Source organism: Arabidopsis lyrata (genome assembly GCF_000004255.2).
Source record: "Arabidopsis lyrata subsp. lyrata unplaced genomic scaffold ARALYscaffold_7, whole genome shotgun sequence".
Lineage (NCBI taxonomy): Eukaryota > Viridiplantae > Streptophyta > Magnoliopsida > Brassicales > Brassicaceae > Arabidopsis > Arabidopsis lyrata.
The window spans coordinates 11,292,780-11,419,594 of NW_003302549.1; the positions used below are offsets into that span (position 1 = coordinate 11,292,780).

Genomic DNA, 126,815 nt, shown 5'->3' on the forward strand with positions numbered 1-126,815 from the left:
TTAGGTTGTTCACAGATGCTTGTAGGTCGCTGGGGCCTAATGCATTAGTTAGAGACGGTTCATTAATCCATATGCGTTGATGTGCACATATACTGAACTTGATAGTCAGAGATGGCCTAGCAAAGGTAAATGAAAGCATTGTAGCCATTAGGAATGCAATTAGGTATGTAAGATCATCAGGTGATAGGTTGAAATCATTTAAGTTGAGGGTTGAGACAGGTAAGTGTGGTAGAGGAAGCTTGTCTTTAGACTGTGTGACAAGGTGGAACAGCACATATCTCATGCTAACAAATGCTTTGAAATTTAGAGTTGCATTTGAGAAGTTACTCGCAGAAGACAAGCTCTATAATGACTACTTCCAGGAATCAGAAGAAGAGAATGGAGAGAGTGGACCAGAGGGTGCAAAGAAGAGGGTTGGACCTCCTACTTCAAAAGGCTGGGATGATGTGCAAAGGTTAGTGAAGTTCTTAAAGATCTTTTTCAACTGCACCTTGGCTTTTTCAGCCACTAAGACAGTTACTTCTACAATCTGTTACCATGAGATAGTGCTTATTGAAAGAAGTTTGATTAATTTGAGCATCAATGATGATCAAGAGTTGCGGCTTGAAGCAATGGATATGAGGGCCAAACTTGAGAAGTATTGGGATGGACTGATCAATATGAATCCACTAGTGATCATTGCTAGTGTGTTTGATCCTAGGAACAAGATGCAGTTTGCTAATATCTGCTTTGACAAGCTTTATGGGAAGGATAGTTTGGAAAGTGACCATCTGAAAAGCTCCATTAAGAAGCTGATGAAGAACTTGTTTGAAGAGTATGTGCAGAGATTATGTAACAACTCTCAAGCTGAAAGTACAGGAAACAAGAGTGGAGAAGTTGATGATTTGGCACCGCTTTTTAAGGATGATGATGAATTAGAAAGTAGGGATTCATTGTATGATGAACTGGCTACAGAGACAGTGAATGATGTAGCCACCAGTGAGCTTGACATTTACTTGTTGGAAAAGGCTGTGCCAAGGCAAAAAAACAGATTGGGTATGGACTATGATGTCTTATCATGGTGGAGACGCAACAGCCATAAGTTTCCAGTCTTGTCAGAGTTTGTGAAAGATGTCCTTGCCATTCAAGTTTCTTCTGTGGCTTCAGAGTCGGCATTCAGTACAAGTGGAAGGATTTTGGATCCTTTCCGGAGTTGTCTATCCCCTCACATGGTTGAATCTCTCATTTGCACACAACAATGGTTGAGGAATACCATTCATCAAGAGAAGCTTGCAAATTTGGTTCAAATGCTAGAAGAATTGGATTTCCATGAGTCCTTGGGTACTCAAATTTCTTGTTTCTTATAGTCTTTCTATGATTTACTAATTTTACTTCATATCTTATTGACTTATTTCATTATTTTCAGTTGCAGGATCCAAAACAGTGGCTGATGATGCAAACTTGCCGCCGTGATCACTTGAAGGGCTCTGTCTTTTTGGACCATCACCATGTGTACCCAAACTTGTCTCTCTCTCTCTCTCTCTCTCTCTCTCTCTCTCTCTTTAACTATTAACTCTCTATTTCTGATATTATGTCTTTTGAACTTATGAAATATGAATGTTGTTTGTTTACTTTTGAACTATTGGTAATGCCTTTTGGATGTTGTTTGATCAATGGTGATGAATGATGATATTATATTTCTTATGATTTTTGTTTGTTTGATTGCATATTGATGAATTGATGATAATAGCAGGTAGATATAAGTAGAAATGGTGATTTTTGGTTGCATACACATGTATTTCGGTTTAAATCGGTTAAATTTTGAAAAACCGAAATAACCGGTTTCCGAACCGACCGAACCGAAATCAAATTCGGTTATCTTCGGCAATATTTAAAATTTCACAATTAACCCGAAACCCGAACAAACCGACCCGACCCGACCCGAAAACCCGAACTCGCAGGTCTACTTTCAATAATCAAATATGGATAGATAAGAAGTACAGTTATATATTTATTTTAAACAAGATTTTATTCATATAATGATATGGACCATATGGTGTGTATTATTGTAATACACAAAAATAAAATATTTTTGACGTACTTGTTTTTTCTTTGATTTTTCATCAGTATATTGTTGATCAGAACCCTAACTTTCACTAATACCTTTTCTTTCCTTAGACGGTTCAATTTTTTCATGGGGTTAATGAACTGGGCTTCTTGTTTTTTTTGTTAGCTTACTATTCTATTTTAGGATAAAAGAGTTCAAATAGTTGCATATAGATGAATGATTGGAAAAATTTGAGTGAACATCATTCAACTCATTCTTTTCCAAAATATTAAATGAATGGGTGAACAATTTTCCTTTATAATTTGTATATTTTTCTATTTTTTTTTGTTGAATTAATTTTCCAACTTATTCATCTCAAATGGTTAAAAATGATATGAATGGTCATTCAACTATTTATTTATGGGTCCAAATGGTTGCATATAGATGAATGATTGGAAAATTTTGAGTTAAAAAAAAAAGTTGAACATCATTCAATTCATTTCTCTGTGAACTGGTAGATAAATTGGTTGAACAATTTTTCTTTATAATTTATTTAGTTTTCTAATTTTTTTGGTTGGATAACTTAAATTAAATTTCCAACTTATTCATCTCAAATGATAAAAAATGAGATGAATGGTCATTCAACTCTTACAACTTCTTATTTTACAACTTCTTATTTGTAAAAATGTGTTTTACAAATTTCCATTTGCATATGTTTTTGCAAGGAATGAGTTGAATGATATTTAACTAAATTTTCTTCAACTAAAATTTTTTCAACCATTCATCTTGAGACAACTATTTGCAGTCTATGCACTATTTTTTGTCTATGAACAAATACAAAAAATCTATAAAAAAATAAAATCAACAGTATGTCACTTAATTTCAATTTTGTTTTTAAAAAAACTGATGGAGTAGTTGAGAAGAAATCTTGAAACATGGATCTTGTTAAGTTATATTATCATTACAGTATTACACCTTAAAAGAAAATTGTATATTTAAAACTGGCTTTCTCACATTTCAAAATTATCATCACAGTATTAGACCTTATATCACATAATTTATGACAGATGAGGGAAAAAAAAAAACTCTTACCAAAGAAGATATCAAATAACATGTCTTTGAAGAGTTTATGGAAGAAGTCGTGAAAGAGTTATACCTCCCAACTCACAGTGATCTTGTGAAGTTTAATCATTGTGACCGCAATGGGTGTCATATTTCCTATTGGAGATGGCTTATTCTTTGTCTATATACATTCGAATGAAAAAGAGGTCGATGTAGAATTCTTTATAGAATATATAACTGACAACGTACATATTAACAAAATATTTATAAATGAAAAAGAATTTGTGTGGTTTGTGGGATGAGGAAGAAGTTGGTCCCGAGAAATATTATAATGTCATTCAGAAGAAGAAGCAAGAGAAGAAGAAGATGGAAGGAAAATAAATAAAATTAGGTTAGTGGTTTAAATTTGTGTTTGAATTTATGAATATTTAGGGAGATTAATCAAACAAATTTATTCTTTGTAGTTGTTTATTTTGGAAAACCAAAGAAATTGTTCCTTTATTGATTTTGTATGAAGGGAATGAAAACTTGATTTTGTGTTCTCACAATCAACCGATTATGTTGTTGTTTTTACGTTGTTTGATGATTGTGAAGAGAGCTTAGTAGTAGAGACTTCTTTTGAGGAAATTTCTCGCAATGAGTGAGGAAATTTCTTTTGAGACTTTGCCATTGCCGAGAATATAATTGTATCAATATAATCTTGATCTCTTATCTCTATCAATACAATTTAGTATGATTCAACTAAATTCTCATGAAACAACTTGAAAAAAAGCTGAAAAAGCTGAGCACTGAATTTCAGTTTCATTTCTAAATCATCTCTTTTGATATTTTCTGCAAAATCTCTACAACATCTCTACAACAAAGGAAATTTGATGAGGATATGTGTATTTTTTAAAAAGAATCTCACGATTTTGGCTATTTTTATGAAAAACACTAAAACTATTATATATATATATATATATATATATATATATGCAAATTTACATGATTATTAATTTCTGATTTTATTGGGACTATATTTTTATATAGAAATTTCAAAAAACTTATTATCTTATTATCTTATCGAATTTGGTTAATGTTTACACATGCCCGACTCGGGACCGGTAAAATTTATTAATTTATTAATTTATTATGTTTATTAATTTATCGAGGATTAATTTATAGACGTTCTACTGTACTTTAATAAGAGATCAAAAATGTATATATTGATACAATTCTCCTTTTACATTCTACTTTGATAAGAGACCAAGATTTTGGTGCTCTACTTCGGTTTAATCTAAAGTTGATCATGCAGTGACACCTTGGCTGGTTGCAACGATGCATCCACCATGATCGAGCTGGGAGAAAGATAGCTGAAGTAGGAATGTTCAAGAAAAGCTTTCACCTCAAATTGTCCAATAATTTTTTTGTTATTAATTATTGATTCTATAGATTTATTTCTTTTCTTGTAAAGAAATATTAATGTTTGTATTTGTTCAGATTTGGTTTGGTTGTTGTGTAAAGAATTGTAATCACCTTTTGTTGTGTAAAGAAACACATTGTAATCACCTTTCTATCAGTCCCCTATTTAATAACAATATTTTGGACCAATATATACGAGCAGTCTAATGATACAACTCTATGGAACATTGGTCGATTACAGAAACATAACTTGATTCACAAGTTTAATAAAAAATCCACCTATTCATTAATAAGGAAACATATAAAAATGTCAATCTCTCGATATTTCTAACAAAAAGAGTAACAAAGAAAAAGCAGGCACAAAAATGGAGGAAGAAGAGAAAAACCCTAGTTCGATCGACATAGTTGCAGATCTACTGGAAGATATATTCCTTCAACTTCCCTTAAATTCCATTCTGTTGAAATAACACCAAATTGTTTTTTTAAAAACACGTACCATTTAGTATTATAGTGTCTCATATTAAATTTGTTTTTATTAGTATACTATCAAATTTAATATTTATATATTTATTTTAAATCTCAGTGATAGTAGTATTATTTTCTAACAAGAATTTATTTTCAATATTTGAAGATACTAATCTTATTTTTAACAAAAGTTGCACAAAATACTAATCTTATTTTTAAAATATTTTTGATAAATTTTTTAGATAACTGTATTTTTAATATGAATCAATTTTCATACTGATTTAGATATTTTGTGCAAATTAATATGAAACATACGTATTATTAAAAATGAAAAGATACAAAAATATTGACGGTATATTTATTTTTAGTTGATGGAAAACATTTTAATTATACTACTAAATGGAAAATACAAATAAAATAATATCTATACTAGTATTTTTGAAGTACATTTTTACTGGGTGTGGCAAAATACATTTGGATACAATGGATATCTGATCCGTTTACAAATTTTGGTTATAAAATATTTGTTGGGTCATATTATATCTAACTCAATTCATACATCAGATATTTCATATTTAATAATTTAGATATTTAGAAAATTTGATTAAGATTTAAAATTATGATTCTCCTATCATCTTTGTTTGATTTGTTTTTAACTGTTTGAATCATCATATAATATATAAAATAAAATAAAAAATCAAATTTTTTCTGCATATACTGTGATTCGAAATTTTAAAAACGGACATATATTATCCAATTGAAGAAAAATGTGTGTTCAATGTTCCACATTGACTAAAATATTTAGACAATGATTCAGAATCATATCATAAATAAGATCATCATTAATAAAATAAATGAATTTTTTTGGCGGGACAGATTTTTGAATCAAAAATAATAATAATAAATTAAAATATTATTAATCTGCCGCTTCAATACGGATTAAATCCTTAATTTTTTTAATACCACCAATATTAGACATATCAAATCAATCTCATTTTGAAAAGATTAAATAAAACCAAATATTGTCCTTGGTATAATGTTACTTAATAACAATTGTAAACTATAAAATATAAAAATCTTAGAGAATGATACAATTTACAAACTTTTATATATAATAATTAACGTTAATTTTTTAAATTATTACTTTTAGAAAACAAATCACAGGACAAGTTAAGAAATTACAGGACAGTTTAAATTTCGGAATGGGTTTATATGTGAACGAGTTTGAATCAATATTTATAAAATTTTAAAATATCATTAACATTCCACTTTAATACAGATTAAATCTTTAGTTTATTAAAATATAAATGTTTTAGAGAATGATACAATTTGTAAAATTTTATATATACTAAATAATCATTAAATTTTAAAATCACTTCTTTTAGAAAACAAATCACGGGACGGGTTAAGAAATTACGGGACAGGTTATGTTTCGGAACGGGTTTATATGGCGGACGGGTTTGAATTAACATTTATAAAATTTTACAATATTATTAACATGCTGCTTTAATACGGGTTAAATCCTCAATTTATTAACAATTTTCCCGTGGAATGGTATACCGTTACTTGATAACAAATATTTTATAAAAAGATACAATTTGCAAAATTTTATATATACTACTTTAAAAAATAAATCATCCTGCAATGTACTGTGTGTGAAAATCTAGTTTTTAGTGTTTTGTGAACAGTTTCACCAAATATAGTGTAATACCGTTCACAAAACACTAAAAAAAATTGGTGCAGATTTTAGCGTTGTATCGAAGAGTAATTTACACCAAATTTAGTGTTATACGCATAAGTGTGTGTGAGAAAACTACTATATGTATGATTGTGTGTGAGTGTAGTAAAAAACGAGAATGAGTTTCTAGTAAAACAATTTCTTGTGTTTACGTTTAACAAAGAGAGTAAGAGAGAATGAGTGAACAAATCTGAAATAGAGTGGATATTTCAACAATAATATGTATGTATAAATTCCGTGTAGCCTAAAGCAGAGAAGCTCTGCTTCAATGTTGTAGTTTATGGAGTGCTCTGGTGAAGATACGAAGTGTCCGTACTGTGAAGGTCTTGGCACATTTACTTATAATCAAGGTTTATGTTTTATATACACAGACACATTACATACTTAAATCATATAATCATAAATGTTTATTATGAATACAAATGTACTTCTTCTTCTGTATATCAGTTTGAAGTATGATCTTTGCATTACTCTTGTTTCAAAGAAGATATGTTTAATATAGTTAAAAACATAAATTAGCTGGGAGACTGATGAGAGATTCTAGCAAATTTTCTGCAAAATTATATATCAGTCTTACAGAGATTATATAAAAATAGTTTTTTGATGTTTGAAAGGTTTAAAAGTGAAGACAAGACTCTAGACTCTTAAAACAATTCCAAATTAATTTTTGAGATGGAATAGTGACTCTAACAATCCCAATTTTGGTTAGTCAGCTTGAAATTGCTGCAGTGTTCGTCGACATTTAAAAGTTTGACGTAGTTAGGTTGACGCAGGCAGAAAGTGGAACTCAAAGGGACACAGAAAGCTTCAGAATTTGTGAGAAAAATGCTTTGATCCCCGATGTCTTGAGTGTAAACAGCGTTTCCTTCTTCGTCTACCCTGAACACCATTATTGCTTCTGTTTTAATTCTCGGAATACCTTGGAGGATCTCTGCGGTCTTCCTGTACAACTTAACCAAGAAAGTTTCACTGGTGGTTAATGACTCCACCAAGTGTTCGCTTGTGTAGCACGAATCGAGAAGGTCTCGTTTTGTCTCGGACAACTTGGGAAACCGCAAGATCTGGAACTTAGGGTTGTTGCAATGTTTGTGGAGATCCCATGATCCGATGAGGTGGCCTCCAGAACCGGCTATGCGAAACATGTCATCTTTCTTGGAAAACATGACAGGAGAGGAGAAGAAGCAGGGGTCTGTGATTCTGGTGTTGATCCACTTGGAGTTGCTTCGAGCGGGTCTGCAAAAGCTAAGTTGAGGCCCCAAGAACTTGACAGCCACAACACAGTCCTCTTCTTCTGGGAAAGACGAAGACATGGCCACGTTGGTGACATATTGGGTTTGGCAATAAGGCAGGGTTACAAGAGGAGGCAGCGAAATACGTTTCGGATCTGTTTCATTGTTTATATTTATTTCTCGGAGACGCAACACGCCGTCCTTCAACGTAGGTAGCCATCCATTGGATGATCCTATCGTTCCCATTTCCTTACGCAACTCTCTACACAGCTTTGCATCTTTCCCTATCACCTCGTCCCACTCTTTGAAAGAACCGTAGTGATGAACACCACAAGGCCTCCTAATCGTGGCCATTCCGCGATCACCTCCACATGGATCAGCGCAGATCAAGACAAAAGAATGACAATCACTTTGCAACACCAAAGATGATAGGGCATTAGATGGATGAGGAGAGGATCTCACCAGCACAGGCTTCCGAAAGCAGAGCTTCGAGGGCTGATTGAGAAGCAAAGACATGAATAAAGGACGAGAATTAACAAAAATAGAAGAGAAAAAACCTTATTGAAGAATTGATGATCTTCTCCACCAAAACCATCCATTAATACCGATGGAAGACTTGTTACCCAAGTTTCTCATCTCCAAGAATTATTGTTCTTTAGAGAAAATATCAACACCGTATAATATCGAATAATTAATAACGTTCTTCGACACGTCAAAAACAAAATCGTGTAAAATCTCTCTGTTACCAATTACCAATATCAGTTGTTTTTAATTCTAATACTTTCATGTTTTATGAATTGAATATACCCACTATATTTTGCTTAGCACCATTATGAATAGAAATTACGTCGAATCTCTCTACTACAGTCTACAGATGCTACTTTTAATCCTCTAATTATCTAATTATTTAATTTAACACGTTTAATATTTCATTTGAAGTAGAAGGAAACAATACTTTGGAGACTTGACACCAAAAAATATGAACATGCGAAAGCCTAGGAAAAAACAAGCAACATCTCATAAGTATCGACTGTTTTGAAGAGGAAGAAAAAAACGTTGTCACGAACTTGAAGTAGACTTGCGCATATTACAAGATTAGTATACTCTATTGTTTTCAATTTAAATAATGTTTAAGGTTGTTGGACCAAATTAAAAAAATATACTAGCAGTCTAATGAAGGTATGGCCATACAGAAACATAAATTGATTCACAAGTTTAATAAAAAATTTACCTATTTACCAATAAGGAAATTTTAAAAATGTCAATCTCTCGATATCTCTAACAAAAAGAGTAACAAAGAAAAAGCAGGCACACGAATGGAGGAAGAAGAGAAAAACCCTAGTTCGATCGACATAGTTTCAGATCTACTGGAGGATATATTCCTTCGACTTCCCTTGAAATCCATTCTAATTTCGAAAAGCGTCTCAAAACGATGGAGATCAATTCTTGAATCGAAGACGTTCGTGGAGAGACGAATGAGTCTTCAAAAGAAGCGCAAAATCCTGGCTGCTTACAACTGCAAATGCGGCTGGGAGCCTAGGCTCCTCCCCGGGTCGTCGCGGTGCAAAGGGAATGAAGAGATGGTCTATCTGCACTACAACGCCGCACGACCCTCGTTGAGTTGCGACGGTTTGGTCTGCATTCTCGAACCACATTGGATCGACGTTTTGAACCCCTGGACAAGGCAACTCCGGCGATACGGATACGGATTTGGACCCATAATCGGAGTATGGTCGGCTTTCTCTCCGGGAAATTGGGCAATGGGATTTGGTAAAGACAAAGTTACCGGAAGCTATAAAGTAGTGAAGATGTGTTTATTATCTTTCAGTCAAATTAGGGTACGTGATCCTGAGGTGGAATATAGTGTTCTTGATGTTGAAACTGGTGAATGGCGGATGTTGAGTCCACCTCCTTGTAAGGTCTCTGCCGTAAAAAGATCTGTGTGTGTGAATGGATCGATTTACTGGTTACAAAACATTATTGATAGGGTTTGCAAAATACTAGCCTTGGATCTTAACAAAGAAGAGTTCCATAATGTCTCTGTTCCGGCTATGAGTGCCACACAAGAAACCCATATAGTGAACCTTGAAGACCGCCTGGCCATAGCCAATACCGATACTAAGGCTGAATGGAAACTAGAGATTTGGATTTTGGAGCATGGATGCAGAAGTAAAAACATGGACCAAGACTTACTCTATAAGTTTAGAGAATAGAGTTGCTTCCCGGGAAAGGCAGAACAGGTGGTTCACACCGGTGTCTGTTTCTAAGCAAGGAAATATTGTCTTCTATGATAATCACAAGAGACTCTTCAAGTATTATCCACGGAAAACTGAGATTCTCTATCTCTCCGCAGACACTTGTGTTATATCTCCTTTCTTTGAAAATTTAGCACCACTTCCTCTGAAACCAACTCTTCTGTATCCTCATCCGCGCTGGAGATCCAAATGCCCCCTGTTTTCGAGACCAAATGTATTTAGGATCGTAGATATTATCTTAACCACTCTAGTAGTAGTAGGTTCTATTTGGTCACCACTCTTATTTAGTGTCAGACAATAGTTTGGTTCTACATCTTAATATATAAGATTTATTTTGCTAACTCCTTTCTCTTCCTCTTTCGGTTCTTATCTTGCCTTGTGACACAAGCAGATTTGGTTACCTTAATCCATTATATTTGAAAAGCATTCACAAATCACAACAAACCCACTAATACTTTCGTTCACAAATCCTTAAAACAGATCTTTAGTTGGAACAGTGGCGGTTGAACCGGTTTGATCAGAGGTAGTTGTGTTCGTGGCGGCAAGACCCTCAAGCATTCTGATTATCTCCGCCGTATCGTCTAAATAGTATTTTGCTTTGCTTGGCTTTTGTCCAACGGTGCAAGCGAATATCTCAGCCACAGGAGACAAAGCTGGACCATCTTTTGCAGTCATTATCACCTCAAACATATCCTCATCAGACCGATCATCGCCGACGCAGAGAATGAAATCCAAAAGTTTCCCTTTTTCTTGCATCGTTGTTAGAAGCCTCTCCGCCACAAGACCTTTGTTCACGCCCTGTTTTTTGGATTGGAACAACAAAAAAGTTTAGCTATCAGAACTTTCATTCTTGAAACTTGAGATTTGAAAAGAGAAAACAGACAATAAACCAACTCTTTTAACGTCTGACCTGTGGTTTAACTTCAACGAGTTGTTGTCCAGTCTTGACAGAGACTGGATCATTGGTAAGCACGCTTTCGAGGTGTTCCATAAGCTCTTTGGCTTGACAAGATCCAAAATCAGGATCTGCGAATTGATAATTCCAAACGAGAGCAGTCTCTTTAGTCTCTATTGTTGATCCATCTGTAGTCTCTGTGTACAGTCTCATCACTGGCTCTGCTATTTGTTTCCACTCAAAACCCGATACCAAACTCGACGTTTCCCAGTCTGTTCCATCATTTGGCCTGTCCTCATTATGAACAAAAAGATCATGATGAATTTATATCCAAAACATCCATCTTTCAATAATGAGACTGAAAAAATATATGAAAGCAGCTCCCATGTGCAATAACCATAACTTTATTATCCAAAAGTTTGATCTTTTCAAGAAGATATGAAAGCAGCCGCAAAATGTAAAATCTAACTTTAATATCCCAAAGTTGGATCTTTTCATGTAATCTTATTGAAAATCAAGAAATCCCATACGAAAATCGTATCTTTATATCCAAAAGATTGATCTTTTCAAGTAATCTTGATAAAATTCAAGAAGATAAGAAAAAGCAACTTTACTTTATATCCAAAAATCGATACTTTCAAGTGCTCTTAGTAGTATTAGGAAATGTGAAACCAAGCGTTACCTTATAAAGTAGCCGTGCTCTGCACCCAAACCGAGATCATCACATGAAGAAAACCATTCGGTTAGTGTCTTCCTGTCTTTCCCGCTGACGAGGTACACGATATTCTTGGGATCACTAGACAGGTTGTTCAAGATATTGATTGTTTCACGGCTTGGCGTTGTCCTAATGGACCCTGGCTGTACCATTGTGCCATCATAATCCAACAAAATGGCTCGGTTCTTGGTTCTCTTATAAGCTGAGACAATGTTCTCAATCGAAAGCTTTTTAAAACTCGGATCAAGCGCCACAACTCGAAAGCCTAACCCGAAACCTATCCCCCAACACCTCTTCCTCACATGATCTCCGCAAGCTCTTTCAAGATCTTGTATAAAGCTGCGTGCCCAATACGCAACATCGTGTGTGCTCACATATTTGTGATGCTTCTCATGACGCATCTGCTTCTCTGCTTCTGAAACTATCAATGCATAGTCCATTGCTTCAGTCACAGCATCAATGTTCCACGGATTCACTCTAATGGCGCCGCTTAAAGAAGGAGAACATCCAATAAACTCAGAGACAACAAGCATACTCTTCTTTGCAGCAGAAGGGTCAAGGCCTATAGTCTCGTTGAGTTTCGGATTGCCTTGCCTGCAGATAATGTACTCATAAGGTATAAGATTCATACCATCTCTTACCGCTGTAACAAGACAACACTCTGCAATCACATAGTAAGCAATCCTCTCAAAGAACTGAAGCGGTGTATCAATCAGAACCACGGGTTGGTAGCCCGGCCTTCCAAACATTTCATTGATCCTTTTAACCGTGGCTTCAGTTTCAGACTGAACCTCCTGAACGTCTTTCCCACGACCTCTTGCGGGGTTTGCAATCTGGACAAGTACAACTCGACCTCTCTTCTCGGGATGTTGTGTGAGAAGTTGTTCCATTGCCAAGAGTTTGAGGCTGATTCCTTTGAAGATGTCCATGTCATCGACACCGAGAAGAACTTTCTGATCCAAGAACTGATCTCTTAGCTCAGCAACTTTGGTCTGAGTCTCTGGGAGGTTTAAAATTGACTGAAGCTGGCTGATATGAATCCCCACAGGAAGAATCTTGATACTAACCGTTCGACCATAATACTCAAGCCCTATTGTTCCACGTTTGGACTGATAGGATAAACCAAGCATCCTGCTACAGCAAGAAAGGAAGTGTCTTGCATAGTCAAAGGTATGAAAACCAATCAAATCCGCGTTAAGGAGTGCACGTAAGAGCTCGTTTCGCACTGGAAGAGTACGGTATATCTCAGAGGAAGGGAACGGGCTATGAAGGAAAAAACCAAGCTTTACTCTATTAAACCTCTTCCTTAAGAATGTAGGCAAAACCATTAAGTGATAGTCATGAACCCAAACAAAATCATCATCAGGACTAATCACTTCCATCACTTTATCCGCAAAGATCTTGTTAACCGAAAGGTAAGCTTGCCATAAAGAACGATCAAATCTACCTCCAAGATCAGGCGTTAAGGGAAGCATGTAGTGAAACAAAGGCCATAGATGTTGCTTACAGAATCCATGATAGTACTTAGTGAATAGCTCAGGTGGGAGATAAGCAGGAACACATTTGAAATTCTCAAGCAACCTTTGAGAAACATCATCTTGCTCAACTATATCGATTTGTTCCTTAAGGCAACCAATGTAGACAACTTCCATATCTTCACGCATACCGTCTTTAAGCTGCAAGAGAAGCGAGTCATTGTCCCAACTAAAACTCAATTTACCGGCCGAGTTTCGATGTGATTTAATAGGAAGCTGATTTCCAACGATGATGATTCGATCTTGCGTGACTGAAGAAGGAGCATCAGAGCAGACACTGTTGCTGTTGTTATCATCATCTAGCTCAGATAAGACACCTGTGACAGTTGCTACTCTTGGAAACCTCTTCTTTTCCCGAGAAAACGAATGGAAATTACCAGAAGCAAGATCCAAGAGGTTTGAATAAGATCTTGATACCATATTTCTTGGGTTTATATAAACTCTCTACAGCAAGTGAAGTAGATGCAATGTCTGCAACAGTAAAAACACATCAAAGATCAGAACTTTGATTCATCTGATTTACAAAAGACCAAATCTTTAATCAAAGATCATTCATTTCAAACATTAAGATAAACCAAAAATCTCAGGTAAAGGTTTCCTTTTTACAAAACTGGTAACAGAACAAGTAGATCTCAGACACTAGAACACAAATTAATGGAGACTAAATCTGAAATCAAAAGAACAAATTTCACAAAACCTCAAACAGCTTATATGTAGACAAACCCATGCCGTAGCAACAACAAAAATAAGGAAAAATACCACAGAAAATAATCAAAATGCGTCATAAATGTAATCTCAAGTAGTCAGAAATCATGTTTTATAGTTAAATTTTTTTGAAAAGAAAGCTTAAGCCAGAGCTTACATTGATACAAAAGATCAGAACACAGAGCTCGAGGAAAAATGAAAATAAAAAACAAAACTTTGGGTTAATGAAAGTTGGTCAGATTCTACAGTTACATTAGATGCAAAGAAGATGATCAGAAAAAAAGGAAAAAGGAAAAAAAAAAGCTCACTTTTTTGGAGTAATGGAAGTGAGTGTGTGAGTGCGAAGTCTGCGAGAGAGAGCCTAAAAAGATTCTTTTCTCTGATCTTTCTCTTTGTTCTGCCATTTATTTCTTCACTGTTCTTTTAAACAATAAAAAAAAAAAAGTCTTTTCTTTTCTTTCTTATTTAAAAAATAAAAAATAAAGAAACCTTTTTGTTTTTGTTTTTGGACTTTGGACTTTGAACTTTGCTTTGCTATGCTTTATTTGTTTCTCAAGATTTAACATTTTTGGAAGATTCTCTTCTTCTGCTTTCTCTCCATAGGGCAATAGTCTTCTGGTTTTTATGACCAATTATGTAATGGAAGTAATTGATTGTCCATATGACAATGAGTACACAAGATTTATCAAAAATAATTTTTTCAAAATAAAAATAAAATATTAATACTATTTTTGAATAAGACTACATGCACATTTTTTTTGAACTTCTTATTTTGCTTTGATAATTTTATATATGTTTTAATTATCTTCTTATGTAACTAAATTGATTTTTTTTCTTTGAAAAATATTTATTATACAGGTTTGAATCTGAATGGTGAAGCAACTCAAACATAAACCACTATACTATTAGATATCAGGGTCTATGTGACTTACGTTTTTAAGAAGATATTTAGAAGTGATTATAAACAAACATAGGAGACAAAGATGTATTAAACATATTTAATCACATTCTTTTGTTTTCTTCTTGTACGCATAATTTAAGGTTGGGATTTAGAAATTTGATAGATTTTTTGTTGGGTGTGTAAAATAAGGTAGGCATTAGAATAATGCAAAAAAAAAAGAAAAAAAAAGAAGAAGAGAAATGATACTAATATTGATCAGTGGTCGTTTTCTATAAATAATAATTTGATGTTTAACTTTAATAATTTGTGAGTGAAAAGACAACAAATCTCTTGATGTCTTTGTAGATTGGGGAACACTGGTCGTATATCATTTCTACTACTCCCTCTGTTCCAAAATATAAATGTTGCTAACTAAGAATCTAAATGGTTAAAAGGCAATTGAACTAATGCTGCTATTGTGGTTGGAAGTCATTAATTATAGACTTATAGTGAAGTAAAATATGTAATTAGATTTCCTTTTGAACTTTCTTACCCCGCCGGGGAAGCATTATTCTAATTTCAAAACCTAAACTTATGTGAAGACTGAAGAGGCTCGTAAGTCGAGATAATCATGAAAGAGTATTATCCATCAATCAACCTCAATTTTGTTGACTATGGTTAAATTAAAATCTTAACTCCTGCAGTTACTTTATTATAGTATCTATATATAACAATATTTGAGAAGTGTTTTTGCTGACGTGTCGGACTCTCGGCTCTTGTTGAGTCCTTGATTTTACGTAATTACTTAATTACCTTTAATGAAATCTAATTAATTTTGGAAAAATTAAATTGAATTTCGGAATTAATCAGGAAAAAATAATTTTGGAAACAATAAACATGATAATTAACCAAACAAAAAAAAAAAGGAACAACGAAGTACCAGTTAGGAAGCTTTAATCGAATTCATCGTGTTCTTCGTCGTGTGAATATAATTCTTCTAAACGAAGGCAAAACTTGAAATCCTAACATAAACCATATATTCATAGCAATAACAGAGATCTAATAATTTAGTGATAGAATTTCACCTGTTGATCTGTCGAAGCAGAATAGTCAAGCGTCTCATAGTATCTTGCCCATGTTATGTCTTTAAGACGTCAATACTATCTTGCACCCTATAATTCTAACCAATGAAAAGAACAAATATTTATTACCTTGGATATAGAGTTGACGAAGAAACCTTGGATAAAAACTCGACGAAGAAACTTGTAAGTGTTAATGTATGATGAAGCTTCCATGAACGTGAATTCGTGATCATAATGAAGAAACGTGTGAATGGAGACGGTTGATGGGTTTGTTTTTTTTTTTTTTTTTTTTTTTTCTTTTTTACCTTTTGTGTAAACAGATCCGTTTCATAATTTATCGGAAAAGGAATTATACCAAAAAAAAAAATCGGAAAAGGAAAATATTTATTATAATATTGATATATTTAAGATGATAATGTCAAATATCCGAAAATTATTAATCGGAGCATTAATATAAACATAAAAAATTACTATTCTAACCTTACTCAAATTAATAAGATTTAGATATCCGAAATTAATCATAAACGGCTATTAATTGTTAAACTAATTAAAATAAAGATCAAACGTACCGGAATAGATGAAATTTTTTGGTATGATCGTCGTGTTCGTCGTCGTTTCAATCTAAATATTTGAAAAAAAAAACGAACAAAAAAAATAATATGTAGATCAATGAAAGAGAACCCACCAATTTAGAAACGGTTATCACGCCATCGTATTGTTCGTCGGATGATTATAAGTCTCTAATCCGGAGATTGACTTGAACCCTAACAAAAACATATATTCATAGCATAAAATCGTAAATAGAAGGTAGAAGACCACCTATTAATCGGTTGTAACCTTGTGCAAACTCGATTTAATTTTGACGAATGAAATGTTGGTGTGGTGTCAAAACTTTCTTGGGGAGACTCGAAGATGAGAGAGCTGAAGTCAGAGATAGGCAGAGAGGTTTACGTGTGAATTAAGGTATGGAGTGCTAACGTGAACATGAACGTGAACGGCGGTGATTTTTGCACATAATAGCAATTAGATCGAGTTTTGGAAAAAAATATGGATCAGCGTGACATGACGCATATGGATACCATGCATGTCTATCTATTGTAAATCAAAAATTATATTATTGTTCCGCCTTATTTTTGAAACAGAAAGGAATTTTCCCTTAAATTTTAATATATTTTATAAGATAGTATCAGATATAGTAGTAAATCTAAAATAGTTGTTATTATTCTATATTTTTACGGAAAAAAGTAAATATTATTTTAAATAAACATGGATAACAATGAATAAATGGCAGTTTTACAAATATTTATTATTATGATAGTGATTTGCTTATTAAAATATGTAAATTTTCTTTTCTTTTTTTGTATTTATCGTCGAAAAATTTAGAAACCCTAAATCATGCACAGCCTCCTATTCAATATAAATACCTTGCTCATGGTATTCAATTTCAGATCATAACTAACCCTTGTTTTTTTTGTTCTTTTTTTCAAACTTTTTTTTGCTTCTACCTAATTTTAATTTTTCTTTTTTATTGTAGGGTGGATGTATGGAGGAGACGATGTGAACTGGTGTATGGAAAATTTGGACCTAATTCAATGAATAAACAGGTGATCTTATAGTTTATATGTACAAATTTGATTTTTTTTTTTTTTTTGTATTTATGGTTTCACTATTTTCACCACTAATCAATTTTTATAATCAAAAAGTTTGGTTTCAACTTTTGAGAAGGTAATCATCGATGGTTTGGTATGTTTCTTTTTGTTGTAAAAAGATGAGGTACCTCCCGATTTTGTTGAGGTACATGTTCTTATTATTTTCAAATATGTCTTTTTCAGAAGAAACACTCCACTTTTGATAACACAGTTGCCACAAAGTCAGAAAGATGACTTATTTCAGGGATGAATCTTCAGAGGAGGCTAATTTTTGTCGTTAATACAATTTAAGTATTCCTCTCTTTAGATTCGGGATAACAAACTTGGCTGTTAAATTCAGGAATTACTCTTCGTTGCCAATCTCTCTCCCCAAACTAAAATATTACATATATGGAAGTAGTAACTTAAAGTTTTTGGTATCGAGGTCATTCTAAGGCACTGAGATTCGGACTTTGGTATGTATAGGATTCGTTTTCTATGCACTAAGATTTAATTATTGTTTAATTTATTGGTTTTTAGGTTCCTTTCCATGCTCTGATGCATTTTCGGGTGTGCCAATGGAAGCTTGCATCACTCTTTACTCCAAGTGTAAGTATGCTCTGCATTAGCTTCTTCTGTTCCATTGGTTATTATGGGTTTTGACTTTTGAGAAATATACAACAATTTAAAACCAGGTTTTGTTGTTGATTGGTTCGGTTTGTATACCATATTTTGCTAAATACATATGACCATAAATAAGACCAAAGGAGCTGGGTTAGCTCCTTTGCCAGCTAGGTTGACTTCGTCTCCTCCCCGTCTTGCGGATTTCCGTTATTCAACGGGTATATTTGAGAAGTATACGGTACTAAAACCACAACCATTGATCTTAGCTTGATCGGTTCTTCCCTAGGATTTATACATAAAAGTAAATTGTTTTGTTTAATAATTTTCCATTGTATGAACTTTCGAGACAACAAGTGGATAGGAGTGTAATGTCATCAAAAGTCAAATCAAACACTGTGAGGAACATAATAGACAACGTTGGCTTCTTTCGCAGCTGCTCAACGTTGTCTCTCCCGATGGTCCCAACACTATCTTCTTCTTTTTTTGTCAACATTCAAACGTTGTTTAAAATAAATAAAAATGTTTAACCTTAATCATCTTTCTAGATCTTTAAATGCCTAAAACTTCAACTTAATCAGTCAGCAATCCATCACGTTAATGATTTTGAAAGGAAGACTTTTGTTTTGTTTCGGTTAGTTTTGTTTGTTTAGTATTTTAATCACAAGATAACTCTAATTTCCCATTAGAGTTGTGTTAATTGTGTTGATTATGATTTGGCGTTCCAATTCTGATATTATTTTTATGTTGTAAATCTTAAACTGTTATGTTATTGTTCTATCTTCCTATGTGAGAAAAAAGTAAAATGTTTTAAAATTTTGACATGGATAATAATATAATTGTAAATCTATAATAATTATATTATCATTTTATTTATATTTTTCAAAAAGAAATATATTTATCTTAATAGATTTAATAAGATAATGTCAAATATAGTTATAAATCTAAAAGAGTTATGTTATTATTCCATCCTTTTATGAGAAAAAAGCAGATATTCTCTTAAACTTTTAAATTAACGTGGATAATAATAAATAAATGATAATTTTACTAATATGATAATGATTCGGTTTTAATCTTACCAAAAAACAAATAATGATTCTGTTTTAAAAATATATAAATTTTCTTTGTTTAGTTGTAGATATTGTCATATAAGAAATTCTTAGATCCTCCACTGCCTTAATTTTATGTAAATACCTTGCTTGATATTTAATTTTGATTTGATATCTCCTTGCTTTTTTTTTCGGCACTAACCATTGAATTTTTTATACTGCCATTTAATTCTTGCATAAAAAATATTAATTAATAGTAGTGTTTATTATGAATGCAGGTTTGTTTTCCATAAAAACTAGATTTGATTTATGGAAGCACGTCATTGTTGTGGCTCTTTAGTACTTTCGTTTCTGTTTATGGCTTTGCTTCGGTTGTATGGTTAGTCATCAATCATTGATCTTCTCATTGTTTGAATATTGTTGCATAGGAAAAATCTTCCTTTTTTATGAATCTTTCAAAAGTTGGGTCCATGCTATTCTCAGTGATTGATTACGTTTATTGAATATTTGTGTGCTTCCTCTGCTGATATTCTAATTCATGCTTTATTCGCCGTCTTTGATACACTCCGATTAACCATTGTGGACCTCTAGAGTCTAATTTGCAATATTAATGCAAGTCTCTTTAACTTACGGATTATGAAGAGCATCCTAAGATCGTTTAATTTGATTCAGGCTTTATGTGGCGGCTAATGTTTGGTCTTGGATGTGAATTAGTCTATCATGTTTCTTGGAAGGTAGGAAGCAATCTTGATGTTTACCAAAATCCAATGTGCTCTTTTGTAGCTCAGTTTTGTAATATGTACTAATTATTGTAGAGGGAACCCGAAACAAAGAGACCATATGTATGATTTTATATGCGAAGAGAAGCTCCGAATTTGAAATCGTCTCCACTCCGGTGATATGTGGCCATGGTGTGAAGGAGTCTGGAGCCATGGTTATTTCAGATTCGGACATAACCGTAATTGTTAAACTAATAAAAATAAGATCAAACGTACCGGATTGATGAGAATTTTTGGTGTTCTTCGTCATGTTCTTCGTCGTATGGATCTAACAAAACAAAAAAAAAATATATATACCCCAGAAATTTTTTTTGTTTGTTAATAGAGAGAACCCACCAATTTTGTAGCGTTGATTGTGACATCGAATTGTTTGTCGGATGAATATAAGTCTCTAATCCGGAGACTGAAGTTGAACCCTAACAAAAACATATATTCATAGCATAAAATTCATAAATAAAAGGTAGAGCATCACATAGCTTTTTCTTCAAAGCCAACACATCTCTCTTTGTAGCCGAATTACTCTCCAGTTTGGTATATACTCAAATTTTCCAATGACTTCCTTCTCGAACCTGGAGCGTTTTTGCTTTGCCGGATATTTTTAGGATATGGCTCTTATGTATCTCTTGTGAGTCACTTGATATGTTGTTTAGGTAAAACTTTTGGTTTGAAAGAGAATGATCTACGACAAGCATAATCGGTTATTTGTTATATATGTGGCCATGTTCATATTGCTTTCCTCCACAAGCAATTTTCCAGTTTTGTAGCATTTGATATTTTAAATTTAAAAGCTTCAATACGTTGTATACATGTGTATGTATGTACATATATGAATTATTCTCAGTTGCACATAGTGGTTTCTAAGGGATAGATACTTGCTCTCTGTAACCCTCTCATTTTTAGTACCTATCTTCAGTGTTTACTTTGCTAAGAGCTTCTTGATAGGCATACATCTTTGCAATCTCAGATCAATATACTACAAATACATATACGATACAGTTAAGAAAATGATATTTCTCTTACAACTTTTTATATGGGTTTTATAAACAAGAGATCAACTGAAGGGTTACGCAGCGACCAATGGCGAAGGTAGAGACAAAGATACTACAATAGGGACGATAAATATGACACGATATATACAAAGGAGATGCCTGTTTCTATACCATTGAAATTTTACGTACATAACTACTTCAGAGAGCAAGATGACTTACTTGATAGGTAAGAGATATGGTAAGAGATTATATTTTTCAATTATTTGTTTCCAACTACGAAAAACTCCAGTGACATACAATCTAAAAGCATGAATATGTCATAAAATCAAGAATACAACAAAAACCAGGAAGATGGGCCCAAATTAAAGACCGAAACTGGACGTGGGGAACCCACGGACAGTGGCGGTCGGAGCGTTACAAATATGAAAGAAACGAGGAAGCGTGAATATGTCATAAAACCAAGAGTACTACAAAACCAAGAAGATGTGCTCAAAGAACGAAACTGGACGTGGGAACCCACGGACAGTGGCGGTCGTGGCATTACAAATATGAAAGAAACGAGTAAGCATGAATATATCATAAAATCAAGAGTACGACAAAACAAAGAAGATGGGCCTAAAGACCGAAACTGGACGTGGGGAGCCCACGGACAGTGGCGGTCGGGGCGTTGCTAATATGAAAGAAACGAGTAAGCATGAATATGTCATAAAATCAAGAGTACGACAAAACAAAGAAGATGGGCCTAAAGACCGAGACTGGACGTGGGAACCCATGGACAGTGGCGGCCGTCGGGGCGTTGCTAATATATTGTTGGTTTAAATATATAGATTTTTTATATTTAATTTTATTATATATATCAAGATATAAACACTAATAATTGTTTGTGATTCAAAAACACTATTAATTGTTGATTACTAATAATATATATCAAAAGTTATAGGGTTTTACCATAATTCTATATTAATGTCGTTATAAAAATTAGACTCTTGACAAAATTAAATCAATAAATATCCCTAACTTGATAACCCTAAATATTGATTATTAATTCTGGTCTTAATCAACATACAACCCCGCGCTGGGCGCGGGGACCTCCCCTAGTACTGTATATTTCAACTACTATAAAATATTTAAACCAATTATACGATGTATAATCAGAGAAATAATATACCGTGTCATGCAGGCGCGTAGAGTTTACCTTACATGGATTAAGCAAATGTTTCGAAGAATACAATACATTTCTCTAATCACTATATAATATAATTAATTATTCTTTTGGGGTATGATTTATTGGTTGTCAAGATTCTAAGGGAATGATTTGTTTATATTTTCGTATAGAATTAATTATTAAATCTTTTAATATAATGTCCTTTCAGATTATCAACCCGACAAAGAATATATGGTTAGATTATCAAATTGGTGCAAATTGCCAATATTTTATCAAAATGTTATTGATTAGACTATATATTTCAAAAAGGAGAGATTCTCGCATGTCTCAATGAACTCTCTAGGTTCATCATATCTAATAACTCTAGCAGTTATTTTCATGTATATATCAGTCTTCTCTGATAAGCATATACATTGATTTCTACGTACATATACATACACAAATGAAGTATTGTACGTATAATATACACAAATGATGAGCATATCATTCGATAAATTTCCACCGTTTATATGTGTGGGTGTTGTGTGCGCGACATAGACATATAAGTATATTATATAAGCAGCATTGATGTATGTTTGCATCATTAGGTCCACAAAAGAGTCAAGACCATCATTATAAATGGTAACACGTCCCCACCATATAATACCTACAAATCTACAATAGGCACCACATACATGACATTTGCGTATATGTGTATGTGTGAGAGTTCTTGTCGATACATTTAATTATTCTTCTATAATAATGCATTATATAAACTATTTCTAATAATGGTGGTGATATATGATATCATGTCAACATTATTGGTAATGTTTCTTTAGAAATAATGATTAAAGAAAACATACAAGCTAACTTTACTATAAAATCATCAGCCTAACTCTTCTTTAACAAACGTAATCATTTTCTCAAGAAGATTAAAAACACTAATCATACCATTTACTTTTTCTTTTTGTCAACATAATCATATGATTTTCTATAAATATATTTTGAAGACTTTTGTTTGGTGTTTGGCCTCGAGTCAATTACATTTTCCTTCTCTTTTGAGTGTGATTTAATAATCATGAGAAAAAGTCCAACCAACTCTGAAATAGTGAGAAAGCTACTTGGACGTCTGTATTAGCTCCACGTGTCAAGCTTAGAACATTTAGAAGTTTTGCTTACAACTTTTTTTTTAATTTGATCCAACCAACCAACACCAACCCATCTCAGATATTCTCGCAAATCAATCAGAGATCAAATTATAATGGAGAACCTTTTTTAATTACAGATTAACAACAAAGACAACAGCAAAAAAGTTAACAATCTAACTTGTAGTATTTAATACGTTTATTAGTTATTAATGTAAAATCCATATTTTAGACATCTGGATCCGTGGCGCAATGGTAGCGCGTCTGACTCCAGATCAGAAGGTTGCGTGTTCAATTTATGTCGGGTTCAATCCCCGGAACTATTTCCGGATTCTCTTTTTATAATTCCCCTATGTCTCCCACCAGTACGACGTCGTTCAGGGATTAAACATTAAACAGCGAGACATCTGGACTAATTTAGTAAAACCACACGCAATTTCCAGTGAACGACGTCTTTGCAAGCCTTCAACAAACTTTTTTTTTTCTTTCTTTCTGATGGTATTGAGAAACTGAGTAAAAGAAGAAGGAAGCATTACAAACAGAAATTAACAGCATGAGAAAATCAATTAATCAGCAGGTTCTTCAGGCTTCACAAAGAACTCTATATAAGCAATCCGACTCGGTGGCTGATACCCTGCAGATTCCACTTGTGGAGCTAAAGCTTTAGCAACTGAAACCAAGTGCTGAACTTTCAACATTCCTCCTCTTCCTATTGTCAGTTTGCTTCCCCTGTTTTCTCTCACTACGTTTCCTGGTATATTTGCGGTTGTTGCCTTCAAAAACTTGTATTTGTACCTATAATCAACCATGAGAATTTTAGCAATGGTTGATTTTCTCCCGCTGTTAATCAGGTCTATGAGCGTGCAAACTAAGTTGTTTTAACCATAAAGCTACGGTAGAGAAAGAATTGAGTTTATTGTTACCCGTAAGAGACTTCGGTATCACAATGAAAGGCAAGGAGAAGATCTGTGTTGGCATAATACATGAAGTCTATCTGCGAAAGAAGATATATCCAACGTGTTGGCCTTGATTCTTTCACAGAAAGACGATATTTAATCAGAAAACGAGAGAGAAACAAGACCTGTAGGTCTCCATGTCCTTCTCCTCTGAAGATAACACAAGGGGGTTCCTTTTGAAGGCTGATCTGTACACTTGATCCAGGCCATTCAAGATCATCTATTGCTTCCTTCAACGCCGCTGACTGATACATTAACAATAACTATTTGAGAAAAAGCTCAGACTAAAAATGTTAAACGAAAAGCGATACTAAACTATGTTACTACCTTTATGGTAAAAGTAAGTGGCGCACTTCCTGCCTGCTCAAAGTTGTAGTCCCATGTGACGGTTTCCGGGATTCTCGTTCTTATCTCAGAGTAGATGCAAGCGTTTAAGGTATCAACAGATCTAATCAAACACTCACACATCAGCTAACTACTAGTAATCAGTATATTCACAAAGCAAAGGATCATAGTACATACTTGAGAAGAAGCTCCATATCAGGTCCTGGATACTTGATTTCAATAGTATTTGAATGTCCAGGTGATGAAAATGTGTTCAAGCAATCAACAAGAAGACCTAAGCTGATTCCAAATCTCGGCCTACCTTGAGCTCCATACTCGTATTTCGTGAATAGCTTCTCACAAAACACATTCGGATTCAATCGAATTCTAGGGATTTCGAAAATTTAAGAAAAACTCAGAAATCGATACCTCGCGTTGAAGATAAACTTTGGCTTGAAGACAACCTGATTCCTCCACAATCAAAACTATTCCGTGCTCAGATAATTCTACTAAAGCATCCTGGAAACGGATAATTTCTGAGAACCACAGTTTTCTTTTTCGTAAAATCAATGAAGAACCCTAGGTTTTGATTTTCGGGGGATGGAGAAATAGACCTGGTGGCGTTTCCATCGGACGCAAGTGAGTGCGTCAACCATTCCTTGAACATTATCGAGCTGGCAAATGAGGTCCGGAGTGTCTGGTTCAATCGCCGGCGACGAGGACGAACTCATCGCTCTCTCTCACTCTCCTTCCTCCGCTTTCCCGCCAGAAAATAGAGTCTTATGGGCCTATATTGGGTCCGATTGTGACCACGCGGTTAAACGAAAAAGTTCTCATAGAAACTGGTTAGAGGGGGTAAAAAAAAGTTCAGTGTGATGAGAAAATAAATAGACGGTCGAATAAACTTTATTTAAGACGACGGTAATTGTGGATAATAATCGATTGAATAATTAAAAAAAAGTATAATAAAATACATAAAATAATTAAAATAACATTTTTTAGAAAAACAATTCTGTCAAATCACTAAAATGGAGAAACAAATCCAATAAAATACATAGGCTTTGAAAATCACCCCTTTCAAATACAAAACTGCTGATATAACTACGAAGTAAGAATTGGAAAATCTAAAAAAAATACTAAAAACATATTTTATTATAATAATATATATATAAATAATATAATCTAATATTATAAATGATATATATTACAATTTTAATAATATTTTAATAAATATTATAAATTATATATATATACAACTTTAATAATGTACCAAGGGAAAAATGTCGTTAAAATCCCCAACTTATTCAAAACGTTGATTTAAATCCTCAACTCATGACGAAACGAAATAAATATCAAACTTATGTTGACTTTCCAAATAAATATCAAATTTATATTGACTTTCCAAATAAATATCAAACTTCCGTTAACCTGGCCATATTAGGTACGACGTTAAGTGGGTTAATAGAGCTCGTTAACGGAGGTAATTTTCTGTTAACATATATGTTAATTGATAACGTCATTGTTTCATATAACAACAAAACGACGTCGTTTTGTCGTAACGATTGAATTAAATCCCTAAAGTCAATCTTAGATCCCCAAATCGAGCAAAATTCCTAACCCTAAATAGAGTATGATTTGAAACTCGGGATTTTATTGAACAGTTACGACAACACGAAACAACGTGTACGTACATGTGTTAATCGAAAAAACACAACTTTACGAACAGATACAACTATACGTACGTATATTCGTGACTCTTACGTAAATAACTAACTTATATGAATACGACTTTAGGTTATATGACTTAGATGAGATTTGATTATAGTTCAACAATACTGTCATTTTTAATTAGCGGATCTGTTAACTGAAAATTAATCCCGTTAACATTGTCTGTTAACTCACTTAACGTCATGCCTAATATGGCTAAGTTAATAAAAGTTTGGTGTTTATTTGGAAAGTCAACATAAGTTTAATATTTATTTGGAAAGTCAACATAAGTTTGATATTTATTTCGTTTCGTCGTGAGTTGAGGATTTAAATCAACGTTTTGAATAAGTTGGGGATTTTAATGACATTTTTCCCAATGTACCAATGCCGACAAAATAATAATAATTATGTTAGCAATGAAATTGATTATTATAATAGTTGGTTTAGCAGGCCCAGTTATTTATAAAGGTGATCTTTTTGGCCCACACACAATTAGTAAAAGACAGACAAAAATAAATTAAAAAATAAAAGCCCATAAAAGGGTATGTTTGTAAAATTTCAAAAAGACCTTTTCTCTCTTTCTTCTCGGCGCTTACTCTCTCTCTCTCTCTATCCGTAGAAAAATGGACGGTGTTACCGGCGGAGGAACGAATATCAGCGAGGCTGTGACGGCGCCGCCACCGCGGAATCCGCATCCAGCGACGTTGCTTAGTGCGAACTCTTTACCTCCTCCTTTCCTTAGCAAGACGTATGACATGGTGGAAGATCCGGCGACGAACGCGATTGTTTCGTGGAGTCCGACGAACAATAGCTTCATTGTCTGGGATCCACCGGAGTTTTCTCGTGATCTTCTACCTAAATACTTCAAACACAACAATTTCTCCAGCTTTGTTCGCCAGTTAAATACCTATGTAAGTAAAAAAAATCCTCTCGCGCCCTAATTTCTCCACCATCGAGTTTATTGCCATTGATTTCTCTAATTGTACTGTTTATCAATTCTGATTTCGTTGAATAGTCTTAGTTCTTGATGTGTTTGATTAGATTTCTATGATTCATGTGCCAATTTGATGAACAGGGTTTTAGGAAAGTGGATCCAGATCGGTGGGAATTTGCTAATGAAGGTTTCTTAAGAGGTCAAAAACATCTATTGAAGACGATAAGCCGGAGAAAATCTGCTCAGGGACATGGTAGTAGTAGTAATCCACAATCTCAGCAATTATCTCAGGGTCAAAGTTCAATGGCTGCATTATCTTCATGTGTTGAGGTTGGGAAATTTGGGTTAGAGGAAGAAGTTGAACAGCTTAAAAGAGACAAAAACGTGTTGATGCAGGAACTCGTTAAGTTACGCCAGCAGCAACAAACAACAGATAGTAAACTTCAGGTTATGGTTAAACATCTTCAGGCTATGGAGCAGAGGCAACAACAGATCATGTCTTTCCTTGCTAAAGCTGTCCGGAATCCAACTTTCCTCTCTCAGTTTATACAGACGCAGACCGATAGTAATATGCATGTAACCGAGGCTAATAAGAAGCGGAGACTCAGAGAGGATACTACCGATGCTGCTACTGCTGAGAATTATAGCCGTAGCTCGGATGCATCAGATGGACAGATAGTTAAGTATCAGCCTCTTAGAAACGATTCAGTGATGTGGAACATGATGAAAACAGATGATAAGTATCCGTTTCTTGACGGGTTCTCATCTCCAAACCGGGTGTCAGGAGTCACTCTTCAAGAGGTACTCCCCACAACTTCAGAACAGTCACAGGCATATGCACCCGTACCATCAGGACAGCCTTTATCATACTTACCCTCTACTTCAACTTCTCTCCTGGATACCGTAATGCCAGAGATTTCCCAGATGCCACAATTGACACGAGAGAGTATCAACGACTTCCCTACAGAAAACTACATGGATACCGAGACTAATGCTCCAGATACATTCATCTCTCCAAGCCCATTCCTTGATGGTGGTTCAGTCCCAATTCAGCTTGACGGAATACCTGAAGACCCCGAGATTGATGAACTGATGAGTAACTTTGAATTCCTTGAAGAATATCCACCAGAAAGTCCAGTTCTTGGAGATGCAACTACAGTAGAGAACAGCAACAACACAAATGGTAGACATATGGATAAGTTTATAGAAGAGTTGGGTCTTCTCACACCAGAGACAGAATAATCCTAAAGGATTATGAATTTATGTAAAGTATCAAACTGTAAAGTCTTTCTCTACTAACCATCTAACATTATGGTTAGGATCTCTTTTGTCAAAAAAATTGCAACTTTGTGACAGAATCTTTCTTTGGATAATACTAGAAGAGTTATATTTATTATATTAAAAAGAAAATGCCACCTGTCGAAATCATATTTGTAATCTTGTTTCGATAAGAAAAACAGAGTTGGAATTTTTTCCCGGGGAAGCTCTTTTCAATGGAGGTCCTTGCGAGTTCTTCATTATCCCCATTTTTTTTTACTAAGCCTAACAAAATAAACCCTAATTTCTCAATCCAGGTACTTTTCTTTCGCAAAGTTGACTCCTTTTTTTAAAATTCCTCTCCTGAAAATTCTCCAATTTGTATCCGTTTAGCTGTGTAATCGAATTGTCAACCTTTGCAGGTGAAATTGTGGGTAACTCAACCTCCAAAGATTTCAAAAGCTAGCAACTTTAGTTATGCTCGTTGTCGTAGTAACAAATCAAGGAGCAATGCAACAAACCCAGGAGTCGTGTTTGTCTGTAATAGATTTCTGTGTGTTATCGAAAGAAATGATGAGAGGAAATTCTCTGGGAAGGTTATGATGAAATCTTCAGTTAATTTCAGACAGAATCTCTCTGTTGCATTTGTTCGGATAGTTTCTGTTCTGCTTGTCTCTTCCATTTCTGTTGTCACCACTGATTCACCACCATCATGTAAGTTCTGTTTTTTACATATTGAGTCAAAATTGGGGAATGCAATTTGACTTCATTTGTCTGGTTTTTTTCTCTATCTCTTTAGGGGGTCTTAGTGAGGAGAATCTTCTCTTCCTCGAGGCTTGGAGAACAATTGATCGAGCATATATTGATAAAACCTTCAATGGACAAAGCTGGTTTCGTTACAGAGAGACTGCTTTAAGAAATGAGCCTATGAACACTCGAGAAGAGACATGTATGTGTGAGCTTTGACAAAAGGTTTAACCTCTTACGGTTTAGTACAACCTGTTTCTGATTTTGGTGTTTGTTTGTTTGTGTTTAGACATGGCTATCAAGAAAATGGTTGCAACACTAGATGATCCTTTTACTCGATTCTTGGAGCCCGGAAAGTTTAAGAGTTTGCGGGTAAGAATTCCTGAAAATAGGCTAATCTGAATCTAGCAAATAGATTGTATGTAAGATTTAGTAATTAACTGGTTTGGTTGAAGGCAGTCCGGGACTCAAGGGGCGGTTACGGGTGTTGGGCTGTCGATAGGTTACCCTGCTGCATCAGATGGACCACCAGCTGGACTTGTTGTTATATCAGCTGCTCCAGGAGGTCCTGCAAATAGGGCGGGAATTTCACCCGGCGATGTTATTCTAGGAATTGATAATACAACCACAGAAACTCTGACCATCTACGATGCTGCACAGATGTTGCAGTGAGCCACATTTCCAATTTCATCCGTCCTTTAGCTCTCAGAAATCATTGTGATGAGGAAGCCATTTGCATCGGGATAATACTTTGTTTAAAATGCAGGGGACCTGAAGGAAGTACAGTGGAGCTAGCGATTCATAGTGGACCTGACACGAGACTCTTAACTTTGACGTATTTCTCTCATCCCTTTATTGTCTACCTTTGTCTTCATTTTCACGTTCATTGAGTAACTATGATTGTTGTTATTTCAGGCGAGAGCGGGTTTCTGTGAATCCGGTGAAGTCAAGATTATGTGAACTTCCTGGTTCTGGGAGTAATTCTCCTAAGATTGGGTATATCAAGCTAACGACATTCAATCAAAATGCTTCTAGTATGTATTCTTTGGCATTACTGATTCCTTCTTACAAATTTGTCTACTCTCTGGTTTATTTTCTCTCAAAGTCGAACACTTTTTTGTAGGTGCGGTAAGGGAAGCAATTGAAACTTTGAGAGGCAACAATGTAAATGCATTTGTCTTGGACCTTCGAGACAATAGGTGATGACTATTATGAAAACAAACTCCTTTTTGTTTCTGCATCAGCCTTTCTTAAACACTTGGAATTTCTTTTCTTGCCGCAGTGGAGGTTCTTTCCCAGAAGGAATTGAGATTGCTAAATTTTGGTATAACCTCATAAACCGTTACATCTAACGAATCAGAAAATTTCAAGATCCACAGCTATCATAATAGAAACTTCAACTTTTGGTATCCACAGGTTAGATAAAGGAGTGATTGTGTATATTTGCGATAGTCGAGGTGTTAGAGATATATATGATACTGATGGAAGCAATGCTATAGCAACCTCTGAGCCTCTTGCCGTTCTCGTATGAGTTTCCATCCTTCCTTTCATCAAATCTAGTCCTTATTGTAAATGCCATGGAAGATTTAGTTCTCACACAATCTTTCTCTTTCCCAGGTTAACAAAGGCACCGCGAGTGCCAGCGAGATATTAGCAGGCGCCTTGAAAGATAACAAACGTGCTCTAGTTTATGGAGAACCAACTTACGGAAAAGGGTAAACAAAAAGGCGCAGTTTTTGTTTCTTCTTCTTCTCAGAGACTGAACCTTTGTAATAATCTTGAGACTCTAACACATTTTGCAGCAAGATACAGTCAGTGTTTGAGCTTTCTGATGGTTCGGGCTTGGCAGTAACAGTAGCTCGATATGAAACACCAGCTCACACAGATATAGACAAGGTATGAAACTACTTCTCCACATAATATGATGTCCTATAGGGACTCCCTCTGTGTTTACACGACACTACATACAAACATGTTCTTACAGTTTAACTTGCTACTGGTTGTTGAATAGGTCGGTGTTAGTCCTGATCATCCATTGCCAAAGTCGTTTCCGAAAGATGAAGAGGCGTTCTGTGGATGCCTTAAGGATCCTACAGCTGCTTGTTATCTCAATCAAGACTTACTTTTTTCTAGATGATTTTGATTTGTTCAAACTTTGTTCTGAGATCATATGAGTAAAGTTCATTAACTCAAGCTTTGCATTCTTTTGAAGATTCACATAGCTTCATGATTTAGCTAATCGAAACCAGGAATTTCACATTTAAAAACACAAACAGAGGATTTTCCCTTCATCATCCAATCTTAAATGCAACAAAATATATTACAGAGACAAGCAATAACACTCTTTCTTTCAGAACAAAGACTCAGACAAACTCAAACCAAAGCGAACTACTCTATATACTCAACTCGATAACAGGAAAACGAGAGACCAATAGTCCAACAGACTAAATGGTAGGAACAAAGAGAGCCGTGAAATGACAAACATACACTCATTGATGCTTCTTGATTGACGATGAAGCACTTGTCCATGCTTTTATGAGCTTGGGTAAATCAAACAGCGAGCACTATAATAACAATCATGAGCACGATACCAAAAATCACCAAGAGCAAGCACATCTACAAGAAAAAAAAAACAATGGAAAGAAGACGTTAGTAGGCTGATCTGATCATCCAAAATCAAGAAAAACACATTTCATGGTATGATCAAAAGCTTGAATATAGTTACCAGAGAAGAATTTGATCTTTGTGTCTTTGAGGCTTTAGCGAGATGGGATTTTCCTTGAGCAGTTGCAGCGTATGAGTTATCGATGTGAGTACCAATATCATCTACGCAAAAATAGGTCTTAGGTTGAGGGTTTTGAAGACATAAGTGAGAGTTTTAGCATAACAAGATTTAGAATCAGTTTTACCAATCATGGTTCCTTGATCATGTACCAACACTGCCAAGTCTTTGAAGATTTCGTGAACCTCGCCAATTTGCTGCTGGATTTCTTGAATCCCTTGCTCTCTTTCCTCAATAATAGCCTCATTTAACGCAATCTCATTGTCCAACAGTACAAGTTCTTGTCTGCAACAACAGCAACAAACAATCAATAGAAGAGTCATCAATCCGAATAAAGATGGAGACTTTTGTCTGTATAAACTTACCTTTTTGATTCCACAAGAAGGGCACGCTGCTCTGGATGCTTATCTCCATTCACATCATCTATTGTGTAGCTATATTACCAAAGCAAAGAAATCAATACACAAAACCACAAAGGCAAACACAAACCATTTTCAATTCCTTCAATGAGCATTAAGCCATTAACCTTGAGGGAAGAGATGGCTTATGGACAAGAGGAGCATATACGGTTTCTCTTTCAGCAGAAAGACGCTGAGCCTTTTGAAACTCTTTCAACACAGCTTGAAAGTCCTTTGCGAGCTTAGCATCCACAATCTTCTTCTTTTGCTAACCAACCAATATATACAAAACAACAAACCATCAAATTCCTATTAACCAACAAAATTAGCAGAACAACAAGAATCTTCCTTTATCAAAAATCACTCACATTTACACCTCTTTGATGATCAGTTTCACTAGCTTCTTTAAGTTTAGCTGATGTATCTTTCACTAGCTGTCCAATATGTAATCTTGTCTTGTGCCTAAAACAAACATTTTTCACCATTGTAGTGACACAATCAAGCAAAATGACAGAATTAGAAACAATTTCAAGAACACTAAACTCAGAAAGGAGATAACTTTGAGAAGTACTTACAGCTTCTCTCGAAGCTCAGGTGTGTCTTTAGGAGTACCAAGAGTGTTGACAAGACGATGGAAAGTGGAAACACTTGTGTTGATCTGAAATATACCAGAAGCAACAGCTTGAGTGGTGTCTTGTCTACCACCACCATTGATGTTCCTTGAAGAAGCTAATGATCTTCCTCTTCCCGCCTCTAAATCTTGAAAACTCATTCTTTCTCTCTCTTTCTCGAAAAACTCACCACTAAAATTATCCTCTTTTATTCCCAAGAAAACAGAGCAAAATCGAAAAATTCGATTTCACGGTAACGAAGATCGAGGGAAGAGAGGACGTGACGGTGATTTTCAGATTCTCCGGTGAGTTCTCTCTCTCCGGAGTCACGGACAGATTGAGAGAAACGTGAATCGCGGAGAGAGAGCGCAAAACGTGAAATGTCACATTACCTGTACGAACGAAAAAAGCTTGTACCTTTTTCATTTTTGGCCCTTACTTTTTCTATAATATTCTAAAAGTGTCTCTATAGTTTAGAATCTTAACGGTATATCCTCCTTTTATCATAAAATGACAAAAATGTCTACGATATGATTAAATTGCTCTGAGCTCACGACACGTTGGATAATAGACATTGGTGGAGAGAGTGATTATGTCACGACGTCGGTTGATGATTGTAAGCAAGTAACAGATTTCGGATTTAAATTCTTAATCCAGAATTTAATGAATAAAAATCTCTAGATAAAACTTTACGAGTCTAAAAAGGGTCAAAAAGTTAAAGAAGTTTTAAAATTAGGACTATATTTTAAGTTTAAGTCATCGCACGTGAGAAGTTTCCGACCATATCACGTGCCAAACCCGAATAAGTCTCGTTTTTCCAAATCAAAACAGGTCCCACTTTTTCTTTTCTTTTTCTCTCTTCTTCACATCAAATCCGCGACCAGAGATTTTTCTTTTCTTTGATTTTTCGTTTCGTTTCAAATTTGTTCCTCCGGTGAAGAAAAAAAAAAACTTACGTTTCAATCCGCGCCAAAGCGATTTTCTTCATGTCGGTGAGTTTATCTAAACCCTTCGTTGGTTTTGGTTTTTGTTTCGGATTTATCCTGAGAAGATGGATGTTGTTGCTGTTGATTTGATTGATGAAGATGTGAGTAGATCTGTTGATTTTGATTGTTATTTTGTAAAAACATTTGCACAAATGGGGTTGATTATTTGTGAAGAATCGTTACTTTTTTATTCTATTTCAGAGGATTTTGAAGCTATTCTCTGTTTTTAATTTGGGTGACAAAAAAAAAAAAAAAAAAATTGGGTGAAAATTCCTGTTTCTGAGATGAAGATTTTTTTTTTTTTTAGGGTAAATTATTTTTGTTTGGATTCAGGTATTCACTTTAGCATTTGTTTTGTTTTGTCATCTTAAATATCTGATCTGTGCCGTTGTGAGACAGGGATAAGCTTTTCCTAGATTCTGAGGTTCTTTTTATCATCTTGTAATGATGATACAATGTTGTTGTGTTTCTGATCAATTGTATTGATGATATTGGTTGCTTTAGGAGTGTATAGTCATTGTTTAGGCGATAAGGAAGCAAGAAATGCGGAACCAAACAACTAATGAATAAGTCTGATATGCGATTTAGCTGGTTTAAAATCATAGTTTAAAGTCTAACGAGGTTGTATCTCACTGGCAGATGACAACTGTTAAAGTGAGCAATGTTTCTCTTGGAGCAACCGAGAGAGATCTCAAGGAGTTCTTTTCCTTTTCTGGTGATATTCTGTACCTTGAGACGCAGAGGTTTGGTTTCCTCTCTAGTGTTCCTTTTGGATGTTTAGATTTACAGCTTTTTGTTCTTCGGGTTCTTAACTCTTTTGACATGTTTGTACAGCGAGACTGACCGGACTAAACTAGCATATGTTACTTTCAAGGATCTGCAAGGAGCTGAAACTGCGGTTCTTCTCTCGGTATTTCCACTTCTTATCTTGTATCAGTTCCTCTATGTGATTGTGTGACTGGGTATTAATGTGATTCTTTCATTTCAGGGAGCAACGATTGTTGATTCTTCAGTCATTGTCTCTATGGCCCCTGATTACCAACTATCCCCTGAGGCTTTAGCTTCCTTAGTAAGCTCTTAATTCATCATCTCTTCTGAGATTTTTTTCACGAGCAAAATTCTTACCATTTTATCTTTTTCACAGGAACCCAAGGACTGCAACAAATCTCCCAGGGCAGGTGACTCAGTGTTGAGAAAAGCCGAGGATGTTGTGAGTAGCATGCTTGCAAAGGGCTTTATCCTGGGAAAAGATGCCATAGCCAAAGCCAAGAGTGTTGATGAGAAGCACCAGCTAACATCTACAGCATCAGCCAAAGTTGCATCTTTTGATAAGAAAATTGGTTTCACTGATAAGATCAACACAGGCACAGTCGTTGTGGGAGAAAAAGTCAGGGAAGTTGATCAGAAGTACCAAGTCTCTGAGAAAACCAAATCAGCAATCGCTGCAGCAGAGCAGACAGTGAGCAATGCAGGTTCAGCTATAATGAAGAACCGGTATGTTCTCACAGGTGCCACGTGGGTCACTGGAGCCTTTAACAAAGTTGCTAAAGCTGCAGAAGAAGTTGGACAAAAGGCTAAAGAGAAAGTTGGTATGGCTGAGGAAGAGGATAAGAGGAAAGTGGTTGATGAGTTTGCTAGAGTTCACTTGTCTGAATCACCAAAGGCAGCTTCATCAACGCAAGAAGCCGAACATGAATCAAAACTCTCTGAATCTCCTAAAGCAAAGAAAGAATCTGAACATCTTGAGCCACAACCGCAACCACTGCAGCAACAATCTCCTCCACCTATGGCTCCAGCTCCGGCTCCTGCTCAACCTTGAGATATGCAGACAAGTAAAGACCTTTCTGATTCTTGTTGTAAGCGGTAATACTTGGAACTAATCTCTCTCAGATTGTTGAAGATGAAGATTGAACTTGTTATTTAGGACGAAGACTTGTGTTCTTGTAACATTGGATTCATGGTCGATTTGGTAATTAGACCTGAAACAAAGAAAACAATTTTGTCCTTATGGTTTATCTTAAAGTTATCTCAAAACTAGTGAAGAATATGAGTTTAGTATTTTTAACCGGGCTAATATTAACTGAACCAAAATACCGATCGATTTTTCTTTTTAACTAGAAAATATAATAATGTTCTTATTTTTTGTCAACAAGTAATGCTAGTTTCAGTTATATTTTTATTTGGTCACCAATTTGATTAGATAAAGTTACAATCAATTAGGCTGGCGTCAAGTGATTTATGTAACTGAAAGTAACCAACCAAAATTGATCTTACAAAAACATTTGACAGGAAACGCTTTGGTTCTGTGATTTAAGAACTCTTTCCCTAATCATAAAGATTGTAAGCACTTTAAATTCAAAGAAGTATCAATTAAGAATAAATGTAAATATTGACCTTTGACAAAAGTGAAAGAAGAAAATCTTGACCAATTAAATACCTTATCAAAAATATTTTGTTCTCAAGTGAAAAAAGAACAGACTATTCATGGTATAAAAGAAAAAGAAAATTCGTTTTGTTACAATTATAAATTGTTTGTAAACACATCATCTTAATTGAAAATCACTACAAAAAGAAAAAGAGTATAAACACAAAAAAAAATGGAGAAATCAGCTTTGACATTCGTTGGAATTTTACTCTTTTCAACATGTGAGTTTACGACAAATTTTATGTTCCAATTGTATATAAATCAATTCGATGATGTCGAAAAGAAAAACGAATCAATTCAATGATTTTTACAGGTACACCAATTCGAGCACGAACCGGATATGTATCTTGCAAGACGAACTCTGATTGTGTTAAACTCAAATGTCCAACACCATTTGGTACCCCCAAATGTATGAACGGTGGATGTGAATGCCCCCTTGAAGAACTGGTGACATTACCGGATGATACCAATTGTGGTGTGGCTGCTTGCTCTGACTATTGCAAGGCAAAAGGTGAACATGCTTATGCTTGTATCTCAAACCATTGTTACTGTCACAAACCTCCCATGTAATTTTAAGAGGTTTCTATATAAGGTCTTCAAATATCTATTTTATTATTACTATTAATGTCTTTTGAATATCGATCATATCATTTAATTACAATAGTGTTTATGTTTGGCCATTTGACTGAAAATTAACCTTGGTTGGAATGTTTTTCTTTCACTTATTTTTCAGATTCATTCTTCATTTGTCTATATTATGTACTTAATTGTTGATGAACATAATACAAGTTGGAAAATAAATATCAAAGTGACCTTAAAGATAATTTGATATTTTATCATGTTTGTTAGTTTCCTAAATCAGACTATATATAAATATGTTAGATACTCATTAAGAATATATTTGTCTATCGAAATTAAAGAAACAACAAGAATTGTAGTCTAGTTAAAATAAAGCTAGTTCAACAAAACTCTAGTGACAATCCGCGAAACTTCGTTGAGAGTTGGGGATAAATCTGTCAAACTTGTATGGTTCAAACGTTGGAAAATGTTATGGTAATAACGAATCTAGTTATGTTTTGGATAATCCAGCGAAATATATGTCAAAAAAATCCATTGAAACCATAGATTCATGTTGCAGGTCAATTTCAAAAATAGTTTTTGATTTTGGTTGGGCTTCGATTTAAATGGTTAATCATAATTATTTTAGTTCGTTGAACTTGAAAGACAAAATTTTAGAATTCACTAGAATCCATTAGAAAAGAGTAAATATAAATTTTAGATAATTCTTAAATGAATTTTTAAATTAATAAAAATGGAATGAAGATTGTGTTTTGTGATATTATACATTATAAAGGTTATTACTTAGATATGGATGAAACAATGCTAAACTAAAATAATAAAATTAATGATGTTATCTTAGTTTAATAATTAATGATGTTATTGCTTACAAAAAATAAAAATAATTAATTTCCAATTTAATACCTTAAGAAACATCAAACTAGGTAATTTTCCACTCTCTTAACAAACAACTTAGGTATAAAATCTTGTTACATGAAGTAAATCAGGTATTTACCAAAAGTATTGACCAGTAAAATAATTAGCAAAACATATTTTGCTTGCGGGGGAAGAAAACGAAATTGTTTTCTTACACTTATAAATGCAAACATATACAATGAGTTATTGATGTTATCTTAGTGTGTATAAATAAAAACTTATAATAAATGAATGAAATCATGCTAAACTAAAATACAAAATCTTGCTAAACTAAAATAACAAAATTAATGATGTTATCTTAGTTTCATCATTAATTTATGAGAAATTGTTAAAAATGCCCATTTTTCAATACTCCTTTTCAAAAATGCCACTTTTGAGAGTCCATTTTTAAGTTTGCCCTCTTTTAGTTTTTAATGACCATTCTACCCTTATTTGAAATAAAATTAGGTCCACAAAATACAAAATATTTTTTGGCGGGAAAAGTGATCCCGCAATTTTCCCGCCAAAACACTTGTAAAAACCTTTAAAATACCTTGTAAAATTTTCCCGTAAAAATTTTTCCCGCCAAAAATTTTTTTTTGCGGGAAAAGTGATTCCGCAATTTTTTTGGCGAACTTTTTTTGGCGGGAAAATTTTTAGCGGGAAAAATTTACAAGGTATTTTAAAGGTTTTACAGAGTATTTACAAGTGTTTTGTAAGATTTTACAATGTATTTTAAAAGGTTTTCCAAGGTATTTATAAGGTTTTATAAGGTATTTACAACTTGTAAAACCTTATAAAAAACTTGTAAAACCTTATAACTTGTAAAACCTTATAAAATAGCTTGTAAAATCTTATAATATTTTATAAATACGTTGTAAAACCTTTTAAAATACATTGTAAAACCTTATAAATACCCTGTAAAAAACTTTTAAAATACCTTGTAAATTTTTCCCGCCAAAAATTTAACGCCAAAAAAATTGCGGAATCACTTTTCCCACAAAAAAAATTTTTGGCGGGAAAAAATCTTACGGGAAAATTTTACAAAGTATTTTAAAGGTTTTACAAATTTTTACAAGGAAAAAATTGCGGGATCACTTTTCCCGCCAAAAATATTTTGTATTTTGTGGACCTAATTTTGTTATATTTCTTTATATATTTTTGATATCTTTTATTAAAAGAAGGGTAATTTAGTCATTTTGTACATAAAAAGGGGTATTTTTAAAAATGGACAGCCAAAGAGGGCATTTTTGAAAAGGGGTATTGAAAAAGGGGCAGTTTTGTGAGTCTCCCTTAATTTATTATATAACTTAAATATCCAATTTATTATATCCAACAAATTAAATACAAAAAATCATGCTAAACTAAAGTAAAAAAAAATAATGATGTTATCTTAGTTTCATCATTAATTTTGTATAAATACAAACTCCAAATCCTCCACTTTAAGTCACACAAAGAAATCAAAACACAAGAGAAATATACAAACTTATTCAACAAAAATGCAGAAAGCAGCTTCGATATTTATCGGTCTTCTACTTTTCTCAACATGTACGTAAAATTTGTGGACCATATGTTTATTTACATACTTACATTCATCATCATCACCATCGTCATCTTCATCATCGATATTATATATCATCATGATCAATAACATATTAAATCTCATAGGTACTCAAATTCTGGCACAATCTTGCAAGAATGCATCTGATTGTACTAATCTAAATTGTGCAACCAAGATCAAGTGTGAGCAGAACAAGTGTCAATGCCTTAATGAAAGATACGTCCGCGCGATATCCCTTAAGACGAGGTGTAATGTTCAATCTTGCATTGACTTATGCAAATCAAAAGGCGAAGTAATTTATGTTTGTGTCTCATACCGTTGTTATTGTCGCAAACCTCCAATGTAATTATATAACTACAGTAAAGCCTCTATAAATTAATACTCTATAAATTCATAACCTCTCTAAATTAATAAATTCTTCCGGTCCCGCGTTGGGACCAGTGCAAAATATGACATAAATCGATAAATTAATAAAATAATAATTTTTTTTGAAAATCTCATGTAAATATATGGTCCCATCTATATTATAAATTAATAATTGTATAAAATTATCAATATATATATATATGTATATTTAACTTAATATATATATATATATGATATAAATTTATATATGTCATATATGAATTACTATGATATATATTTAAAATATTATAGGTAAAATTTTTAGTGAAATATGACTCTATTATTCGAAAAAAGTTTGTGTTGTTTTTTAAACTTAATAATTGCTTCTCTACTTGCAATTGATTTTAAAAAGATATTGCTTAATTATGAAGAAAAAAATTATTTTTAGATAGAAATTTTTTAAAAAAATTATAAAATTAGTAAATCTCTCTATAAATTAATAATTATTAATTTATCGATAAATTAATAATTATTAGTTTATCGATAAATTAATATCTTTCTAAATTAATAAAATTTTATGGTCCCAACATTATTAGTTTATAGAGGTTTTACTGTAATAACAAGCTTAATTATAATTGTAGTATCTTTTAACTTCTTATATTACTCTGTTTATCGGAGAGTAAAGTAATATATCTTACATATCAAATTTTATTATCACCTTATAAATTGTTTTATATTAATTTATTTACGAGTTATTGTAAATTTTTTATAATCATATAGTTATAGATTGGTGTTTTTGTTATAATGGGCTTGGATTGTTAGGGTCCTTAAGTAAAAATGGGCTTCGGGTTATCAAGTGTGAGCAACGCGATTGTACTACACGGACCTGGAACGCGCGTTAGAGAATAAAGTTTGACTGAGATCCTACATATTGACTTTTTTGAATCGACTGTGCAAAAAGATTTGATTTGACTCTCTGCTTCCTTCGAGGAAAAAAAGAAGTAGAGTGTTGGACAAGCTTTTTGTCTCTCTGTTATTCCGTTAAATATCGCCGTTAAAGAGTAACGGACGCCGTTTACTCTCCCTGGTCCGGTAACTATTTGATTGACACTTTTAATATTTTTATCTCTTCAGTTTCTCTGAAGCTAACACAAGGTAAAGTAAAAAAAAAAAAAATTGAGAGTGAAGCAAAAGATGAAGTGAAACCAAACTCTTTAAACTCACTCTTATCTTCTTTTCAGTGATTGATTCTTCATTTTTCTTTTTGTCTGATTTGAAATGGAAACGAAAGTCGAAAAAAAAATGTACGGAGATTATCAAGAGATGAAATCAGGCGAAGAAGAAGAAGGACATGTGTTTTTAAATTCCGACAACATTTTCGGTTCGGTGTCTTCGTCTCCGACAACAACAATCCAAAACCCTAACTACAAATTCACCTCCTTCGACAACCCAAATTTCCCTTACATTTTTCCGGTTTGTCTTCGCTTCCAACCAAAAACCCTAACTTTTTTTACATCTTATTTCTTAAAAAGTTGATAACTTTTAGTGTTTTGGTTGTTTAGAAAGAGGAGTATGAGATGACGAGCATGATCGAAAGCGGGTCGGGTATGTCAACTTGGTCGGGTCATGACCCGGTGGAGAATACTGCAATCGAGAAAGAGCCTCCTCCGGCGAAGAAGAAACGTAACCATAGACACACTGCTCGTCAGATTCAACTAATGGAAGCGTACGTCTTTGCCGTTTTCTTTTAAGATTACAAGTAACGATTTCGTATGAAAAAATGTTTGCTTAAGTTATTGGTGTTTATCGTAGATTGTTTAAGGAAAATCCTCATCTGGATGACGAAAAAAGATTGAGATTAAGTAAAGAACTTGATCTCTCGCCACTACAAGTCAAGTTTTGGTTTCAGAATAAACGTACCCAAATCAAGGTATAATCACTCTTTATTTAATTTGGTTTGATTTTTAACAAGGTTAATTAGACTGTATAAACCGGTTCAAATGGGGGATAGAAACTCTGGCTCAGACTAAACATGTTAAAAATTTAAGCTTTTTATTGTTGCTAATACTAAGATTAACAGGCACAACAAACAAGAAGAGATAATGTAATGATGAAAGCAGAGAATGAGACTCTAAAGACAGAGAGTCAGAATCTTCAGTCCAGTTTACAATGCCTCTCTTGCTCTTCTTGTGGACACAACCTCCGCCTCGAAAACGCCCGCCTCCGCGGAGAGGTATGTATATTTGAATGAATCAACTCTTGGCCGTTGTTGTTTATCTACTGAATCATACGGTTTATTAAATGTTGCAGCTTGATCGCTTACGCAGCATTGTTTCCATGAGGAATCCTCCTCCTGCACAAGAGATTGCCGGTTTCATCCCGGAGACTAATAACATCAACAATAACATGTTGATTGCGGAAGAAGAAAAGACGATTGCGATGGAACTTGCGGTTTCTTGTGCTCAAGAATTAGCAAAGATGTGTGGCATAAATGAGCCCTTGTGGAGTAAGAAGAGACTATACAATGATAGTGTGTGTCTGAACGAGGAAGAGTATAAGAAGATGTTCTTCTGGCCTCCAATGACTGATGATGATCGTTTTCGCAGAGAAGCTTCAAGAGCTAATGCAGTCATCATGATGAACTGCATTAACCTCGTCAAAGCATTCCTTGATGCTGTAAGAATAAGTCAAACACACATTTCTTTAATTACATTTTTTAAAAAGTCAGATGTACCATAAATATATTAAACTTTTGCTTCAAGGATAAATGGTCAGAAATGTTCTGCCCGATAGTCTCAAGCGCCAAGACGATTCAGATCATTTCTTCTGGAGCCTCTGGACCAAGTGGTACTCTTCTTCTGGTGAGTAATTACAGTTTTACAATAGTTAGAATGATCAAAGTTAATTGGCTTTCAGGTAACTGAGTCTTGTCTCTCTTTTCAAAAAGATGTTTGCAGAGTTACAAGTAGTGTCTTCATTGGTGCCAACACGAGAAGCTTATTTTCTTCGGTATGTGGAGCAAAATGCGGAAGAAGGAAAATGGATGATTGTAGATTTCCCCATCGATAGGATCAAACCAGCATCAGCTACTCTTACTGATCAATACCGGAGAAAACCTTCTGGTTGCATCATTCAAGCAATGCGTAACGGATACTCTCAGGTCACATGGGTAGAGCACGTGGAAGTAGAAGAGAAGCTAGTGCAGGACGAGATGGTTAGAGAGTATGTGAAGAGCGGTGTGGCCTTTGGCGCTGAACGGTGGCTAGCTGTGTTAAAGAGACAGTGTGAAAGGATGGCTAGTTTCATGGCTACAAACATCACTGACCTTGGAGGTATATAACTTGTTTCACAAGTAAACCTCAGAACTTTCACAACCAATGTGATTTGTTATCCGTTTTCTCGTGTTTTTTCTTCAGTGATACCTTCTGTAGAAGCAAGGAAGAACTTGATGAATCTGTCACAGAGAATGGTTAGAACTTTCTGTCTGAACATAAGCAATTCATATGGACAAGCATCAACAAAGGACACAGTGAGGATCGTAACCAGGAAAGTTTGTGGTGGTCTTGTTCCGTGTGCCGTGTCAGTCACGCTTCTTCCTTATTCTCATCACCAAGTTTTTGATCTTCTCCGCGATAATCAACGTCTCTCTCAGGTAAGAAAGTAAAACTCGAGTCTTCTTCGTCTCTGTTCTTTTGATCCAAAGATTCTGAAATCGAAATTTGAGATCTTTTCTCTCTGTAGCTGGAGATCTTGTTCAATAGAAGTTCATTTCAAGAAGTTGCTCATATCGCTAATGGATCACATCCTGGAAATTGCATCTCTCTTCTTCAGATCAATGTCAGTGATGGTTTTCAAAATCACGAAACTTTTCGAAATCCCAACAAAAAAATTAGAATTTTGATGTAAAAAGTTTGGTTCTTGAATTACAGGTGGAGAACAATTCATCGCAAAATGTAGAGTTGATGCTTCAAGAAACTTGCACCGATAACTCCGGCAGTCTCCTGGTGTACTCCACTGTCGAACCCGACGCCGTTCAACTTGCTATGATGAACGGCGAGGATCCTTTTAAACTCCCTCTTTTGCCCGTTGGATTCTCTGTTGTTCCAGTGAATCCATCCGATGGCGTCGAGGGCATTTCCGTCAATTTACCTTCGTGTTTTCTCACAGTTGCGATACAGGTCTTGGGGAGCAACGTCACCACCGCAAAACTCGATCTTTCCACCGTCTCCGCCATCAACAACCGTATTTGCGCCACTGTCAATCGTATCACTTCCGCGCTCGTCAACGACGTTGGTAATTAGGAGAAGATTTGGAGGGTATTTTGGTAAATAATGCGCAGCTAAAAAACTGATTAGGTATTTATTTTGTAGATGAGGGTAAATTCGATCCGATACAAAGGGTAAAAACTGGAATTTACCACTAAAGTTTTTTGGGGGAGTCAAGAACGCACCAGCATGCTGACATTTTTTGTTGAACCGGGTTTTATCCGGTTTAAAAAATGCTTGACTGGTTCGGGTATTGACTTCCAACTTGGTTAAACCAAACGGTTTTATATTATGGTTTTGTTTTGTTCTTTTTGTTGCAAGTTTAATGCTAATTGTCTTAAACTTTGGAGAACCTTGTACTAAAGCCAATCTTAGTTTAGAGATAGTCGATTCTAAAGCCAACCTCATCATATGGAGAACCTTGTACTAAAGCCAACCTTGTACTAAAGATAGTTACTTGAAACACCTCACAAATTAATTGCACAGAAACCAAACAATCCACTTAACAATGCAAATAACCAATTAAACTTTGTCGAGCATACATAATTTATTTTGTGATCCACATTTTCAGAGGGATCTGGTCTTATGAGAAGCTTCGTAATTAGTAATTAGAGTAGGACTCGAGTCATACTAGGGGTAACGGTCGTGGTGCTTTTGGATGTTTGATACCTAGTCATCGCCTAAACCACTTTTTTTGAAAAGTTTCTTTATACTGCCTCTGGGAACTCGAGAGTGAGGTGTCCCGTATTCTTGTCTAAGGCTCTTCTTACTATAGCTATGCGATCACGAGTCTTGTGACCAAGATGACGCTTGGGATCTCGTCCCTGATTCGCGTGGTACTTGTACTTTATGTAGAAAAATACATTCCTGGCCTTGAGTCTCTCACTTGACGGCTCCATATTTTCTTTAGTTTCTATTGCTACTTTTGATAGATTCAGCTGCAACAAATAGTAAAAAAAAAAGTAAACTATTGTTATTGATACCAATTTTCATTGAAAAGGAAAACAAGAATAAAAATTTTACATTAATTTTTAGGCGGCTTCATATGCGATTTTTTCACCTACAAACGCAAACACATCGTTACTGGACTATCATGAGCAAAGGCAAAAGTGAAAATAACTGACAATATATCGTACCACGTAAAATTGTTTATTATCATTGAAAGCATCCTCTTGCGGCCACTCATGCAAACTACCTTTGTAGAATACATCTACCGGTTCAAGTTCCAAAGGTTGTCGTGGCAACACAGGGTTTTCTACATAGAAAAGTCACAATATAGATTATGCATAAACCCATATGGGAATAAATGGTGTAAGTATGAGTGGAACTAGCTAGTAGAACTATAAAGATGATTGGAATTTGTTTTCATTTAAACTAGCTAGTCCGGACTTAGGTCTAGCAATATTGCAAGAAAGTTTATTGATGTCAAAGCCTTTTTCAACCCCGAATCATAACTATATATATATATATATATTTTTTACATATTTTTTTTTATAATTCAAGTGATCTTAAAGGTTTTCTAGGCCCAAAGACTATTCTTTAAGCCCAAGGAAACCATGTTAAAATTCGAATCCGGTAGCCAATGCTACTCGATCCCATGTGGCAAATACTTTTCTCTCTTCTACCACTGGACCAAGGCGATTTGGTTTATTTACACATATTCTCTAGCCTCTTTAGGACAACAAATTTTAGGCGATTAATAACCTCTAAATAGACTACCATTAAAACCTCTATAAGATTTCCACAGAGATATGGTTCCTCAAAGTGTTAAAATGGTGACTGACCCAAAGCTCTTTTAGTTGTTCGATCAAGTAGAAACTTTGCCAATGAGATTCATTCGTGAGATGACTAGCTTCTTCACATTTTCGTCGAGGTAACGCCAACATATGTATATACACATACTTTAAAAGGTTGTTCTTACATGGCACAGATAAAATTGTTTTTTACATACCCAAAAATGATTGATCATTCATGTCTCATTCGCTTAAAATTTGCAACAGTAAACAGTCTCAATCTCAAATATTCCCACATGCACCAAAACCAAGAACTCTTAATGCATTTCCTTAAATTTTGTCTTTGTACTGATTTTCAATTACTTTACTAATCAAAATAAAACAAATTTAATAGACTAGCAACAATGAAAGTGGTAGGTCTTTACGTCAAATTCTTTACATGATTTTGTAATACTTGATGGAATAGTAAGTAACCATTATTACTGTAAAAAAAAAAGCTCATATCTTCCCCACAGCATTTAGATGCGTAAATTTTGTCATTTTCTTACAATTCACAAAACAAATTCAATAATTCAACTTGCATTGATAAGAATTACTATTATATTCATTTTTAAAAATTATTCAAACCAATATATACACACCAATAATCTACTAAAAATATTAGAACTGATCTACAATTAACAATTGAAAAAAAAATATCCTTCCAGTCCAGTGATTCCAGTCCCAATATAAATAACTTAGGCAAATTGATTCCTTTTATTAAATGACACACGTATAACCAGCTAAGATTGGGGTTTTATTTTTTCCCTTTTAGATTATAATTCATTCTTTTTAATACTAGATAAATAATTTTTCGAGTTAAAGTTTGCAAGCAACTCTTTTGTCGAATATAAATGTGGGTTCTTATCAAAATCCTCAAAGTTTAGATTTGCTTAAAAATCCCCCAAAAAGATTCGTGGGGGCAATTATTCTAACAATCTCCAATCTTTTTCCTCTACTCCTTTATAAAAGATTCAGTGTGCTGCCTACTTTTTCCATTATTCAATCAATCTTTTTCCTATTTGTACTTATTCTTTTCACATTTTGAAGGATTTTCGTTTCGTGTTTAAATGAGGTTTATATATAGAAGTAGGAATATTGATGTGAGATTAACACACTACTCGATTGATGGTTTTTTCCATAACAAAGGTTCAGGACGTTTTACAAAAGAAGAAAGCAGCAGCTTTACAAAAGACAAACATAAATTAATTTAGGCCTAGTGATCTTGGTAAACCAGATGTCTTTTTCTTATCTGTATTTTAAGTATTTCATTTATTATTATTGATTTTGTGTATTCCAATTTTGTTTCCTACCTTACATAGTATAAAATGACGTGCTATAGTCTCTAGAGTTTGACCAATATTTAGATATATATATGTATATATATGTAGGAAATTGATTCGTATATACATATATTCCTACGAAATAAAAAATCTAAAATGTATAACAAACTTTGTGGCCTTAAAAGGTCTTATAATTTTACACTAAGTGAAGTGGACATCATGCTTTTTCACTCTTACCTCCCCGTGTCGGAGTTACTTTTACTCAAATTGATGGGAACCTTTGTTCTCTATTTGACCACTACATTTTCAATAGTTTCCGATATATATATCACTGATTATTCCGACCCCTCAGAACTTATCATGATTAGTTTCTTGTTTGTATATAACGACGAGAAGGCTTGATTGCTAAGTACTAGTGATGATAGTTCAATCGCTGAAAAGCAAATAAGATTCGAGTAATATGATTTGTTTTAATGATTCCGTTAAAATGAATAAAACGATAATTTTATAATCTACCTTGCAATGTTTTTAAGCTCAACAATCTTCTAATTTTGTCTTATGTATCGTCGGTTGGTAGTGCCTCCAATCAAGTAAATAAATTTAAATTCTTTAATCTTATTTTCTTTTTAGATTTTCACTAATATTCCTTTTCGTTTGTCTTGTATCGTTCCTCGTGCTGCCGGAACTAAAACTGGAAGGATCGGCTTTTACGGGAAACCTATTTTTGGTATCAGATTTTCTTAGTTTAATCAAACATGTGAAAAAAAAAATTTTAAAAAAAAAGCCAAATGAATCTGAGGATCGTCCCCAACATTATCTGTCGATGTATGGGCTTAGGGGACATGAATTATCAAAGGGCATTTTGGGAATCAAATCTTGGACTGTCTATCGGTGTCACTAGGGCCAAAATTAAATTAATGTCGTATAGTATTTTGATGAAATGGAGTTAATGCTTCGTGGAATAAAAATACTTTTAATGTTAACTTGTTCTGAAAATTATCTAATACACATAATCGAAACTATATGGAGTATATATTTTCAAGGTGATATCTCAATGTCAAGGTGATATTATTCTTTTCCCATTTCTTATTTGCAATAAATTTCATCTTATCACGTAAACAAAATCACCTTCTCCACAAAAAATATATAGAAGAAAAAAAAAAAGGAACGCAATATCATATTCAATTTATTCTTAGGCAACCAGCCACCAAGACCGTAAAGCAAAGAAATGTTCGGTATAATTCCAAACTCCAATTTCAAGGAAGACAAAGAATTAAACCAATAAACAAGACAAACAACAAGTGACGACGAGACTTAAGTTTTGGTTTTAATGTCTCACCATCTCTTAAATTTTCATGTGTATTTTTTGATATTAGCATTTTATCAACAACTAAACAAGTAGCAATATAACTGTTCGTTTTTTTTTTTTTTTTCTAGAAAATATCAGCATTTGATTCTTATTTTAATTTTTCCTCGATGATTATTAGAAAAAAAAAAAAACATACACGCACGCATCTTTCAGTTTCAACCCAAGTGTCATTTTCACATGTAAATCTGAACACAAATAATCGAATAATTCCATACATTATTGTTTTATTATACCATCATTAAATACTGATATGTGATAGATGATACCTACATTGTAACAAAATATGCCATAGAAATTGATATTTTCCTTTACATATGAAGAAAAAGGAAAAGAAAAATTTAATGGAAATTCATGTTTCACCCAACCCCTTTATTAGACTCTTAAAGTGTCATTATCTCAAAGGGAACAGAGAAGAAAGAGACTTCTCATTTCCCTCATACCTTTTGCCATCCCTATTTTTCTCTCTCTCTAATTCTTTACAACTGCTTTTCTCCTCTCACCAAGAACATAAATTCATTAAGTTAATAAGAAGAAGAAAAACTTTTTGAAATAAATAACATTATACCCCTCCTTTTGCCCCTATAATTCATCAAGATTATCTCAAAACCATTCACCAATTCTCTCTTGTTATGGAGCTTTTCCCTTCACAACCTGACTTGTACTTGAAGATCAGCCAAAGAAGAGAAGAAGAACAAGAAAAAGAAAATCAAGAACTACAAGAACAAGAAGTCGAAAGGAGATTAGGGTTTCAGAGTAAAGCCTCAGATTCGGATAGAAAGTCTTCTGATAATCTCATCCACACTCACCAATTCACTTCAAACAATGAAGCCACCAAGATTAATAATAATCAAGAACACAAGGAATCTCGCGATCAAGACTTGAGATCTATGTTGATGATGAGACCAATAAGAGGAATACCTCTTTACCAGAATCAAGTCCTTGACCACTACTACTACTCATCTACCTCTCCCACTCCTTTCTTCTTCAGTGAAGTCAATGGTCAACACGCTAGTAGTCGCTTAATCACAAACCCTAATTGTAGTTTTAATATTCACCACCGTAATCGGCGTCAAGCTCAGCCGCAGCCGCCTAGATTCACGGCTAAGCGAGGAGTAAGGGCTCCAAGGATGCGGTGGACGACGACCCTCCACGCCCATTTTGTACACGCTGTTCAATTATTGGGTGGTCATGAAAGTATTGTCCTTTTTCACTATTACCCTTTTTTATTTAATTGATTTATATCTCTTTTTTTTTATATAACAAATTTAATAGGCTTGAGAAATAATTCTATTTTTATTGATTTTGAAATTATGATTAATATTCAGGAGCAACCCCAAAATCAGTACTTGAGCTGATGGATGTGCAAGATCTCACATTGGCTCATGTTAAATCCCATCTACAGGTAATCTTTCTTAAGTTACTTATTATAATGTATAGGTATATAAATAATCGATTAGACCCTATAAAATACATGAATTTATTGTAATATGGATTTGAATATGCAAATGAACCAAACCCACTGCACTTTTTTATGAAATGACTGAATATTTTCTGTGATTAGTTTGGACAAAGTTAAATTAAGTATCCTTTTTTGTCGCCACCATATATTGATAAATTATATACAAAGTGAAAAAAAAAAGGATCAAAAGAGAAGGAATCAAAAGCTAGATATAGCCAAAGAGAAAGAGAAAGAGTCCTTTTATTACTAGAGATGCAGTAGAAAAGTAAAAGTACAAAGGAGACATCATTCTTCAATGATGATATATGCACACATATATGTATATGCATGATTCTTCAATGATAACAAATAGTATAACTTATTTTTCTTGTATAATTTGACTATAGTTAGAATAAGACACGTAGACCCATGCACATCTCCCATCTCTGTGTATGGCTGCACATTTTCATGAATCGTAAATGCTTTCTGTTTTACTCTGATCTTTTTTTTCTTACTTTATCCATCTCTGTCTCTGTGTGCGTGCATATCTAATATGTATAGGTTATAGGTATACACACACGTGAATAGAACACGTCTATACACACGAACATCACACAAACACACATTATATATGTGTATCGATATAACACATTATTCTTATAACTAGCATTTTTATATATATAATAGTAATCTAATGTTGACTGTTTCAGATGTATCGGACCATCAAGTCTACTGAAAAACCTACAACGTCATCAGGTTATTTGATTGATTATGTATTTGATTTAATTAAATTATCGGTTAAATACTACATATCTGATAAATGTGTGTGTGTGTGTATAGGGCATTCAGATACTTGTGAGAATGGATCACAGGTTAACAGTGAGAGAGAATCAAGAAATCTCCAAGGTCTATGGAACAACTCATCAAGGTATGTTATGTATTAATTTTTTTCTTCGTAAATTCATATTTGTTTTATTTTTGGTGTTTTGTTTATTAGGGCAGATAGCTATAGACTTATTAGGCAACTTTCTATTTTTGCATCATATGAGAAACTTAACATTTGTTGTATTATTTTGTTAGTTGAGTCCAAAATCATTTGCATTATTATTATATTTTTTTTCTTAAAACAGTCAATGTGATATTATTTGAATGTCTGTATAAACAGTGAAGCTCGGTTCCATTTAAAGGCAAAGGCATCATCAGCTGTAGACATTTCATCCAATGAGGTATAAGATTTCAAAATTTTAACAAAAAGGGCATTGGAATAAAACGGGAACTGCAAAAATCGAGGGTGTGAAAAAGAAAAAAGTTTTTCATAAAGGATTATAATTTACTTTTTTTCTCTTCCATTTGGGTAAAAAAGTGTTTTTCTTCTTTAATTTTGTCTCAAAAGCAGAGAAATTAAAGACTTTCTGGGAGAGATGATACTTTATATTCAGAACCCAATTCACTACTATATTTGATTGTCTTTAAATCTTCAAAATAATTTAATTGGACATTTTGAATTAGAAATCAAACTGAAAAAAACGTATAATATCTCAGTCTATAAAATGCTATATGAGGTAATTCTTATATATTATAATATATATATATATATATATATATATATATATATAAAATAATCTCTAAATCTAAAATGTTATCAGAATGAATGGAAGAATCAAAGATGTCCAAGCAACGAACGATTGTCATCGGATTCGTCAAGCCTCACAGGGACAAGACCAGAGACTGAAACTCCCAATTTGGATTTCACTTTAGCTACACCAAACCTCTCTCCCTAAATTTCTTATATATATACTAAAATAAATTATATGTTAAAAATATATAAATCTCAAACTTTAAAGTTTATGCTTAATTAAGGGAAAATATATGAAATGACATTTATTTTTCTTCGTCTATTTATTTGTTCTTTTGCGCTGTAAAATTGAGATGCTTTTTTTTTGTTGTTGGGTTATCAATTTGAGATGCTTACACCATTTTTATTGATGGTTTGTTAACACAACTCTTAAGTTAAGAGATACTCCCTCCGTATTCGAATACTTGTCGTTCTACACTTTTTTTTTTTTAATTAGTTATCGTTTTGACATTCCAATACAACTTTTGTATAAGACTTCCTAAATTAACCTCAATTAATTGATTACAATTACTCAGTCTAAATTACCAAGACTGAATTACAAATATGAATTGTTGTTTAGGATAAGGTTAATATAGTCATTTTCAACTTTTTTTTTAATAAGTGTAATTATAGTTAAAACGACAACTATTCGAATACAGAGGAAGTATGTCTTATAATGAACAAAAGTTTCTTAGTTAAAAGATTTTAAAAGACTTTTATTAATTATAATATATGTTTTTTAATGTTGTCCTAAGAGAATATTGATAATGTTGATCTTATATTAATATGCATACTTGTTCTTGTCTTGAATGGGAATAAAATTATTTGGTCATCATTACAGCAATGCAAAGCTATGACTTATCCACGTGTCTAAATCGGACTGTTTTATTACTGAACACATGGTTGTCTGACACGTGTCTGATCCATGTGACGTTGACCAGACAAAGACTTTGACACTAATTTTATATTTTTTTTACACTATTTTTTATCTTTCCAATAATATTCATATTGTTGAGTAAAGACAAATAGAGAATAAAACGAAATACTACAATCTATCCACAATTCCAAATGCTAAGAAACTAATCATATATTGATTTTTTTATTGGTAATATAAGCATAACAAGAGCTTTAGATGCATACGTTGATAAAGGAAATCAGTACGTAGAATTACATATTCTTAGTTAAGTATTATTTTACTAATAGATTTGTCAAATCAAAAATACTTAGATGTATACCAAAGAGAAAATTTGAATTGTAAATAAGTCAGGCTATTTCTATAAAGCAAATATCACAATCTTATACCAAATGAAGAAAAATAATTACTGGTGAAAGGCCTTATGTTGAACCGTGAAATAATTTAATTCGGACTATAGTCGTCGCCAACAACACTCGTTTTCTCGGACGGTCTCGTGTCCATGAGATCATTTTAAAGAAGAAGATGATGGGGGATAAATCAAGAACTTGAATTTTGTATTCTCCTCTACAATAACATCTAATACTTCTTAATTCTTATATAACAAAAATTATTAGTGAATTTTAGCTCCTCAAAATTGTTACATTAACTTACTTATAAATACATTTATTAAAAATAAAAATATACAAAGATTCAAAAAAAAAACGAACTCAATGATGTTATTCTGTTTATGCTACCTATACGTTAAGGTTGTTGAAGTGATCACATCTACGTCTTACCTCTCCATCTTTTTCGCCTTTAACACCAACCGTGCCTAGTTTCTCCATAGCCCGTGCAAAATCTTCGAAGAAAGCCGTCTGATTATTCGCATATAATTCCACAAACGGTCTCGTGCTACTGTCTTTAAACAAGATATGGTCGGAAGCTAACAATCCAAGACCTCGTTTCAAGTTCTTGAAATACATATTATCGAATTTTCCTGGTGTCACCGGATCGAGAAACGCTGCCATCGTCTTATTGGTCTCGAAATTCTTGCATAGATCTTTAAGAACGCCTGCGAATTTCGGGTTGAGTTCTGGATCAACCTTCGGGAATATCCGGTTGCTGAATTCTTTGCAGTGTGAGAATCCGATTGTGTGCCCGCCACTTAACGCAACCAGCTCCTTTAGAGTGAAACCATTCTTCTTGAATATCGATAACATGTCAGGGACAGATTGGTTCGCTAAAGGTAAATTTCCTTTGACTTTATGAGCTTTCGACTCAAAACCATCTTTACGGCCCAATTTGACTTCATAGAAAGGCCCACCAACCATTGTGACAAGGTCACGTGTGGCTTGAGCCAGGATGTCTGCGCAAGACACCACCCCGGGACAAGACAATTCAAGAGCGGTTTTGATGCGAGTCACAATGTCGAATGCATCTCCCGGAAGAGACTCGTTGAGATCATCGTCGCGTTCGGCTTTGTTGAAAGAATTTGTAGCGATAAGGACGGAAGCATCACATCCTTCCATGAAACAATCATGGAAAAAGAGACGGAGTGTTCCAGCAGCTGTCGTTGGCTGCTGGCCTTGCTTTGGTGTAACTGTTTCACGTACGATTTTACTGAAATCGGGACATGTTTTTTGGTAATAATCTTTTGTTAAATTTGGCGGTGGTGCCGAATTTATAGACGGGACAAAGACTAGGACTAGGAAGAGAACGGGAATATACAAAGACATCGTGTATTTCACGAGACTTATATCGATTTACAAAACAATTATTGTTTGTAGAATATGGAGATGGAATTGAAATGTAGAGAGACGTCTACGAGGTAGACTGCTTTATTGAATTGTTATCGGTGAAAAATAGAAGCATGTACGTGTGGTTGGAGTTTGGCTTTTGTTATATTCTTTTTATTTCTGTGATTGGTCTATATTTAGTTTGTTTTTACTTCATTTTCATTAGAAACGTTTTCTAACACTAATTCAATATAAAATCGACTGGCTTCTAGGTTAATTAAACCACAAACATGGAATGCTAATTGGGGAAGTGTGAATGTGAAGTGGGAAAGCGTTTGATATGTAAAAACCTTGGGATGTTTGGCTCAATGGGTCGTGTGATATACTTCCGCTATCAATTACAAACTCCACACGAATTATAATGTATCATTGATGCATCGCCATTTTCCTCCGCTGATTAAACGCTGACTTTTTGCGATTTTCATGGAGGTAGTGGTGGTGGTGGTGGTTATGACGATGATAATGATAATGAAGAAGATGAAAGCTGATGGGCTATGAGGGATGATTAGTTGATTACTGATCTGGTTTGGTAACATGGCCCATGAGGAAAATGACCCAAAAGCACAATTGATTTGTTTTGTTTATGTACTACTCATGTTTTCGAAAGAAAGTTGGAATGGTGATTAGTTAACTAGAATTAACAGGAAACGTTATTGATGGTCAGAGATATGAAATGTTATAAATCGATAGGCTAAACATACAAGAAAACTTTTATATAATCTAATGTTGCTCTTGATTTGAAATATAAACAAAACAAAATTAAGTAAGACAAATGTTGACTTTTGAGTTCTGACCAATAAAATCATGTAACTGCTTGGCAATTGACATGCCATCCCTCTTATATCAATTTTTTTTTTGCTTACCTTGCCACCACATTTCTAGAGTTTTATGTCATATTGTTGACATTTATTAGTATATAAATTCCTACCATTCTTTCTGACCAACATATGCTAGAAAACTAAATGACCAACTTATTTGTTGTTACATATCAATTCTCGCTAACGAGTTATTGTGTATAAAGTATTACCCATGCGTATATATATTATGCTGCATATACCTCCGAACATTTGATAAGCTTGATTTTCTTTTGTCTGCTAGAATATATGTATGTCTAATGTCTCTATCGTTTTGAGAAAGACTCAACGGCATATATATAATATGCAACTTTGAAGCATAATATTAATGAGGAAACGTGAAGTGCACAAAGGGATAATCTAATTTGATAGTGATACCCTTATTTGAAGAATATATGAGTCTTTGGGAAGGGTGTTGTAAAAATACAATTAGTCTATTCGTAGAATACAATTAGTCTGTTCGTTCTATTGTAAAAATACCACTAATTATATGCATGATTCACATATTTTTATTTTGATTCAGTCAAAATTAACAAACTATATTTATTGCAACTGAAAAATGATTGAAAGATTACTACTAAAATAAATACAAGAAGATGCAAAAAAAAAATTTGGTAACATTGATGAGAATCATGCATATAATGTTGAAAGCTTTAAAAAGACCCACCACAAGTCTCTGTACCCTTTCGTCTCTTCCCCTCTAAAACCTCTCATCTTTCCCATTCTTTCTCCTTGTCTTTTTCAATACTTAATTTATATTTTAAGTTAAAATCAATACTCCATCCGTTTTGTTTTAGTTGTCGTTTAAGGTTTTTTCACACAAATTAAAAAAGTCATTAAATTTTCTGTTTTATCCTTTATTAATATATTTTATAAAAATTTAATTGGCCAAAACATTAAAACAGTAGGGATAAAACTGTAATTTTCAACAAACATTTGCATTGAAAACCTAAAACGACAACTATTATGAAACAAAATTTAAATCCTAAAACGACAACTAAACTAAAACGGAGAGAGTATATTTTTCATCATCACCACCTTCATTTATTCATACACACACACATGCATGCCCTTATTATCTGATGGTGAACGCATAGGTCTCTTCTATCTCTGATAGTTTAATGGCGGTTCAAGCTCAGCATCCTTCAAGTTTCTTCTTCATCAACAGGTAAAAATGTTTCATATAATCATATAATTAAATGTCTGTTTTTATGTATGTGTTGTTTCGGTTTCTTATGAAAAATTTATTGAACAGTAACGGACAAGAAGCGAACGATTGCTCGTTGCAGCATCAAGACACTCATTTCACTAATTTCATCAACGCTGGTCTCTTTTCTTAATCCCCCAAATCGTTTCCAAATTTGTTCCTTTGATTCCACTCAATCATCACCGTGGAAATTAACCGTTTTTGAAAACAGGGGTTGATTCAAGAAAACGATCAAGAAAAGATTATTCATCGGTGACGACGATGGCTCCGATGAACCCTCCACCTCCAAAACCGTCGCAAGTTATTGACTTAACCGAGTTGATGCAGAAAACGCCTAATGTGGTTTCTACTGGTCTTCGATTATCTCATGACCAGTCACAGAATCAACAACACTTTTATTCTTCTCTTCCCGGAGATGTTACCGGAAAGATTAAACGGCAAAGAGATGAATTAGACAGATTCATTCAAACTCAGGTGTCTTATTAAACTCTTCATCTAAAAACGGCAAAGAGACTTTTTTTTTTTTTTTTTCTGTGTTGATAATTTGATTTTGTAGGGGGAGGAACTGCGGCGTACGTTAGCGGAGAACAGAGAGAGGCGCTACGTAGAGCTATTGTGCGCTGCGGAGGAGATAGTCGGACGGAAAGTCAGAGAAAAAGAAGCGGAGCTGGAGAAAGCAACGCGTCTTCACGCCGAGCTAGAGGCGCGTGTAGCTCACCTCGCGGAAGAGGCGCGAAACTGGCAGTTAAGAGCGGCGACGCGGGAAGCCGAGGTTTCCTCGTTACAGGCTCATCTCCAACAAGCAATAGCAAGCCGCCGAGATACGGCGGCGAAACAGAGCACGTTCGGAGACGACGACGGCGACGCGGAGGAAGCAGAGGACGCCGAATCGGTGTACGTGGATCCGGAGCGGATTGAACTGTTCGGTCCTAGTTGTAGGATTTGCCGGCAAAATTTGGCGACGGTGATGGCATTGCCGTGTCGACATCTGGCTCTATGTGAAGGATGCGACGGCGGAACATTGCGAGCTTGTCCGATTTGCCTCGCCGTGACAAATACCGGTGTCGAAATTTTATATTCATGATGATGAGTATTTAATGCTAGGCCCGTTAGAGGCCCATGGGTCCATCCAGATCTAGCAACAAACGACACAACAGTACAGCAAAAGGACGTTTTCTTTAGGCAAAAATAAATTGAAAATGAGATTTGAAATATAGTGTAGTTGATGATGTACATAACATAGGACATAGCCACATGTAGTGGCATTTTTACGTTTTGACATCTTCGTTTACTTTCTTTCTTTTTGGAAATTCTTTGTTATTTTTTTTTTTGGAAAATATTTAGAAGAAGTAGTCTAAACTTGAAATCATTTATTGTTTGTTTTTATTTAGTTATTGTTTGTTTTTATTTAGTTAAGTTGTTTGTTTACGTTTGTAAGAAACTCGTGGCTAGCGACATTACGTAGTGGCATTACCAATAACAATCCTGAATATGGCTCATGCTGTTTCCAAGTATCCCAACTATTACGATAGAGCATTATTAGAATTATAGCTTGAAATCATAAATATCTTCCACCGATTGAGAATTGGGGTTTTGATTTTTGAAAAATGTTACTTTAATTTTATTTTATTTTTGACATCAAAAAACCCATGATGCCTCGAGGTAGAAAGTGATGGAAAGGTACTCAGAGACGGTCCGTAATTATTATAATCTCTATTTTTAGCGTTAAAAATGATAGAGCTTACTGTTTACAATTTTATTTTTGACATCAAAAAACCATGATGCCTCGAAGTAAAAAGTGATGGAAAGGCACTCAAGAACGGTCCGTAATTATTATAATATCTGCTTTTAGCGTTAAAAATTATAGAGTTTACTGTTTACACTTCCATTACCAATTTAGTAATTTACCATTACCATCATTTTAAAATAGATCTAAATATTTTTCTTTAAGGAATTGGTCATTTAAAAATAGATCTAAATATTTTTCTTTAAGGAATTGATCCTCCCCTTCAAATCTAGTTTGGTGAGACACATTTCGTAATGATAGTTGCATCAAGAGACATGTCATTTCCACGTGACAATAATGCGATCCAACTATTCATGTGACTCCTTTGTCCCTCAATAAACGATATGATGCAGCATTTGGAGCCATCTACTTAATTATTCATCTACTTTTTCAATTATATGTGTAGACATACCAAATTAAACAAAGAGAAAAGGATTACTTGGTGAACACATTCACTTTGATTAATAATCAGTGCAGGATTCAGTGTAATTGACGAATAGCTATTATGCTATGTGCTGGTGATTATTTTAAAAGAAATTTTCATTTCAAAACCATACTACTATTCGATGCATGTGAGAACTTGTATCATTTATAACGATTACAATGGTTAGTTATGAATGAAATTGCAGGGAAAGATTTCAAACTTTTTCTCTCAACTAATTTGGTAGATCCTTCGACCGTCATAGTTTAATGACAACAACACTATCAATTTGATGTTATGATATATTCTTAAGAAAATATCACTTGAAAACTCGTATTATATTTTACATATCTTTAGAAAACGAATTAAACCTTTTCCATCCAAACATAGTTTATTAAATTTTCTGAATCATGTGGAACATCCATTTATATGACATATCAATTGTGGGAAAAAAACAAACCAAGAAATAGAATGGTTTATGCTCAAATGAGCTTATTAACATAGAAATCTAAGATTGAAAATAAGATAGCTCATTGGAGCTTTATTAGGTGCAAGAATAAAGAAAGGAAGAAGCTTTAGATTGTCACCAATAGCAAAATCATTCAAGATTGATACTTTGATAAAGATGAAGAATGAGAGTTGTTTTGAGACAACTCTCAAAGTTACTTTTTAACAAAAAAAAAAAAAAATTCTCAACGTTACTTACATTGATTATCATAATATATAGCCTCACGGTTGAAGGATCTACCAAATTAAATTAGTTGAGAGACACTATTTGGACTTGTAATGCAAGCTCTAATATCAATAAGTATTTTATTGTAAAAAAGGAATTTTTTGTTTGTTACTGCTATAGTTTTGCAGATCAATTTGAGTATGTAGGGTTTAAAGTGTAAACTCGCTAGGAATTGGATTCAATTTCTCTTGCGAACAACCAAAATACGAATGGGTGACTTCTTGTTCGGACTTCGGCAGATTTAACATTGCGGGTCTGTATAGCGAAGCGGCTTGGTCATCTCCGGATTAGTTGGGTTTATCCGGACACTATCGTCAGTATCAAAATGGTCTTGCAAAACGATTGTTTAGGACGTGTGTGGTGGGAAAGGTAATAAAGTTGACATAGACAAGTGACAAAGTTGAGTGGCCCAAAATGAATACTATCAAATGGCTCAACCCTAAACTATGATTGAATTGCTTGGGATTGATAAAAGGCCGTCTTTTTTCAAGCCCAGGCCCATAGAATGAAATACTCATACTCTACAAGTGGAGGAGTGTAACTAAAAATACGGTGGTTCAAGCGTGTTATCATTCAGGATCATGAACACAAAGAATAGACGACAGCATCAAGTATAAGCTGATTTATATAAGAATATGATTAATAAACGACAAAACAAGTATCTTAGGCTGCCCTTCTGGCTCCTAGTGATACACAATTATTAGTACAGAAATAATTAAGAATTAGATATTAGGTGTGGGATTAAGAAAAGAAAAGTATAAAGTAATGAGTAATTAGTGGAATTTGCTTTATGATAATTAATCTAATTGTTTTATCAAAGTAATTGGGAGAATCTAATACGAGAATCGATGTGTTTCGACATAGGAGACATATACTTGTTGCCTTGTGGCAGCTTCTAGATCTCTTATTGTAAACAATGATCCGAGAAACTCCATCAAACTTGAAGAACAAGCCTGTTCTCGGGGTTATTAAACTATATACTTAAAGTAATTAATATTATAATCAAGTTGCTAATTGTATGGACTTTTATTTTTGTTTCCAATGTTTTATAGATCTATATAAATAATTAGTGGCCTGATGCTCCACAAATGTTGTTCCCTTTTTGAACTCATCCCATGTGACAAACTCGATGATTATATAGTACAGTATTTAATCATAATTATTGCTTCACGAACTGTCTGCAAATTATCGTACGGATACACAAAAATTACTCCATTGGAGAATTGTTATGAATTGTTCTCTAATATCGTATAATACTGACTGTCGAATATAAAACCAAATAGGATGATACAACTGTCACTAACAAATTTAAATGGTAACCGATTATATCATTTGGTTTTATAGAAATAATTTTTAGAATTTTCACTCTTAATTTGAAGTTTATGAATAGTACTAAGTTGGAATTTGATCATTTCTTAGTAGATTAAGAGATTGATTCATAAATATTTTTAACTAGACGTGACTTGTTATACAGTGATACTATATTTATGTCTTGTGTTGAATACTTTCATAAATAATTTTTAATTAAACCTGGTGTAATACTATTATTAGACCGCCGGCTTATAATTTTGTTGAAAAATTCAAAACTGGACTGAAATGTATTTGATTAAAATACACTAGATTATAAAAATAAATGTAACATATAAATAGATTATATAAAAATAAATGTAACATATAAATAAAATAATATTCTTTTCGATGTTGACAAGAACTTTTTTAAAAAAAAAGTAGAGTAAAATTAGGGGGAAACTTGACTGACGAGATTCGGTATATGGACCCCAGAATAATCAATTATGAATCGTACGATGCAGAAACGATGATTTGTATATCAAAACATTGTGAACCGTCCATCTTGGAAACGAAGGACGGCATTTTGATTGACCTGGTAAGTAGTCAAGTACTGCTCTTTTAAGGCGTACGTGTCAGGGTATGCCAAGTACTGGGACACACGTGTCATTCGTGTGAATCTACAGATAGAGAATACATTATTCATCCATCGAAATAAATTTGTAATTTAAATCGAAAATCTAAACAAATATCTTGATTCTTGACTAGAAGCTTTTCTTTTTTCTTTCAGAAAAGGCATTATTTTAAAAACGTTTTGTAAGATCAATAACTTATGACCTAAAGTTACTAAAAAAAGATCAGAAAAAGGTTTATTTAAAATTACATTAGAGATCTGAAGTTAACTATAATAAAAGACTCAATCGAAGATTGACAAAAAGAAATAAACTCAACAAGGCACCCCATTGAAAATAAAACCGTACCGGACATATATTATAAGCACCCAAAAAAAGTTTTGTTAGGATACATAAGCAACAAATTACACATTCATAACTTATTGTTTATGGTTATTTTTCTTAATTCTGTAGTCGTTCAACCACTACAATATTTTATACGGATATATAATGAACCAACAAGTGTAATACTTTGTCTAATCCCCTTTAATAATCATATAAATCAACCTCATAAATTCAACATTTGTTTTTCTTGCTATAGGAACACATTCACATACTAACCTGTATTTCGTCAAAAAAAAAAAAAAACTCAAATAATGATTACAGTAAAAAAACAATCACAATCACACATTCATTGTATAATTTCACAAATTATCGATGCCACCTTATGCAAATTATCGACGACTGATCATAGACAATGATGATAGGTGTTATTCAAGAATAAGAACGTAAACAACGGTCCAATAGAGGCAATGGCAAGGGCAAGTAAATAAGCAGCTTAAGAAAAGGGAATTGGGACCCTCCGATCCTATGGGCTAGGAAATATGGGGCCACAGGATTTATGCAGTTGAGAGATAATGACATAAGTATATATTTTTCATTTTAAAATACAGAGAAAAGACAGGAAAGATGGAGAATCTGGAAAAATGAAGAGAATAAAATATTTATAACAATTAAAAATGACGGAGAGTGACGTGGTTCCATAGATATTTTATATTTAGACATAATATTGAAAATGAAAAACTTCGTGACCAGAAAAAATATTCAGCATCAGAATTGTATAATAATAATTCACTGGACACATACACACAAGTAATATAATTGATGCAGGCGCCTTAATAATTCATACACATATTATATAGCATTGAAGGCTAATTTATCAAATACCGAACCATAAATCTTACTATAAAACTATGAAATTCATATTAAATTATGGAGTGAAATTTATTCGAAATTCATTATTAAAAAAAAAATACAAGAAGAAGACTTTAAAGGGACAGGTGGGGCAAGACTTTGGGAACTTCCGAGCCTTGCGCAAGTGTACGACGTTTACTTGTTTTAATTATTGCTTACACGCATCCTTTAGGCGCGTGTTTCACACTTCAAGGAGGCTCCTTCGTTATTAGTTATTGTTTCCAAGGAAGTCCAACAACATTTAATGTATTTTTAGTTGTTCTTACTATTGTTTAATTAATCATGGAGATTCAAACCAAACCCTGTTTTCACATAACATAGATCACTCCATCAATTTCCATGATGTCAGATGTTTTACATTTTTTACACATAGTATTCGCGAATTTTGATGACATCAAGTTGTATACCTATTTTTTCGTTTGTTATAACTCTAATTAATAGTAGTCTTACATGAGTAAATTACGAAATGTCATGAGACTTTTGCATGGAAATTGCAAAACATTGTACATCTGTTATCATCGGTTTTCAATTTTCTGTGAAAATAGTGGCGAATTTACATGTTAAAATCAAATTTAAGCTTTTGATTGATAAGCTAAAAGGCCTAAAAGTAATTTTAATTTTTTGAATCATTTGAAAATGTTGAGTGCGGAGTCGTCACAAAGCTTTTTTCCAAAGTCTTTGCAAAAACGTCATTCATCACAAGAAATTTAAAAAAAAAAAAAAAAAAAAAAACTAGAAAAAGGAAGAAAACGACGTCGTATATGTTCTATTAATAATTTAAAGTGGGTGTCCTTGCCAATAAAGAGAAGACACAAGTGGTCTGTGTTGATATTACGTAACGCGCAATCTCACGCGCGTGTGGAACCCACGATCCAATGACTTTCTCAACGTCCAAGTGCGGGTGGGACCCATGTTTTATGGAACCGTTTCGAAGATTTTCTTTTCAGTGGTTATTAGTTTTACGTTTATACCCCTTGTTCTTAGCTTCAACAACAATGTTGCCATTTCTCCAAAGAATTTAATTGCAATTTTATACTCCTTTGTTTCACAGAGAATGTCGTTTTAAGGTATCTCGTTCCACAAAGAGTGTCGTTTTGTGTTTTCAATGTAGTTTTAAAAACTAATTCTCTTTTTTATCCCTACTATTTTAGCTTATTAATTAGAAAAAATATTATTTAATGTATTAATAAGGGGTATAAATGAAATTTGTTTATGAAAAATGCTAGAATGACTAAAACAAAGTGAGTATAGTTGAAATAATACCGTCTAGGTTAATGATGTTATTAATACTACTAGTAATATTGATTAGACAACAAATCATAGTGGGATTATAGTGTTTTTTAAGATCATAATAATTTGTAGCTAAATCTCTTCGAGTAATATGGTCAATGACAAAGTAATTTAACTGGAACTTTCTTATGAAAATTAAGTTTCTTTCATGTTATTGTCTCATTTTTTTTGCCTGGTTTAATTTTGATTACTTAGCTTGGATTAAAATTTGATTGAATCTTTTTTGTTCAATTTTACATTGATATTTTATGAAAATTTGAATTCTGTGTCTAAATAAAATAGTCTTCCATTATTCCACAATTTAGCTATTTGATTTGATTCATAAGAAAATGGTTATAAGCTTGAGGAAGACTAAAAACAATAATTATGTTAGTGCCTCAATTATTCACCATAATGTAATGGTTAGGTAGTTAAAAATATTAAAGAAATATCAATAAAGGAAAAAAGCGGTATTGCAAAAACAAGAAGCCAATAGATTCTCTCTTCAGTTTTTTCCTCAAACTTGCTGCTTCTTCCTTGCTTTCTCTCTCTTAACCAGAATCAAACCTGTCCTTCTATTCCTATAAAAACCTTCTCCATTTTCTCTCAAATCTCCTCCACACCAAACTTTTTTTTCTCTCTCTCCTCATAAGAACAAGAACACAAGACAAAAGACAGGATTCAGAAAATGGAGGTTTCAACGAGAAAGCCTTATTTCATAGAAGAAGAAGACGATGGATTGGTTTCTCTATCTGAGATGGAAGCTGGAGTTTCAAGTCCTTGTTACAGCTATCCTCAGAGTTATTATTACCATCATCATCAGTACTCTGTGTCATCTCCCAGATCTGGAAAATTCCATGATTTTAGATTCGACAATAGCTATTACGGACAGCCACTTCCTCATTTCTTGGATTCTTGTTTCCTCTGCAAGAAACGTCTCGGTGATAACAGAGACATCTTCATGTACAGGTACTTCTTTGTTCCAGATCTTATTTCCTTTTCGAAACAAACCCAGATTCTATTTTGCTATATAATCTAAGAAATTTGATTACTTTAACCATTAGGTTTAGATTTGCTTGATAAAGTTTTGATCTTTTAGTCAACAAAAGAAGAAACCCTAATTCTGATTTGCCTTGTAGATGAAGGATCTTTTAAAGATCTATAAATTGTGTCTGATTTAAGTTGTTTGATTTCACAGAGGAGACACACCGTTCTGTAGTGAAGAGTGTAGAGAAGAACAGATAGAGAGAGACGAAGCAAAAGAGAAGAAACAGAGTCTGTCTTCATCTGTGAAAGCTATGAGAAGAAATGAAAAGCGAAGCTCTTCTTCTTCTCCAACTAGATCTCGTGATTATGCTTTCCACACTGGAACTGTTGCTGCTGCCTAATTTAAAGTTTAAGAAAAGGAAAAAAAAAAAAAAAGGAGATAGAGAATCCATTAACGCTCGCTGTTGTGAAAGCTCCTGGTTAATGGTTTTATGGTTTTTTTTTTCTTCATCTAAAGAAAGATCTTAGTTTGAATTTGAATACTAAGCAAAAAATTAAAAATGGTTAGGGAAAAGAGAGAAAAAAAAAAGCGAAGAAACCTCTCTTTTTCAAAGGGTTTGTGCTTTCTTTGTTTTATTTTCTTGTTTATTAGTTTTTTTGTTTCTTGAAAAAAAATATATGCAATTTTGGGTACAAGAAAAATATGGCCAAAACGCCTATGTGAATTTGGTAAATCTTTGTTTTTTTTTTTTCTAATGGTAAAGAAAATATGTAATATGAAGATCATCAGCCTGAATGTTCTCTTATTTTGGAATGATGGGATTGTAATGAAAAAGTACAAATTAATATATATATATATAATCATATATATGAAAAGAGGTTATCTCTCTCCATATGGTCGCCACGTCAGCATTTTAGGCTCTTCTGGAGATGCCACATCAGCTTTCTTTCCATCCAATCAAAACATTTCATTAATATGAGTCATTTTTTATTTTTTACACATCAGCTTTTAATTATAAATGTCAAATGGGGAAAACACAATAGCCCATAAGGGATGGCCCATATGAATTTGAAAATCTATTTCACAAGTTAATAATATATTTATTATTTAATTATATATATTATTTAATTTTTTTTACATATTGATTTTTACTAATACTAACATATTTTGTTATTTTATGTTATTTTTCCATGAAATTATTTTATTGGTTATATATACTCCAAAGTTTTTTTCCGCTAATTTTTGTAATCTTAACTCAAAATATGAATGGATAATAGTATAGTGGATTAGCTAATGGTTTGAGTAAGTTTTTCTCTTATTTTTTTGATCTATATATGACATTGAGGGTGAAGAGTGCGTAAGTTCATCAAATTTTGGAGGTTCTATAATCCCAACATTACCATCTATAATTGGTTTAGGAAAGATTGTTTACGGATTGTGTGAGTCATGTATTGTTGAGTATGTTGGTTGAAAATGTATTTTAATACTAAGAGTAGTTGTTCATTGTATGAGTAAATGATTAGCGGGTGATTAACTAGCAACAAGAACAATCCAAATAATTTGTTATTAACAACTTTTAAAACAAACCCACGCGTAGCGTGGGTATTCATCTAGTGATATTAAATAACTCACCTATTATTTAGAAATTTTCAGTATTTAAATATAAATGTGGTTAAAATTTATGATTCGAAATAAATTTGGTGTAAGTAATGGTATCAATTCTTCTTATTGGAGTAGGTTTGATGTCATGACTCATAAGAATAATATAATGGGATATCAAAAGTAATCTTTTTCTGCGCATGTTCTGTGATATCATTTCTGCAGTACAACTTTTTTATTTAATTTTTCCATTTAAAGAGTAGTACAATTTTCTTTCTCCATAAACTCTTTTTCAAAATTTAGTTCTAGATTCTGAGTTAGAGTGGTATTTCATTTCTTTGTGTCTCGTATGCCTTATTTGTTTTGGCATTGTTGTTCATTTGTAGTGGTGTTGTATGTTTCCCATCCTTTTGGGCTTAGTTTCCGAGGATATCTTGTCATCCGTCGGCTTAGTTTCCGGGATCATGTTTTCAATCGTCGGCTTCTTGTATCTTGTATTCCATCAATGAAAATCAAAATTTCAGTGAAAAAAAAAAAAAAAAACTCTTTTTCAAAAAATTACATTTATACTTACGGGTTTGTCAACTTTTGTATTAAGAATTTAAGATTCATCTCCTACTCATGATTTTATAACTCACAAAGATAGGATTTTGTTAATCACAAATTCTTTTTAAGACTCGTAATATATATGTTGAGCCAATTCCCTAAATATTTGACAAAAATAATGAGACTTTCTAGTTAATGGGCTTAATATTATTACTTGGGCTTCTTTTCACTACATATATTCTCTACTCTTGAAAATATAATCCTCTAACTCGTTGATTTGCCAACAGAGTCAGAAGTTCCCATATCTTCAGAAGTTACTTCCTCAATAATCTTCGTAAGACTTTCGACGACGAAGGCCATGGTGGGTCTCTTTTTATCGATCTTGTTCACACAATGATCAGCCAATTTAGCCACTCTCCTGACCATAGGAAGATGATATTTATTGCATAGCTTCGGGTCAATGATCTTTTTGAATCTTTTGCTATCGACAGGATATTCTCGGACCCATTCTAGAAGCTTTTGTTCAGCCAAAGGTTTCATTCGTTCCAATGTGCGACGACCAGTGATGATCTCGTACAAAACAACTCCAAAGCTATAGACATCGCAATGTGTTTTGAGATGGCCGGTTATTACATACTCTGGTGCTGCATAGCCGTCCGTTCCAATTCTCTTTTTAAGAGAATCAAGAAAGAAGAAGTAAAAGCTGTTACTTGCGGATGAAGAAACTAATCAAACTTCAAATTTCTAAGGAAGGAAGGAGAAATGTGACTTACTGCTGTTGTAACGTGAGTATTGTCTCCTTCCGGACCTTCTCTAGCGAGACCAAAATCCGATAATTTCGGATGAAATTCTTCGTTTAAAAGCACATTTGATGATTTAAAGTCTCTGTATATTACCTGCCCAAAAAAGGGACATGTCTCTAGTTAGTAGTTCTACCTTGTTTAATACGGTATAGAAAGAGATTCGCGAAAAATTTATATAGAAAGTTTGTTTAGGGCCTAATTACGTATAAAACAATCAAAAGTTTTGTTGTTGTTGATGGTTTTAGGGTTCAAAAATCACCTGGATTTCGTGCAAATAAGCCAATCCTTGAGCTGCACCAAGCATGATCTCAAGCCTTTGTTTCCACGACAACGTTAAGGTTTTTCGAGTGAAGAGATGATCCTCCAAACTACGATTAGACATCAGCTCGTAAACCAAAAGTCTCTCTCTGTCCTCTGAGCAATACCCTAAGAGCCTCACTACGTTAGGGTGATTAACCACGCCCAACAAATGAACCTCTGCTAGCCATTGCTTGTGACCCTTTCATTACAAAACAGAGGATCAACTAATAATATTCAAGATCAAACATCATTCAACAAACAAACAAATCTCTGAAAAGTTGTAGTTCCTTGGTCAAAGTTTGAATCGTTTCGCATACCTGTAGACTTTGTCGATTAAGTTTCTTAATGGCGACGGTAAGTGGAGAAGAATGAGAATCTCCTCCGGTGGGATTGTCAATGGTGGCTTTATAGACACTACCAAAACCACCTTCTCCGATCTTCAGCTTTCTGCTAAACTCACACGTGGCGTCACTCAGTTCCTTGTAAGAGAAAACCATTAGGTTTTGATTTTGATTTTGCTCTCTCTCAGTGTACAAGTCTTTGATACTCGTTGGAGATGGCAGAGATCTTGGTGTTGGGAGATTGAACGACAAAGATGTTCTTCTTGTCGTTAATTCTGGAGCAGACTTTTGTAAAAACTCTCTTCCTCTTATGTTTTTGTAATCTTTCTCCAGATTTCTTCTGGATTTTGGTTTCTTGGACTTGAACACGAACATACAATTCATGTCTCCTCTGTTTTTTTTATTCTTTGCTCTTTGGTTAGCGTGAAGATTTGGGTGTATCTAATTGTGTAAAGCTAAAACTTCTCTTATACACAAAACAGCCACAAGAATTTCTAAGGTGAAATTAAGAAAAGTCAGGAGCTATGAATGAAAGAGTGAGACTTTTTCTTTTGTTTGCAGAAAAAGGGAAGGTGTGTTTTCTTGGTAAGAGAGTAGATTGTAAGAAGAAACCCTAAAATGGGTTGAGTCACAATCAGTGGAAGATTAGATTGGTATGAACACAAAAGAGAGAGGTAAGTAAAGACAGAAAATCTTCTATATATGGATAGACGATACACAAGTAGATTTTGCTTATAAATTAGTTTTTGATCGAGAAGAAGAAAATGAAAGAGAAATGGAAACAGACGTCGAAAAGTAAATAGACAACAACAGTAAACAGAGGACCAGAGTTATTTCATAATTGACTTAACTGAGACAAAGACCAAACCAAGCCCATAGTTCTCTTTGCATTTTTATTCATTGCTTTTTTTTTAAAATAGAAGCGTGTGATTTAGTCAAGTCAATACTCTAGTCGTCTTATGTATTTATTGGATCGGGTCATAGACTCATAGTTATTGCATAGTTGTTGCAAGTCAATGTGTTAAACAGCGACGATACATCTTGAAATTCGGACCTCGTAACTTCGAATTTAGTAGGTACATATTATAATGTTTGAATTTTTTTTATTCTTTTGAATGTAACTTATGCATTATTCTATCATTTAGAGAACCTGATATACATAATACACCGACTCGTTTCTCTTCTCTTTTCCACTCCTTGGTTTATTTATCTAAAATGGAACAAAAAGTGGGAGAAATTCCATGAAAGTTTGACTAAAAAAAGAGATGCTTTTTATTTTTTTGGTCATTGGAGAAAATGATAAAGCAAAAGGCAAAACCGCGTCTCCACTTCCGTTCCTTAGTTTTCTTCTTTTCTTTACCTTCCGACAAAATGCCACAATCTTGAAATTGATCCCATAACAAATCAAAAGAGCATTATACGTATTTTTAGGGTAAACTTATATCTTTTCTTTCTGATTTCATATCTTTATTTTAGGTTACTTAGTTCCCGAGAGAGAAGTATCAAGACAAATGTACATTTGAGTAAAAAACAAAGTGGCAAAACCATATTTTTGCATTACCCTTCATATTTACACATTACTATGTTATGTTCATAAAAAAACGCACTCTAACAACACATTAAAGAATTTATTGTACTAGTTTCTGCAAACTCCATTAAATCATATGAAAGCTGTTTACCTAATTACAAAGAGAGGATTTATTTAACATATGAATACTCTTTACTTGAACCAATATAGTTATAGAACCAACTCTATCCTTGGTTAAAATGCCAAAACATTTCTATCTGACCGGACTAAAAATAAAAGAACATTTTCTTCTTTAAGTTCAATGGTTATGACTAGATTTGGACAGGAGAAGTTAAAGACTTTTGATTTCCTACTAATGTTCATCTCCCAGACCTTTTAGACTTTTCCAGTTAGTTACATTACATCACCACATACCTCAGCATTTGTGTCGTCATTACCAATATTCAGATTAACAAAGAGGTAATAAAAGAAAAAATGACTCCAAAAGAGAAATGGATGTGTTTATTTTCTGCTTTTACATTAAACAAACATCTAATGTGTTCATTTTCTTATGCAAAAGCATTCATATATATGAAAAAACAAAACATGCTATGCGCGCAATCGATCTCTAGCAAACAAGATGAAAACTAAACTGATGTGTTACTTCCATTATATATATATATATAGATATGTCTCAAGCTCTTTGCTCATATGCGTTTTCATCTACTCGGACTCCTGGACCATACACTAGTCGGCAACGATCACTGAATGCCCCTACAAGTCTTGTTGCTACCTCCTTTAAGAACATTGAAGCCACCTTCAAAAAGAAACACAATTTCAAACTTTTACATTAACCAAGATTCACCTTCTGAGTAACAGAGAAACCATAATCTTCATGTAGATTTCTTTAATTCTTATTAACAATTTCCAAGTTTCAATCTTTAGAGGAAGAAAGGAATCCTATTTCTCTTGAGAAGTAGTTTTTACCTGGCGATAGAGAGGTGAGTTGAATTTGAAATCTACATGGAAATGAAGGTCGCAGGTTCCTGGAATGGGTCCTGGCTTAAATTGCCAGAGGTTTATCAAATGGTCAAATAGGCCGGTGTCCCTCGCTGTTGTCTGAAAAATACGGATTCAATTAATGTCGTAAAATTCATCACTCACTCAAATTCAACAAACAGAAAGCTGAAAACAAGTATTTACCTTAATCCATTTCGGCCTTTCAGATTCGACATGGGAAATGTAACTCTCAACAAGAAACTTGAAACCAATCTCCAATTCAGCATCAAATGAGCCATCTGGGTATTCTTTAAGAACCTCGGAGCGTTGACACCAAGGAACAAATCCGTGGTACAAGTCTACAGCTGCAACTACGTTAAACAATTGCTCCGGAGAATACCTGTAATAAAAGAAACACACATGAGTAACTCAATCCTCATTGCTTGAGAGGATATGAGCTTCAAATCATTGTTATCAGAAAAAAACAATGTATTGCCGACAGTGAACTTCTCAATGTAGCAATCAAACAAGGATCAAGGATTCCCTGAAATTTTCACAGGGAGCACAACTTCTGTCTAAACCAACCTATATATATATATATATATATATATATATATATATATATATTACGCAATGGGTTGGAAACAAGAAAAACACAAAGGAAAATCCTATTCCTGCATAATTGAACCATTCTTTCACTGTTTGATCTACAAAACAAGAAATTAAGGACCACTAAACTAAACAGCATAATAGATCATTGAACCATTTCTCAAAGTTGCGCCATTTCATATGAATTTTGGAAGATGCGAGAAAAGCTATTGCAAGCACAAAACATATATATACCGCCGAATATAATTAATAAATCTGAAACAGAGGATAGATCCAAAATGGGATCAAAGTTTTCAAGTAATTACCCTAAAACACGTCTCTCTTCGTAGATCTTTGATAACTCACCACCACCTTCTTCCCCATCTCCACAACCCAGAAAATGCCGTCTCTGAAGTAAGCTCACAGAGCTGGGTAATCTCCCGAATGAGACTCTAGCGTCATCACTGGACATCAGCCAATTAGAAGAACATCTCTCGACGCCGGAAAGAGAACCAAATCTCCTAATTTGATCGGATACAAAACTCCCCCGACGGATCCCCGAACGACTAACCAGGTTCCTGCTAATCGCGTTTCGACATGAAATTAAGGAAGATACAGCTCTCAGGCCAGACATAAACGGTGGCATTATTCCAAAACCAACGCCCAATTTGGTAGAGATCCAATAACAAACGGAGAAAATTCTCTCGGCGATTTTAGTTTTAGGGTTGCTAATCAAGAATAGAGGGACGACGAAAGGTCAAAACTTTCAATTCGATACGAATTCGATTAGAAGCTGTAGAAGAAGGAAACAATCACAACAAGGCCCTCTTCCAGAGAGAGGGAGAGAGAGACTCTTACGTAATCTACAGCGCTATTTGCTCGCAGCAACACACACCTCTACAACCAAATTATAAAAAAAAAAGAAAAAAAGAAAGAGAAACCTTTTCTTGTTCACTGGTCAGAGAAAGCAACAGGTTTGCTTATAAAGGCCGATATTTTGTTGGCCTTATGGATCGTTGGGCCTAATGGGCTTTATGGAAAATTGTAGGTCAGATGGAAACTCACATGAAAATGACAAAATCCTAAGAGACATACATGAATAAAAGAAAGAGCTCACAAATTTTACATTGGTACAAGCAAGCAATTTGGGAAACTAATTGGGTATTGGGAAGAAGTCGAAAGCATAAAGAACAACAATAAGGTAAAGTATTACAATTATAATAATGGGATTTCATTTCACCAGTCCATGCTGCTAATGTTTTTTTTACCTAAACCGCCCTAAGGACAATACAAAAAAAAAAAAAAACAAAGAGAGGAAAAGAGAGAGAACTAGTTTCACCTTCATACTGGTCTTTTTTTTTGTTTGTTTTGTTTACACACGTTTTTTGTTTCTCAAAACCCAAGGGTGCATTTCTTCTTCCTTGTTTCCTTCACGGCTTGTGTAACTTGAACCCAAACACTCTTGGAGTGTAGCTTTGTGATGCCTTTTGTGGCTTCAGATGTCCGTACGTCATCAAGAACAGATGTGGAAACGTTGTCCCAAAGTACGCTCCATCTATGTCTGTTTTTTTTTTGTGTTAAAGAATGACATAACCAAAGATAGCAGTAAACGAACACAGCATGGTATACAATTATCTAATGAGAATCAAAGTAGAACTAACTGTATAACCGCATAGAACTGCTTTTAGCACTGAGATTAGAAAAAGGATACTTCCTTGGTATTTTGATCGTGGGTAATAGACGTCTTCACATTTGGGGCAATATATCTTTACGGTGCTTGCTCGAGGGATATCGGATTGCCCAACTGGTAAACAAGGTTGGCCACAACAATAAACTCTTGGGCATCTTCCAAAGTCATAGTTTTTGTATTTGTCTAACTGCAACAACATGGTGAAGAAAACAGCAATTAGCGTATGTTCTATAGGATTCGATAAGTATGTAACTTGAGAAAAAGTTTATTTACCATAGAAGCCAGCCCTTTGCTTGTCAATATGTAACGAGCATGAATCATTCCATAAAGCATCTCTGCTGCTGACTCGATCAATTCATTCTGCTCCTCTGTAAACATCTCACCTGTTAACCCGTCAATCCAAATCAAACATTGGAGACACAAAAGCAAAGGGCAAACCAGTTTTCGCCTATACTATTATCCCATACTACTATTGTAAAACACGCAATCACATACTAATATTCATGGGTAAGACTTACCATGCGAAGACTCTACATCCAAAATCAAATCAAGCGCATAGTCGTAGTAAGGAACTTGATGGCTGAGTCCACACAAGTTAAAGTCATCCTGGATGTAATCATCATCAACTTCACAGAAGAACTCGTTCCCGCGTAGGTTGCAGAACCAAGATATCCATGAGGTATCCTCTCCATCAGAACCACTAACTTCTGATTCTTCGCTGTCTGTGTCTGATATATCTACAGCTAATATAACCACAAAAAATGCCCAAAAAACATTCATTAGCATCATTCTTAAGCAAAATGAATACACAGAAACCAAAACTAGACTGCGTCTAAGATCAAGCTTCTAGCTTTTTGTTTACATCAGAATGAATAACAATTTCATCAAGAACAATAAGGTCAAATTAAGAAATTTCTAATCAATTTTAAGAAAGTTGAATCCCGAATCAGGAGACCCACGGGACAAACCCTAAATACGAACTCGAATCGAACAATTCACGATTTATGATAAACATAGAGAAATAGCGATAGAGAGGGCAAAATCGAATCTCACCGTCGGAAATGTTAGTCTTGGAGATAGAACCAGAACGTGAATCTCTATCATGCAATTGCTGCTTCCCCATCAAAACGGAGGTCGCTGTTACCTTGCCTTTTCCATTGACGGGCTGAGACATCGAATGCGAGGGTCGATTATCGTGAATCTCGTTTATTCGTTTCCGATCGACCACCTCCGACTTCGATCCAACCATACCCCTCTCCCTATACATGATCTAATCTCTCCAAAATTCAGAATCTCCCGTCACCGGAGATCCACGCCGGTGAAAGCCAAAAACGAAAAGGCCGTACCTGGAGAGAGATGAGCTCTAGGGTTTTGAATTGAAGCTTCTCGTCTCGCGAATATCTATCTGACAACTAGTCTCTTGGTGGTACATACAGTTTTTATTTTTTTTTTGTTCTTGCTCGTAGTTTTTTTTTTTTTTGGTAGATAAGAAAAGAATAAAAGAACAGGGAAGGGCAAAACAGGAAAGGAAGGAAACAAATTGGGTTCTCCGGTGATTCGTCAGCCAAACGAGTGAGAGAGAAATAGAGAGACACGTGACGCTCACGTGGTAGATTATAAGGCTTGGACAAAGTTAAAACAAGCCCGGCCCATGTTAGATTCGCTTTCGGCTTTTCAAGTCAACAAGCGTCAAAGTAGAACTAGAAATAAAATCTTGGAAGCGCAATTCTTTTTCCTTTTTCAATGTTTGGGTTTTTGTTTAATAAAATGTTACAAAAGAAATCCAAAATCAAAAACCTTTATTGCACATTTGATTTTGAACCCTAAGTACTACAGTTTATGACTCCACTAAAGTAGCATAAAGTTACTGAGGTGGTGGTGATGCAGGATGTTGTAGAAGGTGAACATGATTAGTGATGGCGTCAGGACAAGATTGAGCTTGTAGAAGCTCTAGTCTCATGAAAGGGTGCACGAACTGAAGTATGTAATCTTCGTCTGCAAAACACATGGTTGGAAAATATAAATTCAAAAGATCTTCCATTGATCTATGTAGCCGTAACGAAACATAAACTTACTTTCTTTAACAGTGCCGTATAGCCAGCAAAGAACTTCATCGGCAAATGCCAAGCACACTCCTCCCTAATTCCCATAACTCAATTTGATTTTACATAATTATCATTCATGTCTGTAATGAGAAGAACTGATAACACTTACCTGCCAAAAGTTTTTTAATCTGGCTCTGTGCGCAATATCTTTCGTTTTTAGCATCTCTGTGCGTACTAGTTTTCCTCCATCATCTCTACACCAAGATGAAAAGGGAAAAATGGTAATGTTTACTTGAATCGCCAAAGGCTTTTTGAGTTTATCCTCAGAATGGTTGGCAAATTCATACCTATATCCAACGACAATGTATGGAACTCCTGCTACGAACGATTGTATCTGCAGCATGTTAAACCATTTTTAGACTGTACAAGAATGGAGAAACAAAAAAGATATATGCAACCCGTGATACATCATACTTACCCAGAATTTAAGTAGTTTCTCTCTTTCAAATCTGTCTACGGTACGATCATCCAACTGGGGAGTAAAACAGTAGGGACATTACTGGCCAATGTGTATGTGTGTGATATGAAAAAGAGAAGCTGAAATAACAAACGAGCTTTTAGGAAAACTATAGCAAGAAGAGGCATACCTCACGAGATGTTTTCAACTCTATGTAAATCCTTTTTCCCTCTTCAGTTTCATCACAGCAGTCCATTTCAGCACCCATCAGAACTCGGTGAGCTCCTAGTTTAGTCTTGACAACAGAACAAAATTCAACATTTGCATCCACATGATGTATTTCTTCTCCATAATCTCTTCCGGGATCTTCCGTCGCAAGGCTTTCGAAACAATAACCCCAGTAACATCTGATGGAAATATAACATCAAGTTCATTAGTAGCAAAAAATGCAGAGCAGTGTTATAAACTCTTTATGACCCAATTTTTTTCAAAACATTGCTTCCTATTTTTTAACATTGTCTTCTACACAGACATTCTTTAGCACCATTTATAAAAGAAACTAGTACAATCACTCTAATCCCCAAATACAATTAAAACGAAGATTACCTGCGGCGATCTAAGTCACTCTGCGGCCTTTCAGGCAGTTTATGCACATCTAGATATATGGTTCCATTTCTCTTATGCACGCCCATTTCCCATGCTTCATGCCGATTGTAAGCAGCGCCCAATATCTGAAAGAATAAAAAAAAGTGCATGAGTGAATCATTTGATATCATAAAGGTCAAATAACTGTTGGGAGGTCTCACTTACCTTGTTTAGATTATTACGAAACGTCTGTCCAAAAGAGCAAAAATAAAGGACACCGTTAAGATAACCTCTTCAAAGTAATGAATTGACAGTGAAATGAACTAATATACACCAGCACTTCATACCACAAAATGAATGTTCTCCAGCGAAATGTTTTTTGCTCTAATACTGTCAAGAAGGTCACCAAATCCCTCAGAGCCTAGGTCTGCCTCAAAAGAACGATTAATCAGCTGAATATATCACACTTCTTAATAGTTCACATAGGGTACACTGGTGTCAGTAATTTATTACCTATTTTCTCAATAAAAGTATCATAACCTTGATTTAAATCCGCTCCAATCTCTTCAGCAACACGACGTTTGAAAAGCCTCTGGGAAACAAGAACAAAGTGGATACATATAAGCTGTGGAATATTTGGTATGTTTACACGTCTGCAAATATATGCGTGCCTAAACAAATATATAAATACGTACTCCAACAATTCACTAGTTCAATGGGATGACAAAAAAAGGAAAAAAGAGAATCTAAAGGAACAATAATACCAAAGCTCTCACCAATCCTCGCTCATCGTAGAATACTTCTCCACCTTCTACTCGACTGTAGCTAGTAAGCTCACATGGCTGTTAACATCAAGCATTTTGAAACATGGTACCATATCCATAAATATAGACATAGATAAAACAGGAAGTAATGTACAACCGTGCCTTCAAAAATTTAGAAGTTAAAACAGTGTTCCTTGATATATATTACCTCCTGAAAGTTGGTGTGTTTTCTAGCCAACGTTTCTTTGCTTTTCGAAAGCTTAAGCTCAGAAACAAAACGTTCATCACGCTGATAATTCTGGTATCTCCCACCAAAACCACCACGATTACCACCACGTCCAGGGTAAGGTCCAGGCCGAGGAAGAAGCCCAGGTCCTCCTCTCCCATTTGACCAACGACCACGTCCCATTCCCCCTCTCCCACCATGGTTATCATTGCTCCATCCCGCAGGCAAAACTGTCATTATTTCATAACAGCAAAAACAATATAATCTCAGAACAATTTACACTAGATAATAATAGTGTGACAAAAAGATTCCACCCTGACATCATAGTGATCATGAATGGTACCACAACAAGCACAATCAAGAGGACACAAAAGCTACAAAAATCAATCTTATAAAATGCATAGAGATGAAATTGTTCTGAGTCTCAAGCCTTTTTGGTTCCTAATATTGTTCGAACAAACCTGGAATTGAGTAAGTGCTAATTGCAGGTGTCTTAGTATACTCTTCATTATCAGACCCAAAAAGATCCTTCTCATCTTCTTCTACTTCCTCCTCCTCGTCATAAGGATAAATTCCACTTTCTCCATTATCATTGCTCCTATAGCTCTCTACTCTATCATCACCATGCTCCTCTTTCCCGCCGCTACTTCCACTTCCGCTATCGCTTGCGCTGCCAGATTCCGCACCACCACAATCTCCATCTCCATCTCCTCCCGCAGCGGAAGACGAAGATGAAGAAGACGAGGAGGAAGAAGATGACGAAGAAGCATTACCGGAGGAAGATGATTTCGAACGCGAAGATGGAGAGTCGTTGTCGGAATCTTCGCCGAACAAATCATCCATCGGATTTTTCTTCGGCGGTGAATCCATGACCAAATTTAGGTATAGTCCTCTATTTCTCTTCCGTTGCAGAGAGTTTCCGATCGAATTCTACGCAAATAGCCACCAAACCCAAATCCGAGAGTTAAAAAAAAGGTCCGACCCGACCGAGTTTATGAGTTCACTCGGTTTAAAAATCAGGCCCATTTAAGATGTTATCGGTTCCTAATTTATAAAGAATTTTGATGATTTTAATAAAAGTAAATAAATGAAAGAGATTCTAAACAATTTTGTAAAGTTTTTCAAACAATCTTTATATTTTCATGATATTTTTCATGATTTTAAAAACATAAAAATTTATACACCAAAAAGAAAATAACATAATAATTTAATTCATTAACAATCATAGATTTTTTTGTTTTAATTGAATAAAATAAAACTTTTAATGACTTTATATAAGCATTAATCCAATAACTCCAGATTTATAAAGATTTTAGGTTATTTTTTACAAATCTTAAATTAATAACATCAAACTTTAATAAAAAATTTTAAAATCTTGATTGAATAACAACAGATTCTATATAACAATTAAAGTCACTAAAACTTTATTTAAATCACAAACCAATAACAATAGATTTTTATGTATTAAAGGCCCATTTTTAGGAGCAAAACTTTCAAGTAACCCCCTGAGTTTTAAATAATATTCCCAAAAACCTCCAATTTTGGTTTACCTTCAGCATAACCTTGTTGTCAATTATATGAAATTGGAAACTTGCCTGGAAGAAAATAGATATTACGATTTCTAATTTCACATTCTAGACACCAATATTGAGTTATATAATACAGGGGATAAATAAATAAAATCATACTATACCAACTAGTTTCCTGAAGGCCTTGACATGCTCAAGCCGCTGAGCTTGAGCCTCTGTTACAGCATCTGATGCTTTCAAGGTTCTATATAGATTCTTATGAAGCTTAAGATACTCATTCTTATACATGGTTAGATCATTAATCATATCATTCTCCTTCATATAACTGATAACCTCCATTACTCTCTCGAAATACCCGCCTCTGAGAAAGTTCACCACAAGCTTCTCTAACAGATCTTGTGTTACCTTTAAGTTTTTGCTCGCAATGTTTCTTTTGATATCTCCCCACACGATTGTGATCTCCCGGTACATGCCAAGAGAGGAGTACATGTCGATTAAGATCCAAAAGCTTTGGACAGTTGGTGGGATTTTCATCTTGGGGATTTTCCGGTAGGTTATTATGGCATCTCCTTGCATTCTAGCTTTGCAGAAGTAGTAGAGGGACGAGTTTAGCTCGTATAGCATACTTGGAACTTTCTCTTGTTTTCCTGCATTGATTTCCTGAACCAAGAGATCCCTGAGCTCTGTGTTTTCACGGTCTTTCTCTTCAGTTTCTGGTGAAACTACAATCTCATTTGATGGATCTGTAATTAGACCGGCTTTCGTCATTTGTTTCAGAAGAACTTCTGCATTTCTCAACATATTGCTCTTGTAATAACCCGACAAGACTTTTCTATACGTGGCCAATTCCATGGGATGACCAGCAGAAACCATGACGTCAAGAATATCATGAGCAGCTTCTAACCAATCAATAGTGACACAAGCATCAATGACATCAGCACATAACCTGGATCCACCCAGCGAAAACAGAAGCTTTGATAGCTCAGGGAGAATATCATGTCTCTTGTGCCCATATACTAACTTCGCAAGAGTCTTGTTTGTGATACCAAGCTTGGAATTGGAAAAATTGACAAATGTTGCTTCAGTATCCACTCCAAGAGATGAATCTCTCTGCAAAAGCTTAGGTGAAATATGAATCTTTAACCCGGATCTGATATGGTGAGACCCAACAGGCAAAACCCGAGGCTTTTCAGAATCAAATCCAAGATTCTGAACTGAAACCAAGTCCTTACTCTTGCACATATCTAAGACAAGTCGACCCGCAGAACGGATATCATCAAATTTGAACTCAAGGCTTAACAAATTATCAAACAAATGCCGATAGTGACAAAGAAGTTGAGGCGGTACCTGACCAATATGCTCCTTGAACTTCCTCAACTCATCCCGCATACCATTCATTTCATAAATACAAGACATGATCACAATCGAGTACGCATCCGCAACGACATCAACTTTTGCCATTAGCTCGATAAGTTCTTGGCCTTTGAGAGAAAAACCAAATCTCACACAAGAACCAAGTACAAGATTAAACAAGGCTGTATCAGGCTTCACAACATTCCCTGCGCTGCTATTTCTTTTCCCCACATTTAACTCCACAAAACGATCACAAACCTGAACCAAATAATTCGAAGCTAAGCAAGTCCCAACCTCTGTTTTCACCAAATGCATCACAACAAGCCTCAAAACATCTGATGTCAGAACAAAATCCTTCTCCAGCATTATTCGAAGTATACTACAAGCAGATTCAACCATCTGAGCTCTCGCTAAAGACAACGACAACTTAGTTAAAACATCGCCACTTAACATACCTGGGTTCTGCTTCAAAGCTAAACGAGTCAGATCACTAGCCTTGCAAAGCCAACCAGAATCAGACGAGTAGGACAACACAGTAACAAACCTGTTCATGATTACACTTTCGGGAAAACCATAGAGCCGTTTGAAATCTTTAAACACGTCCCAAGCATCATCTACACGGTGATCCTTAAGAGCAGTTTCGAGCTTCTTCTTTAGAATCACTTGAGAAGAAACTTCCCAGCTTAATCTAGCAGGTTCAATACTAGTACAGAACAGAGCCGGTTTTGAGGCGTGACTGCACAAGAGCCGTGGAATTAGGGTTTCTACATTACTGAGATCGAATCGACGCAACGATTTCCTAAGCATCAGTCTAGAATTTAGCAATGAAGAAGCTGAAGCCAAATCCAAACAGTGACGAGAACTATCTGGAAATTTGGAGTGGAGAGAGAAATCGCTGGAACAAGAAGAAAGTGGCAAGACAGTAAATTTCATTGGGTCCAAGGGCAATTGTATTGTAAGCTCTGCGGTAAAAAGGGCTTAACAAAAATGTTACATTCTCAAATTTACAGTAAAAGATTTGATTGGAACAATTAGACCCCCGAATAACGTAACAAATTATAATAATTACTTTATTTTATGGTGTATATAAATATAAATAATGGAGAAAGAATTTATACCCGCAGAAGGATCGGGATACTGAAAATAAAGAGATGAGAGGAGGAGAGAGATTTCTTATAACTTCTTCTTGTTGAAGTATGAATTGTGATTTTACAATGAACGTTTAACGTTCTATTTATAGAGAAAAAGATAAGTTACTATGCACGCATAGTGACGGTGGGCTCCACATCAAAATTATAAATTTCTCACGGCTGCGCCTAATGCGCTTGACATCTATGACTTTTGTAACACTCCCCCTTGGAGACCAGTGTCACTATTGTCTTGTGTAACGTCTTCTGTTGTCTCGTTAAAAACCTTTCTAAGTAAACCCAGTGGGAAAAACCTTAGTAGGTAAAAAGAGTACAACGACGTAGTCTCCCCCTCGAGTGATTAACTTTACAGATCGCGTTGATGGCGCATTCCAATAGCATAGACATGCTTCTTGAACACCGAGGTAGGTAGTGATTTTGTGAAGAGATCTGCAGCATTGTCACATGATCGGACATATTTGACTTCAATGTCTTTATTCTTCTCAAGTTCTTGGGTGTATGAAAAGAATTTCGGAGGGATATGTTTGGTTCTATCACTTTTGATATATCCTTCCTTCGTTTGGGCAACGCATGCAGCATTATCTTCATATAGGATGGTTGGCTCTTTGTTTACGTTGATCCCACTGCTTGATTGAATGTGTTGGCTTATTGATCTCAACCATACACATTCTCTACTTGCTTCATGTAGTGCAATGATTTCAGCATGATTTGAAGAAGTAGCCACAAGCGTTTGCTTCTGGGAACGCCAAGATATAGCAGTGCCTCCGATTGTAAAGACATATCCAGTCTGTGATCGGGCTTTATGTGGATCTGATAAATATCCCGCATCTGCAAAACCAACCATTTGCCCTTTTGAATTTCTAGGATAAAATAATCCTAAATTTATCGTCCCTTGAAGATATCGGAAGATATGTTTAATCCCATTCCAATGCCTTCGCGTAGGAGATGAACTGAATCTTGCCAAAAGATTAACGGCAAATGATATATCAGGTCTTGTACAATTAGCAAGATACATAAGTGCTCCTATTGCACTTAGATACGGTACTTCAGGACCAAGTATCTCTTTATTTTCCTCATGCGGTCGAAATGGATCACTCTCAACGTTAAGTGATCTAACGACCATTAGAGTACTGAGAGGAGTTGCCTTATCCATATTAAAACGTTTTAACACTCTTTTGGTGTATGTGGATTGATGAACAAATATACCCTTTTGAGTATGTTCAATTTGTAGGCCAAGACAAAATTTTGTTTGTCCGAGATCTTTCATCTCAAATTCCCCTTTTAAATAGTTTGTTGCTTTCTGTATTTCATCTTGAGTCCCAATTATATTTAGATCATCAACATATACCGCGATTATCACAAATCCGGATTTTGTTTTCTTGATGAAAACACATGGGCATATAGGATCGTTCACGTATCCTTCTTTCGTTAAATGTTCACTGAGACGATTATACCACATTCGCCCAGATTGCTTTAACCCATATAATGATCTTTGCAACTTTATTGCACATAACTCTTTGGGTTTATATTTCAATGCTTCTGGCATATTAAACCCGTCGGGAACTCTCATATAGATATTTGTATCTAATGATCCATACAAATATGCTGTAACAACATCCATGAGACGCATTTCTAAATTTTCATCAGCCGCTACTCATCAAGAATCTAAACGTTATTGCATCCATAACGGGGGAATATGTTTCCTCATAATCAATCCCGGGTCTTTGAGAAAATCCTTGAGCTACAAGACGAGCCTTGTATCTCGTAATCTCATTTTCCTCATTTCGTTTTCTAACGAAAACCCACTTGTATCCAACCGGTCTCACATCTTCAGGTGTGAGTACGATAGGTCCGAATACATTTCGCTTATTGAGCGAATCAAGTTCGACTTGTATTGCATCTTTCCATTTTATCCAGTCATGTCTCTTTTGACATTCATATACCGACTTTGGTTCTGGATCCTCGTTTTCCTCATCAATTTCCTTTGACAAAAGGTATGAGAAAACGTCATCAACTTCATCCATTTTATTTCGATCCCAGATCTTTCCATTATGGATATAGTTGATAGAAATCTCATGATTTCCTTCAGGCTCATGATGCTCATCATTGTCATTAGACTCATGATTTGTTTCTTCCAAAATGCTTTCTGCTATTTTGGGAATATCATGCTTTTCAACTTCCTTTCGTTTTCTAGGATTTTTATCCTTAGCACCAACTGGTCTACCACGTTTCAAGCGTGTTTTAGACTCACGTGTATCATCTGCTTTTCCACTTTCTTGTGGAATTTCAATTCGAGCAGGGACATTTGCAGCTGGTATATATGATTTAGTTACCGTTTTGGTATCTGCAAAAGCATCGGGAAGTTGATTTGCTATACTTTGCAAATGCACAATTCGTCGAACTTCTATTTCTGACTGTTTTGTAGGAGGATCAAGGTGTAACAGGGATGGTACACACCATTTGATTTCTTTCCCTACTTGCTTATTTTCTCCCCCTAGAACCGGGAATACTTTCTCATCAAAGTGACAATCGGCAAATCGTGCCGTAAAGACATCACTAGTCTGCGGTTCTAGGTATCTTATAATTGATGGAGAATCACAGCCAATATATATTCCCAACCTTCTTTGTGGTCCCATCTTTGTACGTTGTGGTGGTGCTATAGGCACATACACTGCACAACCAAAAATTCTTAGATGGGATATATTTGGTTCTCGACCAAATGCTAACTGTAGTGGGGAGTATTTATGGTATGCACTTGGTCTTATCCGAATGAGTGCTTCTGCATGCAAAATGGCATGTCCCCATACAGAGGTTGGAAGTTTTGATCTCATGATCAATGGTCTTGCAATCAATTGCAGACGTTTAATTAATGATTCCGCCAAGCCATTTTGTGTATGAACATGAGGTACAGAATGTTCAACTTCAATCCCCGTTACCATACAATAATCATTAAAAGCTTGGGATGTGAATTCACCAGCGTTGTCTAGTCTAACTCTTTTAATAGGGTAATCAGAAAACTGAGCCCTCAGTTTGATTATTTGAGTTAGAAATCTCGCAAATGCAATATTTCGAGATGATAATAGACAAACATGTGACCATCTGCTGGATGCGTCAATTAATACCATGAAATAGTGGAATGGTCCACATGGTGGATGTATTGGTCCACAAATATCTCCTTGAATTCGTTCAAGGAATTTTGGTGATTCTTTATCAATTTTGGCTGGCGATGGCCTTATGATAAGTTTTCCAAGAGAACATGCGGCACATGTCTTTTTATTCCCATGATATATCTCCTGGATTTTCAATGGGTGTCCATGTGAGCTCTCTATGATTTTTCGCATCATCGAGGTGCCTGGATGACCGAGGCGATCATGCCATAATGTGAAATCTTCTGGATTTCTTTTAATCACTAGATGCGATTCGATTGCACTTATATGAGTATAATGCAATCCTGAAGGAAGTTTTGGAAATTTTTCCAATATAAGCCTTTTTCCCGATTTATCAGAAGTTATGTACATATACTTCTTTTCATTCTCAGTTGCAGACTGAGTATCATATCCTTGAAGGTATATGTCTTTGAAACTCAACAAATTCCTTTTAGATTTTGGAGAATACAAGGCATTTTTTATGGAAAACTTGGTTCCATTAGGCAACATAAAGTTGGCCATACCAGTTCCTTCAATCACGTCTACAGGACCTGATATTGTATTGACAATAATGTTTGTCGGTTTTAAGTTAGGGAAATATCTTTTGTCCTTTAGAATAGTGTGTGTTGCCCCACTATCTGGTATACAAATTTCTTGAGCCATTTCCTTGGAGATTGTTTCATCCATTTCTGTGATTAAGATAAACATCAATAAAAAGAAAGTAAATTTTATTCATGAAAGGAAAACACACAATAATTATATATTAAATTGTTGTTAAAACAACATTATTTTTCAAAATAACAAAAGCATAATATTATATATATGGCATAACTAGAGACTACTTCAGCAGTCTCAATACAAGCTCTTTAGTTAACCGCATGAGCGGTCTCATTAATCTTTTCCGCTATTAGGAGTGCCACAAATAAATCCGAAAATTCGGTATACCCGTATGACATATACAGTTTTTGCTGGGTAATGTGGTTTTCATGAAACGTGGTATACGTTTTCTCAAGCATCTGAGAATCAGTGATAATATCACCATAATATTTTAGTTTAACCACAATTTCCATCATAGCGGAATTATAATCCATCACTTTATCAAAGTCTTTGAACTTTAGACTTTGCCATTCATCCCAAGCAAGTGGGAGATTTATTGCCTTTCGATTATCAAATCGAGCCTTTAGGGATTCCTAGATCTCTCTGGGATCTTATATGTGTGCATAATCACATATCATACTTTCATCAAGGTGTCTTAAAATAAAGATCACCAATTTTTCCCTTTCTTGAACCGTCGAAATATTATTCTCTTTTACGGTTTTTATTAAGCCAAGAGATTGTAAATGTAATTCGACGTTGGCAATTCAAAAAATATATAATTGGCCAAAGTGATGTGCAGAGCCGAAAACTTAAGCTTCTCAATATTTGCCATTTGTTTTCTAAAATAAAAACATGGAATATTATTAGAAATCTTTATTTAATTTATTTTAAAACATATTTAAAATAAACCGTTTACATTAATAATGCAAGCGATTACAAAAAGAAAAAGCGTACAAACAAATAAACTAATGTTCAAACGAAATTCTTGCGGAGTAAAATCTACAACGCAAAGATTATAAATACACATAATAATGATTCCAAAAACAAATATTAAGAATAATCGAAACATTCTTCAAAACTTCAAAACTTCAAAATTCTTCTTCTTTTTTTCGGAGAGAGTTTTTAGAGAGATGAAAATTTTTTGTTTTGATGAAATGAATGAGAAAATAAGTGTATTTATAGATTGAAAAATACTATTCCTAGCCGTTGGAAAGATTTGAAATTTTTGAAAAAATTTTGAAATTTTTCTTTGAGACCGTTGGCGAAAAAGATTTAAACAAAAATTAATCTGAAAAATTAGAGATCAATCAAACAAAAATTATCGATTCAGATAAAAATATTTATACAGATGAATAAACCTTCTTGTATAATAATCATAATATAAACAAATAATTCACGGTGATATTATGGTCACGGAGTCATTCACATAGAAACAGTAAATAAATATGTGGCGGCTCAGCCGACCGGTAGCAGAAATAAATATTTAAAGCAGTGAATAAAATTAAGGCGGCTCAGCCGACCGGTAGCAGAAATAAATATTTAAAGCAGTGAATAAAATTAAGGCGGCTCAGCCGACCGGTAGCAGAAATAAATATTTAAAGCAGTGCATAAAATTAAGGCGGCTCAGCCGACCGACAACAGAAATAAATATTTAAAGCAGTAAATAAAATTTCAGGTGGCTCAGCCAACCATTGACAGAAAATAATTAATTATGGTGCATGAAGTAATATAGTTTCTTTTATTTATTTATATAATTTTCTTTTCTATTTTTTTTTTTTTTTTTTTTTTTTTTTTTTTCATTCTCATATTTTTCTTTTAACGAGGCGACATACAGCCCGGTATAATACCGTATTTTTTTTTAGCGATCATAGAGTGATCGTGCTGATAACGTGTTATAATAATTACTTTATTTTATGGTGTATATAAATATAAATAATGGAGAAAGAATTTATACTCGCAGAAGGATCGGGATACTGAAAATAAAGAGATGAGAGGAGGAGAGAGATTTCTTATAACTTCTTCTTGTTGAAGTATGAATTGTGATTTTACAATGAACGTTTAACGTTCTATTTATAGAGAAAAAGATAAGTTACTATGCATGCATAGTAACGGTAGGCTCCACATCAAAATTATAAATTTCTCACGGCTGCGCCTAATGCGCTTGACATCTATGACTTTTGTAACATTTTAATCTTTCTTTACTTAGAAAAAATCAATTACAACAAACGTATGATGTAATAATATGTACAACAAAACTCATTAACATTTCCTAACTATATGCAGTGAAGGATTGGTGATTACGCTCTTTTTTTTTGTAAGCTAAAAAACCTTAATTTCAAAACTGTTATGAGAAGAAAAAAGGAACCCAAACAATTTCAAGAAAATATGATCTACTACTGGTTTTACAAACAGATGTTGATTACACCGATGAGCTCAGAATTGTTCTTCCAAATACGACTCGGTCTTCAACCATATTGTTTCTTCATGTGGCAATCTCATCGACCTCCGAATTGAAGACAAAACTAGGAAACGTTGTCGTTATATCCCTGCATAGTTTTGTGTATACGTTAATAAATAAATATGATTTGGAAGATTCCGTTTAGCATCTTTTCAAATATTTGTTGTCTTTTTGGTTTGCATAAAAGGCAATTTGTATTATACCTGAGATATGGAAGAGTCATGATCTTAAGCAATGATGGATTTTTGTTTACGAAATCACTCCACTCTAGTTTATCAATCTTTCCATCTTGATTCACGTCTGCATCTTCAAATGTCTGTTCATGAATGAAAGAAACCACATTTAGTACATTATCTCTATATGTATACAATCTAGAAAAACAAAACCTTAGACAACAACAAACCTTATCGAGTATTATCTCTATGGTTTCATCAGCCAGTTTCATTTCAGATTCGCAGAGAAGGGCGATTAGCATTTGCTTGACCTGCAAACATATCACATTCAGTAACGATTTTTTTGTAAAGTAATTAAGTAAAAGATGGAGAATCAAGAACATGGCAAACATCTTTCATGACTAGTATTCAAAGCTTGCAAATTATCGTTACCTCTTGGCGTTCAATGTAACCCGTGCAGTCCATGTCATAAAGCCTAAACGTAACTGAGAAAAACTCGCAGACCAGAATCAATAAAACTCTTCACGTAAAGGCTTCGACAAACACTAGATATGAAACTGTCTTTTGACAACTTACAATCTATTTTGTCTTCTAGAGAAGCATTTGGGTGGAAAACATTGAGTGATCTTACAAAGTCCCCAAAATCGATGACTCCTTTTCGTTTAACATCAAACATATCAAATATCTGCAAAGAAGCATCATTGTTTAGTTTCATGGACATATTATCTTATTGATTAACAAAGAGTTCTTGGTTCAAATCACTCTTCCTAAAGACCAAATTTGTTAAAGGCTGATGAACTTAGTTTTTACCCTATTAGCAAATATATTCTCCCTCTTCCGGCTTTTGAACAATGCAAGTTGAAACTCCTCCTGCATACAAGTGAATCGAGAATTTAAAAAACAACATAAATACAGTGGGCCATGAAAGAAAGCCTCATATTTCAAAATCCAAGCAATCAATAAAATAAGTTAACAATTCAAGTCAAACATTAAGGGCTACGATACATTGAATCGATGCAATATGGAACAGACAGATCATCATGTAAGAATAATTATTGCTCAAATAAAGTCAACTAAGTTGAAAAATACTGTAGATGAATAGCGTAAAGAACAAAAAGATACTACGATGGGGTCATCATGAAAGATCCAAATTGGGTCAAAAGAAACAAACTTTATCAATCTTTGTACCTTGTTTATCAGACCATCATCAACAACCGAACTGCTTATGCTCTTGAACAGCTCAAACAATGCTTCAACCTCACTCACACTAACTGGAAAGAGAAAAAAACAAGCGACACTACGAGATCAAACAAAAGAAGAACCAGGAACAAACAAAGAAATTTATCCACTACAAAAGTTTTTTGAATATCAATATAAAGCATGGTGACAAACATCCTTCTTGACAGTTATTGATGCAGACAAGAAACATAATGAACAAAACTAATTAAATCCAAACCCATATATTAGTGAATAGAGAAGGGTGGAATATGATCTGACTGATGATTCATCTCTGAGATTGAAATTAAACTAGAGGAGGTTTAAACTTATTGAGCAAGTAAACTTACAAGCTGTCTCAGAGGCAAGCTTAACAGGGTCTTCGTGTCCTCGAAATTCTCTTGCTGCCTTTGAGTGGAAGCAGCCCATTTACAGATGAAAATAAGACGGTAAAACCTTAAAAACCAATCCGCAGATTACGAACAAAGGCGGATAAATCCAACAGCGATTTCTGAGATTGCTATAACTTGATTGCTACCTACTGTTTACTGCACAATCATCACAAACATCTTCTTAGAATCTACACATCTTTCATGGAAACAGAACACGAAAATATTCAGAAACAAAAAAAAAGAGAGAGACGAACAATGCCATTTCAATAAAAGCAGACCATCAAATAAACTTTGTGAAACGTAAAAATTGAAAACAGTCTAGAAGAAAAACATACAAGGAAAAGTGTAAACCCTAGCAAAAGTAGCATCAATAAGGGAAAAAAAAAAATACAAAGCTCTTTCGAATCCATAACAAAGAGTAGAGATATGAAATCAAAATTATGATTCGAAACCATAAGATCAATGTAGGCACATCGAGAATTCCACAGACCAAAAATCAAATTAAACAACGAAATTTGACGGAAATAGAAAGAAAAAAAAATCAGAAGCAACACTCACCACCCAAGAGAAATGGCTCGCCGGCGAGATCCAGAGAGAGAGAGGAGCGAGAAACAGCAAAAGAAAGATAGAAAGAAAGAGACAGAGAGAGGAGACGAAGAAGATTGGTGAACGGTGATGGCAAGATGAATGATCGGACGGTTGAGATCAATTACTCTCTAGATGCTTTTTTCTTATTTATTTTTGTTTTCCTTTAGTGTAAAAGAATTGAGAATGAATTTTAGTAGTGTCTTATATGATGGATTATTCGCACGTGTGAATCTTAGTAAGCGCGTGTGAGACGAGTCAGTTTTGGAAGTTAATAGAATCATCGTTTTTTTTGTTGTCGTTTATATATTTCAGTTAGACCGAACCTAATTGTACCTAATTTCCATAGTTTGATTTCTGTTACGTTTCTTCATTCTGTACTATTTTAATTATCTTCTGTCTTTTTTTTTTTTACAACTTTATTTGATTGTTACGTAAGCATACACGATATTATTCTATGTTCAGAACAAAATTATGTATACTAATGGTTGAATGGAAAAATATATTTGGAAAAGATAGATTCAAAACTTCGGTTTTTTCAAATATCCATTCACTTTCCGGAAACAATCAAAGATCCGTCCATTTTATAAGTCAAAATGGCACCTCTAAGGAATATTCTGAATATACGGAATTGGTGACCATGTATCATAATAACTTTTTATATAATTAGTTTATTAGATAGTTTGCGATGCTCCATAATTTGACTATGGGAGCAAAATGGAAACGCCAATAATAAATTCGGGAAACGTTTTTCTTCGACTGATCGTGTTAGTGGTCACCATATCTTCTTTTGATTTTGCTTATCTAAAAAAAAAAACAAGTGTTTAAATCCATGAACATTTTTTTTTTGGTAAAATAAATCCACTAATCTATAGTATGATATTTACAGGGTGCCATTTTAAAACCATAGCACTACTGACAACTGGGAAGCCTATAGGGCTCTAACTGTAATTATCTGTTGAAATAGTTATATAATTTTAGCTTATGTATATTAACTAAATTAATTAGATCATGAAGCCAATTCTCTAAGATATCTCGAATCAATTTAATTATATAGTAATGTGTTTTATGATTAAAATATGTCGTAGACCAGTCGGTGTGGAATTAGTACATCGGTCTGCAATGTGGCAGGCAAACGTTGACATAATTAGGACCTTAATCACGACCAGACCACGTGATTATCGTTCAAAACAATACTAATAAATATCGTAATGCAGTATATTAATTTTCTTGATCATAATTGACTCTTTGGTCACCGGACGTGTTGGGAACGCGTCCTCAAAATGTTTTTTTTTTATTAGCATCTATATCAAAATTTTATTAGCATCTAAATCAAAATTATATACTTATAAGTTATAATGCAAGATAATAACATTCGGATCCGTGGCGCAATGGTAGCGCGTCTGACTCCAGATCAGAAGGTTGCGTGTTCGATTCACGTCGGGTTCAATCCCCCGAACTAATTCCGGATTCCTTTTTTTTTTTTTTTCCTGAAGTCTATCCGTTCGGCCCAATTAAGCCCAATCAAGCCCATATCAATAATTCTAATTTTCCCCCTAATTATACGAACTAGGGTTTATCTGTCCTAAGCCATGAAAATTATTTGAAAGTAAGAGCCAAAAGGGTTTAACAAAGGGATTCTTCGTAACAATTCTCTCTGAACTAATTTCAAATTCGTTCACGTTTATTCATCTAATTCGGCTGCTTGCAGCCATTTTTTCGAAGCTCGAAGTTTCAATTGAAATGGATTCGTCTGTGATTACTTCATTGTCACTGAGCTTCAAGCAAGTTCCACCAGCAGCTGTTCCCGCTTTTCTTGATTGTGTTTTAAGCTCCACAGGCGTATCTTCTTCAACCCTTTTCGAATCTCTTATCGAGCAATTTCCTTTTCGTTTAGAGGTATTGATTGATTGGTTTATTGTTTCACACTTTGGTAATTTGCTTCGGATTGTTCAATTTAAGATTGGAACATGTTTTTAATAGGACACGGTAAATGGGGACAAGAGATTTGATTCTGATGATTGCAACCACATTGCTTCATTGGTGGCTGGGCTTTGTCATCTACTAAGGAATTTTGGTGAGTTACCAATTTTGAATCTTCAGATATGTATGGGGTTAGAGAATTGATTAATTGAGGGTTTTGAGGTTGAAGCAGGCTTTGGTACTGCAGATAATCATAATGCGTTGCAGTTATTTGTGTGGAGAGTGTTTATTCCACTCATGAAGATGGTTCGTGCATATGATTTGGATATGCTTAATAAGGTAAGTTTTTTATACTGCCATAATCCTCATAGTTTTGATCTCCTTTAGACTATTGATCATTTTTTTTTTTTTTTTGCTTTTCTTTGTTTGGTTGTACCAGATTGTAGAATCGTTCTTTGATGTAGTGATTGAGACTAGTGTATTGGGAGTGAGCTTGGTGCCATTTTTACTGAGATCAATTGGTGTTTCAATGGGAATGCTTCAACACGAAGAATCAGATTTCATCAAATGGGGCGATCTGTTGCTTCGTGATTCTTTGAATACGACAAATATGGATGAGAACTACATTGCAAATTTGTCTGAATCATTTCCAATTCCACTGTCGTGCCATCTTCTGAATTTGATTCTGAATGCTGCTTTTCAAAGTCGCCAAGCAGCTCCAGAGATGGAAAGTTTTGCAGCTGGTATGCTTTGGGATTTGTGTAATATGACTGAGCGGCTTTTGTCTCAAAGTTTAAAACATCGTTCTTGTGCTGTTAGTTTCCTCCTCCCTGCTATTTTCAAGGCATTCTCTTCTCAGTCCTCCTTGAAGATCTTACACCAAGAAAATATGTACATACTTTCAAGGTGAGGTTAAGAACCAAAACTTTATGTGCTTTTTGGTTAGTTTTCTCTTTGATCTCTTTTATGATTTGTAAAGCTGTAAACTACTAAACTCCAGGAATGGCTTCAAAAAAAGAATTTGGGAATGCTGCAAGAAGCTGTTCTCGGTTGGATCAATAGAGAGAAGGGATGCTTACAGTGTCCTCTCTTTGTGTCTTTCTTCTGGCTCTTGGACAGACGAAACTGAAAGTTTTGTTTCAGAAAAAGAAGCTGTCGAATTTGACTTGAGATCCGAACAAGAGTTTTGGGATGAAATCAAGATAGGCTTGGTATGGCAAAAATATCGATCAATTGTGCTATTCTTACAGATTCTCCAGTTTCCCCAATAGGGTCATCCATGTGTACAAAACATTTCGTTTCAGGTTGTTGATGAGAGCTTAGTAAGGAAGCAGTCATTGCATATACTAAAATCAGTTTTATCCATAAGTGAAGTGAGTAAGACCAGTTCTGAGAAGAAGCCTGAAGGGAATTCAGGTAATCGGTCAATGACAAGAAAGGATACATGGGCAGAAAAGGAAGCCAAGTCGCTTGGTGTCGGAGAATTGTATGGCTCTGTCGACTCTGGGTTGACTAGTCAGCAAGGATGGCAAGCTTTTCTGCTCTTGTATGAGATGCTTGAAGAGTATGGCACCCATCTTGTAGAAGCAGCATGGAGTAACCAGGTCAGGTTTTTATCTCTCTGGTATATGTAAATTTTCTACTCTTGATGCTTTTCTCCTCTGCTCATTGCTTTTTTAATTACCTTTCAGATTGATTTATTAATCAAGTCATCTCTCAGATATGATGGAACCTTGAAATCCGACTGTAATAACTCTCATCATGGTCACATGGAAACTCCAGATGAAGAAGCTAAAATATTTAATTGGTTAGAGGTTCTTTGGAATCGAGGCTTTCGTCATGATAACCCTCTAGGTACTGTTTGCTTGTTGGAGCATATTGTGTAGTTAGAATACAACAAATTTTTACACTTGTTCATCAGATAAAATCAGTATCTGAAGTGGTCCCATTGTGGCCAAAATTCTCTTTTACTCAAATAGAGCATCATTTAGAGTAAAGTATCCATGTTGGCATTGGCAACACATTTTGATTAATTCAGACCTCCATTTCATATCAGTTCTGTTTCTTATTCATCTATTTAAATTGTAGTCAGGTGCACGGTCATGGAGTCTTTTTTCGGTATCGAGTGGAGGAGATACAAAACATGTACACAATCAATGTCCCAAACTTTCGTTCTTGGGCCTTTCATAGAGGGTTTGAATGATCCTACACACCACAAGGATTTTGGTATGTGCTTCTTGCAGAAATGTATTCCAATGTCTTTAATAAATTGTATTGGAACTCTTCATTGTTTTACTGCCATCTTGCCGAAGTGACAACGGATAACTAGACTTATTTCTTGCTTATTCTGCTCTCCCAGGGCTGAAAGGAATATATACCTCAAGAACAATTGAAGGTGCAGCTCAATATGTGTGTGCGTACACAAGTTGCCTCAACCCAAGGTAGATGTCTCAAGTTACAATTCCAACTTTTTATGTTCGTTGCTTACATGTAAATACGTTATCGGTCATGTGCGGCTGGATATGTTCTCAAGGGTCTGTGAATTATTAAACCATAAAATTTAATCATTATGATTATTGAACTCTTTACTCATGTCATAGGAATCGGGTTGGATTTTTGATCAACCTGGCATCTCTTGCGAAGAAACAGTCTTTTTGTAGAGCTGGATTTATGGCTCTCGTACAATGCATTGTTTCTACGGCATATGTGGTTGGAGGATACGGGGACAAGGAAATGGGGCACCTTGAAGATAAATTTTCTGGGACTGCCCATGAACCTTCTTGTGAACATTTAAGTCAAGATGATATGACACATATACTGGATGTCTTGAAGTTTGTTGCAGAGAGCAGCAGACAGCATTTTAATCATAAATACCGTATTCGAGGTCACTAATCAGTTATCTTGTTAGAGTTAATTATACGTATGTGGAATTACAATTTTGTGGCTTCCCTCATGATATTAAACACACTAAAAGTCCTTCTTTCGATTGTTTTTTTTTTTTTCCATTTTCTAGTTTATCAAAAAGTGTTAGAAACTGCTGCTTCTGCGGTGAACCCTTGTAATGTACCTCTTGGAACACTATTGCAGTTTGTTTCAGCAATTCCTCGGGAGTTTACTGACCATGATGGTGAGCGGGAGACTATTTACATATGGAAAATAAATGAAAGGTCATTCTCTAATATCATATGTTTTCTTCTATGTCAGGTTCATTGCGCAAAATGATGTTAGAATGGCTCCAGGGGTGCAACAGAAAGATTTCCAACAGTTTATGTACTGATGGCACCCGTCTTCTGGCTAGCCTTTATGAGTATCTGAAAGGATTTATCAGTGATAATGTTGAGAGTTTTGATGATGAAGACTTGGAAGCATGGGATTCTCAAACAAAACGATGGGCAAGAGTATTGTTCCTCATAATTAATAAAGAAAAATATCTCACTGATATCATAATGGTTTGTGTTCCTTGACTTTGATTTTGACCTGTCAACAAAATATTTCTGGTAGTTTTTTTGCATATTGGATACTTTTAGGTGTAACACGTTGCAAATTTGACAATCATCTCTAACTCTGCAGTTTGTGCAAAATAGCGGCCTTAGTTTTTTCCAAGAGAAGAACCATTTAGAACGAACACCTGCCAAGTTTTTAATCTTTATTCTGAGTATGCTTTTAGAGCTCCAGAACATGCAAGATGGAATTTCTGAGCTTAGTTCTTCGGTGAAAAGAAAGTCGTGCATTGGCTCTAATGAGGAAACTGGCAAGCAGATTGTTGGCAATGCTTCCAATATTAAGAAAAAGTTTGCTGTTGTTCTCTTATCAATACTGGTATGTGCCAACATTTTTTCTTGATACGCAATAATATAATTGTTCTCTCACTAACTTGGCTTACTATGATATGATGGTTCTTTCCTGGTCTGACGATACAGAAGGAGCTGATTCAATTTGCTGATTCATCTTGTTCAATATTCTGGTCTCACACTACTGTGGAGAATGGTGCTCTGCCTGGTTCTGTCACAGGAAAACTAGGGGGTCCAAGTCAACGCCGGCTATCTATTCCTACTACAACAGCTGTACTGGAAGCTGTATGATTTCTTTTCTTCTTGTTTTTATAGGACAATTACACGCAAATTTCCATGAGCTTAGTTCCTTGTAGGACAATAACTTACAAATTTCTGTAAGCTCAGTTCCTTGACGACAACATTGAACAAGTTTCATGCCAGTTCTTTATGATGGCAGGTATTGTCGGTGAAAACCATTGGGTTGATCTCGTCATACTGTGCTCAATTCACTAGTGGTGTTGGTGAACTCAAATTAGCATTGGGTTTCTTTTGGAAGTTCACCCAGCATACCATATCACCTCAAATTTGTAATTCTGAGGTAATCCCTGCTTGTGAATTGTCAAGTTTGATAAGATGCATGTATTGTGTTAAGCTCTCAGCTTTCTTATGTCTTCTATGGAATCACATTGCACTAATTCACTATAAATGCTTCTGACCAGGCCGCAGCTGAGATCTATCTTGCAGCATTTGAGGCGCTAGCTGCAGTACTGAATGCATTTGTGTCCTTGTGCTCAGCTGGAGCTTTCAACCTTTTAGAAAACGATAATACATTGTTAACCATGGTAGATGGTGAATTTTGGTTACAAGTTTCGGTTCCGGCTTTCCTTCATAACATTAACCATCTTCTCACAGCAGGAGTTCTGGTAAGAAGTAGAAGGGCAGTTCTGCTAAGCTGGAAGGTAATGCATAGTTTTATTAGGTGACAGTGCTATAGCCGTTTACCAGTGAATCATACATATTACAAGATCTTATCAGTGGCCTTTTTCTTTTGGATGGCCAAAGGAAAATTCTGAGTCTCTGACCCTTTTGTACTTGATTCAGTGGCTTTGTGTGGAGTCTCTATTATCAGTCATGCATATTCTTGATGCCAGACGTACTCCAGGGGATAGAAAGTCGTTCTTCTCAGATGATACAGTTAAAAGCATTTTTCAAGATATTGTAGAGAGGTGGGATGTGTGATAAATTTGATTCAAGTAGTCTTAGGATGTAACCATGCTTATATTTTTTGTATGACCTTTAACTTTCCCTTTACGATTTGGCAGCCTTGAAAATGCTGGGGAGGGTTCTGCTTTGCCTATGCTGAAATCTGTCAGACTCGCTTTGGGGATACTTGCGTCTGGGAATTCATCTTTGGATGGTTTCTCGGGTGTGGATACTCAGGTTTTGTAATATTTTTGATCTAGATTGGATGGAAGTTTTGTGTTCATCCTTTATGAATAATTAAAATATATTTCATTTCTTGTGATGCCTTTCAAGTAGACGATGTGGCAGTTGGTCAAATCATGTTGGATATTGCATATCAGCTGCAAAAAAAGAAGGGTTGCACCCATTGCTGCGCTTTTGTCTTCTGTGTTGCATTCTTCTTTGTTTAGTAATAAAGACATGCACATAGCTGAAGATGGACAAGGTCCACTGAAGTGGGTATGCATTAATCCCTTCTTAATTAAATTAATTGAGGGAACCAAAGAGAAAAAATGTGTTTATTTGCAATGTCTTGTTTCACAGTTTGTTGAAAAAGTACTTGAGGAAGGTCAAAAAAGTCCACGCACAATTCGCCTTGCGGCCTTGCACCTATCAGGACTCTGGCTCATGTACCCAAGGACGATAAAGTACTATATTAGAGAATTGAGGCTTCTGACGCTCTATGGTTCTGGTCTGTACTAGCTTTTATTTCTCTTAAGCTGTTATTGCAATGACTTTGTGATATTGAATTGCTAACCGTTTTGTTATGATTTTAGTTGCATTTGATGAAGATTTTGAGGCTGAATTGTCTGACAATACTGATGCACGAACTGAAGTATCATTATTGGCCAAAAGCCCAGACCCTGAACTGACAGAAGTAAGATTTCAGTTTTGACAGATGATGGATTGATAGATTTGCTAAATTATTTGGCTCCGTAAAGTGACAGGTTCTGCATTTTTCCTCAGCTTTTTATCAACACGGAGTTGTATGCACGTGTCTCTGTCGCTGGTCTGTTTCAGAAGCTGGCTAATTTGGCCTATATGGTTGAACCAGCAAGTCAAAATCAAGGTTGTCAGGATGCTCTTGTGGCTGGAAAATTGTTTCTGTTGGAGCTTCTTGATGCAGCGGTACTTATTTTTTGTTCGTTTTCACAAAATATTGCTAAAACAACTAGCAGGCACGACAACATGCCGAAAATCTAATCATAATGATATGCACAGGTGCATGATAAAGACTTGGCAAAGGAGCTTTACAAGAAGTATAGTGCTGTAAGTGTTGCATGTCTTTCCTTTGTGTTCCTTCATTAAATTTTAGATGGACACTTGGTAAAGGATAAATCTCTACTAGTGACAGACCACTTTGACAGTAATTTCTGGTTTCTGTAACAGATCCATAGAAGGAAAATACGTGCTTGGCAGATGATATGCATTATGTCGCGGTTTGTCAGCAATGACATTGTTGGCCAAGTTATGGACAGTGTGCACATATGCTTACATGTAAGTTTACAAGAACAGACTGAAGTTAGTAGCCCACACATTTATGCATGAGAAACCATTCAGACAGAAACTAATATAGGAAAAGATTGCTGCGTTGATGACTAGACAAGTGTCGGTGACTGCTATACAAGTTTTTGTTTGTCGAGTTAAATCAAAGCTGATTGTTTGTGTGTTTTGTTTGCTTGCAGAGAAATAACCTGCCTGCTGTTCGACAATACCTGGAAACATTTGCCATCAACATTTACCTGAAATTTCCAGCATTGGTATATAACTTCTCTATGTATCTCCAAAAGGAAATTTGTAATCAAACTATAAACCGTTTCCTGTCCTAATGGGCTGTGTTATTACACATTTTTTGTTTATCTCTGAAGTAACTACTATTTGGTTGTTGTATCACAGGTGAAAGAGCAGTTAGTTCCTATACTAAAAAATTATGACAGTAAAGCTCAGGTAAATTACGCAAACTAAGATGAAAGTATTTGGTATGAGTTTTCTGTTCATTATATTGATAGATGTTCTCTTGTAATCTGCAGCAAGCTCTCTCGTCGTATGTCTTTGTAGCAGCCAATGTCATCCTCCATGCCGAAAAGATAGCTCAACAGACACATCTGAGAGAACTTCTTCCACCAATAATACCGTTACTAACTTCTCATCATCATAGCTTACGTGGTTTCGCTCAGGTTGGTCTTATATAGATGCCATCTCTGTCTTCTTTCTGGTAGTTCATACTAGCTTCTTTCTGTTTGGCAGTTATTAGTGCATCGAGTACTCTTTAGACTGTCTCCCCCTGTGGAGTCCACATCCTCTCATACAATATCCCTGGAGAAACTTTCTTTTGAGAATTTGAAGTCTTACCTGGACAAGAATCCTGATTGTTCAAGGTGCGTGGTTCTACTTAGTGTAATTATAATTTTAATATGTTGGTCATAGAAACAATCTTTTGTGGACAAAGCCATTTAGAAGGTTTTGGCTTACTACACAAATTCAGTTGTGACTTTTCTCTCCTGGTCTAGATTGCGAGCATCCATGGAAGGATTTCTTGATGCCTATGATCCCAGCACATCTGCTACTCCAGCTGGTGTTTTTGTAAATCGTGTTGAGGTAACAGTGCAATCTTCAAGTTGTTCTTGCACCAATGGGCTAATTGAAATATTGAGACATTCTGAAATTTATCATAATGCTAAGTGACCGCAATATTGAGATTATTTTATTGTGGTTCCTACTGATCCTTCAACATGTGGCTGTTTTAATTTCACAAAGCTGCTTTCGGATTTCAATACCATTTTACTTTAAGACAATATTGTGAATGTTGTGCGCAGGAAAGTGAGTTTGAATGTGTTCCAACATGCCTCATGGATAACGTGCTCTCTTTTCTGAATGTAAGCAAATAAAGATATTTAAGAATGTTTTTCAGTTTTTTTTTTTTTTTTTTTTTTTTCTGTCTCTCTGCCTTATCTTCACATCTTGCAGGATGTAAGGGAAGATCTCCGTGCTTCCATGGCAAACGATGTAGTTACCATCAAAAATGAAGGCTTCAAGATTGATGAAGGGCCCAACCGTCGGTTGATCATATCAACGACAGATGAAGAAAGGATTTCTGAGCCATCTTCGTTGGATTTCCAGAGGAAGATCACTCTTTCCAAACATGAGAAGCAAGATGCTAGTTCAACTTCTGTGCTCCGAAACGGGGAAACTTACAAGCGGCTCTTTGGTATGCAAATATTATATAGCTATTCCTCTCGATAATATTATTTTGTAAACATGATTATGTACCAATACAAGTAAGTTTTCAGAAATGGAAAAAGAAGATGAGCTCGTGACTCAGCTCTTACGATCTAGAAGCATGGAGGTCGAAAGGTTGAAATCTGGTCGACAGAGTTTGATCCTTGTGGCTTCATTGGTTGATCGTATTCCTAATCTTGCTGGATTAGCCCGGACATGTGAGGTATAGCTATTACTTCTTTGTGTATTTCCCTACCATTTCTGCAATTCAAGGAAGCAAGAAAAAGCTAGGAGCCTTGTACTTGTACCTAATGCAGCGTTAACATCCACTCTCTGTATCTTTTGCAGGTGTTTAAAGCATCAAATCTTGCTGTTGCAGATGCAAACATAATACACGACAAACAGTTCCAACTAATTAGGTATGGTTATATATTCTAGTCATCCTTGTATCATCGAAAGACGGTGCAAGAGTTTACACGAGTTTTTCTCTTTTTCTTTTCTGCAGTGTGACTGCTGAGAAATGGGTTCCAATCATGGAAGTCCCAGTAAACAGTTTGAAACTGTTCTTGGAGAAGAAGAAACGGGAAGGCTTCTCAATCTTGGGACTGGAACAGACGGCGAATAGCGTTTCACTTGACAAATACCAATTCCCAAAGAAGACGGTAAGTTGATGTGCAAAAACACAAGAACAGAGCCTTTCATTTACTCTTGCTTGTGGCTTTCCCATAGAAACTAAGCGGATCTGTCTGTTGTTCCAAAGGTTTTGGTGCTGGGTCGTGAAAAGGAAGGCATCCCAGTGGATATAATCCATATACTGGACGCTTGTATCGAGATCCCACAACTTGGAGTTGTTAGGTCTCTCAACGTTCATGTCAGCGGTGCCATTGCCCTCTGGGAATACACTCGGCAGCAACGCATTCAATAGTTCCAAAATTTATCTACTTGTGAGTACTTGAAGGAGCTTTTGAATCAAGTATGCCTGAGAAAACATCTTCAAATCTCCTTAAGCTTTTTGTTTGACTTATGACACCATCATAAACTTTGTTTAACTTCTTTGAACCCAATGATGATTAGTTCACATAATTTCATCCCAAGATTGATACATAGTTTGTAATCGGCATAGATGATAATGAAAAGTTCTAGTTTGAGGGAGAATGAGAGAGAAAAATATTTCAATACATTCCACAGTTAATAAATTGCTAAAGCAATTACACATACAATCAAAAACCTAACCCTGGAATATATCAAACAGGACAACTATTAGCAGAGAAATCAAAGCCTTGTACGTAACTGATCCGGTAGTTCCTTTGCTATGATAGCTTTAGTAATTAGATTAAGTGAAGTAGAGATGGTTAAAAGAAATGATCAAGGATAATCTGAGGAAACATTGTTCAAATCTCTTCATATTACATTTGGTAAGTTCATCTCCTAATTACAACAAAAACAAAGAAAGCAAGAAAATCTTTGTTATCACTTCTTAGAACCCAATGACTCATCATCATCATTTTTCCAAGCAGCTTGCCATTGCTTATCATATAATGTAGTCTCATCAAACAAGTTCTTGAGTTTATCCACATCCTCATTCTTACGAATGAACAAAACTCCAGCCACAGCCACAAACAATAGTGTCTTGCAGAAGAAATTCCCCATTTGATCGACAAGTCCTACTCCGGTAAGACTATCGACAAAGTAAGCCATAAAGAATCCTATCATCGCAGCACGACCTACAAAAGTAACATCTTAGATAAGTGTATTTGAGTAACACTAGATTGATCTTTTGAATGATGAAAACACAAACCATTTAAGAGCTCAGCTTCAGGTAAGTGGTATCTCTTAATCCAAGCCCACCATGGAATAATCGATGTATCGAAAAGCACTGGTTCGTCGTTACTCGTTGTTTCTGGATTCTCTTCTAGCCATTTTCTTCTCTTTGCCTCTTCCAACAGAAAAAAAAAAAACATTAACATCAAAATTCAAATTTCGTTTTCACCAACATTACTAGTGACAGAGCAAAAAACTCAAAATCTCGAGAGGAGGATCTGATCTAACCAGCAACGATTACAGAATCCCAATCGGTTTTTCCATCTTTCTCGAACTGTTTCAGATCCCAAGTTCCATTAATCCATCTCGCATCCTGGAATTTGATAACCGTCTCCGTCGTTTTCATCTCTTCACCTTCGACGGCGACATTTTTGGCGGTGGTGATTTCTTCCTTTGTAACCGGCGGTGTTGATTGCGGAGCTTCTTTAATTATTACCTCCACAGGCTCAGGAGCCTCTACGGCGGTGGCGGAGGTGGGAGAGGTTGATCCACTGTCGGAGGAAGCTCGAGTGACGGAAAGGAGAGAGAAGCGGTTAGTGGAGAGAAGAGAGAATGAGAATTTGGGGATGAAATTGGGATTTTGAAGAGATGAAGAAGAGATTGGCGGGGAGAACAACGCCATTGTTATGCTTTCTTCTTCGCTTGAGAGCTCAACTAGTGGTTCTAAATAGACTTGTTATCGTCGAAGAAGTAACATGTCTGTCGTTTCTTTTTCCGAAATAGAAACTACGTAACGTTTTTTGCCACTCTACACAAAGAAACTGACTATTCTCTTCATGGGCTCGTATTAAAAGCCCATCCTAGGATTTTGGAGTGTTCTGAGAAAATCCACGTGGCTTCTGGAATCGTAACTTGAGGGTATTATTGTCAAATTACACAACCAGTGGATATGATTAATATTGACTTATTTGACCTGTATATAAGGAAAGTCTTCCATTTTGGGGAATCGCACTTTCAATTCTAGTAGCGTCTTCTCTGAAGCAACAACAATGGAGGCGTTCTCTTCCTTCTTTGACTCTCAGAATCGTAGGAGTTGGAGCTATGATTCTCTCAAGAACTTCCGTCAGATCTCTCCGGCCGTACAGAATCATCTTAAGCGGGTTAGTTCTTCGTATCCGATTTATTCTCATCGTTGTTTCTCGAATTGAGATTCGTGGTACGATTGATTAGGAATCATTTCATTGTTTAAAATCGTTTATTCTAGGGTTTGGTTCTCGTTGTTGTATCGTTGGTTTGGTTTCTGTAGATTCGCTTTGTTCTTGTATGGTGCAAATAAAACTGAGATCTATGTTGGTGCTGATATAGTGAAGGAGAGTACTCAGTGTTGTTGATTCTATCTTCTTTGTGAAATTTTTTGTAGGTTTATCTGACGTTATGTTGTGTTCTAGTTGCATCGGCATTTGGAGCTTACCTCCATATGCTCTGGAATATTGGTGGACTTCTCACTACTCTTGGATGCTTTGGAAGCATGATTTGGTTGCTTTCAACTCCTCCGTATCAACAATCATGTGGGTTTCATCACTTAGATGTGTCCCAGCTTATAAGTTTGTTTCCTTAACTCTAAATTTTTGCTTTGATGCAGCAAAGAGGCTTTCCCTTCTGTTTCTCTCTGCTGTTCTTCAAGGTGCTTCAGTAGGTCCATTGATTAAAGTGGCCATTGATGTTGACCCAAGGTGATTGTTTTAAGTATGCTTTGTTCATGTCCTCTTACACAATCCCAAATCTATTGTCTCTAGGAGCTGACAGTTGGATGTTTGTTTTCCAGCATCCTGATCACTGCATTTGTGGGAACAGCAGTGGCGTTTGTGTGTTTCTCGCTTGCAGCAATGTTGGCAAGGCGTAGAGAGTACCTTTACCTTGGAGGTCTGCTTTCTTCTGCTCTGTCCATCCTTATGTGGCTGCAATTTGCCTCTTCCATCTTTGGAGGCTCAGCATCTGTCTTTAAGTTTGAGGTAAACTCTCTTCAATACCTAACAAGGGGAGAGTTTTGTTTATATGTTCTTCGTCGAAATACTTACCTGAAGCTCGTCCTCTAATTATCAACATTATCATTTGCAGCTATATTTTGGACTGTTGATCTTTGTGGGGTACATGGTGGTGGACACACAAGAGATAATCGAGAAAGCACACCTAGGTGACATGGACTATGTGAAACATTCTCTGACCCTTTTCACTGATTTTGTTGCTGTGTTTGTTCGAATTCTCATCATCATGGTAAGTTCCTTACTTTAACCCTTGGTGGGTTCAGTGTTATCTTTAAAGGCTAATATCTATAGATAACAACACATAAATATCCCCTATCGTTTGTGCAGTTGAAGAACTCTGCTGACAAGAAAGAGAAGAAGAAGAAAAGAAGAAACTAAAACCACCCAAACAGAGTGTTTAAACAAAGCCATCTTCTGTTTCCACTTTCCCCTCTGACTCTGGATTTGCTAGTGTCTCTGTTATGACTAATACAACAAAATTTAGATTGTAAATGACTCGTGCATTTGTCTGTCTCCTCTACACTTCTGTATTTGGTGTTTTCTCTACTGTTTAATATTGACAAAGTGATAAGTGTACATGTTTCAACATTCCCCTCTCTGCATAGAATTCTAAAGCATCAGGTCTTGCTATTTGCAGATGCAATAACATTGTTATGGTGTTCTTTGTTTCCTCAGCTCACACAGTTTCGATAAAGTTATTAGCCGTGTTATGGTGTTATTAGATGCAATAACATTGTTATGGTGTTCATTGTTAAGAACATTGTTATGGTGTTCTTTGTTTCGGAGTCAACATGTTATGTCGTTTCCTTCTCCGAAACAGAAACTACGTAACGTTTTTGCAGTCTACTACAGTATTGATCATAATGGGCTCGTATTCAAAAGCCCACCACCACGCCATTTTGGAGTGTTCTTCTGAGGAATTCCACGTGGATAAGGGTAGTTCTGGAAACAAAACAGAATTGATTTATGTGACCGTATAAATAAGGAATTGAAGTCTCTGCATTTGAAATTCTCTTCTCTGAAGCATTATCAAGCGAAAGCAACTATGGAAGCGAACGGTACGATTTGGAGCCATGATTCTCTCAGAAACTTCCATGAATTCACTCCTGCTGTGCAGAATCATCTAAAGCGGGTAACGTCTTCATAATCTTTGTTGTTTCTTGAAATGAGATTCGTGATACGATTGATTGGTGAATCATTTCGTTTCAATGCAACAGATTGTTTCGTGATCGTTGTTGTATTCTTGATCGTTGGTATCTATTAGTTAAAAGAAACTTAAAAACGCACTTCTTTAGAGATATTTCTTGATGTTCTATGTTCGTTGCAGGTCTATCTTACATTATGCTTTGCTCTTCTTGGTTCAATTTTGTATTGTTCTTGATTCTCGTTGTTGTGTTCTTGATCGTTGGTATCTATTAGTTGAGATATTTTATTGGTGTTTCTTGATTCTATGTTCGTTGTGTAGGTCTATCTCACGTTATTTTTTGCTCTTCTTGCGTCTGCGTTTGGAGCTTACCTCCATATGGTCTGGAATATCGGTGGAAATGTCACTACTCTTGGATTCACTGGAACCATGATCTGGTTGCGTTTCACTCCTTCATATGAACAACAATGTGGGTTTCATTCATCACTTAAACTTGTGTTTTGACAATGTGTTCTCTTCTAATCTTGTTTCCTTCGTCAACTCTAATGTTTTCTTTGATGCAGCAAAGAGGCTTTTCCTTCTGTATCTATCTGCCCTTCTTAAAGGTGCTTCATTTGGTCCCATGATCATGTTGGTCATTGATTTTGATTCAAGGTGATTTCTCTGTTCATGTCTTTAAAAAGAAACATCTCTACACAAGCTTCTAGGATCTGTCAATGTTGAATGTTTGTGTGTTCCTTCTTTAAACCAGCGTCCTGGTCACTGCATTTGTGGGAACAGCAGTAGTATTTGTGTGTTTCTCCGCTGCAGCAATGTTGGCAACGCGTAGAGAGTACCTTTACCTCGGAGCTTCACTTTCTTGTAGTATGTCCATCCTTTGGTGGGTAAAAATTGCCTCTTCGATCTTCGGTGGCTCTACAACTGTCGTCAAGTTTGAGGTAAACTACTCTGTCATCAAGAGGGAGAGAATTGTATGTTCATCGTAGATAAAATCTTGCTTATATTAACATACATTCTCATCATTTGCAGCTATACTTTGGACTCTTGATCTTTGTGGGATACATAGTGGTGGACACACAGATGATAATCGAGAAAGCACACCATGGTGATATGGACTATGTGCAACATTCTTTTACCTTTTTCACTCACTTTGCTTCTCTGTTTGTTCGAATTCTCGTTCTCAACATGGTAAGTTCTTTTCTTAAAACCCTTGGTGAGTTCATTGTTACCTTTAATGTCTCTATCTATATAATTTCGTCTTATTTTGTGCAGTTTAGGAAGATGAAGAAAGGAAGAAAAGACCGAAGAAAATGAAACCATCAAACCAAGTCTACATAGCTCAGAGTTTTAGGCAGATCACTCTTTCCACTAGTTTCTCTGCTATCATAAATACATTAAAACTTCAGATTGTAAATGACTTTGTACTCTGGCTTTGTGTTTCCTTTACTGTCTAATATCAAACTTTTAACAAAAATGATAAGTTAGGAGAGAGTCACAAGTGTACATGTTTCAAGAACTGTTTCAATGTAATGTCTTGGTCAGAAGCTTATATTATATTAGGATGGTTTTAAAATGAGTAAACAATTTGATCTACATTTTCTAGTTTGAGTGAAATTAAAAATATTAGGGAGAATTAACCACACTTTTTGTCTATCTTAAATTTTGAAGAAGCTAGTTGATATTTGATACTAAATTATTATAGGACATTGTTTTGTTGCTGTAGTAGTTGTTATTAGCGTATGAAAATGAAATGGGTTTTTGTAAATCGTGATTTGTAAGCACGACTGGGGCATGACTTTTTGTCTTTGACCTCTAAGAGCAATCCAATTCTCATCGTCTTTTCTCAGCCGTCCGATCATCCTCCATCATTTTGCCTACACCTCTCACACCATTTCATTATTACATTACCATCGTTTTTTTAAAATAGATCAGAGATGTGATTGGCATCTGAATTTCTGGTTACACTATTTTAAAATTTGGTAAGACTACTCTTCAATTCGGTCTCTGACACATTATTCTTCAGTTTTCGTAACTAATGCTTCATAACATTTTACCAATCACATTAGATTATATCATTTACAAAAGAAAAATTCATACTATTTTCGTTTTCTTGTGTTGAAGAAAAAAAAAAATGGATAATGCTATCTCAAAACTCGATGATTTAACTTGTTTCGGTTTATTTATTTACTTTTTACGTTGAATTGAGAATTCTTTATTGGTGCATTAAACTATGTATGAAACCAAAAAAAAAAAGAAACACAAAGTACTAATATCTCAATACATACTACTAGATTTTAACCCGCGGTACACCGCGGGGCTATATTTTCTTAAAAAAATCAAAATGTAATTTGTTTGATAGATTATTTTGATTGTTAATTTTAGGATTTCACCCGTGGTATACGATCTTTTATAAATATCAACCCAAACCCGTCCCATCATATTACCCGTCCCGTGAAATTAAACATTATTTAGTTATTTTTCTTTTTAATAATACTTTTATTTAAAAGCTATATAATTCAAGTCAATTTAAAAATTTCTTTTAAATGGTTCCCATAAGATATATATACATATATATTAAATTTGTATAGAGTTGAAATAATATTAATATTACAAATTTTTTATATAATTTAAATATTATAAATATTTTTAAAAATATGTAATATATATTTTTTGCTATTGAATAAGAGGATATTATGTGTAAGAAATGTAGAAAATAAGAGTTTAATATTTTTATTATGGAGTCGCAAAAAAAATCTTTTATTTCTATACATGTTATTCATTTATTAATAATAAAAGAAAACAAATCCTTTAAATTAGATATTAACTAAAATAAACGCACCATAATTACTTATTAAGTAACAACCAATAAATTTCACCAAAAAATAGGTAACAACCAATAAATTCTAAACGCAGTAATTAAAGAATGAGATATTAAAAAAAAAATATCAAATAAGATATAAGAATCTTAAAATAATTGAACATCTAAATAATTTAATTGTTAGTGTCGATTTTAATGCCTTCATTAATGTGGATTTTTTTTTTTTACAGAGAAATATTTCCTAAAGATTATCACATTAATGACTCAGAAAATTAAGGAAGATATGAATTTATGATTCTCGAAATCGTATTGGTAATATCTTTAATTAATATTTTTCAAATTTAAATAATTAATGCCAATGGCATTCATCCGTAAATAAGGTCCAACTCCAGGATTTATTTGCTAAAAGTCATCCAAAAATGTATATATAGACTAGTTAAATGCAAAAGAAATCCGAATATTATAATAAATTACACGTATAATATAATGTATGGTGTTGATCTCGCATTAGTTCCCTAATCACATTCACAAATTACCAAAGAAACATAAGTAGGACCCATGTTTGAATATCTTTAACTAAATCAAACGGTGGAGAGAGGAGTTGTGTCCATGATCGTCATGGTGGACGGTGACTTTACATACCATTTCTTTATTTTTTAACGTTGTTTTTCTTTTATTACACAAAATTATATCAATAATTTTTGTTAGAGCATCTCCAACAAGGACCCTCATTTTGAAGGTGACAAACCTTCAAAATAAAGGTTTGAGGGTCACTTACTCCAATGACACACCCTCAAATCTATTTCTAAATTTTTTTATATTTACATTATAGTCTTCAATATTAACAATAATCAGTTATAATGATAAAAGTTTCATAAGTAAATATAAAACATACATTATAAAAATAAATTATGTCAAACAATATTAAAAAAAACTACATGATAATACAAAATTATATATAAAATAGAAAAGAAACATAAAATAAAACATAAAAATGATTAAAAAATTAAATGTAAGTATTATTTATTATTGTAATATTAATTTAAATTTGTGTTAAACTGCTCAATGTAATATTATTGTTATATAACTATTTTGTAAAAATGTTATGTCTTTTATATTTTAATAATTTGAATATATTTGAATTTATATGAATATTTTTGAAGTAATTGAATTATTTGTAAGATATATAAAGTATAAGGACTAAAATCAAATATAAAAAAGATTTTGAGGGTGTGAATAGTGCACCCTCAAATTTGGGGTGCACACCCTCAAAAAATGAAGGTTTGAGGGCTTGTTGGAGTTCAAAAAACCCTTAAATTTGAAGGTTTGAGGGCTTGTTGGAGATGCTCTTAGTCTTCTCTTGTTAGAAAAAAAATATATCCCACCTAGCTAAAAATATTTATTTTACCATATCGTCACACATGTATAAGAATAGGCAAAATTAACCTAATCTCTTAATCTAGTCGTTGACAAAACTTTAGTCTTTTCTAAGTAAAAGAAAAAAAAATAAGAACCCAATTATAACCTTATTCAGCAATATCAAAGGCATGAATAAATCTACCTATCGTTATGGTATATACTATATAGCCTCGTAGTTAAATAATTTCACATTCTGTCGACACATTATTTTTCTTGCATTCACTTATATATGTGACCATTTTAGCAGCTGTTTTAAAAGGGGGCTAAACAAAAAAAAAAGAGTAAAATATTTATCTACATATACATTTTTTTCTTGGGTTCTAATTTATCTACATACACATGAAAATAAAATATTATTGATAAAGAGTGTATGTGTGTATCTTTTTCTTTTTTGGTGTATATGTGTGTTGTATCTTAGATAAAACTTTTTTGATGGAGTTAATAATTTCAGAAAAAAATAGCTTACCACTGCTTTTTTTCTTCCTCAGTTTTTTTTTCTTATTATAGTCATTAATGTTTTAAATTGTCGTTATAATAATTTATTATACTTGTTGGAAATATCAATAGAAAAACAAACAAGAAAGAAAAGTCTATAGTCAACAAGAGGAAGGAACCATTAGGCATAAGCAATAATATTCCTCCTACCCAAAATAATACTAAAAACTTTATATTAAATCTGATAGATCTCATTTCTTGTTAAACTAATTTTCTAAAATAGAAATCTCAAATTTTATGAAAGGAAGCTGAAACATTTACTTCAAAAATAACAAAAGAAAACAAAATGAAATGAAAGTGGCCATTTTATGTCGACAAAAAAAGCCATTTTATATGATGTCAAAAAATAAAGCCATTATATGATGAAGTAATCTTTTTTTTTTTCTAAAATGAAATTGAAAGGAGGAAAAAAAACATATTTTTTTATGAAAGGAAGCTGAAACAATTACTTCATCGTTACATAATAATAATGCAAAACAAAGCAAAGGAACAAAAAAAAAAAAAAAAAAAGAGAGACCATTTTATTATTATACACAAACAGTTTCTCGCTCTAAACCCTCAAAGTTGCTCTATCTCTCTCTTCTCCTTTTTCACAGCCATTTATTAGATTCCTCTCTCACAATTAGTCTCTTCTCTTTTCTATTGGATTGTTGTATTAGACTGATAGCTCAAGGAACCCCAAAAAAAAAAAAAAAGATAAACAAAGGATAAAAAAAATTATCTTCTTGAAATTGTTCTCTTTCTTGGTTTGATTTTGTCAATTTTCATAAACTCAGTTTTTAAGATTTTGTATTTCTGTAATTTCTAGAAGTTGCTCATAGGAAATTTTCTGGGTTTTTTCTTGGCTTCAATTTGCAGAAAAAAAAAATTCTGGGTTTTTTCCTTAGCAGAGAGAAGGTTCTTAAAACTTGTTTGTTGTATATTCCAATTATAGCTGAATATTAAACACAATTTATAAACTTAAATTTCTTTCCAAAAAAATCTCTTCTTTAAGTCTATAAAAATTGCAACTTTCCTCTGAAAATTATATTTTCATTTTTTTGAAAAAAACAAAACAAAAAAGAGAGAGATAGAGAGATTATGGGGAAGCAAGGACCTTGCTACCACTGTGGAGTTACAAGTGAGTGTCTCCGATTTCTATTTCATGATGAGAAAATTTGTATGAATATGAATATTTCTGGGTGAGATGCTCTTTTTTTTTTCTGGGAAAATGATTTGATTACATGTTTTTATATGCTTTTTGTGTAGCTAATTGTTATAATGATTGAAGTGATACAGCAAAGACTTCCTGGAGTCAAGAATATCAATGAACATTTTGGAATTATGTTCCTTTAACAATATATATATTTGTTTCTGTTGAATGATCTTAAGAACAACACTTTGTCTCTGTTTGTGAGTTTCTTGTGTTGTTGTTGTTCTTAGTATGATTGGAATTAATGGATTAGGCAACAAAGACATGATCTTGGGATCTGAATTTGTGTTTATAATTGATAATTGTAGTAGAAAGGAGCTAAATTTTGTTCTGGTTGATGCTTAAAGACTTTAAGATGTTTGGTATTTGAGATCATTATTCTTCTGATTGATTTGGAGTTTGAATTTGCATTATTAACTCACATTTTAAGTGTTGTCTGATGAAGAACTCTTATGTTGTCTTGACTTCAAAGCTCCAATTGCAAATTTGTGACATTTTGATTCTTCCATTGACACAGACACACCTTTGTGGCGAAATGGACCACCAGAGAAGCCTGTATTGTGCAATGCGTGTGGATCGCGTTGGAGAACAAAGGGAACACTTGTGAACTATACACCGCTTCATGCTCGTGCTGATGGTGATGAGAATGATGATCAGCACAGGTTTCAAAGAATGAAGAGCATTTCTGTAAGCTATAAGAACAAAGAGACAAAGATGCTCAAGAGGAAAGCAATTCAAGAAAACATCATCATGAAAAGACCGGTCTTGGAATTCAATTATGGTTTGAAGAAGGCTGTGATAGAGGAGGATGCCAGTAATAGATCAAGTTCTGGTTCGGCTGTATCAAACTCTGAGAGCTGTGCACAGTTTAGTAGTGCAGATGGGAGTGAGTTATCAGGTTTGGTTACTTTGTTATTCTTCGGTTTGATTAACAATATGGGATTTTAAAAAATAGCTCTTTAGTGTCCATGTGAACTTTGTTTTTTCAGGTCCATCTCAATCTAATGCGTGGGACACAACTGTTCCTTGCAAGAGGAGGACGTGTGTGGGCCGTCCAAAGTCCTCTTCTGTTGAAAAGCTCACAAAGGACCTTTACAATATTTTACAAGAGCAGCAATCTTCGTGTCTCTCAGTTTCATCAGAGGAAGATCTTCTTTTTGAGAATGAAATGACAATGGTCTCTGTTGAGATTGGACATGGGAGTGTTCTGATGAAGAATCCCCATTCGTTTTCTCGGGAAGAGGAGTCTGAAGCCAGCTCGCTCTCTTCGATTGAGAATAAGTCTTCCATCAGTGAGGCATACTCACATTCTGTGAAGCGTGTTGAGATTGGAGCAGAGAGAGGTTCATACTATGGTGGACAAACAATAAAGCAAGAACAATTCAATAGGTAAAGTATTCTTAAATGTATCTTCAAGATATTCTATACATTAGCTCGCAAATTAGTCAAGAAAGATGAAAAATGGATCCGTTTTTAATTGTTGGCAGAAACAAGTCTCAAACTGAAAGAGTGCATGTCCTGGGGAGCCATGGTTCACCACTCTGTAGCATAGATTTGAAGGTAAGTTTCAAGCAACTCTCACCAAGTCTGTTCAATAAGTTGAATATCTGCATATGGAAGTCAAATTAAGTAATTGACTCTGTGACAATTGCCTAAAAAAATACTTGATTGCAGGATGTTTTCAACTTTAATGAGTTCATAGAACAATTCACAGAGGAAGAACAGAAGAAACTGATGAAATTGCTTCCTCAGATTGACTCTGATGACCTTCCTGATAGGTTCGAACTGCATTTCATTTTAAAAAACAACGAAACTAGACCAAAACAAAATATCTAATCCGTCATGTTTTGCCTTTGCAGCCTCAGAATTATGTTCGAAAGTGCTCAGTTCAAGGACAACTTCTCTTTGTTTCAGCAGCTCATTGCTGATGGTGTCTTTGATGTCTCTTCTTCCTCTGGGGCAAAACTCGAAGACATCAGGACTTTTAAGAAGCTTGCTTTGGCAGATTTCAACAAATCTCGTTTGGTGGAAAGCTATAACCTCCTCAAGGTTGGGCTTACTCTTATTGAAACACTGGCATAATAATAACTTTTGGCCAGAGATTCACCGGATATGTGACTGCAGGAACGAGAAAAAGGGACCGGAGATTCTGTTACTACAACTTCAAAAAGCTCAATCCCAAATGTACCTAAAAATATTGTAACCATTAAGAGGCGCTGTGAAGACCAAACCCAATTAAAGTCAGGTCAGTCTTAAGGACCATTTTCATCAGTCTTGTTGATTCTGCAATCAATCTTTGTGGTTTGTTGATTTTCTTATTTTGGTCACAGAGTCAAGGGGGCTAATGAGGAGCCCCAAAAGGGTGATGAAGATGAAAGCAAGCCATGAAAGCAAAGTTATGACAGAGAACAATGTCTCATGCTTCAGACCAAGAAGCTTGGCTTCTGTGTTTGCACAAGAAGGTGGCTCTGCAGTGTTTGGCTATGAAGGTAATTGCAGTTCTGATCAAGATCTCCTTCTTCTGGACTTGCCGTCAAATGGGTCATTTCCTCAAGCAGAGCTGCTTCACCAACTCTGAGAGGTCAAAGCTTCAGCCCTCATTGAGCTTCTCAGAGTTTAAAAGAAGGATTTTTAAGCTCTATATCTTATCTTGATTGATCGAGAATGACGAGAGAGACTCTTAGGCTTTCTGAGAAAACGACCAAATGAGGTTTCTGCTTTAGGAATTGGAATTTGCAGACATAAGAAAAAAGGAAGGATTTTTATTTGAGTCTTGCTTGGGCTTCTCTTTGGTGGTTAAGTTTATAAAGGTGGGTCTTATAATATACATATATACATAAAGCCTCTTCTCTTACCTCTCTTTCAGTGACCCTTTTAAACTTAAGTTCCATTTTTTTGGTTTCTTTTCTTTGGACCTTTTTAGTTTCTGCTTCTTTTTTCTTTTTCTTTTTTTGTATAGGATGAAAAGATACTGTAATATCATGTAAACTTCCCCAAATGCAGAAAATGGAGTAATTGAGTACTTTATTAGATTTTTGGGAGTAATGCAAAAATACCTAAGAGTTGTCCAAACTATTAAAGAATACCTCTTTTTCTTTTTGTGTATGTGAAAAGATTAATGCAAAAAGACCTTAGATGTTGATGCCCTTGCTTTAGTATATGCAGAAATTACTTGTATATTTTATCTTTATAATCAAATAGTTAAAATATATATTTGATTATTGGATTCTCCATTATACAACTTTTGTGTAGTTTTTACTTATTTTTCTACCACTTGAATTACAACAAATTTTCAATTTTAACACATAAGTATCTACTTCAGCATTAAAAAAAATATGTTTTCTTTGTTGACAAATTTTTTATTTATTTATTCACAAACATGTTTGGACTTTGGATTGATTACAAATGAAGTTGTTACGGATAAAAATTAATTAAAAAACGAATTGATAAAAGTCATTAATATTCAACTTGATTGGCAGTTTTTCTTTAGCCATTTCTTTTCAAAATTTGTTAGTTTATCAAATTTGCATATTTACAGATTTGATAGAATATATGACGTAAATATTAGAGACTTAAAAAAATAAATAAATATATATATATATTTATATTTATATTTATTTATTTTCTAACAAGAAATCAAAAAATAAAATAAGATAAAATAATCATATTTACTTTCAATTAATTTTAGGGGCTTTTGCAAAAATACCCTTTTTCAATGCCATTTTTCAAAAATGCCCCTTCTTTAAAACCTTATAAAAAATGCTCATAAAATATAAGATTTACCCAAATATGTATGTAACATTATTAAAACATACACAAAATAAGTATCTAAAATCTTATTTGTGTATGTAACATTATTAAAACATACACAAATAAGTATCTAAAACCTTTGAAAAACCTTTAAAAATCTTTAAAATATCTTGTAAAACCTTTGAAAAACCTTTAAAAACCTTTAAAATATCTTGTAAAACCTTTAAAAACACTTTATAAAAACTTATAAATACTTGGATCGAGTCTTCAAGTAATAGTTACCATCCATAAGTACCTTATAAACCTAATAAAATTTTATAAATTTTTCATATTTAAAAAAGGGCATTTTTGAAAATGGACATCTCAAAGGGGTATTTTTGAAAAGGGGCACACCAAAAGGGGTATTTTTAACAATTTCCCTTAATTTTACCACTTGTCTCGAAACTAGTGAGACGTTTTATTTTTATAGAAAAAGATTAGTCTGTTTTTTTATATTTAAAAGTGTAATAATATCAAATATATGTTTATTTTTTATTTTTTACAGGCTGATAAAGAAGGCATAAATAAAATTTTAAATATAAATTTAGTTAGAATTTTGTGTTGTATTTTCAATAATTCCTTTATCCTTTCGCATGGTATAATTTAGACAGTCTATTATTAATTTATTATTACTAGAAAAATATTTCTCAAAACTATTTTGTAAATAAAATGATCTCCCAACAAATATGATTATGACCAAAAACAATTGCAAGCTTGTAAGTTTGCAAGAGCTACGGGAGTGAAAAAAAAAAAAAAAAAAAAAAAAAAAAAGCTAAAAGGGAATTTAGTTATAGAAAATTATATTATGCATTTTTATATTTCTATTTCAAGTAAACAAAGAATGGAAGAATTTACATAATCTTAAAAAAATTAAGAGTTTGGGGATCTTAAATAGAGAAGTAGGAGACCTAAATATCTCTTGCGTGTGAAACAAGTTTTGAAATTTTGAGCAATGGACCAAAGCGACAAGAATCCTAATTGGCGGCTCGGTGTGATTCCCTAGTGGTCGGAGCTTTGTCCGGACTTGTTACGAAGTATTTTCGAAGAATTGAGTTTAACAAATCTCAATCGAGCAAAATTAGTGTGTAGATCATGGAACTCTGCTTCGAGAGGCTGCGTCCCCAAACGAAATCAGATTCCGTGGCTGATACTTTTCCCTCAAAAGAACGAAAACAATAGTAGCAATCACTATGTATTATTCGTTCCTGATGATAAAGACAAAGTTTACAAGACTCGAGATCTCGGTGTTGACTTTGCGCAGAGTTGTTGCCTTGCGACTCACGGTAGCTGGCTCTTGATGTATGACCATCTTCAGAATCTTTACATTCTTAATCCATTGACGTTAGAGAGGGTTGATCTACCACATTCAGCCTCTATCTTTCCTAATAAGCTCAATCCAAATTTTAGATGCAACCGATCAGCTTGTCTCTGGATAGACGACATAGCCAAAGATTACCTAGTTGTTTGGCTCATCGATTACAAAAGTTATTTTGCAAAGAAAGGTGATGATACATGGCTTCCCGCTGGTCTGTTTTGGAATGATCGAATTATCTATAATCACAAAGATCACAAGGTCTTTCAGTATTCTTCCTCTTATGTCTGTGTTTGGGATTTCGCTAGTGATATCCCTCATGTAGATAAGCATCATTTACCTGTTAGATCCACTGATCATCAGATTGGTGACGATAACAGATTCAATCTAGTAAGTCATCAGATTGTAACATCATTGTCTGGAGAAGTTGTGCTGGTAAAAATAATGCACCACTACAACCTCCCAGTATGGCGTTTTCGCGTCTACGAGTTAAATCTTTTGACGGAGACATTGATTAAAATTGATTCTTTAGGTGATGCGGCTATAATCTTGGACATGAGTATCACTGTTGTCGCCAAATATATCCCAGGGATAAAGAAAAACTCCATTTATTTCAGTGGCCTCGACCACCCCACAACGGATCCCAAACTTAAATTTGTCTATGATCTCACCACCCACACCATGGAACCTTTGCCACAATGCGTCTTCTCCTCCATGCTCTTCTCTGATTCTCGATGGTTCTTACCTGGTTTCAAAGGTTAATTCGACATGTTTCTGCTTCGTGTTCCACTTCTTTTGGTTTTAATTAATTCTAGCTACTATATATATAATGTTGCCTTTAAAGCTTTCCCTATCCTTTGATCGTTAGTTTATTTGTGTTATGCATATATTTTATAGAACCATACTTAGGTTTACTCCTGGGGTGAACCTTTAAATTCACCCAACAGATTATAGCCAATTGTTTTGCCATGTCATTATTAATACTAGAGAATTAAAAAAAAAAACACAATTAAAAAAAAAGGAAATCACAAAATAGATTTAGGGTTTAAGGTTTAGGGTTTAGGGTTTAGGGTTTAGGGTTTAGATTTTACAATTAAAACGAAATTAGATGTCGGTTTGGGTTGCCAAATGAGTAGTTAGGGTTTAGATTTTGTAATTAAAACTAAATTAGATATCGGTTAGGGTTTAGAGTTTAGGGTTTAGATTTTACAATTAAAACGAAATTAGATGTCGGTTTGGGTTGCCAAATGAGTGGTTAGGGTTTAGATTTTATAATTAAAACGAAATTATATATATGTTCAACGCTGGGTTTAGGGTTTATGGTTTAGGGTTTGGGTTTAGGGTTTAGGGTTTATATAACAAATATTTCACAAACCTAAACAGATATATAATTTCGTTTTAATTGTAAAATTTAAACCCTAACCACTCATTTGTCAACCCAAACCGATATCTAATTTCGTTTAATTATAAAACCTAAACCTTAACCACTCATTTGACAACCCAAACCGACATCTAATTTTGTTTTAATTGTAAAATCTAAACCCTAAACCCTAAACCCTAAATCTATTTTCTGATTTCCTTTTTTTTTAATTGTGTTTTTTTTTTTTTAATTCTCTAGTATTAGTAATGACATGACAAAACGATTGGCTATAATCTGTTGGGTGAATTTAAAGGTTCACTCCAGGGGTAAACCTAAGTATGGTTCTATTTTATATTGTCTCCATCAAATTCAACTGTTACATCTTTCAATTTTCTTATCTTGAAACTCCTAGTCACAATAGTTGAGAAAGAAATCCTAAAGGAATTCATTAACCATATCCTTTTTTTTTTTTTTTTTTTTGGTCAAATCATTAACCATATCCTAAAAGCATTTTCATCAACAGATTTTAAATAATTTTGCCAAAAAAGGGCACAAGAGGCTACCGTGGTAAAAAAGGGAAAAGAGAAAATTAAAATAATTGTAGGAATAAATTTTCATTTTTATATCTATTTTTCGATAATATTGTTTCAACTAAATATATATCTTGTTCATAAAATAAAATAAAAACTAAATATATAATCTTATCATTTTACCCTAATTATAGGTCAGTTTGGGGTCTGTAAATAAGGAAGTACGACTCGTAACCAAAAATCTGTGCATGTCAAACAAGTTCTGATCATTTGTAAGCAATGGACCAAAGCAAGAAGAATTCGAATCGGCTTTCGGTGATTCCTAATAAGTGGTCAGAGCTTTGTCAGGACTTGTTACGAAGTGTTTTTGAACGATTGAGTTTCACAAATCTTACTCGAGCAAAATCAGTTTGTAGGTCGTGGAACTTTGCTTCCAGAGACTGCGTCCCCAATCTGATTCCGTGGCTGATACTCTTCCCTCTAGAGGAGAAGGCAATCAACAGCGACAACAATAGCTGCTTGTTGTTTGTTCCGGATGATAAAGACAAAATTTACAAGACTCGAGATCTCGGTGTTGACTTTGCACATAGTCTTTGTCTCGCGACTTACGGTAGCTGGCTCTTGATGTTTGAGTTTGACCATCTTCGGAATCCATACATTCTTAATCCCTTGACGTGAAAGAGGATTGATCTACCACAATTACTCTTTATACATCATTATATGTTTAAACAAGATGGCAGATGCAACCGATCAGCTTGTTTCTGGATAGACGACATAACCAAAGATTACCTAGTTGTGTGGTTCATCTATAACAATATTGTTTTTACAAAGAAAGGTTATGACTCGTGGAGATTTGTTCAAACTAGTGAAATTCGAATGTATGATCAAATTGTCTATAATCACAAAGATCACAAGGTATACACTTATGTTCCTTATGGTCATGTCTATGAATGGGATTTCTCTGGTGATGTCCCTCCCAGAGACGGGTATCATTTACCTGCTAGTTTCGTTGATCGTGAGATTGACCAAGAGGATAGATTCTATCGGGAAAAGTATCTTAACTACAAGGTAAAGATTGCAACCACATTGTATGGAGAAGTTGTGCTGGTAGAAATAATGCATCGCCTCACAAGTTGGCAATTTCGCATCAACGAGTTAAATCCTCTAACGAAGAGATGGGTAAAAATCGACACTTTAGGTGATGAGGCTTTACTCTTGGACATGGGTTTCACTCTCGTCGCCAAAGATATCCCAGGGATCAAGAAAAACTCCATTTATTTCAGTGGCCTCAACCATCCCATAAAGGATCCTAAACATATATTTGTCTATGATCTCACCACCCACACCATGGAACCTGTGCCACAATGCGTTTTCCCATCCATGTTCTTCTCTGATGCTCGATGGTTCGTACCTGGTTTTAATTAGAGCTGTTTCTGCTTCGTGTTCCAATTCTTTTGGTTTTAAATCTACTAATATTTTGCTTTTACTTTGTGTTATATGCACACGTTTAATTGTCTTAGTCTCTTAGACTTTATCACATCAAAGTGTTACATATTTCAGTTTTCTTATTTTGTTACCAGTAGTAATAGTTGGTTAGAACTTCGATGATACAGGTTTGGCAAACAATGATTCAAATCTCATTATGTGACCCAAAAAAAAAGAAAAAACACATCATAATGTGGAATTCATCGACCACATCCTAATACAGTAATACCTATGCTGAATTATTCAATGAAACAAATTAGGGTAGTATAATAATAAAATGTTGGGTTCCACCTTCACAAGATCAAAATCAAGATTCTAATAGTTGAGACGAAGTCTCAAAGAAATAAAACATGAACATGTCTTTAAGACTCCCAAGAGTCAAGACCCACCAAACAACAAATGCAGAGAACACAGACTCATTCATAAATATTTACTATTAAAGTATGGACCTACTATGATCCTAAATCTTAAAAAGGTCATATATCATTCATTTCTCAGAAAATGTGCAGGCAATGACTTAGACCATCAGCAACGGTCCGTCTCTCAATTTGGGTTTCTTATTTCCGCGTGAACACAATTATATGTGTGAACACAAATTATATTCATAATTTATTAAAAAGTATTTCAACTAGACTAATTGTAAAAAGACATGTGTAAGAAACGTAAAGAAACGTTTCTTATTAGAGAAACGTCTCTATCACTCTCTCCTCTTTTCATTTTTACTTTTATTTTAATAGTTAAGGATTCTACTATATACGACCATTGCTGATGCTCTTACAAGCTTGGAAAAGAAAGAAAGAAACAATTCTTACAAAACAGAGCACAAAGCGGGAGATTACTACCTCTGGATGGTGTTCACTTGAAAGTTCAAGTGAACAGACGAGGAAGCTTGTCTCTCAGATAGTAAAGCCTTGCTCTTCTCACTTTTCTGTGACTCACCACTTTTATCTCTTTGATATTGGAAGAGTATCTGTCTAATCAAACGATTAGGAGAATCAACACAACACTTTTCTTAAATACCACATTGTAAGAAAATAATCGCTATATAACAGGAAGTTCCTCGAGACTCGTATGTTATACACCAGGATGAAAGGTAGGAAAACATGTGCAGACATGATAGTTGCCATAATGATTTAGCCTTCCATAACTGGCAAGGTAAAACAGCAACTAAAGATAAGTAAGAAATCTCGGATGTCATGATCAATACACTGTGGACCAAAACTACTATCGACTCGGGTCATGGATACAGATTGCAACAACAGTACTGGGACAAATTATGCATGTAGACGGTATTTTATATGACTACGAAACATGGCAATTTCGCATCGGCAAGTTAAATCCTCTAACAGGGAGATAGGTAAAAATTGATTCTTTCGATTGTTGGTGTTGACTTTCAAAAAGATGTGATACCAATCCAAATTATACGTTAGAAATATTATCTAACGTGGATTTCACTTCATGACTATAAAAGCTCTTTTTGAAACTTGACAAAGTCTTATCTCCACTAGAACAATTAGTGCCATTTCACTGTGAGACCCCAAATTCTTCAATGTAATACAAGAAAATTCAAAGAGAAACGTTTCAACAAACTATTGATAATCAGTTACGGCCTCACTTAATTTTATTTATTTATAGCAATCTTCTCTCTCACTTTTCTTAAACCATAATCGGTTCCTTCTTCAAATTTTCATGACCACCATAATGTTGGGACCGTTTTTGCGTTTGCATTTTCTCTCGCTACTCTTACTCTCTTCTGTCACCCCTTCAAGCTTCTTCACCATCAATAATCTTGTTGGTGGTCTTGTTCCTTGTCTTCCCCACCAGATTCAAGCCCTTACACAGTTTAAGAACGAGTTTGATTTCCATAGTTGCAATCTAACAAACTACTTTAATGGAGTCTGGTGCGATAACACGACGGGTGAAATCACGAAGCTACAAGTTCCAAGTGGTTGTCTTAGTGGAACTCTGAAGCCCAACAGTAGCCTCTTCAAGTTTCATCATCTTCGCTACCTTAATCTCTCATACAACAACTTCATATCCTCTTCACTCCCTTCCGAGTTTGGAAAGCTCCACAAATTAGAGGTTTTATCTCTTTCCTTTAATGGTTTCCTCGGCCAAGTTCCTTCCTCATTTAGTAACCTAAGCATGCTTACCGTTTTAGACCTTTCCCAAAACGATCTCAGTGGTAGTTTCCCACTTGTTCGGAATCTAAGCAAGCTCAGTGTTTTAAAGCTTTCTCATAATCACTTCTTTGGAAATCTGAATCCCAACAGTAGCCTGTTTGAGTTGCACCACCTTGGTTACCTTGATCTCAGTTACAATAACTTCAGCTCCCTTCTCCCTTCTGAACTTGGCAATCTCAAAAAGCTAGAGGTCTTGTGTCTTTCCAATAATGGTTTCTCCAGTCAAGTTCCTCCCACATATAGTAACCTAACCTTGTTAACCCAGTTGTACCTTGACACAAACGAACTCACTGGTAGTTTCCCACTTGTACAAAATCTAACCAAGCTCTTCCGATCCTTGTAGAACTTGCTAATAATCACTTCTCTGGAATCATTCCTCCTTCACTATTTACTATGCCTTCCTTATCACATCTTGATTTGAGTGAAAACCATTTCACTGGTCCTATTGAAGTTCCAAACTCCTATCTGCCATATAAGCTCGAGCATCTACGCCTTGGCTATAACCATTTTGAAGGACAAATCCTAGAGCCTATCTCTAAGCTCATCAACCTCAAAGAGCTAAGCCTTTCTTTCCTAAACACAAGTTACCCACTTGACTTAAGTCTCTTGTCCTCTCTCAAATCTTTGTTATACCTCGACCTTTCCGGTAACAATATCTCTCCGGCCAGTTTAAGTTCAGATTCATACATTTCATTGACCCTGGAATTGTTGTACTTGAATGAGTGTGGCATCAAAGAGTTCCCAAACATCTTAAATACCCTTCAGAATTTGGATTCTTTAGAGATGTCTGGCAATCCAATCAATGGGAAAATCCCTGAGTGGTTATGGAGCCTTCCTTATCTGAGCTCAGTGTTTACGACAGAAAATTTGTTCAGTGGCTTCGAAGGTTCGGCAGAAGTTTTGGTAAATTCATCGGTGCGGATGTTAGATTTGGAGTCAAACAACTTAGAAGGAGCACTTCCTCATCTGCCACTATATATCCTCTCCTTCTCTGCGGGTAGGAATAGATTCAGAGGCGACATACCTCTTTCAGTCTGCAACATAACCTCGCTTGTTGTCCTGGAACTAAGCTACAACAACTTCGCTGGTCCAATTCCTCCATGTCTGAGTAACTTGAAGATTTTGAATCTCCGGGGAAACAACTTGGAAGGAAGTATTCCTGACGTGTTTTATGCCAATGCACCTCTACATACACTAGATGTTGGCTTCAATCTAATAACTGGAACGCTTCCAAGGTCTCTTCTAAATTGCTCTTCTCTGGAGTTACTTGTCGTTGACAAGAACAAAATCAAAGATACGTTTCCTTTCTGGCTCAAGGCTTTACCGAACTTGCAAGTCCTTACTCTACGCTCAAACGCTTTCTATGGTCCTATATCTCCTCCTCATCAAGGTCCTCTTGGATTTCCCGAGCTGCGAATATTTGAGATACAAGTTTACTGGAAGCTTGCCACCAAGTTACTTTGTCAATTGGAAAGCATCATCCCTCACGATGAATGAAGATGGGAGTTTGTATATGGAGTACGATAGAAATTCTTATAGTACTGTTACCTACACCTATTCGGATTTACTAGATTTGCAATACAAAGGTCTATCTATGAAGCAATCTAAGGTCCTCACTTCGTATGCCACCATTGATTTTTCTGGGAATAGACTTCAAGGACAGATTCCCGAGTCCATCGGTCTCTTGAAAGCACTTATTGCACTCAACTTTTCGAATAACGCCTTCACAGGTCATATTCCTCTGTCATTTGCTAATTTGACGGAGCTCGAGTCACTGGACCTATCAAAAAACCAACTCTCTGGGACTATTCCTAATGGACTAAGGACCCTCTCGTTCTTGGCGTACATAAACGTGTCTCATAACCAACTCAAAGGCGAAATACCACAAGGAACACAGATTACTGGGCAATCTAAATCATCTTTTGAAGGTAATGCAGGGCTATGTGGTCTCCCTTTGGAGGAAACTTGTTTTGGTACTAATGTGCCACCAACACAACAGCATATGGAAGAAGACGAAGAAGAGGGACAAGTGTTGAACTGGAAAGGAGTAGCAATAGGGTATGGACCTGGAGTGTTGCTTGGATTGGCAATAGCACAATTCATTGCTTCATATAAACCAGAGTGGCTCGCCAAGATAATTGGTCCGAATAAGCATTGAGACCATTAGAAACGTTTCGTTTTGGAGTTTGATGCTTCAGTGTCTGTCACGTAGTTTTGGTCTTGTATTGAAGCATTTCCTTATGCTCTTGTGGTGTCTTTATTATCTGATGGTTTGTTCTGTTTATTTTTCTATCAAGTAAGAGTGGTGAATTTTCTATAGTCATACTCCATACGCATCTCTGTTTTTTCATAATATTTAACATGTCAAAGAAGCAGTAAAAGACCATAAATAACCACAGAAAGGACAATTAAAGCCTAAGCAGTTAAACTCATCCTTAAATCTAAGTTCTAGCCTACTTGATGTTGTTTCAGTCAGTTTAAGGAGTGTGGCCTTGAGTTGGTACAACTGGGAAGTCAACAAGTTGCTATTCGTGAACTGTAATCAATACAAGGACAGGTTGTTGCTAACGATTTGGGAAGTTGAGGGTTAAAGGTCCAAGACAAACCCTGTTTTGGATCAAACAGACAGATTCCAATGTATTTACTATTAAAGTATGAAACTAAGTCTATATTGAGATCCTAAATCCTAAAAGATCAGATATCAGTCATTATCAAACAAACACCAGGTCTACATTTAACAACAGGAAGTTCAACAAATCTTTGATTTACTTTCTCGCAAGAATATGCAGGCAATGACTTACAGGCTTACGAAATGAAGAAACAATTCTTACAAAAACAGAGCACAAAGCGGAAGATTACTACCTCTGAAGGTCAAACACAACACGGTGGATGGTGTTCACTTGAAAGTGGAGAGACGAGGAAGCTTGTCCCTTAGATAGTAAAGCCTTGCTCTTCTCACTTTTCTGTGACTCACCACTTTTATCTCTTTGATGTTGGGAGAGTATCTGTCAAATCAAACGATTAGGAGAATCAACACATTTCTCTTAAATAGCACACTGTAAAATAGAACCGGTATAGTACAGGAAGTTTCTCTTGACTCATATGTTATACAGTAGAAAGAAAGATAGGAAACATGAGCAGACATGATAGTTGCCATAATGATTTAGGCTGCCATAACTGTGAAGGTAAAACAGCAACTAAGGACTTATTAAAGTTAAATCTATGCACAGAATCTAAATACTACTCAGGGACTTTTCTGTAAGAAATAAAAAGTATAATTCGGTATCAATATAAACTCGGTTTATTGACAAGGCATGGGTCAACGTAAGGCTCAGTTGCTAGTTTTCTCTTACATGAAGAAGGCTTATGAATATATTAGAACATATGGGAGAACCTCACAATCAAAAGTATGTTATACCAAATGGTAATTGGAGAGAGAGAGAAAAAAAACTCACATGGGAAACACGATTTCAACACCAATACCCGCAATAATTCTCCGAATACGAATGGTAGTGTGTATGCCTGCATTTTGTCTCGACATCACTATGCCTTTGTAGATAGATAGCCTACGTTTGTTCTCAGGAACTTCCTGCAATTCAACACCATATCTCAATATCAAAAACTTACGCACAACATAGAAGGCTTCAAAAACATCAACAACTTACCAATTTGATTTCTACAATATCTCCTGTCCTGATTTCTGGAACAGGTCTCACTTTCTCTGAAACCTCAATTGCTCTCTGATTCAGTATCTACACAATCAACAGATAATAACATTCAATCTCCTTCAACATTGCCTGTAAGATAACTACAAATCAAGAAAGCAAGTCACTCAACACAAATGTGGACACAGAGAAGTTCACTCACCCCCATGACATCTCCGAGCTTGATCCTCGGTTTTCTCTGAGGTTTAGCTTCACCAACTTCTTCTACATTGCCTTCCGTATCAGCGATTTCAGCAACAGCTTCTTCAGATTCAGCTTCAGTGTTACCTTCTTCTACTCTAACGATAAACTCCTTTCTCACCCTAGTATCGAGTGAGAACCCAAATTTCGAGCTGGAATGATTCAGAGAGAGCCTAGAAACTGATATACGAGAATTCATCGATGGTGCGCATGATAGAAACGAAGAAAACCCTAAATTCTTCGATGATTGCGTAGGGTTTCTCGGTGTCATATGCAATGCCTGAATCCCATAAAAACAAAGTAATTAATCAACAATAATGAATTAAGTGAAAACGCCAAATACAAATCCAGATTTCAAAAGCTTCGTATGTATATAAACCTGAGGAAGACGATGAAAGCTCGTCGCCATAGCTTCAAACTCTCAGTTACTCGGAGAAAATGGAGGGAAGCTAGTGGCAAAGAGCCTTATCTGCTTTTCGCTTCCAATTTTGGCACACGTATGCCGTCGCACGTGTGACATTTCTGTATGGGCCGTTGTTATAGTGGGCCTTTAGTATTATTATCAATATTATAGTACTATGATTTATAAAAATATCAATAAAGAGGCGGCTTTTGACCCAGGCTTATGATGATTCTTTTTTCCTTACATAAACCTATAATATGGGCCCACCACCACGTCGTCGTGTGGGCCACGCGCCGTCGCTTCATGCGTACCAAAGTGGTCACCGTGGCATGACAACTGTTGTTCTGCCTTTTGGCTCTACCGTAACAAAGAGGACACGTGTCGTATCTTCACAGTTTACGTCGTGCTCTCTCTCTCTCTCCCTCCCGCCAATATCTCTCTCCCTCTGGTCTCTTCTCTCTAATCTTTCTCTCTCAATCAAACTAATTCGTGATTCTGATTTATCATACATCAAACATGGATTTGGGTATTTGATTTTGATCCGTAAAGGTTGATTTTTTTTTTTTATCATTGAAAATTTTGTTTTTGGGAGAGTTTTTTTTGTGTTGTGAGAGATGGCGATGAATTCGAAGAGGAAAACACCACCTGGGATTGCGCTTCTCAGGAGAGTCAGAGGAAGAAATTGGAGTCCAAAGACGTTCCGGTACGCAATTTTGTTGATTACTTTCATCGCGTATGCTTGTTACCATGCTTCTCGTAAACCAAGCAGCATAGTGAAAAGCGTTTTACACCCAGACTCGAGCACTAAGCCACCTCAAGAACACAACAGCAACAAAGTTTATCCTTGGCCTATGGGCAACGTGTTTGTGAAGAGAGAAATTGATGAGGTTTTGTTGCATCGTAACTCTAAAGGATGGGAACCGTTTAATGGGAAAGATGGGACGTCTAGGTTGGGAGAGATTGATGTGGCGTTTCTTGCTTGTTACTCTATAGGAATGTATGTTGCTGGACATTTGGGTGATAGTTTGGATCTGAGATTGTTTCTCACTTGGGGAATGATTGGGAGTGGGTTTTTTGTT

The 126,815-nt window shown here is 34.7% G+C and overlaps 30 protein-coding genes, 2 non-coding genes and 1 pseudogene across 42 annotated transcripts in view; 20 read left to right on the top strand and 13 right to left on the bottom strand.

Moving 5' to 3' along the window:
- Window positions 1-7,217: 7,217 nt before the first annotated feature.
- LOC110226952 lies at window positions 7,218-8,510 on the bottom strand. The gene has a single exon (XM_021019968.1). It carries the CDS (start codon window positions 8,435-8,437, stop codon window positions 7,379-7,381), a length of 1,059 nt encoding a protein of 352 aa, XP_020875627.1. The 5' UTR covers window positions 8,438-8,510; the 3' UTR covers window positions 7,218-7,378.
- A 712-nt stretch (window positions 8,511-9,222) lies between these two features.
- Window positions 9,223-10,480, top strand: LOC9304110 (putative F-box protein At4g17780). The gene is given in 3 exon segments (XM_002867992.2): window positions 9,223-10,065; window positions 10,067-10,345; window positions 10,347-10,480. Coding segments are annotated over 3 exon segments (1,167 nt in total). The 5' UTR covers window positions 9,223-9,237; the 3' UTR covers window positions 10,407-10,480.
- Window positions 10,481-10,568: 88 nt separating this feature from the next.
- Window positions 10,569-14,606, bottom strand: LOC9304111 (alpha,alpha-trehalose-phosphate synthase [UDP-forming] 5). Of its 2 annotated transcripts, none has more exons than XM_002870040.2 (4): window positions 14,335-14,606; window positions 11,754-13,792; window positions 11,087-11,360; window positions 10,569-10,974 (listed from the first exon to the last, which is right to left on the bottom strand). In XM_002870040.2, the coding sequence occupies exons 2-4, from the start codon at window positions 13,739-13,741 to the stop codon at window positions 10,648-10,650; spliced, it is 2,589 nt and encodes an 862-aa protein (XP_002870086.1). In that variant the 5' UTR covers window positions 13,742-13,792; window positions 14,335-14,606; the 3' UTR covers window positions 10,569-10,647. The 2 variants fall into 2 exon arrangements, with proteins under 2 accessions (XP_002870086.1, XP_020873926.1); XM_021018267.1 differs by lacking the exon at window positions 14,335-14,606 and adding an exon at window positions 14,184-14,290.
- An 8,975-nt stretch (window positions 14,607-23,581) lies between these two features.
- Window positions 23,582-23,653, top strand: TRNAW-CCA. The gene has a single exon. It is a non-coding gene; the product is annotated as a tRNA-Trp (tRNA).
- Window positions 23,654-23,727: 74 nt separating this feature from the next.
- LOC9304112 lies at window positions 23,728-25,450 on the bottom strand. The gene is made up of 7 exons (XM_002870041.2): window positions 25,238-25,450; window positions 25,053-25,142; window positions 24,822-24,976; window positions 24,627-24,747; window positions 24,425-24,544; window positions 24,267-24,337; window positions 23,728-24,138 (listed from the first exon to the last, which is right to left on the bottom strand). Exons 1-7 carry the CDS (start codon window positions 25,352-25,354, stop codon window positions 23,910-23,912), a joined length of 903 nt encoding a protein of 300 aa, XP_002870087.1. The 5' UTR covers window positions 25,355-25,450; the 3' UTR covers window positions 23,728-23,909.
- Window positions 25,451-26,901: 1,451 nt separating this feature from the next.
- On the top strand, window positions 26,902-28,689 carry LOC9306159 (heat stress transcription factor A-1a). Its single transcript, XM_021017541.1, has 2 exons — window positions 26,902-27,241; window positions 27,406-28,689. Exons 1-2 carry the CDS (start codon window positions 26,954-26,956, stop codon window positions 28,504-28,506), a joined length of 1,389 nt encoding a protein of 462 aa, XP_020873200.1. The 5' UTR covers window positions 26,902-26,953; the 3' UTR covers window positions 28,507-28,689.
- Window positions 28,690-28,728: 39 nt separating this feature from the next.
- LOC9304113 (carboxyl-terminal-processing peptidase 2, chloroplastic) lies at window positions 28,729-31,479 on the top strand. Its single transcript, XM_002867995.2, has 13 exons — window positions 28,729-28,838; window positions 28,944-29,235; window positions 29,321-29,470; window positions 29,558-29,640; window positions 29,728-29,936; window positions 30,035-30,103; window positions 30,184-30,302; window positions 30,392-30,467; window positions 30,551-30,592; window positions 30,685-30,793; window positions 30,886-30,983; window positions 31,071-31,164; window positions 31,280-31,479. The coding sequence occupies exons 1-13, from the start codon at window positions 28,758-28,760 to the stop codon at window positions 31,403-31,405; spliced, it is 1,548 nt and encodes a 515-aa protein (XP_002868041.1). The 5' UTR covers window positions 28,729-28,757; the 3' UTR covers window positions 31,406-31,479.
- Window positions 31,480-31,504: 25 nt separating this feature from the next.
- Window positions 31,505-33,463, bottom strand: LOC9304114 (syntaxin-23). Its single transcript, XM_021017542.1, has 7 exons — window positions 33,024-33,463; window positions 32,817-32,910; window positions 32,577-32,716; window positions 32,416-32,484; window positions 32,178-32,335; window positions 31,994-32,094; window positions 31,505-31,884 (listed from the first exon to the last, which is right to left on the bottom strand). Exons 1-7 carry the CDS (start codon window positions 33,218-33,220, stop codon window positions 31,819-31,821), a joined length of 825 nt encoding a protein of 274 aa, XP_020873201.1. The 5' UTR covers window positions 33,221-33,463; the 3' UTR covers window positions 31,505-31,818.
- Window positions 33,464-33,893: 430 nt separating this feature from the next.
- Window positions 33,894-36,082, top strand: LOC9306160 (binding partner of ACD11 1). The gene is made up of 5 exons (XM_021019552.1): window positions 33,894-34,051; window positions 34,685-34,788; window positions 34,880-34,955; window positions 35,034-35,114; window positions 35,190-36,082. Exons 1-5 carry the CDS (start codon window positions 34,046-34,048, stop codon window positions 35,862-35,864), a joined length of 942 nt encoding a protein of 313 aa, XP_020875211.1. The 5' UTR covers window positions 33,894-34,045; the 3' UTR covers window positions 35,865-36,082.
- Window positions 36,083-36,580: 498 nt separating this feature from the next.
- LOC9304115 (putative defensin-like protein 307) lies at window positions 36,581-37,185 on the top strand. The gene is made up of 2 exons (XM_002867997.2): window positions 36,581-36,691; window positions 36,784-37,185. Exons 1-2 carry the CDS (start codon window positions 36,643-36,645, stop codon window positions 37,038-37,040), a joined length of 306 nt encoding a protein of 101 aa, XP_002868043.1. The 5' UTR covers window positions 36,581-36,642; the 3' UTR covers window positions 37,041-37,185.
- A 2,252-nt stretch (window positions 37,186-39,437) lies between these two features.
- LOC9304116 (defensin-like protein 306) lies at window positions 39,438-39,868 on the top strand. Its single transcript, XM_021017076.1, has one exon. The coding sequence runs from the start codon at window positions 39,584-39,586 to the stop codon at window positions 39,848-39,850; it is 267 nt and encodes an 88-aa protein (XP_020872735.1). The 5' UTR covers window positions 39,438-39,583; the 3' UTR covers window positions 39,851-39,868.
- Window positions 39,869-40,988: 1,120 nt separating this feature from the next.
- Window positions 40,989-44,435, top strand: LOC110226148 (homeobox-leucine zipper protein HDG4). Its single transcript, XM_021016809.1, has 10 exons — window positions 40,989-41,322; window positions 41,412-41,575; window positions 41,662-41,779; window positions 41,930-42,082; window positions 42,160-42,525; window positions 42,612-42,710; window positions 42,797-43,181; window positions 43,266-43,501; window positions 43,591-43,686; window positions 43,779-44,435. Exons 1-10 carry the CDS (start codon window positions 41,128-41,130, stop codon window positions 44,148-44,150), a joined length of 2,184 nt encoding a protein of 727 aa, XP_020872468.1. The 5' UTR covers window positions 40,989-41,127; the 3' UTR covers window positions 44,151-44,435.
- A 4,173-nt stretch (window positions 44,436-48,608) lies between these two features.
- LOC9306161 (probable transcription factor KAN3) lies at window positions 48,609-51,865 on the top strand. Its single transcript, XM_021016445.1, has 6 exons — window positions 48,609-49,732; window positions 49,864-49,940; window positions 50,687-50,732; window positions 50,817-50,904; window positions 51,142-51,202; window positions 51,623-51,865. Exons 1-6 carry the CDS (start codon window positions 49,168-49,170, stop codon window positions 51,755-51,757), a joined length of 972 nt encoding a protein of 323 aa, XP_020872104.1. The 5' UTR covers window positions 48,609-49,167; the 3' UTR covers window positions 51,758-51,865.
- Window positions 51,866-52,809: 944 nt separating this feature from the next.
- On the bottom strand, window positions 52,810-55,911 carry LOC9304118 (peroxidase 41). The gene has a single exon (XM_021016756.1). The coding sequence runs from the start codon at window positions 54,220-54,222 to the stop codon at window positions 53,242-53,244; it is 981 nt and encodes a 326-aa protein (XP_020872415.1). The 5' UTR covers window positions 54,223-55,911; the 3' UTR covers window positions 52,810-53,241.
- Window positions 55,912-56,148: 237 nt separating this feature from the next.
- LOC9306162 (BOI-related E3 ubiquitin-protein ligase 1) lies at window positions 56,149-57,665 on the top strand. Its single transcript, XM_021016557.1, has 4 exons — window positions 56,149-56,304; window positions 56,392-56,462; window positions 56,555-56,817; window positions 56,900-57,665. Exons 1-4 carry the CDS (start codon window positions 56,258-56,260, stop codon window positions 57,425-57,427), a joined length of 909 nt encoding a protein of 302 aa, XP_020872216.1. The 5' UTR covers window positions 56,149-56,257; the 3' UTR covers window positions 57,428-57,665.
- Window positions 57,666-64,235: 6,570 nt separating this feature from the next.
- LOC9304119 lies at window positions 64,236-65,545 on the top strand. The gene is made up of 2 exons (XM_002868001.2): window positions 64,236-64,673; window positions 64,903-65,545. The coding sequence occupies exons 1-2, from the start codon at window positions 64,393-64,395 to the stop codon at window positions 65,090-65,092; spliced, it is 471 nt and encodes a 156-aa protein (XP_002868047.1). The 5' UTR covers window positions 64,236-64,392; the 3' UTR covers window positions 65,093-65,545.
- A 1,477-nt stretch (window positions 65,546-67,022) lies between these two features.
- Window positions 67,023-69,394, bottom strand: LOC9304120 (probable serine/threonine-protein kinase PBL20). Its single transcript, XM_002870045.2, has 4 exons — window positions 68,258-69,394; window positions 67,900-68,139; window positions 67,611-67,733; window positions 67,023-67,506 (listed from the first exon to the last, which is right to left on the bottom strand). Exons 1-4 carry the CDS (start codon window positions 68,663-68,665, stop codon window positions 67,102-67,104), a joined length of 1,176 nt encoding a protein of 391 aa, XP_002870091.1. The 5' UTR covers window positions 68,666-69,394; the 3' UTR covers window positions 67,023-67,101.
- Window positions 69,395-70,272: 878 nt separating this feature from the next.
- On the bottom strand, window positions 70,273-72,317 carry LOC9306163 (coenzyme Q-binding protein COQ10 homolog, mitochondrial). Its single transcript, XM_002870046.2, has 4 exons — window positions 71,702-72,317; window positions 70,992-71,187; window positions 70,776-70,907; window positions 70,273-70,605 (listed from the first exon to the last, which is right to left on the bottom strand). Exons 1-4 carry the CDS (start codon window positions 72,019-72,021, stop codon window positions 70,483-70,485), a joined length of 771 nt encoding a protein of 256 aa, XP_002870092.1. The 5' UTR covers window positions 72,022-72,317; the 3' UTR covers window positions 70,273-70,482.
- Window positions 72,318-72,539: 222 nt separating this feature from the next.
- LOC9306164 (casein kinase II subunit beta-2) lies at window positions 72,540-74,622 on the bottom strand. 5 transcript variants are annotated; one of them, XM_021016946.1, is made up of 6 exons: window positions 74,412-74,543; window positions 74,119-74,335; window positions 73,584-73,808; window positions 73,339-73,448; window positions 73,087-73,252; window positions 72,540-72,936 (listed from the first exon to the last, which is right to left on the bottom strand). In XM_021016946.1, the coding sequence occupies exons 2-6, from the start codon at window positions 74,330-74,332 to the stop codon at window positions 72,806-72,808; spliced, it is 846 nt and encodes a 281-aa protein (XP_020872605.1). In that variant the 5' UTR covers window positions 74,333-74,335; window positions 74,412-74,543; the 3' UTR covers window positions 72,540-72,805. The 5 variants fall into 5 exon arrangements, with proteins under 5 accessions (XP_020872605.1, XP_020872607.1, XP_020872604.1 ...); XM_021016948.1 differs by having other exon boundaries at window positions 73,339-73,433; window positions 74,119-74,622; XM_021016945.1 differs by having other exon boundaries at window positions 74,119-74,622.
- A 144-nt stretch (window positions 74,623-74,766) lies between these two features.
- Window positions 74,767-78,147, bottom strand: LOC9306165 (decapping nuclease DXO homolog, chloroplastic). Of its 2 annotated transcripts, none has more exons than XM_021016944.1 (13): window positions 77,604-78,147; window positions 77,125-77,372; window positions 76,929-76,994; window positions 76,666-76,744; window positions 76,500-76,579; window positions 76,378-76,401; window positions 76,174-76,298; window positions 75,758-75,974; window positions 75,589-75,642; window positions 75,458-75,504; window positions 75,280-75,364; window positions 75,141-75,204; window positions 74,767-75,060 (listed from the first exon to the last, which is right to left on the bottom strand). In XM_021016944.1, the coding sequence occupies exons 1-13, from the start codon at window positions 78,010-78,012 to the stop codon at window positions 74,930-74,932; spliced, it is 1,629 nt and encodes a 542-aa protein (XP_020872603.1). In that variant the 5' UTR covers window positions 78,013-78,147; the 3' UTR covers window positions 74,767-74,929. The 2 variants fall into 2 exon arrangements, with proteins under 2 accessions (XP_020872603.1, XP_020872602.1); XM_021016943.1 differs by having other exon boundaries at window positions 76,917-76,994; window positions 77,604-78,125.
- Window positions 78,148-78,738: 591 nt separating this feature from the next.
- Window positions 78,739-81,065, bottom strand: LOC110226810 (pentatricopeptide repeat-containing protein At4g17616). The gene has a single exon (XM_021019541.1). It carries the CDS (start codon window positions 80,955-80,957, stop codon window positions 78,825-78,827), a length of 2,133 nt encoding a protein of 710 aa, XP_020875200.1. The 5' UTR covers window positions 80,958-81,065; the 3' UTR covers window positions 78,739-78,824.
- A 6,085-nt stretch (window positions 81,066-87,150) lies between these two features.
- LOC9306166 (calcineurin B-like protein 1) lies at window positions 87,151-89,916 on the bottom strand. Of its 3 annotated transcripts, none has more exons than XM_021019651.1 (9): window positions 89,712-89,916; window positions 89,112-89,302; window positions 88,735-88,817; window positions 88,357-88,416; window positions 88,123-88,231; window positions 87,979-88,031; window positions 87,777-87,857; window positions 87,577-87,689; window positions 87,151-87,461 (listed from the first exon to the last, which is right to left on the bottom strand). In XM_021019651.1, exons 2-9 carry the CDS (start codon window positions 89,188-89,190, stop codon window positions 87,398-87,400), a joined length of 642 nt encoding a protein of 213 aa, XP_020875310.1. In that variant the 5' UTR covers window positions 89,191-89,302; window positions 89,712-89,916; the 3' UTR covers window positions 87,151-87,397. The 3 variants fall into 3 exon arrangements, with proteins under 3 accessions (XP_020875310.1, XP_020875309.1, XP_002870095.1); XM_021019650.1 differs by having other exon boundaries at window positions 89,112-89,309; XM_002870049.2 differs by lacking the exon at window positions 89,712-89,916 and having other exon boundaries at window positions 89,112-89,327.
- Window positions 89,917-91,115: 1,199 nt separating this feature from the next.
- On the top strand, window positions 91,116-91,187 carry TRNAW-CCA. The gene has a single exon. It is a non-coding gene; the product is annotated as a tRNA-Trp (tRNA).
- A 135-nt stretch (window positions 91,188-91,322) lies between these two features.
- Window positions 91,323-101,075, top strand: LOC9306167. Of its 3 annotated transcripts, none has more exons than XM_021019247.1 (35): window positions 91,323-91,637; window positions 91,722-91,815; window positions 91,894-92,000; window positions 92,101-92,567; window positions 92,662-92,872; window positions 92,966-93,265; window positions 93,353-93,515; window positions 93,750-93,887; window positions 94,021-94,102; window positions 94,262-94,545; window positions 94,675-94,788; window positions 94,866-95,110; window positions 95,232-95,480; window positions 95,582-95,737; window positions 95,892-96,032; window positions 96,154-96,393; window positions 96,536-96,660; window positions 96,757-96,874; window positions 96,974-97,135; window positions 97,220-97,367; window positions 97,453-97,553; window positions 97,643-97,804; window positions 97,898-97,945; window positions 98,066-98,173; window positions 98,362-98,436; window positions 98,573-98,623; window positions 98,707-98,853; window positions 98,924-99,054; window positions 99,187-99,274; window positions 99,493-99,552; window positions 99,644-99,884; window positions 99,967-100,118; window positions 100,244-100,314; window positions 100,401-100,557; window positions 100,656-101,075. In XM_021019247.1, exons 1-35 carry the CDS (start codon window positions 91,482-91,484, stop codon window positions 100,818-100,820), a joined length of 5,457 nt encoding a protein of 1,818 aa, XP_020874906.1. In that variant the 5' UTR covers window positions 91,323-91,481; the 3' UTR covers window positions 100,821-101,075. The 3 variants fall into 3 exon arrangements, with proteins under 3 accessions (XP_020874906.1, XP_020874905.1, XP_020874907.1); XM_021019246.1 differs by having other exon boundaries at window positions 91,324-91,637; window positions 91,891-92,000; XM_021019248.1 differs by having other exon boundaries at window positions 91,324-91,637; window positions 91,909-92,000.
- A 167-nt stretch (window positions 101,076-101,242) lies between these two features.
- Window positions 101,243-102,376, bottom strand: LOC9304121 (light-harvesting complex-like protein 3 isotype 1, chloroplastic). Its single transcript, XM_002870050.2, has 3 exons — window positions 101,945-102,376; window positions 101,694-101,831; window positions 101,243-101,619 (listed from the first exon to the last, which is right to left on the bottom strand). Exons 1-3 carry the CDS (start codon window positions 102,336-102,338, stop codon window positions 101,366-101,368), a joined length of 786 nt encoding a protein of 261 aa, XP_002870096.1. The 5' UTR covers window positions 102,339-102,376; the 3' UTR covers window positions 101,243-101,365.
- Window positions 102,377-102,651: 275 nt separating this feature from the next.
- LOC9306168 (bax inhibitor 1) lies at window positions 102,652-104,344 on the top strand. The gene is made up of 6 exons (XM_002868003.2): window positions 102,652-102,816; window positions 103,077-103,224; window positions 103,299-103,389; window positions 103,482-103,668; window positions 103,775-103,930; window positions 104,029-104,344. The coding sequence occupies exons 1-6, from the start codon at window positions 102,706-102,708 to the stop codon at window positions 104,077-104,079; spliced, it is 744 nt and encodes a 247-aa protein (XP_002868049.1). The 5' UTR covers window positions 102,652-102,705; the 3' UTR covers window positions 104,080-104,344.
- A 110-nt stretch (window positions 104,345-104,454) lies between these two features.
- Window positions 104,455-106,443, top strand: LOC9304122 (bax inhibitor 1). The gene is made up of 6 exons (XM_021019250.1): window positions 104,455-104,833; window positions 105,167-105,314; window positions 105,409-105,499; window positions 105,597-105,783; window positions 105,875-106,033; window positions 106,118-106,443. The coding sequence occupies exons 1-6, from the start codon at window positions 104,747-104,749 to the stop codon at window positions 106,157-106,159; spliced, it is 714 nt and encodes a 237-aa protein (XP_020874909.1). The 5' UTR covers window positions 104,455-104,746; the 3' UTR covers window positions 106,160-106,443.
- A 3,667-nt stretch (window positions 106,444-110,110) lies between these two features.
- On the top strand, window positions 110,111-113,804 carry LOC9304123 (GATA transcription factor 26). The gene is made up of 8 exons (XM_021019249.1): window positions 110,111-110,697; window positions 111,287-111,667; window positions 111,759-112,158; window positions 112,257-112,329; window positions 112,444-112,547; window positions 112,629-112,818; window positions 112,894-113,014; window positions 113,100-113,804. Exons 1-8 carry the CDS (start codon window positions 110,658-110,660, stop codon window positions 113,345-113,347), a joined length of 1,557 nt encoding a protein of 518 aa, XP_020874908.1. The 5' UTR covers window positions 110,111-110,657; the 3' UTR covers window positions 113,348-113,804.
- Window positions 113,805-115,510: 1,706 nt separating this feature from the next.
- LOC9304124 (putative F-box protein At4g17565) lies at window positions 115,511-116,657 on the top strand. The gene is given in 1 exon segment (XM_021020011.1): window positions 115,511-116,657. A coding segment is annotated over 1 exon segment (1,122 nt). The 3' UTR covers window positions 116,633-116,657.
- Window positions 116,658-118,034: 1,377 nt separating this feature from the next.
- On the top strand, window positions 118,035-119,445 carry LOC9304125 (annotated as a pseudogene).
- Window positions 119,446-120,518: 1,073 nt separating this feature from the next.
- LOC110226826 (receptor-like protein 12) lies at window positions 120,519-124,028 on the top strand. The gene is given in 3 exon segments (XM_021019600.1): window positions 120,519-121,756; window positions 121,759-122,855; window positions 122,857-124,028. Coding segments are annotated over 3 exon segments (2,649 nt in total). The 5' UTR covers window positions 120,519-120,934; the 3' UTR covers window positions 123,587-124,028.
- Window positions 124,029-124,112: 84 nt separating this feature from the next.
- LOC9304126 (50S ribosomal protein L19-1, chloroplastic) lies at window positions 124,113-125,823 on the bottom strand. The gene is made up of 5 exons (XM_002870051.2): window positions 125,713-125,823; window positions 125,296-125,613; window positions 125,094-125,180; window positions 124,884-125,017; window positions 124,113-124,433 (listed from the first exon to the last, which is right to left on the bottom strand). Exons 1-5 carry the CDS (start codon window positions 125,740-125,742, stop codon window positions 124,325-124,327), a joined length of 678 nt encoding a protein of 225 aa, XP_002870097.1. The 5' UTR covers window positions 125,743-125,823; the 3' UTR covers window positions 124,113-124,324.
- Window positions 125,824-126,015: 192 nt separating this feature from the next.
- Window positions 126,016-126,815, top strand: part of LOC9306169 (putative glycerol-3-phosphate transporter 4) — a 2,546-nt gene continuing 1,746 nt past the window's right edge. Inside the window, exon 1 of the mRNA XM_021016979.1 lies at window positions 126,016-126,812. Coding sequence (XP_020872638.1) covers window positions 126,351-126,812 — 462 coding nt within the window. The 5' untranslated portion in view covers window positions 126,016-126,350. The remainder of the gene's footprint in view (window positions 126,813-126,815) is intronic.

Excerpts from the sequence above, each read along its gene's own strand:
- LOC9306163 (XM_002870046.2), bottom strand. The coding sequence starts at position 72,021 with ATGCCACCGTTTATGTCTGGCCTGAGAGCTGTATCTTCCTTAATTTCA. Across the intron at positions 71,188-71,701 it reads GAAGAGAGACGTGTTTTAGG|GTATTCTCCGGAGCAATTGT; the intron begins GTAATTACTTGA and ends CTTTTATTACAG. Across the intron at positions 70,606-70,775 it reads ACTCACCTCTCTATCGCCAG|GTGGCTTCAATGTTCTTAAA; the intron begins GTAAAAACTACT and ends TTCTTTTTGAAG.
- LOC9304121 (XM_002870050.2), bottom strand. The coding sequence starts at position 102,338 with ATGGCGTTGTTCTCCCCGCCAATCTCTTCTTCATCTCTTCAAAATCCC. Across the intron at positions 101,832-101,944 it reads GGATTCTGTAATCGTTGCTG|AGGCAAAGAGAAGAAAATGG; the intron begins GTTAGATCAGAT and ends TTCTGTTGGAAG. Across the intron at positions 101,620-101,693 it reads TGAAGCTGAGCTCTTAAATG|GTCGTGCTGCGATGATAGGA; the intron begins GTTTGTGTTTTC and ends TTACTTTTGTAG.
- LOC110226148 (XM_021016809.1), top strand. The coding sequence starts at position 41,128 with ATGGAAACGAAAGTCGAAAAAAAAATGTACGGAGATTATCAAGAGATG. Across the intron at positions 41,780-41,929 it reads ATAAACGTACCCAAATCAAG|GCACAACAAACAAGAAGAGA; the intron begins GTATAATCACTC and ends TAAGATTAACAG. Across the intron at positions 43,687-43,778 it reads TCTCTCTTCTTCAGATCAAT|GTGGAGAACAATTCATCGCA; the intron begins GTCAGTGATGGT and ends CTTGAATTACAG.
- LOC9306159 (XM_021017541.1), top strand. The coding sequence starts at position 26,954 with ATGGACGGTGTTACCGGCGGAGGAACGAATATCAGCGAGGCTGTGACG. Across the intron at positions 27,242-27,405 it reads TTCGCCAGTTAAATACCTAT|GGTTTTAGGAAAGTGGATCC; the intron begins GTAAGTAAAAAA and ends TTTGATGAACAG.
- LOC110226810 (XM_021019541.1), bottom strand. The coding sequence starts at position 80,957 with ATGAAATTTACTGTCTTGCCACTTTCTTCTTGTTCCAGCGATTTCTCT.
- LOC9304111 (XM_002870040.2), bottom strand. The coding sequence starts at position 13,741 with ATGGTATCAAGATCTTATTCAAACCTCTTGGATCTTGCTTCTGGTAAT. Across the intron at positions 11,361-11,753 it reads GAGCACGGCTACTTTATAAG|GCCAAATGATGGAACAGACT; the intron begins GTAACGCTTGGT and ends TAATGAGGACAG. Across the intron at positions 10,975-11,086 it reads TCGTTGAAGTTAAACCACAG|GGCGTGAACAAAGGTCTTGT; the intron begins GTCAGACGTTAA and ends TCCAAAAAACAG.
- LOC9306161 (XM_021016445.1), top strand. The coding sequence starts at position 49,168 with ATGGAGCTTTTCCCTTCACAACCTGACTTGTACTTGAAGATCAGCCAA. Across the intron at positions 50,733-50,816 it reads AAAACCTACAACGTCATCAG|GGCATTCAGATACTTGTGAG; the intron begins GTTATTTGATTG and ends GTGTGTGTATAG. Across the intron at positions 51,203-51,622 it reads TAGACATTTCATCCAATGAG|AATGAATGGAAGAATCAAAG; the intron begins GTATAAGATTTC and ends AAATGTTATCAG.
- LOC9304119 (XM_002868001.2), top strand. The coding sequence starts at position 64,393 with ATGGAGGTTTCAACGAGAAAGCCTTATTTCATAGAAGAAGAAGACGAT. Across the intron at positions 64,674-64,902 it reads AGAGACATCTTCATGTACAG|AGGAGACACACCGTTCTGTA; the intron begins GTACTTCTTTGT and ends TTGATTTCACAG.
- LOC9304116 (XM_021017076.1), top strand. The coding sequence starts at position 39,584 with ATGATCAATAACATATTAAATCTCATAGGTACTCAAATTCTGGCACAA.
- LOC9304120 (XM_002870045.2), bottom strand. The coding sequence starts at position 68,665 with ATGAATTGTATGTTCGTGTTCAAGTCCAAGAAACCAAAATCCAGAAGA. Across the intron at positions 68,140-68,257 it reads TTAATCGACAAAGTCTACAG|GGTCACAAGCAATGGCTAGC; the intron begins GTATGCGAAACG and ends TTGTAATGAAAG. Across the intron at positions 67,734-67,899 it reads CTTATTTGCACGAAATCCAG|GTAATATACAGAGACTTTAA; the intron begins GTGATTTTTGAA and ends TTTTTTGGGCAG.
- LOC9306164 (XM_021016945.1), bottom strand. The coding sequence starts at position 74,332 with ATGTATAGGGAGAGGGGTATGGTTGGATCGAAGTCGGAGGTGGTCGAT. Across the intron at positions 73,449-73,583 it reads GGATGTAGAGTCTTCGCATG|GTGAGATGTTTACAGAGGAG; the intron begins GTAAGTCTTACC and ends ACGGGTTAACAG. Across the intron at positions 73,253-73,338 it reads GCAAAGGGCTGGCTTCTATG|TTAGACAAATACAAAAACTA; the intron begins GTAAATAAACTT and ends ATGTTGTTGCAG.
- LOC9304126 (XM_002870051.2), bottom strand. The coding sequence starts at position 125,742 with ATGGCGACGAGCTTTCATCGTCTTCCTCAG. Across the intron at positions 125,614-125,712 it reads GCTTTCATCGTCTTCCTCAG|GCATTGCATATGACACCGAG; the intron begins GTTTATATACAT and ends TATGGGATTCAG. Across the intron at positions 125,018-125,093 it reads ATATTGTAGAAATCAAATTG|GAAGTTCCTGAGAACAAACG; the intron begins GTAAGTTGTTGA and ends GTTGAATTGCAG.
- LOC9304112 (XM_002870041.2), bottom strand. The coding sequence starts at position 25,354 with ATGAGTTCGTCCTCGTCGCCGGCGATTGAACCAGACACTCCGGACCTC. Across the intron at positions 24,977-25,052 it reads AAGTTTATCTTCAACGCGAG|CTATTCACGAAATACGAGTA; the intron begins GTATCGATTTCT and ends TTTTGTGAGAAG. Across the intron at positions 24,139-24,266 it reads GATACCGAAGTCTCTTACGG|GTACAAATACAAGTTTTTGA; the intron begins GTAACAATAAAC and ends GGTTGATTATAG.
- LOC9306168 (XM_002868003.2), top strand. The coding sequence starts at position 102,706 with ATGGAGGCGTTCTCTTCCTTCTTTGACTCTCAGAATCGTAGGAGTTGG. Across the intron at positions 103,225-103,298 it reads TCCTCCGTATCAACAATCAT|CAAAGAGGCTTTCCCTTCTG; the intron begins GTGGGTTTCATC and ends GCTTTGATGCAG. Across the intron at positions 103,931-104,028 it reads TTCGAATTCTCATCATCATG|TTGAAGAACTCTGCTGACAA; the intron begins GTAAGTTCCTTA and ends TCGTTTGTGCAG.
- LOC110226952 (XM_021019968.1), bottom strand. The coding sequence starts at position 8,437 with ATGTCTTTGCTTCTCAATCAGCCCTCGAAGCTCTGCTTTCGGAAGCCT.
- LOC9306166 (XM_021019651.1), bottom strand. The coding sequence starts at position 89,190 with ATGGGCTGCTTCCACTCAAAGGCAGCAAGAGAATTTCGAGGACACGAA. Across the intron at positions 88,417-88,734 it reads ATGATGGTCTGATAAACAAG|GAGGAGTTTCAACTTGCATT; the intron begins GTACAAAGATTG and ends ACTTGTATGCAG. Across the intron at positions 87,462-87,576 it reads ATGACTCTTCCATATCTCAG|GGATATAACGACAACGTTTC; the intron begins GTATAATACAAA and ends AAAACTATGCAG.
- LOC9306167 (XM_021019246.1), top strand. The coding sequence starts at position 91,482 with ATGGATTCGTCTGTGATTACTTCATTGTCACTGAGCTTCAAGCAAGTT. Across the intron at positions 94,546-94,674 it reads TCATAAATACCGTATTCGAG|TTTATCAAAAAGTGTTAGAA; the intron begins GTCACTAATCAG and ends TCCATTTTCTAG. Across the intron at positions 97,368-97,452 it reads TCTGACGCTCTATGGTTCTG|TTGCATTTGATGAAGATTTT; the intron begins GTCTGTACTAGC and ends TTATGATTTTAG.
- LOC9304113 (XM_002867995.2), top strand. The coding sequence starts at position 28,758 with ATGGAGGTCCTTGCGAGTTCTTCATTATCCCCATTTTTTTTTACTAAG. Across the intron at positions 30,303-30,391 it reads ATTCAATCAAAATGCTTCTA|GTGCGGTAAGGGAAGCAATT; the intron begins GTATGTATTCTT and ends ACTTTTTTGTAG. Across the intron at positions 30,984-31,070 it reads GAACCAACTTACGGAAAAGG|CAAGATACAGTCAGTGTTTG; the intron begins GTAAACAAAAAG and ends CACATTTTGCAG.
- LOC9304122 (XM_021019250.1), top strand. The coding sequence starts at position 104,747 with ATGGAAGCGAACGGTACGATTTGGAGCCATGATTCTCTCAGAAACTTC. Across the intron at positions 105,500-105,596 it reads GTCATTGATTTTGATTCAAG|CGTCCTGGTCACTGCATTTG; the intron begins GTGATTTCTCTG and ends TCTTTAAACCAG. Across the intron at positions 105,784-105,874 it reads CAACTGTCGTCAAGTTTGAG|CTATACTTTGGACTCTTGAT; the intron begins GTAAACTACTCT and ends CATCATTTGCAG.
- LOC9306165 (XM_021016943.1), bottom strand. The coding sequence starts at position 78,012 with ATGGATTCACCGCCGAAGAAAAATCCGATGGATGATTTGTTCGGCGAA. Across the intron at positions 76,995-77,124 it reads AACACACCAACTTTCAGGAG|CCATGTGAGCTTACTAGCTA; the intron begins GTAATATATATC and ends TGATGTTAACAG. Across the intron at positions 76,580-76,665 it reads TACTTTTATTGAGAAAATAG|ACCTAGGCTCTGAGGGATTT; the intron begins GTAATAAATTAC and ends CTTTTGAGGCAG.
- LOC9306160 (XM_021019552.1), top strand. Across the intron at positions 34,956-35,033 it reads AAACTGCGGTTCTTCTCTCG|GGAGCAACGATTGTTGATTC; the intron begins GTATTTCCACTT and ends CTTTCATTTCAG. Across the intron at positions 35,115-35,189 it reads CTGAGGCTTTAGCTTCCTTA|GAACCCAAGGACTGCAACAA; the intron begins GTAAGCTCTTAA and ends TCTTTTTCACAG.
- LOC9304118 (XM_021016756.1), bottom strand. The coding sequence starts at position 54,222 with ATGTCTTTGTATATTCCCGTTCTCTTCCTAGTCCTAGTCTTTGTCCCG.
- LOC9304114 (XM_021017542.1), bottom strand. The coding sequence starts at position 33,220 with ATGAGTTTTCAAGATTTAGAGGCGGGAAGAGGAAGATCATTAGCTTCT. Across the intron at positions 32,095-32,177 it reads TGATCAAGGAACCATGATTG|ATGATATTGGTACTCACATC; the intron begins GTAAAACTGATT and ends ATTTTTGCGTAG. Across the intron at positions 31,885-31,993 it reads AAAGATCAAATTCTTCTCTG|ATGTGCTTGCTCTTGGTGAT; the intron begins GTAACTATATTC and ends TTTTTCTTGTAG.
- LOC9304123 (XM_021019249.1), top strand. The coding sequence starts at position 110,658 with ATGGGGAAGCAAGGACCTTGCTACCACTGTGGAGTTACAA. Across the intron at positions 112,159-112,256 it reads AAGCAAGAACAATTCAATAG|AAACAAGTCTCAAACTGAAA; the intron begins GTAAAGTATTCT and ends AATTGTTGGCAG. Across the intron at positions 113,015-113,099 it reads CCAAACCCAATTAAAGTCAG|AGTCAAGGGGGCTAATGAGG; the intron begins GTCAGTCTTAAG and ends TTTTGGTCACAG.
- LOC9304115 (XM_002867997.2), top strand. The coding sequence starts at position 36,643 with ATGGAGAAATCAGCTTTGACATTCGTTGGAATTTTACTCTTTTCAACA. Across the intron at positions 36,692-36,783 it reads AATTTTACTCTTTTCAACAT|GTACACCAATTCGAGCACGA; the intron begins GTGAGTTTACGA and ends TGATTTTTACAG.
- LOC9306162 (XM_021016557.1), top strand. The coding sequence starts at position 56,258 with ATGGCGGTTCAAGCTCAGCATCCTTCAAGTTTCTTCTTCATCAACAG. Across the intron at positions 56,463-56,554 it reads CACTAATTTCATCAACGCTG|GGGTTGATTCAAGAAAACGA; the intron begins GTCTCTTTTCTT and ends TTTTGAAAACAG. Across the intron at positions 56,818-56,899 it reads ACAGATTCATTCAAACTCAG|GGGGAGGAACTGCGGCGTAC; the intron begins GTGTCTTATTAA and ends TTGATTTTGTAG.